Source organism: Marmota flaviventris, chromosome 17, assembly GCF_047511675.1.
Source record: "Marmota flaviventris isolate mMarFla1 chromosome 17, mMarFla1.hap1, whole genome shotgun sequence".
Classification (NCBI taxonomy): Eukaryota; Metazoa; Chordata; class Mammalia; order Rodentia; family Sciuridae; genus Marmota; species Marmota flaviventris.
In genome coordinates, this window is record NC_092514.1 from 27108418 (window position 1) to 27217793 (window position 109376).

Consider the following 109376-nt stretch of genomic DNA (forward strand, 5'->3'; position numbering starts at 1 on the left):
ATTCCTGAGCAAGCAGCTGGGAAGCAACATACAAGGCCTGGAGTTTGGGTTTCTGCCCTATGCTACTATACCATAACTGACCTACACAGCATTTGCATAAAACCAGCAGATGCCTTGTCTTTAATAATTTTTCTTAAAAACTCCAGTTCCTGTTCTCCAGGGTATCAACTTCTTTGTCCAGACTCCTCCCCTGTTCATCCCCACAACTCTCCAGATTTGGGGGTGGTGTCATCAATCCAATTTATTAATTAAGTCCTCAGTGAGGGGAGGAAGGGCCACAGCCTCCCACTGCAGACCTTTCCACCATCTTGATAGCTTCTGGTTTCTTCTGTCTCCTCTGCTCTGCCTTGGTTTCCCCACAGAAAGGGGATTTTCTGCTGTCCTCTGTGTCCTAAAACTAATACCTAAGGGAAATCTAGAAATCCCAGCTCCCCCAAGGAACAGCCACTGATAGAGTGGTCATAAGAATTAGGCCAAGCAGGGCAAACTGGAGCAGAGGGTAGAACAGATCAAAGTCCTTTAACACAAGGAGGAAACCAAACTGTGGAGGGGAAATAAATAGAGGGGCCCAGAGCAGCAGAGTCCAGGCTCCCTGGGGTGCAGTGACTGTAAGAACAATGGATGACTGGGAGCCCCGGCACATTGGCTCCAGGTATCCTGCCCCCTCAGCCACTGAGGAAGAGACGTTTGTAGGCCTTGTTCATCTGCTCCAAGAAGATGAAGGTGAGGACAGTGTGGGGACCCAGGCGGGCATAGTATGGTGTGAAGCCCTTCCATAGGCTGAAGAATCCCTCATAGCGAACAACCTTTATCAGCACATCCTAGACAGACAGACAGACACGCAGGGTAACAGAGCTAGGATGTGGACTTTGGGACCCTGTCCCCTACCCAGCTACTGTCATAACCCTCCCAGGGCATCTGATACTATGACTCAAGCCCCCAGCCCTGCTTTCTCACCAGCCCATTCTTGTATTCTGGCTTCCCATCAATCATTCTCATGTTCTGGATCCTGAAAGAAAGGAAGCAGAGATGGGGGATGTAACTCAGTGGTAGAGCACTTGTCTAGCATGCACGAGGCCCTGGGTTAAAACCCCAGTACTGTGGGGGTGGGGAGAGAGAGAGAGACAGAGGAGAGAAGCAAGGGCATAAGAGACAGAAAGGGGGGGCCTCCAACACCTATCCAAGCCAGGCCTGCACACTTACCGGGTCTTGACAATGTCCACGGGCATAGAGGCGGCAGTGGTAACAAGGCCACTGATCATACTGGCACAAAAGTGGCATAAGATATTGTCAGAGAAGTAGCCTGGAGAGTAAAGCAGGAGGTGATAGTCAGTTTGGAGCAATCTGGCCAGGCTGGGAGTTAAGGGCCTAGATTTGGTTCTTACCTGAGTCCAGTAAGAACTGCTTAGATTGGGAATAGGAGGCAAGCTGGGCAGCATTGACAACAACAGCCCGAGCCATGGTAGGAATACAACCCTGAAAGTGGGAGAGTGAACGAAGAGTCAGAAATACTAGGGACCAGAACCTACAAGCCCCAAGTCTCCAGAGACTTTCCTCACCCGCCACAGTGTGGGGACTCCCTCTTCCCGGGCAATTCGAATCAGGGCATTAAACACGTTTTTATAGCCACGACGTTGATCAGCCGGAAGCCTGGAGAAAGAGTAGGGAGAGCCCAAGATCAGGACAGTCCACACTGCCCACAGGAGCAAAAAATGGGAGCAAGAGTAAGTAAACATTCTGCTCTAGGTCTGGGTTTAAAAAACTGGTACTTTCATTCCAGATTCCAAGAATGGGACTTGAATTGGGTTCAGTCCTATAACTCACCGACCATCAGCAGTCATACGGATAAGAGCCACCTCAGCTGGTGTTCCCACAAAGGCACCAGTTGCACCTGCAGTCATGCCAATCAGGGCCTTCAGCAGAAAACCAGGGGGTGTACCATCAGCCCCAGTCAGGCGCTCAAAAAGCACGGTATAAATGCCGAGGCGAGTAGTGGTGTAGGTGGCCTGTCGCAGGAGACCAGCTGACAGACTGAGGAGCAAAGGGGTCAGCGCATCAGGAAAAGATTTAGACCTGCCAACCCATACCCTTCTCCCCAATCTGAGGCCAGTACCCAGTGTAAATGCCCTTCAACCCTTCTGCCTTCAGGATGCTGGTGAGAGCATGGAAGCTGGTTTTGTACTCTCTTGTTTTGGCCCCTTCTCCGCTCAGTTGCATCCGGTTCTTCACTAGGTCCAGGGGTTGAACAAAAACTGTAGCTCCCATCCTGGGGGAAGGCAGGAGTGTAATTAAGGGTCAGGAGTTCCAGATCTACTAATGCCTACTGGAGCCTGGTAGCAAGAAGTTACAAAGGTCAGGGCCTGTCATGTGAGTAAGGACTCAGGAGGCTGTTGGACATGTTGGGCATGTAAGAGCAATGTGTCTGGAAATTATAGGTGTCCAGCAGGAGCCATGCAATGAAAGTGGTCCAGGCAGCTCCATGGGAGTCAAGCAATGAGGGGACGAAATGCAGTTCGACCCAGGGAAGGGAGGAGGGGGACATCCATGATCTGGGACTCCAAGCAGTCCTTCAGGGAATCACTTAATGACCTGGAACCCCATTCAGCTAGACAGTGCCAAGCAGTAAGCTAGGAAACTCAGGTGGCTTGGCAAAGGTCGTGCAATGACCCCGCATGCAGTCCATTAGGGGTCCTGCAATGGGTGAAAAGATCTTGGCAGCCCATAAAAGACCTCACAAACCACTGGTGAGCACGCTGACCCCGTGGTGGCTCAGTTCACTGTAAAAGACCCAGAGAGAAACCGGGCCCAGTCCTTGCGCCCGTCCCTTCCTCCTCCTTTCCCATCCGTGGGGCCTGAGCTTACCCGGCCAGGCCCCCAAACAGGAACTTGACGGACTTAGGGGAGGTACGGGGCTTCCCGTCCATCCCGCCGGCCCCGGGGCTCGCCGTCGCCGCCATCACCACTGAATGGCCCTCAGCTCCGGTCCCGTGAGCGCGCGCGGCCCCGCTCGCGCCCAAGGTGACACCGAGCGCGCAACAGGGCGAGGGCGCGCGCACGCCCCTCTGGCTCTCAGGTCCAGCACCAGCACCAGCACCAGCTAAGCCGGCGCTGGCGCAGACGTTCAGCGCAAAGGCGGCCGGGAGTAAGGCGGAGATGAAGGGGGAGCTTGAGGGATGCGTGCGGGAAGGGGTGTGGCTGTTTTAGGAAACCAGATTATAGGCTCAGTTTTTACCGAATTAGAATCGCGGGAAACTGGAGAGGAATTTGTTTGGAAGTCTCGCGAGAGCGAGTCAGGCTAGCCAGAGTACGGAGGTCTCTCGCGATAGAGAAAGATTTCAGTGTCGGGGCGGAGGTGGGTGGTCACTCTCGCGAGACTTGCAGGTACGTCGGCGGCTGCCCGAGGGATGAGAGGTTTGTAAACAGGGCAACACAAGGGGGGATTACGGGCACTAAAAGGAACCGATTAGATCGTCTTCTAGGATTTGGTGTTCCCTGTATCTACTCAGGCATTCTTTCCATCCCTAACTTTTCCTTTAACTGGCCTTTTAGGACCGGAAGTCCTTCATCTTGAGCATCCAGTGTTGGAAGCGGCCTGACTTTCTTTACCGGAAGCCCTTTTCCGAGGGACAGGAAGAAGGCCCACCTGGCCGGAAGTCTCACCTCCTTGAGCTCCCCCGCCCTTCTAGAAGTGTTTCTGTCACCTGTGCTTACCTTTGGTCCCTTTATCCGTTTTATCTCTATACCAAAAAAGGATACATTTTGTGTCTTCCTTAACTCCACTAAACGAGTTGGATAGCTCACTCCCCGAGTCGGGGTTCTTTCCCTGGCGCCCCCATGTAGCTGAGAAGTGGGACCTGGGGGTGGTTGGACCCCTGGGATCCTAAAGGGGTCAGGAGGGCGCAGAAATACGCTCTGCCCCTTCTACAAGGACGCGACTTCCTCAACCTTTCTTCGCCCGCTGCCATGCACTCTGTGGCCTTCCCGCTTCCTGTGGTTGTGGCTACTGTGTTGTGGGGAGCGACCCCCATTCGGGGGCTCATTCGAGCGGTGAGTCCGAGGGTCGGGTGGGGGAAGGGCGCTGAGGGGACAGATTGCAGGCTGAGGAACATGGGCTTTTTTTGTCCACAGACTTCGGAGCACAATGCCAGCATGGACTTTGCAGACCTCCCAGCTCTGTTTGGGGCCACTCTGAGTCAGGAGGGACTCCAGGTGACTTTCTTTCCATTTTTCTATATTCCCATATCTTGTCCTGGGTGGGGGTTGAGGAACCATGCCCTGGGTGAAGCTGGAGGTAGGAAGAGTCAGGAACTAATTTCATGTATACATCTGGTGTGGAATCCAGAATCTGGAGGTTGAAGGCTGAGTGCCCATCCATGGAACTCCGAGCTTATGAGGGAGACTGAAAGTGGACTAAGATGAAAAACAGGAGGAAGTGGCACTTATCAATAGGACCTCTGGAGCCAGCTATTGGTTATATAGACATGGACAAGCTAATCATCTGAGGCTTAATTTATTTTAAGGTAAAATAGGATAATAGAAGTTACCCTAAGGGTACGGTGAGAAAGCAGTTCTGTGGTACTTCATGGCAACACTGCAAGAACTTACGCAATAGATATCAGTAGAGTTGTGTGAAATGCATAATTGGAAATTTGTAGGCAGGCAAATGTGTTATGTGTACATAAAGTTTAATTAGTGGGAAACTGGAAGGCCGAATTGAATTAGTTTGCAGAATGGGGTACAGGCTAGCCCATCTAAGAAAGGAAGAGGGGAAAATGAGATCTAGAAAAGAGATGTGATTTGTTTTAATTGCGTCTTTTGGAGGATAAAAAGATGTAGGCTTCTGGCTTGGGTGGGATGCTCAGACCCCAGGGATGAGAAGGAAGTGAGAGAGAACATGTAGCATGCCAGGGCCAATCTACTTGGGGGCTCTGTGGGAAGCAGAACCTAGGGAGAAGTCCAACTGTTTTTTGCTTCTGTGTCCCAGGGGTTCCTTGTGGAGGCTCACCCAGAAAATGCCTGCAGCCCCATTGCCCCACCACCCTCAGCCCCGGTCAACGGGTCAGTCTTTATTGCACTGCTTCGAAGATTCGACTGCAACTTTGACCTCAAGGTTGCTGAATGTGGAGTGGGAGCTGGGAAGCTGAGGGTAAAAAACAAGAGAGCCAGGAAAAATGGCAAGGTCCATGATGCTTTCTTATCTTCTGCCTTGTCTTCGTAGGTCCTAAATGCTCAGAAGGCTGGGTATGGTGCAGCTGTGGTACACAATGTGAATTCCAATGAACTTTTGAACATGGTGTGGAATAGTGGTAAGTTTGGAGAATGTGGAGAACTAAATTTTCAGTAGAACTCAGACTGAAGAGATAGTGGGAGGGCTGAAGGCTTAGGGAAAAGAAGCCAATCCTTTGGGTGGGATGGGGCAAAAGTACCAAATGCCAAGGCTCCCAAAGTATTTATTAGAGTGGAAGGTCGAGTTCCCAGTGTAACACCCTGATCCCTGCAGAGGAAATCCAGCAGCAGATATGGATCCCATCTGTGTTTATTGGGGAGAGGAGTGCCAAGTACCTGCGTGCCCTCTTTGTCTACGAGAAAGGGTAGGACATGTGCCTCCTTCCTTCAGCAGTTCCATGCCAACCTGGAGCCCAGTCCAGGTCTCACTGCCCCAACCACTCACCCTTAGGTCCTTTCTCCCCTGCCCATTCCTTTCCCCAATTTGGGTATAGTCAGAGCCAGTTTCCCAGTCTATCCTTTGTTCATTTGCTTTTCTTGCTTCTGAGACTGATCTTCCTTTCCTCAGGGCTCAGGTGCTTCTTGTTCCAGATAATAGCTTCCCCTTGGGCTATTACCTTATTCCTTTCACTGGGATTGTAGGACTGCTGGTTTTGGCCATGGGAGCACTAATGGTGAGTACCTCAGAACCTGATAGGAATAGCTGTTTTTTTGTTTTGTTTTTTAGTTGTAGGTGAACATAATACCTACCTATTTTTATATGGTGCTGAGGATCAAACCCAGTGCCTCCCATATGCTAGCAAGCTCTCTACCACTGAGCTACAACCCCAGCCCCGACTGTTCAGTTTGTTCCATTAGCCTGATCCATCCACTCCCCTTTCCCCCAGATAGTTCGTTGCATCCAGCACCGGAAAAGGCTCCAGCGGAATCGACTTACCAAAGAGCAACTGAAACAGATTCCTACCCATGACTATCAGAAGGGTGAGGATATAGGGGAGGGAAGGGCCTTGCCCATAGCTTACTTGGTTTCTGAAGGAGTTAGATACCAGTAGATAAGGGGTACAAAGATGGCAGTAAGAAGGAGTCAACCTGAGATGTTATCCTCTTTACTCCCAAATATGATGAAGACAGGAGAGGGAAGTAAGAGCATGAAATGGAAACCATAGAGGACTAAGGTGGAATAGGTGGAAACATGGAATGACACACCTTAACAAGTAAGAGGAAGTGAGGGCAGAAAATGTAAAGTGGTGAGGATTCAGTCAGAAGAAACTGGTAGGGTTGAGTATTAAGGCCTTAGAGCCCTCAGTGCCCATATAAGGCTATAGCAGAAGTCCTGCCCGTTTCTACTCCTCCCACTCCATCTCTCCACCCTCACATCACCTCCCCCTAAACCCACTTCCCTTCTCTGTGCTTGTCCCCTCCACCCAAAATCTTTCATGTTCTACCCTGGCCTTTATTCTGCTCAACTCTTCCACTGTCTGTAGAATCAGGGAACACTTTTTTGAAGGGCTTAGATCTACCACAGGCCTTCTAGAGTTCTTGTGAGCCCAGTTCAGAATGGCTTAGTTAAGGACTAGATTCCTTTTTCTACTTCAGGAGACCAGTATGATGTCTGTGCCATTTGCCTGGATGAATATGAAGATGGGGACAAGCTTCGGGTACTCCCCTGTGCCCATGGTAAGGCCCTCACTGCCTGTGTGCAAAGCCCCCACCACTACCACCAAGGCACTAGGTAGGGTACCTCAACTCATTCCTCTCCATAGCCTATCACAGCCGCTGTGTGGACCCCTGGCTCACTCAGACCCGCAAGACCTGCCCCATCTGCAAGCAGCCTGTTCATCGGGGTCCTGGGGACGAGGATGAGGAAGAGACTCAGCGGCATGAAGAAGGCGATGAGGAGGGGGAGCCAAGGGACCACCCTGCCTCAGAACGGACCCCACTCCTGGGTTCTAGCCCCACTCTTCCTACTTCTTTTGGCTCCCTAGCTCCAGCCCCCCTTGTTTTTCCTGGACCCTCAACAGATCCCCCACCTTCTCCTTCCTCCTCCTCTTCTTCCTCTGCCATACTTGTCTAATACTCCCCCAACACTTGGCATTTCTGGTGACCTATTTGCACAGGCCCTCTTCTTCCGGTCTTCTAAATTCTGATAAGGGAGACACCTAGGCTGGAAATGGCCCCATCCTTCTGAGGGGTTGTATATTTGGGAAGGTCAAAGGGGATTTGGGTCTTCACACGGGTTAATAAAATTGTTTTTGTGGACTAAGAAACGGGAAGGTCATTTTCACTCAGGTTAATCTTTTTTTTCCACCCTGAGGTGCTAGGGATTGAATCCAGGGCTTTGTGCTTGCTAGGTAAGCACTCTTATCACTGATCTACATCCACAGCCCCCACACAGGTTAATTTCTTATGCTTTTTTCTACTATAAAGGGACAGGGGAACATTGGAACAGACTAACCTGTAGTCATGGGGACAGCCCCAACAAGCATTTGCTGTGACTCAGAGAGAGGGAGCCCCACCTACAAAAGAGGATGACTCAACTAACTGGCCTTGCCTTGCCCTGCAGGCTTGGACCCATTCTCTGGTCTGAATGGCTTTATTCCATTATCTACCAATTCAACTAGCATTCACTTGAGGACCTAGGCCTGAAAATACCACTGTGGAGAAGGCAGGCCACCTGGACAGATACCTGAGGCAGGTAGAAAGGCCTGGACATGGGGGTATAAAGAGCAGAAAGCTGAAATACCTGGACTTAATAGTGCCTCAATCCTGTTCCCAACCCTGAGCAAGGTTCCAAGTAGACAGGTCACATTGCTTGTCCCCTCTTCTGATACCTAACCTCAAATCATACAGCATCTTGTTAGTAGAATCTTTTTTATTCAGAAAAAAAAACAAAACCAAAAAAAAAAAAAAAAGAACAAAAAATCCAAAACACAAAAAAAATGAGAAAAAAATTTTTCCAACCACACACAGGAGGAGTATGGGTAAGGGGGAGGTATCTTTCCATCCAGCCCCGGCCCCGGCCCCAGCCCCAGCCCGTGGTTTTGGCAGCAATAAGGGATATGGGGTAATGGCCCAAAAAATAAAAATGGTGTCTGTGTATGGGAAGGAGGGGGTGCAAAAGCTGTGGGGAGTGGTGAGGGAAGGGACAGAAGAGGTCAGTACTGGGCACGCCGCAGGTGGGAAGCCATTTCATAACATTTCTTGTTGATCAAACCACCGTGGACACCTTCTTTGCCCATCAGCAGGACTAGCGCTGGAGGAAAGAGAAAGGAGGCTAGGACCCAGGTGTCACAATTCCACCCCCTCTGCCAGCTGTTCAGCAGCTGTCCAGCCCTGGGGGCTGTAACCCAACCTCATCCCTCCCAACCCCCCCCCACACAGGCAGGCTGTCAGTCAACCTGAAACAATAGGGCTTTTCAAAGGAGAAAAATCAAGCTTAAAGGCTAGAGAGGAACAAACTAAAATTTAGGGGTCAAAGCTCAGACTCTAGACTCCTGTGTTCAGGCCAGAAGTGATTAAGGAAGAGCTGAAAAGATCAGAACTAAATGCTGGCTTAGGATCCAAACAATCTACCTACTCTAATAAAACGAGTTTCTACTTTAAAAAAAGCTCAAGGCAAGAAAGAACTAAAAAGGTAATATAGGGGCCAGTGGCAGTGGCATATGCCTGTGATCCCAGCAATTTGGGAGGCTGAGGCAGGAGGATTGCAAGTTTGAGGCCAGCCTGGGCAACTTAGCAACACTGTCTCAAAGTCAAGAGAACTTGGGATGCAACCGAGTGGTAAAGCACCCCAGGGTCCAATCCTCAGTACTGAAAGAAAGAAAAAAAAAAAAAAAAAGGCAATGCAGTTCAACTTCTTCATAAGATGAGGAACTGAGACAGAACTGGAACTAAAGGGACTATCCAGGCTTCTAGCAGATAGGGAGTAGAACACTGGTTGGACCCTCTTAAAAACAAAGTCACACAGAAAAAGTCCCCAAGATGAATGGAAAGAGGTACATTAGGTATATCTCAGATGTAGAAGAAGGATAAAATAGAGAAACTCACTCTTGGCAGTCATGGTGACAGTGACATTGAAGGTGGGGGCTCCACCGGTGCTCTTGGTACGAAGATCCATGGTAAATTCCCCATCCTGCAGCAGTGAGTCCCGGATCACAGAACATTTCTGGCCCCCAAGTGTCAGCCCATTCACGAAAAAACTTGACCGGTCTTTGCCAACCAGGACACCAACCTCAGCTGGCTAGAAGAGGAATCGAGCACCCATGAAGATAATGCACCAAGTTCTTCACTTTGTTCTCTAGAAACCTACCTCCTCCTACTGCTTTGGGAGCTATATCTTGGTCAATGAAATCAGAAATTCAGTACTGTGGAAAGTTGTTTCAGAAAAAGAGCATGATCCTCAAACCCTCTAAATGGGACCAGGGATGAAGGGATAACATATTCCTCTTAAGAAGCAGATCTCAGTGTTTTCATATGGAAAGTAAATTCAGGAAATATAAGGGGGCCAAAAGCCAGTAAGGAAAGTGGGGAACCTTTGGATGCTCAGAACTCTCCTTCAGGAAAAGCAGAAGCGGAGAGGGGAAGGGAAGGGGCGGGCAAAGCAAGAGAAAGCAACTTTGCCCTTATTTGGTCAAAGGTTCTGCAGATGTTAGGAACCCGGACGCCTGGGTCTCCAAATAACCTAAGAGTTTAGATCCAGGTATCTATGTCTCAAGATGAGGAAACAGACCCTGGGGGCTTTCCAGGAAGTAGGAAAAGTTTTGAAGGGGGTGGTTAAACAGAATTGGCAAGCTCAATTCTCGGGTCTAGATACCCCAGGGAACCTTTCTCCTCCTCCCCCTTAAACCCCAAACCCCTATATCCGGTCCCCTCCCGCCCGGAAATCCCCTTCCCCCCCTTTCGAACTTCCGCTACCCCTCCCCACTTCCGGGCAGTGTGGCCAAGATGTAGTGATGGTGGAAACAGCAGTAGTCATCCCTTATTGCTTGACTTATACCACCTCAGAACTTCTCATAAAGTTCCCCTGCCATAGGCCCCGCCGGATGGCGGGAAGGGAGGGCGAGGGGACTTCCGGGATTGGCCTCATAGGAAGGTTGAGGCCAACATGCCGAATTGGGGGTGTGTGTGGCGGCCTCGCCCTCTCTAACGGGATTGGGAGGGGCAAGGAACCCACGGAGGACAAGCATGGGCCCAAGGCCATGCGCCGAGTCTCCCACCCGCATAATGGGAAACAATGGTGAAGGAGACATGAGTTCACAGCCTCAAAAAGTCAGGGGGGCTCCAAGTCCCGTCTCAATCACAATCCCCAGTTAAAATTGCAGCGCGTGCCCGCCCCGCCCTATAAGAGGCGGAAGTGGGCCGCCGCACCGGGCGGCGCGCCCCTCCCCGCCCTGTGTGCCCCGGATGTAACGCCCCGTCGCATAAAACGGGGCGCCGAACGGGAGGGATGGGCACCGCCGCCAGGGGCGTAGGACTGGGGGGCACTGAGGGACCTGCTCACGTGCAGCCGCCATTCGCGCCGCTTCCAGGGAAGGCACCCGGTCACGGCTTTTCGCTGCTCTTCCTAGACCGCGCCCGCCCCCACCCAAGTCCCTTCCTCAGGATCCAAGGCCAGTCAGTGCCCCGAACCGCGCAAGCCTCGCAGTACCGTAATGTTGACGAAGGTTTTCCCGGGGACAGCGGCCCAGACGGAGGGCGAGTCCTTGTAGCCCACGATGGCCGCGTCCTGACAGGTCCCGTCCGCCATGAGGTTGTCGATGTAGGCGTTCCACCCGGCCATGGCGCTGCTGCTGGGACTGCTCTCGGCGATGCTGCTGGGGCCGCGGGCTGGGCTCGGGCTGCCTCGGACTGGCGGGCGGGGGAAGGCGGAGAGCTCGGGGCACGCGCTACCGTCCGGACCGCGGCTCTGCTAGCTGTGCAGCAGCCCTCGCACCGCCACTTCCTGCTCCTCCCCCCCCTCTGGATTTTTATTTGCAAAGGGCGGTAGGGGCGGGGCCTGCTCCCCATTCTCTCCCTCCCCCCGTCTGCCCAGATACCGAACTTTGCAAATGCAATTTTAAAAATCCCTCCCCCTATTGCAAAATTTGCAGAGTTCGATGGAAAGCTATGAAAATGGCCGGGGGTGGGGGGTGGCGGGGGAAAGGATAAGATTAGGTCTTGCCCCAGTCGGCATTGAATACAAACCAGACTTTGGTATAGGGGAAAGGGGTGAGCCAGAGAACGTAAAAGAGAAAGGAAGAAGATTTAGCAAAATGCAAATTGAGCAAATTAAAGAGAGTTCGGGGAACCCCCGGGGTTAAACAGAACGACTCCTCCTTCCCCCACCTCCGCCGGAGGGAAGGAACGGCGGGCGGCGGCGGCGCGTGCGCCCGCGCCTGCGCCGGGGCAGGGAGGAATGGCGCGTGGGGCGGTTGGGGCTGACGGCCGGCTGCGCGGGCGCTCTCCGGGCCAGACGGATAGGGACCTTCTTGGGAAGGAAGGCGGGCGGGCCGGGTACGTGTCTCCCGCCAGGCGGAAGGGGCGGGAGCGTAGGCGTGCGCGCTGCCACCTCTCCACTCTTAATATTACTTATTTAAGCAATGCGAGCTAGAAGGAATTTGACAAAATACCAGGCCGTTTTCAGAAGGGCTAAAGGTGGCCACCTGGGGCACTTGTCCCCAGCACAGATTGGTCTCATTCGAGAGCATCCCACTCCAGGGGATTATCCCTTCCCTGGATCGGCTCAGCCCAGGGCCTCGCCCCAAGTCCCAGCCCTGCCCGTCCCTGAGCCAGCGGTTCAGGTCACTGGCCATGCCCCTTGGTCTGTCTCTGCCTAGGTCACTGAGTGCGGGTGCCCGCGGGACCAGACGGTAGGGACTAATTTTTCGAAGCGGAAGAATACTAAAGTTCCAAGGTTGGCAACTTTTTTCAATAAGACGAGAATCCCTTCTACTTGAGGCTTATTGGGTTATTCTTTTACAATAAAACTTATGCCAAAAAGTACTTGTGTGCGATCAGTTGCTCGCCGCCAAACGTGAAGGAGATGCTGATGGCTTCGGCGACTTAGCCCATCCAAACCCTCGCTGCTGAGGGGCTTGGCCGCTTCCGGTCCCTTGGGGAGGGGCGCCGAGGATACTCGGCGCGCCTCCGGAGGGGGACAAGGGTCCGTTTCTCTCTGGTCTTTCAGGGCGGACTGCGGTCCCCTAGCATCCATCTCGAATCTCTGGATTCTGACGACCCCCGAACTTGTGTTCCTCGACAGCCGCGTGGCTGAGTCACTGACGGGATCGCGCGGGGCCGCGCTCCGGCACGTGGCGGCCCTCCCCGCCCGCCATCTCCTGAACTCTGACCCGCGCACCTTCCACCCCAGGGTGGAAAAATCCTGGAGGGAGTGGCCCGAGATAAGCGGGGAGGGACAAGATGGGAGATGGGGGGTAGGTAAGGTTCCTGGGGTGGGGGCGGGGAGGCTGACCCCGCGGGGCAGGCAGGGCAGGGAGGAGAGCTCGGGAGAGGGCTGCCGAAGTGAGTCACCCGGCCCCAGCCGATCGGGCGCCGGCGGGTGTGGCCTCTCACTTGGAGCGAGGCGCCCAGTGATTCGCGCCCGCCGACCAGCCCGGGCTGCTGGAAAACTTGGGGCAGACCCCACATTCCCCCGATACCCGGCAAGGCGGAGTTACCAAGTGCAGAAACTAACTTCCTGCAGTGCTGCAAGCAGTCAGTAGGACCGGCCCCAGGCGTCCAGATGCTTACAAAGAGCCATCCCCTTCTCCCGTTCATTCATTTCTTTCACTCCTGATTTAACACCATTCATTGATGGGCAGGGGCCGCGCGTTGAAGCACTCATAGTCTATATGAAAAGGGGTTCCTGACCGAAAAGATCCGCAGTGGACAACAAATGCTGTCCCAGCACTATCAGTCGGGCGCTGGGCCAGCTCTCAGGGCCAGTCTAAATTCGTCTACCGGCCTCCTTCCTTAACCCCCCCGCCCCCCCCCCGCCTTCGCTGGCCAGGAGAGAGTTAGGATGGGGTGGCGCCTTAAGAGGACCCTAAAAGGTGAGGCGTTCTCGCCTTGTGGGTGAGTGGGGGGTTTCCACTTAAGACCTTGCCCACCATCTCCAGTCCCTTCCCCCTGCTGTGGGCGGAGTCCTGCTGATGAGCTGAGCTCCTGTGAATGTCAATCCTGCAGCCCCTCGTCCAGGCCCCCTCCCCAGCCCTGCAGGGTTCAGGTTACCCCTGGCCTTTCCTAAAGGGCACTAGTTCCTCTTTAACCTTTGCAAAAGGGGAATATAATCCTGGGGATGAGAGAGACCCCCCAGTCTGAATCCCCTCCTTTGCACCTCTCAAGGGGTGGAATTAAAAATAGGAACTTTATTGGGGGACACAGAGAACGGGAAGGGTAGTCATTAATCTTTGGGAAGGGGGCAGGTCCCGAGGGCCAAAGGCTGCTTTAGGCAGTAGTGGGCACTTGGCTGCCAGCCCAGTGTGGAGGAGGGAGGATGGAGTGAGAGAGGCGGGGCTGGCTGGGGGACAGGGTGGCAGGGGATAAATGCCCAGCCTGAGAGGGGGTGAGCTGACACTGTCCCAGCTGCCATCTAACTTGGAGCTCCATCCAAAGCCCCAGGGAAGACATCCCAGGTCTGGTGAAACTTACAGCTCCAGGGTGTGGAGATGCGGGTGGTTCCCCTTTAGAGAAGTGGGGGAAATTTCATCTCTTTTTCTCTTGGGACTGGGGAGAGCTTGAAAGAGAGTGGTGGGGCTAGAGTAAGCAGTATGCACAAACACTGGAGTACCCAAGGATATGGAGAAAGGAAGCTGTAAAGAGAGTAGGGATGAATAGAGAAGCGTGGTTAAGAGTTGGAGCCTGGTAGAGAATTTGGGGCCTGCCAGGATTTAGGAGCAGAAAAATAAGAATAATAGAGGAAAACTCCAGTTTCACTAGGAACAGATTACTTGAGAAGAAGAAGGAAGGAGAGGCGCAAGTGCAGCTTTGGGGGGAGGTGGGGGCTCAGGGAGTGGTGCAATCTGAGGAGTTACAAGGCAGAGAGGCCCCTGAATTCTTAGGATAGGAAGGTGCAATAGGAGCTGTTCTGAGTGGGGGAGGGGGCTGTGCCTGTCTCTCTGGTCTGTGACCTTTTTATGGGGTATTTTTAGCTCCAGCACCTGCCTTCTTGGGGTGGGGAAGACTCTTAAAGGGCAAGGGATTTCTGGTTCCCCAAGGGATCAACTGTCCACACTCACCTCTTGTTGTGCAGCCATGGCCATGCAGAAAATCTTTGCCCGGGAAATCCTGGACTCCAGGGGTAACCCCACGGTGGAGGTGGACCTGTACACTGCCAAGGGTAACACAGGCCCATCGAATTGATTTGCTTCTGAAGATTCCAACCGCATGTGCCCTTTGTCCCCCAGCTCCATACTACAACCTGTTCTTTCTCTGAGGTCCCCCTCCCCAGACTTTTCCCCAGGCCCTCTTTTTCCAACTTGGCCCTGGAGCTGGGAGAAGAGGGAGTCTCTCACAATGTCTCCTCTCCCTGGACTCAGGGAGGAGAACTCAGCCCTTTGTGGTGGGTGAGAGGGTGGGTGGAACTCTGTGATCTTCCAATCCCTCTTGCCTCAGGTCGATTCCGAGCAGCTGTGCCCAGCGGAGCTTCCACAGGTATCTATGAAGCTCTGGAACTGAGAGATGGAGACAAATCACGATATCTAGGGAAAGGTAAGCTAAGGCCTACGCAAGAACCTGTGTGGGTGTTTTCAGGACATGGGCACACAGGGATAGAGGACTGGAACCCAAAATCCTTAAGAAGATGGGGTACATGGGAAGCGCTCTGGTTGACTTAGAAATCTGAACCTCCTTCTTCGGCCCTTTAGGAGTACTAAAGGCTGTGGAGCACATCAATAAGACTCTGGGCCCTGCTCTGCTGGAAAAGGCAAGTTTTGAAGCCAGCTCCCCCTTCCCTCCCGTCTGTGCTCCTGAGCCTCACCCAGGCAGTTCCTCTCCCCCAAATATTTTCATTTGTCCTTCCTTCTGCACATACACTGACTCCTGAAAAATCTGACCTCTGTCCTCTCCTCCTCAAACCTGTCTTTCCAGAAATTAAGTGTTGTGGATCAAGAAAAAGTTGACAAATTTATGATTGAGCTGGATGGGACTGAGAATAAGTGTGAGTGAAAGGCCAGAGGTGGGGAAGGAATGGGGTGTGAGATGGGTAGACAGACCCCAGAGGCTGAGGTCTGGCTTGGGCTCTTTCTGCATCCCATATTCTGGGGTACACCAGAGCTGGATGGCTTTTTTATTCATTCCACAGGCATTTCCTGAGGTCTGTCCTCTGCCAAGCCTGGGCTGGTTGTGGACAGATGCGAAGCTGACACATCCCCCTGGGGTGGGGACTCTCAGAGCTCCTTCAGGCTACTGGGGAGAGATCTGTTAACAAACTTTAAATGCTCAGTGGTTTGGAGCTTTAGATTCTCTCTGGGGTGACCAAAGGGGATGTTCAAGGAAATAATGCCAAACCCTGCAGGGAAAGCTCTCATCCTTCTTTCCCACTTTCTTCCTTTCAGCCAAATTTGGGGCCAATGCCATCCTGGGCGTGTCCTTGGCCGTGTGTAAGGCTGGAGCAGCCGAGAAGGGCGTCCCGCTTTACCGACACATCGCAGATCTTGCAGGGAACCCTGACCTCGTACTCCCAGTGCCTGTGAGTGTGGTAGCTACTGCCAAATCCCAGGTTGTCAGTACTGCCCCCACCCAAGGAGGGGTACTTAAGCAGCCTTTGGAAAATCTACCTTTCGGATCCTGCTCCAAAGAAGTGGTTTCCTGAAATCCAAACTCCTCAGCTGCGCTAACGCTCTAGCCCCTCCTTTCCCACAATCCAAACATTCCCTAAGCCCCTCTGCTTCCTTTCCTGGCTGTGTAACCTGGTTCCTTCACATTCCAATCCCAGGCTCCATAACTCTGACCTCATTTTACCCTTGCTCCTCCAGCCCCCATTAGATAGAGAGCTTCTTCATGGCAAGGAACTTGGCATTTTCTTTGTATCTCTCAAGTCCTTATTAAACCAATGCCCTCTTAATGGAAACCCTTTGAATTTAATCTCAATAATAATGTTACCATTTACTGTTACTTATTAGGAAGATTGTGTAAGTATATGGACTCCAGAGAGGAACTGCTGGGTTCTAAACCTGGCCTTGCATATTTATTAGTTGTGTGATTTTAGGCAAATTATTTAACCTCTCTATGCCTCAGTTTCCTCCTCTATAAAGTGGAAAGTAATAGTAGTACTCAGCTAATAGAGGTGTTTTGAGAATTCATGTAAATTAGGTTTTGAGTTAATTTATGTAAAGCTCTTAGAACAGTGCCATGAAAGTTTCAGCTATTTAGCCAACTACTCAGGAGACTGAGGTAGGAGGATCAAAAGTTTGGGGCCAGTTTGGTCAACATAGTGAGACTCTGTCTCAAAAATAAAAATAGCTGGGGATGTAGCTCAGTGATAGAGCATTTGTCTAGCATGTGCAAGGCCCAGTTTCAGTCCCAAGAGGGGTGAAATAAAGAGTGTTCACTCTTATATACCAGAAACACACTAAGAATTTTATATTCAGTTTCTCTAATTTTTAGCAAAAGATCCTACAGGGCCAGGCATGGTGACATACACCTATAATCCCTGCTACACGGGTGGCTGAGGCAGGAGGATCATCAGGGCCTGGTCAGTTTAGTAAGACATCGTCTCTGAAATAAAAAGGGCTGGGGATGTGGCTCATTGGTGGAGCACTTGCCTAATATGCACTAGGCCTTGGGTTCAATCCCCAATAATACCAAAAAAGAAAAAAAAATATCCTATAGGGAAATTAGTGTTATCCCCATTTTTTAGAAAGGAGGGGGAACAGCTCTGATGCCGGGCATGGTGGCACAGGCCTATAATCCCAAGGGCTTGGGAGACTGAGGCAGGAGGATCAGGATTTCAAAGCCAGCTTTAGCTAAAGCGAGGTGCTAAGCAACTCTGTCTCTAAATAAAATACAACATGCGGCTGGGGTTGTGGCTCAGTGGTCGAGTGCCCCTGAGTTCAATCCCCAGTACCAAAAAAAAAAAAGGCTCTGAGGAGGAAAATTACTCATTTTAGACCATTCAGCTAGTAAGTTGGGAAGCCAGTGTTCAGTCTTGTGTACCCAGCCCAGCTTGATCCCTCATGCCCCAGGTCTGAGTACCCTCTCCACATCTCAGGCCTTCAATGTGATCAATGGGGGCTCCCATGCTGGAAACAAGCTGGCCATGCAGGAGTTCATGATTCTGCCTGTGGGAGCCAGTTCCTTCAAGGAAGCCATGCGCATTGGTGCCGAAGTCTACCACCACCTCAAGGGGGTCATCAAGTCCAAGTATGGGAAAGATGCCACCAATGTGGGGGACGAGGGCGGCTTCGCACCCAACATCCTGGAGAACAATGAGGGTAGGAGCTGAGCACCCTGGGGTACAAAACCCCTGGATTCCTGGGGAAGGGGAGGAAAGGGTTCAGAGACAAAGGGCACTGGAATCTCAGTTCTTCTCTTGCTCCCCTCCCAGCCCTGGAGCTGCTGAAGACAGCCATTCAGGCAGCTGGTTATCCAGACAAGGTGGTGATTGGCATGGATGTGGCGGCATCTGAATTCTATCGCAATGGGAAGTATGACCTTGACTTCAAGTCACCTGATGATCCTGCCCGGCACATCACAGGGGAGAAGCTTGGAGAACTTTACAAGAGCTTCATCAAAAACTATCCTGGTGAGCCAGGCGCCGTGTGCATCCCTGTAATCCTGGCTACTTGGGAGGTTGAGGCAAGAGGATTGAATGCTTAAGGCTAGGGCAACCCCTGTTGGGTCCTGTGGGAACTCAGTCTCTTTTCTTCTCACTTGAATAGATCCTATTCTTATGCTCAAAAAGGAAAAAAAAAAAACAAAACAAGTTCAAGGGCAATTTAGCAAGACCCTGTCCCAAAATTTTAAAAACTATAAAAGACTGAGGATGTATCTCAGTGGAATTCAAGGTGTTCCCATGGTCTGCCCAAGTCCCCTGCAATTGTCTAATGCACTGATATTAGTGCCCTGCTTTGCCATGACTCAGGTCCTTCCAATCCTCAGCCCCAGGTCAGTCCCAATCTAGATTCTGTTATCTGTCATCTTCCCATGAGGTGCATTCTGACTAACTCTGACTGCCCTCTACCCTCACTAGTGGTCTCCATTGAGGACCCCTTTGACCAGGATGACTGGGCCACATGGACCTCATTCCTCTCGGGGGTGAACATCCAGATCGTGGGGGATGACCTGACGGTCACCAACCCCAAGAGGATTGCCCAGGCCGTTGAGAAGAAGGCCTGCAACTGCCTACTGCTGAAGGTCAACCAGATCGGCTCAGTGACTGAATCCATCCAGGCGTAAGTGCCTCCTGACTCTGGGGCTCACCATGGCCACCCTCTGCCCTAGCTCGGCCCACTCTATCAAGTCTTGACCATTAATCCAAGTCTACCTTTCCCTAGCACCTGACCCACCCACACCATTTTCTTTTTCTTTTATTTTTGTGGTACTGGTGATGGAACCCAGGGCCTTGCACATGCTAGGCAAGTGCTCTACCACTGAGCTACATCCTCGCCTCACCTATACCTTCTTTTTAATTTTATTCTGGGGATTGAACTCAGGAATGCTTAACCATTGAGCGACAAATCCAGCCCTTTTAATTTTTTATTTTGAGGCCGGCTTGAACTTGTGATCCTCCTGCCTCAACTTCCTGGGCCACTAGAATTACAGGCGTGTGCCATTACCCACCCAGCTTCACCCATATCTTCTTGTCTTCAAGGCTTTAACTAACAGTTGGCTTGACCCACTTTACTGCTCTGGCCCTGCCTTGTTCTTCCTCCCCAGCCTATCCATTCTTGTCTCCAAAGTTCTGTTCTCTCTAGGAGCATCTCAGGAGCCCTAGTCAAGACCAGAAATCTCTTCTCTCCTACTTCCCAAAGAACTTAGTCGCTGTCTTCTCTGCAACATGCCCACTACCAAAAGCAGAAGGGAAAAGCCCTACATAGCCCCTAGCTTTCCCACTGAGGAGGTCACACAAGACCTCACTAAATATCCTCCTCTATTCAGCTGCAAACTGGCTCAGTCTAACGGCTGGGGGGTAATGGTGAGCCACCGCTCTGGGGAGACTGAAGACACATTCATTGCTGATCTCGTGGTGGGCCTCTGCACAGGACAGGTACTCAGGATTTGACCAAGTGTTCTTGGGGTTCTCTGCCTGCCCCTGAATTGCATGCTACCATAGGCTGTTCCCTTGGGGCCAAGCTTAACCTCTCCAACCTCACCCAACCTTCCAAATCCTACTTGCTATCCCAGATCAAGACTGGTGCCCCTTGCCGCTCAGAACGTCTGGCCAAATACAACCAACTCATGAGGTACAGCTGGGACAGTGGCCTGGACATTGGGGAGCTGGGGTCTACTAGGTGGGAAGGTGGCAGCTCTGACTTTTGTGTTATAGGATTGAGGAGGCTCTTGGGGACAAAGCTGTCTTTGCTGGACGAAAGTTCCGTAATCCAAAGGCCAAGTGAGAAGCTGGAGGCCCAAGGAACCCACTGGACAGACCCAGGCCTCCAAGCCCTTTCCCATGAAATAAACACTGGTGCCAAAGTAGATCATAGTGTGTGTGTTTGTGGGAGGGAAAAAGGAGACGCTTTGAGCTGGGAAAGACAGAAGGTGGACAGGTTGGGGGAGGGAAGGGAAGCAGAGAACAGATGTGTAACCTGCTAAGACAGGAGGAAGTGAGGCCCTCCAGAGGAAGCTGGGTGGATCTAGAACAGAGAAGTTCACACTTTGGAAGGAAGCTGGGGAAAGCCAGTCCCGTATGTGAAATGCAGCTCAAGAGGTGCTGATGTAGCAAGGAATCAGCTCTAGTGAATCTGCTCTAGAGCAGCACTGAAGGTCCTGCCACCACTGTGAGGGGGCAGCTGGGGTAGGCCTGTCACTGAGCTGCATTAAATGGCCTGAGATTATACTGTGGAGAAAAGGCCACAGCCATACTGCTTTGTGAGGATGAGTGGTAATGAGAGCAGCTGCTACTTCAGGGCTTACAAGGCTATGGAAGCACATGCTTGTAATCTCAAGCTTCTTGGGAGGCTGAGGCAGGAGGATTGCAAGTTCAAGGCTAGCCTTGGCAGCTTAGCAAGACCCTGTCTTAAAATAAAATAAAAAAGGCTGGAGGAATCACTTAGTGATAGAGCACCCCTGAGTTCAATCCCAAGTATGAAAAAATAAAATTTTGGAAGTATTCTCGGTAATTATATCAATTTACGTAATCCTGCCAGACAGTTATCATATTACCCCATTTTTATGGGTGAGGAAAATGAGGCACATAAAGTTAAAAAAAAAAATCCCTTACCCAAAATTGCAGAGTTAACAGTTGGCAGGCCATTTGGCTCCAGCAATCGTGCTCTCAACAATAGTGCCAATAGTTGGCCACCTTTGACTTTCACCAATAGAAACTGTATCCTGTGTACTGAAATTGTTTCTCCTCTTCTTTGCAGTAGCTCTAGGACCTACTTTTTTATGTATAAACAAACCAGGACATTGGGTCAAAAAGTGTTTATTGAATGTAAAGTAACCCCAGCCCCATGGGGAAGGAAGTTCCAAGAAGAACAAAGAATAATACAGATTAAATACCCACCTACACATTCACACTCTTCTTTCACACAAACACACACACCACATACATATCCAAGCTCCAACAGTGACACATCGAACACCTGCTTCCCCCCAGCCTGAGTGACAGCTGGCAGGAGGCGGTTAGGAGGTGGGGCTCCAGGATGGGTCCTAATAGCAGCAGCCTTGTCCCTCCCTGCCTCCTGTCCTGCCCAGAGGTCAAAGGGTGCTGGGTGGGGAGCCTAGGAGGTAGTTGGCAACTCTTCCCCACTCTGCCGCAGACGCTTCTTGGCTCGGATCTCATTCATGGCCTCTTCAATGGAGCGTGTGTCCCTCTTGTTGGCCACAGGCACTGGGGGAGGACGGGAAGGTGGACAGAACATCAGCCTCCACTCCCCTCCCATCCTGTGCTCTGCTCCCCAGGTTTCCCCTAGCCCCACTATGGCTCACCACAGCCATAGGCCTTGTTGGCTTGTAGCATGTGGGCCGCATCCTTGGCTGCTCCTTTGCCAATGAGGTGGCTGTACTTGTCCTTGTAGTCACTGGCAGGGCTCACCACTGCAGGTCCCTGTTGGGCTGCCTCTTCCTCCTGCTGCTGAGCCAGCTCCTAGGGGCACAAAGGTGGGGCACTGGTGCTCGGTGCTCAGGAGGCTGACCCTGACCCTGACCCCTTCCAGGTGAGGCTAATGGGCTGCAGGGCTGCAGGGCTTCAGGCTAATGGACTGCAGCTGCCAGGCACAGCTCACCTTCAGCTTCCGTTTCTCTTCTGCCTTCTGGGGGTCCCACTCCTCTCCATGACGGTAGGAGTCCAGCTCTTCATCTGAGGGTGCAAACTCCTGGGAAGAAGAGAATAATGGAGTCAGGAGTCCATACAGTGTTTAATCTCATGCCTCTCCCCCAGGTATCAGGGGAACAGGCTGAAAAGGGAAGAGATGAGAGTGAGAAGCTCAGGCCTTTTACCTTTTTGAAGATCATGACATAGCGACAGTCATTGTCTTCCCCAAAGGAGAAGGATGTCAGGCCAGCCACTTCCACTACATCATGTCTGGGAAGGGATGGCACAAGACAAAGACTGTTGAGTCATAAGGGAGCTTAGTGTTCTCCTCTGGAGGGATCCCCCTTGACCCTCATGCTCCCCGTTTCCTGCCTCCCACAAACCAGTCACACTCACAGGATGCTCCTCTCTATCTTGTTCATAGGCTCAAACTTTTTCTTGATCTGCCCACTGTCTTGGATGAAATCTGACACCTCTTTCTCCATCTTGGGAGAAGGAAAGGGAAGAAGATATGAGAGATGGATCCACCCAAATATCCCTTTCCCCAGTTGGGCCAGTGGCCTTTCATTGCCTCCCCACACCTTCCCCAGCCTTCATGCCACTGGCTTTTAGGCTTGAGACTTTTTTTTTTTTTTTAATGGTGCTGGGGATTGAACCCCTGATCTTGTGCATGCGAGGAAAGCACTCTACCAACTAAGCTATATCCCCAACCCATCTTGAGACATTTTCAATGTAACTGAGCCCTCAACTTTTTAACTCTAACTTATTTGAAATCCTTCTAGAGGCTGCCTTTGATCTCTCCAGTTGTTCTCACCCTTTTACGAAACTCCACTTTCTGTTGTTTCTCTTGCTCTTGTAGTTTCTTCAGGCGGGCAGCCTGCTCTGGGGGTGAGAAATGGCAGCATGAGGCCAGGGCTAGAAGCATGGGTGGGGAGTGTGTCAGGCTTCAAAGAAAGTCTAGCGTCCAGTGGGAGGTGGATTATTGTTTATTCACCAAGCATTTACTGATGTTTATTATATACCTGGCACTGTGCAAAGGCCCTGGGGTACCAAGACGATTCAAACACAATTTTGTCCTTTAAGAGCTCACAGTTTAGTAGATCTGACAGAGACCAGAATCATGTTTAATCTCATTTACCAACCTTACTGGAAAACTAATGAACATTTGTTTAATGCCCACAATGTAAGGCACCTGGGGAGGCAAGGTGACTAAGCCCCTGGCCTCTGATTTTATTATCTCATTGTCTCATGGGAAAGGAGAAATGATTTAACTTTCTATATTTTGTAAGTACTCTCCACTTCCCACTTTTACAGACAGGACAAGGCTGAAATGCTCATCTAACACTCTTCTCCTTTGAGGATATAGGTGTTCAAGGTATAACTGGAACAGAACTTCCACCCTGGAGTCTTATTAAACTCTCCTCCCTTTCCTCAGATCCTGCCTTTACATCAGATCCCCTGTGCCCCGGAGGAGTGGGGACTTGCGTGTGCGCACAGTGCTGGGATCAAACCTAGGGTCTATAGCACACTAAACATGAACTCTACCACTAAGTGACATCCCCAGCCCCAAGGGGGTTACCTTCCTAACCTGGGCCCTTATTCTTCTCTTCCCCCATGATGTGATTTTATTGCCTCTTGAGATTTGAACACATATCCCTTCTTCCTTCTGCTCTTCAGCCTGAAATATCATACCCTCACCTCTCGCCGTTTCAAATCCTTAAGGTCCATTTCTTCCACAGGATATGAATTCCCTCCTCCAGCTGCAACAAACCTTTTTCCATTCTTCTAATCATTCCGTGCCTTTGCACCTGTTGTTCCGTATGCTTGGAATACTTTTCCTCCTCTTGCAAACATTGATATCCACCATGAGTCAGAGGTACTTCTTCTACCAAGCATATTTGGTTCAGATACTCACTACAGCATAAACTGAAAACTAACATACTATAACTTATTATTTGCTTGCCTTTCCTCCCAGACTATGAGCTCCTGGAGGGCAGGGACCCTGTTAATCTTCTGTCTAGTTATCTTCCAGGCCCCACACCTAACAGCCTCGAAGCTCTCATCCCTCTGACCTTATTGGTCATCAGTAACCATCCTATCTTGGTTACTGCTTTTTTTTTCTATCTGGTTTTCCAGGCTTCTCTACATCTGGGGAAGTGGTATAAGATTATAGTTAATAACATAGGTTTAATCTCTGCAAAAATGTAAGGATGCACACTAAAGAGAAGCCTCATGAATATAAAGAGTATGGAAAGCCTTAGGTGGCCCTCATCTTTTCAAAGCCACGTAAGAATGCACATTGGATAAATGCCCTCTGAATGTATATAATATTCAAAAGCTTTTAGTTATCAGTTTTTGTAGAATATGTAAGAGCACACACAAGAAATTCAATAACTATATAAAAAATATGGGGGAAACCCCTCGCTAATTCTTTTTTTGGTACTGAGGATTGAACCCAGGGATGCTTAACCATTGAGCCACATCCCCAGCCCTTTTTAAAAAAGATTTTTAAATATATATATTTTTAAATATATACATATACACACACATACAGTATGTTATATATAAATATACATAATATATATATTTTAGTTGTAGATGGACAAAGTATCTTTATTTATTATTTTATGTGGTACTGAGGATCAAACCGGTGCCTCACATGTGTGAGCAAGTGCTCCACCACTGAGCCATAACCCCAGCACCCCCAGCCTTTTTAAAAAATATTTTCTTTAGAGACAGGGTCTCCCTGAGTTGCTAAGTGCCTCACTAATCTGCTGAGGCGGCCTTTGAACTAGAATTCCTCCTGCTTCAGCCTCCTGAATTGTTGTGATTCAGGCGAGCAACCCTGCGCAGGGCCCTGCTGATTGTTATTATTTTTTTTTTTGTTCTGGGGATTGAACTCAGGGGGCACTCGACCATTGAGCCACATCCCCAGCCCTATTTCTATTTTATTTAGAGACAGAGTCTCTCTGAGTTGCTTAGCTCCTTGCTTTTGCTGAGGCTGGCTTTGAACTCCTGATCCTTCTGTATCAGCTTCCTGAGCCGCTTGTGCTGCAGCTTGTTAGACTGCTAATTCATTTTTAATGCTCCAGAAAATTCACTACACAGAATACTACACATTATATAAAATACAACACGTCATATAGAATAGTCTTTTGTCAATATCTCAGACTTAAAAGGGATCCATAGATAATGCATATAAAAAATTTAAATAATAAAAGACCAGAGGTTAAAAGTCATACCTGGGCTTGAAACTCTGTAACTTACTAATCACGTGATCTCAGGCAAGTGACTGAACTGAATTTTCCTAGTGTATCAACTGCTGTTAGTGATCATCCAGTCATCCTGAGCATTAAATAATTCCAATTCCTCCTTCCCTATGTGCTCCTTGCCTTTGAGAGCTTTCAAATACACTTATTCTCTGTTAACACTCTACTCTTACCTCATTTACTGAATCTATTCTTCAAACCTTGGCTGCAGACAAGGTTAGGACCGCCAAATATAAATATATATTTTTTTCTCAAATACATATAAAAATATATTTTTTTTTCAAAGCACTTATTCAATGCATTATTAAAGTTCTTTGTGACCATTTCAATTAAATGAGCGTCTCAGACGGAACTGCGCGCTCCTTGAGGAACACCCCTAGTAGGCGTTCAGTAAATAAGGGGCAATATTTAGATATAGGGGACCTTGGAGCACTTTGGAGGCGTTCTGCTTGCCCTGCGTCCTTGGGGCAGACGGGGATCTGGTGGCTAGGACCAAGCTCGTTCAGTCAGGACCCCCAGGGTTGGAGGTGGTGTCCTCTCCAAGGCGGGCTTTCCGCTAGGCTACTTAACAAGCTGCAGCACAAGCAACCCTGGGGAGGCCTCTACTAACCCGCAGGGCCGCGCCCTAGGCTGGCTGCCGAACTCGAGGCCGCGTGCTGGGAAGCTACTCGGAAAGCACAGGCGGGGAGACTACGGCCAATCGGACCCACCGGGGCATTCTTATCCCTCCAATCAACATCACGATCCCCCTGGGCAGCTCGGGAACTTAACGCTGCAGTTGGGAAAAGGATTATTGGACAGACAGAAGGTACTGGGTTAAAATAAGGAGGAGGAGCATAGGGACGCAAAGGACCTAGCAGCCAATGGGAGGTGCTGAGGATGGGGTGGGTCAAGAAGATCCAACAACATTCAGGAGGTAGAGCTTTAAGTTGAGATAGCTAATAGCAGTGAAAGGATTGTAGATGAACATGTCCTGAACCCAATCAGAATAGATTTGGAGGTGGGTGGGGTCGGGAAACGCAGCACGCCATCCCCCAATCGAAAAAGGAACGAATGAGGAAGGATTGGAGGCGTTCTGCCAATCAGAACTCGCCAGCAGCGGACAGGCGGGCGTATTGGCCAATTGGAAACAAGGACTGAGGAAGGCCAGGGCAAAGAAAAGGAGGCAGGAGGCTGGAGCCAGGTTTTAGGTAGCCAATCATCATCCGCTAAGGACAGCGGGCGGGCCGGCAGCCCTTTTAGGGACTCTGAGGGTCTCAGAAGGGGCCTGTGAGGGGTCTTGCGGGGTTCAGGAGGCGGCATCGTCCAAATAAGGAAGACTGCAGTCCCGAGAACCGAGCGAAGAAAGGCGGTTGTGAATTTGGGATCCTCACCTCGGGCCTTGCGCCGAGTCTCCTGGTCACCGAGGCTGGGTGGCTTCTCCATAGAGCTCAGGATGGAGCCCAGTAGGTCCGCCATCTTGGGAGTGACTGAGAGGGGGCGGTGCGTCTTAAAGGGAAGGGCGAAATGCCTTTAAGGCCGGAAACACGTCGGAGGCGAAAAAAGTACGCGCCCGCTCCGCTGGTGCGCTGATCAGAGGCTTGCCGCACGCGTGGCACCTCCCCCTCCGTTGGTGAGGCCCCTTCCCGGATCCCCGCAGATAGAGGCCAGAGACTGGCTGGTGCAGCGATGTTTAATGGCAATTTGTATAAACCAAGCCCATGCACAAGTAGAAAGTGCTCGTGGAGTTGGCGGGAGGCCCCTGCCGCACATACCTCCCCGCGCCTTAAATAGATTCTTCACTATACTCTGTATGTTACAGTATGTACAAGCCCCCTCCCCTCGGGGACGGGGGCGGGACTCCGCAATGTGTTCCTATGTACATCCCCTCCCCTTTGGCCCGGAGGTGGGTGGCCAGAGTCGGGGTGACTGGGTAAGACAGGGCCAGGAAGGTAGAAAACAGACGCAAACATGCGGAGTCGGGATGGGGCTTGACTAGCCCCGAAACACTAGGGCGCGCGCAGCGAAGGCAAAGGTGGGGACCCAGGCGGATACATTCAGAGACGCGTCGAACAAATAAATAAGGCAAGTCAGGAAGAGGGGAGTCGGGTGCAGGCAGGGAGAGAGCTGTGGAAAAGGGGCAGGCAGGGCTCCGCAAGTCACAGCTGAAGATGCAGGTATGTGGGGCGAGGGTTTTCTGGAGTCAGGGACCAAAAGAGGAGGGAGGAAGAGCGAGGTGTAGGAATTTGGGCTGGGAAGAGGAGGGGAGAGGCCCACGAAAGGTTCGAACAAAGATGAAAGGGAAAGCTGCCGACAGGGGATTCCCCCTGCCCCAGAAAGCCCTCTCCAAGTTAAGACTGCCAGAAGCGTCCCCAGGGTGGTGAGAAGGCTGTGGAGAGGTCAGGTGGCCAGTCCTGGCTGGGGAAGCCCTTCCAGCTCCTGGTTCTGCTTCAGTTCCCTCATCCTGCGGAGAGTTGAGGAAGGAGTCAGAGGAGCCTGGTGAGGCAGAGGAGGTGGAAGGGTACAATCCAGTGAGGGAAAGAATCAATACCTGTGTCGGCAACGCCGGAGGAATCTCATAATTTTACGGGCTGCCTGGTCCTGCTTCTTTGTGAGAAAGGAGCTTCTGGTAGAATTAAGATGAGGAGAGTTCATGGAATACCCAAGCATCCCATATCCTCTGCCTCTTAGGAACCCCAGTAGGGAAGGGCAGATGAGGAACAGGAAGTGAGCATAGACAAAGCTGGTAGCAGAGGGTTTCAGGGCCAGGGCCATACTTGTTACGCGCTGGCATGGGGCCTGAGGGCCGGCGACGGTAGGAGCGGTAATGCTGCTGGATAAGTACAGCAGCTCTGCGGCTCTGCTGAAATCGCTTCTGTTCATAGTAGCTTCGGAACTTGCTCTGGATCAGGATGGCTGCCTGGGTCATCTTCTTATAGAGTGCAAACTACAAGGGTGGGGAGGAGGGATGGGCTGAAATGAAAGGTCAAAGACCTAAATCCCTAAAGGTCACCCCAAAGTTAGGTTGATGCAGGTCTCTCTCTAACCCCACATCACAAAAAAGACTGAATCACAAACAACTCTCACCCAGATCTCATGCCTAATACCTTAAGAGCAATCCAAGTCAGCTTGTGGAGAGAGAAGGGGAGTTAGGGCCCTGGCAGCATTCTGGGTGCTCTGGGCTGGAATGGGTGTGGGCTGGTAGTGTGCTTTCAAGAAAAAGGTCTCACCTGCTTGTACTTCCTATAACAGCGCTGGATCACAGCTGCTGCTACCTCCTGCTGCTCCTTCAGCCGCCGGCCCTGAGGGGAGAGGGTCTTAGTATCTCACTACCCGCTTAACAGACACTGGGCCTATTCTCCACTCTTCCAGGGTCCTCTGACTCTTCATCCTATCTGAGGGCTGCTCTTTCTCCAAAAGCCTTCGGAGCCCAGTCTCAATATTGTGTAATTTATCCCGAGACCCCTGACCTTGTACTTTCGGAATGCCGTCTGGATGACTCGGGCTGCCTCATACAGTTCCCGCTGCTCATGATCTGATAGTGTCAGCAGGGCAAAATCACTTTCCATCTTGCCACTGGTAGATGCAGAGAGAAACTCTGCCCAGGAAGGTGCTGGAGGGATAGCCAGGCGGCCTCGCTCAAAGGACAGTTCACTGTGGGAGATAAGGAGGAGGAATGTCAAGGAGCATCTGAAATCCCTGTTGTCCCACTGAGGGGTGGCTGTGAAGGAAGATCCCCAGCAACGGGAGAGAGTGGCTTCCAAGCACATCATTCAGTTCAGTTTCCTTTCCAAATGGCCTAGGGCCTCAACCAGAATGGAGCTTTGGCTGTAGGGAAGCTGTGCTTTTTTCCCTTCCTCCCATCTTTCTTTGAAGAAGAATCTGGAGATTTTGTCCTATCTGATCACCTGGGAGGGGCTGAACTGGGGAAGTGGTCCACATTCTCCAGGTAGCTGGCCAGCCAGGACATGGTCTCACTGAGCCCCACGGCCCCAGTCCGCTCCCTGCCAGCCTCGGGTAGCCCCACAAAGTCCTCTCGTTTAATCCGTTCTGGTGTGGCTTCAATGATCTGCTTGGCTAGTGAGATCATGTCCACCTAGATAAAGGGAGAAGCAGCATGAGCCATGAGAGGCCCCAACTTCCAGATGTCCTTGCCCTGTCAAAGCTGTCACCTCAGTCTGCTCCTTGTCTGGTTCCTTCTCAACATCAGATACTGAGTCCTCAGGGACTGCTCTCCTGCTCTTTTCTTCATTAGCCATTGTTCTAGATTCATTAATTCTTGCTGGCTCCCCCTTGAGGGTCCAGCCTTTTGTGCGAGATGTGGAGAACATAGAATAAGAGGACATACTCCAAATGGGGATTCAGGAGTTGAGCAAATGCTATCCTTCTAACTGTCCCACCTGGACCTGCCTAGTGCCAGCCAATAGCACATCCTCCCCATAGGTTTGGCTATGCTTGCACCCCAATCCCTTCAGCTCTCTTGAGAACCACTCAGTTCTTGCTGACCACATGACACTTTAGTGAATGGCTCCAGCCCTAAAGCCTGTAGCACTTCCTGTTGACCAGATTCCATGTATCCCACACTGTGGAGTTCTCAAGTTTTTTTGTACTTAGAGACTGCTACCTAATTATTCAGCCTCTTTAAAGCAAGTATGTCCCCAGATTCTAGTAGAGGAATATGTGGTTACATTTGAAGATTCTTTTATTCATTCCACCAGACTGTCTTAGCTTTTACCATGTGCAAGTCTTCTTTGCATTTTAGACCACACTGTCAAATACCTACATCTTGTCTGTTTATACATTTCCCCAGCTGCCTACCATCTCCGTGGTACTTCAAGAATCCTGTCCTTTTATGATCAACAGGTAACCCTACAACACAGCTCTAAGATATTCCCCAGATTTCTAATCTCTGCTGCCTATTGACTGCTGAGTTACAGGATCTGAAAGGAGTGGAGCAAAGGGGTTACTTTGCCTGTCCCAAAATGAGAATAAATGGCCTTTCTTCCCAAACTGAAGTCAGACACTGATTCTGCTTCATGAAATTGTCTTGCTTTACTCCACCTCTGCACCCCACTCCACTTTTAACCCTCCTAATTCCATCAGCATAAACAGTACCGGGATCACATCCACAGCAGGTGAGCTGTCGGTGTCCTCTGGAGCAGCCCCATCATCTGGGGCTGGTGGGAGGACAGGAGGGGAGGGTGGGGACCCTTTGGAGTTGGTAGCTTCATAGTCCATGAGGAGTAGGGGTGCCTCTGGGGCATCAGAGGAGAGTTGGCCTGGGACCATCTCCTCCATAGTAATCTCAGAGGCTGACATAGGAGCAGGGGGAGGACTGCCATCCAGGGCACTAGAGTAGGCGGATGTGATGGAGAAAGTGCCATCTGATAGCTCCGAGGGTGAGGAGACGCTGCTCAGACCTGTGAGGTGAGGGAAGAGGGTGAGGGCAGCAGGAGCTACAGGCTATCCCTCAAGTCTCCTACCCTCCCTCCCCTGGCTGTTCTTGCTCCTGTTATCTCCCCATCCCTGCCTCTTTCTCTCCCAGTTTATCTCCTGCCCTTTGGCTTTTCCCTGGCCTATCCTAACCATACCCCTCACTCAAAAAGATCAGGGGCAGCCCTCACCAGTGTCTGAGCTGGAGGAAGGCGGTGACAGGGCAAGTGAGCGTTCAATTGAAGCTTCCTGCCTCTGCAGTTCCTCAAGGCAGCGGGCAAGGCGTACGTGACCCCGGGAGTGAGCCACAGTCAGGGGTAGACGGCCCAGAGAATCAGGAATGCTCAGTGCCTGACGGTTCCAACGGAAAAGAAGCACAGCAGCCTCCAGGTGTCCCAGGGCACAAGCCCACATCTGAGGAGAGGGAGGTGGAGGTGAGGCCTGGATTCTTCCCCAGGAGGTTAGGTCCTCACACTCTGGCCTGCCCCTTTCTCTGCATTGCCCAAATAATTTTCCCTTTGAAGCACCATTCCATTGCATATTGCTCTGAAGGCTTGCAGGAGCCGGCATCCTTACCAGAGGGGTGCAAGAGAAATGATCCACGTTGAGTGGGTCAACCTCTTGTTCTAAGTCCAAGCTTCCAGTCTCCACACTCCTGGAGGGTTTGAGAGAAGGACAGCAGAGCCCAGTCAGAGAAAAGGGGGAAAAGTCCAGAACATCAGAAATAAAGGGACAGGAAAGTGAGCTCTAGAAGCACTAAGGCCAGTGAGATGAGGCAGAAAGAGACTAGTAAATTTAAGGAAGCCAAAGGTTCATAAGTCAAAGGTTATCAAAAGTATCCCAAATGCCAGTCCTCTTCCAGCCCTGTCCTTTCCCATAGAGACCCCTGCTTCCCCTTTGCAGTGGTGTTCCAGATCCTCATCCCCTGGCACCTTCAGACCCAATGACTGTCCAGCCCCTTCCCTGCTGTCCTGCTCACCGCCACTGGCTCAGGGTCTCGATGAGGCGTGCATAGCCCTGAGCAGCAGCCAGGTGCAGAAGACTCATGCCCCGGAAGGGGCTTCCATGGGTCAGACGTTCAGGACCTCTCCAGGTAGAGCGTGGGATCATGCTTTCTACCAAGATGACCACCCGTGCCTCAAATCCAGGCCCTTGGCCTTCATCCTGTGGTACACATACCCATATGCAAATATTTTTGCATCTGGTCTCCTGGCTTGTTCCCCTAGCTTCTAACCCTGCTCCTTCCCCACACTTCCTATTCTAGGTAGCCATCACCCAGATCTGTGATATGTGATAGCCCATGGTTCTTTCCAGTTTGAATTCCTATGTGGCCTCAGTATCCTCCATTTCCACAGCCCATTTGCTCTAACAACTCTGAAAGCCAGGCTTTACACACCCTTGCCCATATTGTACCTTTACAGCAGCTCAGATTTGTGCCATCCCCGCGTGGCTTCTCCCCTTAGGAGCCAGAGTCTTCTCAGCCTTTCCCTAGCCCTCTTCCTTTAGAGATTTGGGACCCTCAGAGCTCTGAGCCCCAATTCTTCTGACCCCTTCCCCCACCTGCTCCTTTACCTCCACCCTTCTTCAGACCAGAAATAGTCTGAAGCCTGTCATGCCAAGAGGGTGCCCAGAATAGCCACTCTTGCCATGGGATGGGGGTGGGAGCAGGGTGATGTCAGAGAGAGGGAGGAAGACTGGCTGAGGAAGCTGGGGACAGGCAAGTGAGGACAGGCATCTGCTACAGCCATTTTCTTTAGTGGACTCTCCTCCCTGTTCCCCACTGTAGACCCACCATCTGGGGATGGTGGGAGGACAGGAGGGGAGGGCGGGGACCCTCCTGTCCTCATGGAAGTACCTGAATTGGAGGAGCCTCAGGACCCTGACAAGGTGCTTGCCCGGCTGCTGCAATCTCTGCCATACGCTTCTCCATCTGCTCCAGCCGCTCCAGGATGGACATCCGGAACTGGTTGTCTGTGGGAATGGGGATGGGAGGCTAACTGGGTAGGGTCTGGGTGTTGCCCAGAATACCATATTTGGACCTGCTCCTAAGTTTAGGGGTGAAGATACAGAACCCTGTTCTTTCCCTCCAAACAATAACCCCTTTACTCAGTCTTCTAAATAAAGCCCACCAGGACTCAGTCCTTAAACTAGGGCTCTTAATCCCACCCATGGACCAGAACCAGATTCCAAGATTAGAATTAAGGTTGGTTCCTTTTAGACAATGGTGATAGGAATTCCCCAACAGCCATCCAACCCCCAACTGTCCCAAATCACACATGGCATGCCCTCTACTAGCTTTTTCCTAAGCAGAATATTCCCCCAGTTCTTGCCCCAGACACTACCTTTGTCTCCCATGCTGGAGCTGAAAGACTCTAGGATCCCAACTCTCTGTTAACCACTCCCCAAAAGAACTCAGGGACTGTGATTTGAAAAGCACCACCCTCTCCCAGCCCCCCACAGCTGTCCACAAAGAGGTGGGGAGTGGAGTGACAGAGAGGGATAGCCATGTCCATTTCTCCTCCCCCTCCAACCTCTACACATATGCACACACATAAACACATACACAATCTAAGCTTTATCTGAACCCCTCCCGAGATCAAATAAAGACTGAGAAAGGATCTGAATCAAGGGAAAGCAGGCACAGAAACAAGGTGAAGGCTGGGCATGTTCTAAGATGCTGGCATAGAAGAGAATGAATATACAGCGGTGACAGTAAGAGGAAATTAGAGAATGATGAGCAAAATCCCAAGAAGGATAGAGAAAAGAGCAGGAAAGCTAAACAAGTGAAAGTAAAGAGAGAAAGGACAAAGGAGCAGGGGAAGCATTAGCCAAGCAATAAGGAAGGAAGACAGAGACAAGGTCAGATGCTGGTTTCAGAAGAAATGGTTAGATCCCAAGGTAGGCAAACTTGAGTCACATACAGGCAACTCAGCACATACAAACTTGGGTTTTGTGACAAGACTGGCTCCAAGGGAGACAAGGCTCAGGATATGACTTAGTGGTACAGCACTTGCCTAGCATACTCAAGGCCCTGAGTATAATCCCCAGCACTATACCCTCCCTCTGGAAAAAAAAAAAAGGCTGAGGACCAAAGCCTCAGAAGTAGTGATGGCAGCAAGAACTGAAAGAAACCAACAGGTAACAACAGAAACAACAGGAAGAGACAAAAAAAGCAAACCTCGCGGGAGCAGCCAGGGCAGTCAGAAAGTTCTCAAAACATCCAAAGAAAGAACCAATAAAAGCAAAAACGGTTCCAGACTTCATTACATCTACATACACTATATAGGAGTACATTTGTGCTTCTGTGTGTTTATATAAGAAACCACATCACAATGTTAGTAGTGGATATCACTAAGCAGTAATATTATAGATTTTTTTCCCACTTTGTGCTTTTCTGTAATTTCCTATAATGAATGTGTATCTTTACAATCAGAGGGGAAAATAGAAATTTAAGTCTATATATACTTATGTACAATGCCTATATATTGCTCTAGACCCTGTCCACAGCCCCTTGTCCTTCCTTGTCAGTATCCCATCTTTAGGGATGGCAAGTACTGGGTAAGAACTGGGATAGAGAAGATTCTGTGACTTATAGGGAAAAGGAGGTGAGGGCACTTTGCTGCCACATTCAGAAATGACTGAAGAAACATGGCCCCCTCTGGGGTCTAGAACATATCATGCTCAAAGGTTGTGGGAACTGACACTTGGGGTCAGGGGATTTAGTACTCACCATCCAGTGACAACCAGTCAAGCTGTGTACTAGGCAGAGACAGGAATCTGCGGGCTCGATATTCAAAGAGCACAGAAGCAGAAAGGGGGCCCTCCCGCCCTGCCACCTGCAAAGATACCAGCCCCACCTCGTGGGCTGGGGAGTACAGGGTCAGCGAAAAGGCCTCCTTCCCTGGCTCCTCAGACCATGTTGGAGCCACTGCCATCATCCCATATCTATCTCCCCCACTCCCCCACTATGAGCCAAGAGGCCTCTGGCTTCAATGAGTAGCCTTGTCACTGAGAGGGGAGAACTTAATACCTACTATGGACCAGAGAACTGTGGGATTCTAGGCCCTGGAGTTAAGGACATTTGTTATTCAGCAACAAAGTCTGGAAGCTGAGGGCCAAAGAGACCTATAGGGCTGGAGGTATAGCTCAATGGTAGAGCACTTGCCTAGCATTTACAAGGCCCTGGGTTCCATCCCCAGAAAACACACACACACAAAGACATCTATACTTGTGTGAACAACCCGATGGGGGTTAAACCCCTTAGTCCCCAACACCAGAGCCCAGAAGTTATGAGTCTGTTACTGAGATAGGTGAAGCTGGCTATTTAGCAACAGTGTTCAATGAGAGCTGTGTCCCAGGATCTCAACCTATGGCCCTAAGGATGAAGCCACCAGGTCTTATTCCAAAGACCAGGGGCAGAGACTTTTTCTTCGAGTTCCTACCTTCTTTGGTCTCATCTCCTTTCCTTCTATGCATAGTTGAGTGGGGCTGTTAATTGGGAGGAGAGGTGGTAGAGAGAGCGGGGGAGTGCTGGGGAGTGATATTGGCCAAATTATGTTGTTATAGTATGTGCATGTATGAATATGTAACAACATATCCCAACATTATGTATAGCTATAATGTATCAGTAAAAAAATATGGGGGAAAAAAGATTGGGTAAGAGTACCTTCACAGATAATAAAGCTTGATCAACCTGTCACCCTGGTGGTCCCTGGGGTCCCACAAGAAGACCAACTGTTAAATGTAGGGTCAGGGCAAGAGTGGTGGCAAAAGGGCAGAGAAGTCAGTCTAGACCCATGCTATCTAGTAGAACTTTATGCAGTGAAAAAAAAATATTCTGTATCCGCTCTATCCCATAGGATAGCACCAACTATGTATGGCTGTTGAACACCTGAAATATGGTCAGTGCAACTGGGGAATGAAGTTAAATCTGATTTTAATTAAATGGACACATGAGGCTAATGACTACCATACTAGACAATGAAGGTCTAGAAACCAATGTTCTTTACTTCTAGGACTGATCGGAGGAGACTACTATCTCTCCTTTCTTATTCTCCCTGGATTAAGATTGGAGACTCTGATTCCAACAAATTCAGAGAGGCTGGACAGACATTAGTGATCCCTTTGGTCAAATGCCTGACCTTACAAGAGGGGAGGCCAAGAATCCAATGAAGGAGTAGAATTATCTAAGGTCACTGGTTAGCTGAAGAGTAAATTTCTTGGACCGGACCTAGATTTTCCAATACCCAAGCCATGCTCTTTACTTGCTGGGGGAGCTTGGGGCCCAGCCTCAGGACTGGATAGGTCTTTGTCTTCTCAAAACAATCTAGTTGTTTCCAGTACTTCTTAGAAGCCTGGAAGTCCTAATCTGTCCTAACTATCCATATGTCTGTTCCCTACTATTCCCAGTCCCCATACCAGGACAGTAGCAGCGTAAGACACCAGGCTGGACAAGTGAGGCTGGCACTGCGATGTGATCAAAGACACAGGAGTAATGCTCCGCGGCCTCCGTCCAAGGACCTGTGATGAGCACCTTGACCCCACCCTGCAGACAGAAGGCAGACAGCCATGTGACTGAAGTTGGGTGTTCACTTATTCATTAATTTATTTAAATCCTTAGGGAATATATACTACCTGGAAGGGCCTATGCTTGCTAGAGACTGACAGGACATAGTGAAGCAAGATCAACCAGTCTGTCCCTCATCTCACCCTTACTGCTAAGTGGTTACATGGTCTCTACCAGAATTTTCTGAATCTGCCAGAATCAGGGGAACTCAGGGCCTCCACAAGGCTACCAGATAACTATTATCATGAAGAAGTTCTGTTCTTGGGCTAATTCATCCCATCGTAGTTCCTCCTTTCCCTCACAGAAACAGCATAAAGCAGAACTGCTGAAGATGATCTTTCAGCTGCCCAGTCTGCAGTCAAATCTCCACTTATATTTTCTCCTCCATGATGAACAGCTCCAGTTTCCTCCCCCTGACTGTAGTCACCAAGGGAATGAAGATCCCTGGGGGATTCTCAAAACCATGTTAACATATGGAAGGGGAGGAAGGGGGACACAGTGGATGAGAACTATAGAAATAGAAGAGAAGCTACACTCTATAAATATGGAGGTCAGAAAGAAAACCATAAAGGCATCTGGGGTGTAGCTCAGTGGTAAAGCTTGCTTAGCATTCATGAGGCCCTGATTTTAATCCCCAGCAACATTCGGGGGGAAAAAGAAGCCATGAAAGCCAAGGGAAGCTAGATTATAGATCGTAGGGTAAGAGTTAATACAATTTGTTCAGGGAAATTGGAAAACAAATGGAGAAGGGAAAATAAGCTTGAGACTCACCTCTGGGTATGACCACTCTGGGGAGAAGTCTGTGATGGTATTAAGAACAGGAGAGAGCTGTGGAGTTGGGGCAGGGATGCTTGGAGCTTCATCGCTGATAAGTTCTCCCATAAGGTCTGGGAATGATGAAAGACCGAAGGGCTCCAATTCACTGGCCCCACCAGGTCCTCCAAATAAGGCCTCCCCTCTTGCTACCCTGCCCGATGGCTCTGAGGGGGCAGGTGAGGATGGGGATGAAGGAGGGGGTGAAGGTACAGGTGGGGCAGCCCCCTGGCTCTTGAGCTCCTCTCCACTATCATCATCTTGGATGAAGAAGCAGTTTCCTCTTCTCCCACTTGTTCCAGACTGTGGAGGGGGTGCCCGAGCAGCTGCCTGGGGCTCCAGGGCAGCAGCAGGCTCTAGGGCAGGACAAGGGGTATGGGCAGCCTCTGCTTCAGGGAAGTCTGGGTTCACCCCCTGTCCCCCTCCATATGTCTGGCCCCTTTGAGGGCTGTTGAGAAAACGATCAGGGTCAAAGGCAGGGCTGGGAGGAGCTGGTAGGGCAGCGGGCTCAGAGCCTACAACCACAGCCAAGCTCACAGACGGCCTACGCTCAGTCTGGTGAGCCAAGTGCCTGGTGGGTGTCAAGCCCCCTGCACGCTGTTCCAGTCCCGTCAGGAGGAGGATGGCAGTACCTCCTCTTGATGAACTCCCTCTAGAGGTGGGAGGGCTAGGTCTGATTTCTAGGGGTTCTGCAAAGCCTGATGAGGAAGAGGAGGAGGAGGAAGAAGACGGGGAGGCATGTGCCTTGGGGAGCTCTGAGGGAAGTGGGGCTATCAGTGGAGGAGGCTCAGGGGGTTGGGACTGGGGGATAGAGGTCAGGGTTAAAGGTCGGGGCTCCACTTTGGGAGAGATGATGCGGTGTTTCGTACTGCTGCATTTGTGGGTAAGGCTCCCAGAACCTGGAAGGGAGAGGGGTGGGGAAGAGAGAAGGAATAAGACACATCCTTCTGCAGTCTTCCCTTTCTGGAAGCCCTTAGAACATATTTCTTGGGGGCTGGGGCTGTAGCCCAGTGGCAGAGCACTTGCCTAGCATGTGTGAGGCACTGGTTTTGTTCCTCAGCACCACATAAAAATAAACAAGTAAAACAAAGGCATTCTTTCCATATATAACTTTTTAAAAAAAAGTATTTCTTGGGACTTCCTTGTACATTAGATGTGCAATACTGATTTCAGCCACTGGGAGGCATCAGAAATGAACACCACTCCCCCCTCCTTTCCCTTCAAAATAAAACCAACCAGAGGAACACTGCAGGGGAAGACACAGGGCTTGGAGAAATAGCCCAGAAGAGATGACAAAGGCATAGAAAAGGACAAAAGAACATAACTAAGAAGGGTCAATTAGGAACAAAGGTAAGGTCAGGTGTAACTGATAGTATTGGGTGAGGTTGAGGTAATAAGCTGACAGGACTATAAACTACAAGGACTGGGCTAGTGTTGCCCAGATGGGAAGGCATCTGCTCATCTGCCCCATCTTTCTGAAGATGCACAAGACTTGCAAATCAGCATGCAAATCTGATCAAGACAAATATACAGTAGTGGAGCTAGGTGGAGAACTACAGGGTCAGGGTAGCTTACCAAGGCCCCCACTGCAGAGACAGGCATGGGTTCGGGGTGCAGGCTTGGTTGGGTGTGTGTCCAAGATTTGCTGCACCAGCTGTTCCACAGAGAACTCTTCTGTCCCATTCCCGCAGCTCCACTTGATGCCATGAACTACAGGAGAGTTGGTGGAAGTATGTAGAACCCCCAAAGTACCTTTTATTTTGGTACCAGGGATTGAACCCAGGGGCACTTAATCATAGAGTCACATCTCTAGCCTTCTTTATTTTTTCATTTGAGCAGGGTCTTGCTAAGTTGCTTAGGGCCTGGCTAAGTTGCTGAGACTGGCTTTGAACTTGTGATCCTCCTGCCTCAGCCTCCCCCAGCTCTTGGGATCACAGACATGTGCCACCACACCTGGCTTTCAAACTACCTTGATTGTTCCTTCAAGCACCTGACATGCTAAACGGAGGCCAGAAGCCTCAAGACTGCTCAGACATATAGTCACAGCTGACCTTCATTTCTTTCTCCGTATTCCACGCTTCACACTGCATAGGAATTCTAGCATTCACCTTCCTAGCCTGGAGGGAAATGGTCACCCACAGGCTTCTGGGTACAGAATCACAGCACCTTTGGGAGGACTCATTTCCACTTCCCCTTGGAGTTCTATCCTTGCCCTACTCCTTACACATGGGCTTCAGCTGTCCCAAAAGCTCCTCCCGGGACCACTTCAGCCACTCTCGCCGGTCGCTGCTGATGGAACAAAAGATGGGGCTGCAGCCCTTTCCACAATCCTCGAGGGCTGGGACGTTCAAGTAGTGCACAAGGACGATGTCAGGGTTCTGAGAGCAAAAGGGCACACACAGAGAGTCATGGAGTCTTGAGGTTCAGGGGCTCAGCTTCCTAATTCTTGCTTTCTTCCTGGGTACCCTCCTAACTCACCCCCAACTTCTGGCTCTCTCCATCCCCAATCCCCATCTCTTCTTCCTACACTGAACCTACTCATCCTCCCACTTCATCCTTTTAGATCTCTCCTTCCCTCAAAGAGCTAAGCAGAGTCTAGCTCCCCAAGCTCTTTCATTCTTACCTGGAGCAGCCAATAGCAGCGCCGATGGAATGTGGGGACGATGGAAGAGTGAACGTAGCAGCCATAGAGACACTGCCAGGAGACAGGCTGGGGTGGGGGGAGGGCTAGTCTGCTCCCCAACTCTTCCTCTGTTCAGTCCCTTTGCAGGAATCCCAATCTTTCCACCAGTTCCTCTTTAACCCTCTCCCCACCCCCATCTATCCCCCACCCCTTTCAAATCCCAGGAGCCCCAAGTCACAAATGAGGGATGAAGAGAAGGTAACAGTGGGGCTGGGGCCTTACAATGAGGGCCAGATTTGAGATATGGGACTATCCAGAAATCCAAGGGCAAAGCAAGAATGCATCTGAGAGGAGGAGCAATGATTTGGGAAGAGAAACCTGTGCTTAGAGCATCACTGCTTGGATCCCTGTGGGAAATGCAAGAGAAGCCAGGAGACTGGTATCAGTGTACTAAGGCCTGGAGAGTTGGGTCATGGAGGGACATGGGAAGCAGAGAGCAGTAGGCTAAGCGATCAGCCAGCTGATCCAAAGTGAGCAAGAAGGGAAGAGTGACTAGGAGGGGCAGAGGTGGACAATGTCCCCAAGCCCTGGTAGGGCTGGAGCCCAGCTAAGAGTGGAGGAGGGTGGGAAAGGGCAAATGATTAGATGCCTAATGCTCTTACCTCCATGCCCTGGACCTTCAGCTTCATGTGGTCCTCTCGGGTGGTTTTCCCATCCTTTCGCTTCTTCCAGAGGTAACCATCCTTCCGGTATTTCACCTTCTTGCGGTTGTAGAGGATGATGGAGCCATTTTGAGGTCTGGGAAGAGAAGGGTTCATCTCAAGTTCTGTGAGCAGAAATCAGGATTCCTGCCATATCTCACCTCTGAGAACTTTCTCACCTTGTCTTTGGGGCACAGGATAGCCACTCATCATGCTTCTCAAAGGTGATCAGGTAGGATGCAATCTCCTGTGATAGAGGAGGTACTCAGGTGGATGTTTGCTACATGGAAAGATCTCTTGGTCATTACCTCAGGGTCTCAGTCTCTGCTGAGCTGTGGCAGCTGGACTTCTAAGTATCTGGACCCAGGAAGGTTCCTCTGCCCTCCTAAGAATCCTGGGTTCCATCTCAGAGAAAATCTAACATTGTCTCCTCTACCTCCCAAGTAGAGCCTATATCTTGGAGCCAGGTTCAAGTTCATCATCATTCTTCACACTGTATATTATTTTACTTTCTCCAAATCCCATTTTTGCACTCTTCCCTAAGAAAAATTTCAATTAGTTTGACACTACCAAGAATTCCAGATTCTTTAACTTGACTTCAAGGTTTTCCCAACAAGGATCCAAACCATCATTGTCACTATTTACCCATTTTCCACCTACCATTCCTGCCAGATGAGTCCCTTGATTTCTCCCTGATAATGCCTTTAACCTCCTGGAAGTTAGTACCCTACGACATTGAAATACTATGTGTTCAGTCTCCATGTCTCGAAATTCCAGTCATCCTATAGGCTTCCCAGATGCTCCATGAAGCCCTGCTGACCCCTAAAGGTTCTATGTATTACACATAGAGCCTTCATATCCTTTTACTGACAGTTCTAACATCAAGCTGTTGTTACTACTGACCATCAACTACATATGAGGCACTAAGTAAGTAGGATACAGAAAATGTGTAACACAAGGATTATGTCTTCCAAAAAAGAAACTCCAAGTAGTATTATCAGTTTCCTCATCAGTAACATGGGAGTAAAAATATGAAAAACCACAGGCCAAGTGTTTAGCATGGTGCCCAGTGTGTAAGAAATAACAGGTGGTGGCTGTTGTTTTTAACCCAGATGGATATGCCAAGGAGCAGTGGGCTCCTTCAAGATCTATGTCTATACCTCTCCTATGATTCTAAAACAGTGCTCTGTACTGAGAAGTGTGCACAGACCCCGAAAGACCCCACTCACCCTCCTCTAGCCTGCTAGGCCTTGCTAGGCCCTAATCCCCCAGGTTCCCCAGAAAACCTCATTTGTATTCCACCGCAGCCGCTCTGGAGGCAGCAGCGGGCAGCGAGGAAGACACTCCAGCAGCTTCTTGGGGAGGAAGATCTTCAAGTGGTGGCTGTTCTCTAGAGGGAACCAGAAGGAAGGGTTTGGTGTGCTGCTCTAGCATTCCTGTGAGAGGCACCCCAGGGGTAAAGGGTCAAAGGCAACCCAGAGTATCAGGAAAAACTGCAACCAGGACAAGAAAGAAGGTAATCTAGGAAGCACAGGGCCTCCATGAGTAGGGAGAACATAAGGGTGGGCCAAACTGGGAACCTGGTTTGTGAACTCACCAGCAATCTCGGTGGTATCCTTGGTATTCATGGTGAGGGCTCCAGGGGGCAAGGTCACCCCCGGCCTGAGGGGCCGGGGGGAGGGGGAGTCTGTGCTGGGAAAGGAGAAACAAGATTATGATGAAGCCCCCACATTAATCCAGGATGAGAAGCATGAGGTGGGGGAGGTAATAGAGAACTGGGTCATGATGTCTGGGAAAGATGAAAAAGAGAGGAAGGCGCTGGACTATATGGTATGTCAGTACAGCTAGAAAATGGAAGTAAAGGGGAACCCATACATGGGGCCAGGAACCAACATGAGTGGGGAAACAACGCTGTTCCAGAAGAAACAGGGTTGGGGTGGGTAGGGTAGAAGGCTAGCCAGGTTAGGGCCTCAGAGGCCCTACAGCTTGGGCTCTTGCAGCCACTAGGACTACTGGGGAGGTTAGGTTCTGGGGGCAGGGACTCAGGGCATCTGGTCCTTGGAGGATGGGTAGGCAAGATAGTTCAGAAGAGGGCAGGAGATCTAAGTCAGGGTGGAGAACTAGGCCTTAGAGGACACACCCTTAGTTTCTTCTCTATTTGATTTTCCCAAGAAGGGCAGATAACTGACCTACTCTCTCTCCTCCAGGTTGAGCAGGGCTTGATAGAATCTGAACCTGGTAGATGCTGGATCCCGCTTCCCACCCTGGGGACAACCGCCCTGAGGCTGACAGCCCTCTCCATTCTCCTGCACCCCTCTTCCCAAATGCCTCTGCCTCCCCTTGGCTTCCAGGCCTACCCTAGCCCTTCTACAGCTCTGGCTCCAGTCTGAGCCCCCGCCCGCCTAGGGGAACAGATGGAAGCTGGAGGAGGCTCTCAGCGCGGGCTCTGCCAGGTGTCCAGGGATGGAGAGGGGGAGGAGGCCTATCGAAGCCCGGCTAAGTGCAGTGAAGCGGGAGTAGGGACTCCACCCCAGGGCACAGGTGCGCAGTCTGGGTTAGGCAATCTGCCAGGTGCAGAGTGGGATTTGGGCTGCGGGCCCCGGGGCGGTCCTGGAATCTGACGCCCGGCGCTCAGGGCTGCCCCTATGGAGGTACAAGGGGTCCCAGGAGAATGTCTGAGGTGGGAGGGTCCCGCCTGCACACTGGGATGTTCTGGAGAAGCCGGGGAGCACAGTCTGCGAGCGCGCGGGGGGGGGGGGGGGGGCGAAGGGCAATGCAGGTGCCCGGCGCGGGGTTCTCCGGGACTGTCCCCAGCACACGCAGGTCCGCGGAGGGGCCCTGCGCGGAGCTGCGCCCCCTGGCGCGGGGGAGGAGGACGGAAGCAGGGAAGTGGGGGCGAACAGGGAGGGGTAGGACGGTGGTCCCGGCGCGGCGCTCCACGTCGGGACCCGGTAGAGCTGCGCCCCCTGTCGCGGGGGTGGAGAGGCGGGCGAGAGGCCCTGGCTCTTACCTCCCGGGGTCCCGCGGGTGACGGCGGCAGCGGCCATTCTACCCCACACCAACCCCCCCCAAGCGCCGGCTGACAGCAGCGTCCGACGTCACTGCGCACGGGGCGGGGCTTCCCAATTAAGGGAATGGGGTCGGGAAGGGAACCTAGGGTCAACGCACGTGGGTTTCTGGGTGGGGCGCTGGGCGGAGGGACTCGGCTTCCACGGCCTTAGAGCGGGCCGAGAGACAGTCTGCTAGTCTGTAACTAGCAAGTGCCTAAAGGGGCAGTGGCGCCAAAGGACTGGAAAATTGGGTCCCGAGGCGGAAGCGACTCTTAGTTTGGGAGGATCCGGTGGAAGCTGGAACCCTAGGGGCTGTTGAGAAATTCTGGACGGGACAGGACTATTCTAGCCCCCGAAGACTTATTTATTTTGGGGACACGGACCGACTTCATTTTTGAGAAGCTGAAATGAACCCCCCTTCCTCATTAATCTCTCCATCACTGCCTTGCAGAGAGAAAACTCCAAGCTCCACTCACTTGCTCTTTAATAACCGAACAGAGAAGAATACAAAGCCAGGGGAAGGTCTAGGGGAAAACCTGGCTTGGGAGTTCCGGAAAGAGGGGGTAGTTGAGATGGAAGCCCAAGGGGGCTGTGAATGCCTATTCTGGAGGATGGGACCAACAGCTGGAGAGGTTAAGGAAAGAGAAATGGCTCCATGCCAGCAATGGCGTGATTATAGTGATGGAACTGTTCTTGAGTTCTTGAAGTAGCACCAGCATCTTGGGCACAGATGATTTCTCTTTACTCCTCAGACTCCAACTCCATGCCCCAGGAATTGTACACGGGGTTCCTTCTGGCTGTGACAGTGCTGTAAGACATAGAGCTCAGCCGTCTGGAGGCACAACCGCCTTCCTGGCTCCAGGGACTCCAGGGAGACCAAAGCAGCTGGAGATGAGAAGTTGAAAAAAAGAATGAAAGAACCGCACATCGGATCTCTTTCCAGATTTCCTAGGCCCCAAACCCAGACACCCCCAAGTCACCTACTTTATTTTTTATTTTTAATATATTTATTTATTTTTGTATGTGGTGCCGAGGATTGAACCCAGTGCCTCACATGCGAGGCAAGTGCTCAACCACTGAGCTACAACCCCAGCCCCCTACTTTATTTTTGTACCTCTCAAATATAGCTATCCAACCTGGCTTTTGCTATTTCTTCATGCAAGACCAAGGAACCACATCACTCTTCACGTCATCAAGCTCCTCTCCACCCATACCTGGTCCCTTCCAGGAGTGACAAAATGGTTCTCTTCCTGTGGATAGGTTGCCTTCTCCTCTTCCAGATCAGGATATTCAGTAGTGCTGGGGAATCCACAGCCTTCTTTGTCAAGCACAAGAGGCTCAGATGCTGCCCCAGAGTTGCCCCACTGGGCCTTCTTCAGTCTGTGGAAATTTTAGGCTTAGGAGAGAGGTGCCTAGAGGCCAGGCTTCCAGCTCTCCACCCTTCACCTTTCTGTTCTGAAGCACTTCCTACTGGGACTCCAGGATGTTGCCATTTGACCTCCAACTTACTATTGTCAGTTTTCTACACCCCCCAAATTGCAGTATTTTCAGTCTAGGAACCCAGAGCTACTCTTAGCTCCCCCTAGTTCTATGGCATACTCTCTTGTCTTCAGTGATCCAGTTTCTACTCCTTCCAATTCAGGTGGCTAGTCCTCCATCCCTCATTTCCCTCCTACTTTCTACACTATAGAAATTCTGTTTCAATTGTTCCAATCCCACAGCTCTTTTCCAAACAAGGTCCAATTTCCTGAAAGCACTCAACTTCTTTCTTAGCTCAAACTATCTTGTCCCCAAACCCTACTCCCAGAGCCCACATTTCAGGCCTCCTTACTCATCCATGGTTCTCTGGCGCTTCCTCATGTCCTCCAGGTGATAAGAGACAGCCCTTACCCGGGCTGGGATGCTCCCAGGTCCCTGCTTCATTCTCTCCAAATGTGATCTTTTTCTCTTTCTTCTGCAAAGCATCTCAGGGGGTGGGAGTCCCTCAAGAGGGTACAGGCCAGGCTGAGAGTAGCCAGTATTTCTCTGTGCCAGAGAATGAAAAAAGGAGCTAGAAGGCAGAACTGGGTCTCAGTGGGAACTTGGACTGAATTAGGGAATCAGGGGTCTTGGGAAGCTCAGTTCTTAGAAAACATGGTGCTTGATTCACAGAAAGGAAGGTCTGGACAGGGAACTGTTCAGTTGGGAAACACTGAGGGGACGGGTAAAAGAATAGCTGGGGACAGGAAGGCAATGAGTATAATTTTAACAGAGAATTGTGGAAGGTCAGAGTTTGTCATACCAGCATGGGTGGAATATACTGTTCCTCTGTCCAGGTGGGGCTGCAAAACACAAAAAAGGGGCTAAGGTCAGAAGGGACACCTCCATCCATACTGCTTCTCTGATGACCTCTCCCAACTAACTCTCTGGCATTAGGAGCTACAATGTCCATCAGCCAATGAAGAATTAATCTTTAGACCCGGGCTGTAAGGATTTATGGTAGTTAAAATTGTACAGCCTCACCTTCCCACTTCTAGTTGGTCTCCGTTTTCTCTTACTCACCTGGGCCTTTGGCAAAGATTCTCCCAGAAGACATTTCCATAACGCTGGGATGTTGATGTGAGGCTCTGGGAAGGGAGGCTCAGGGGTGGAGATCGGCTGACCACTCTGGAACACCTGAGGTAAGGACATGGTAAACTCACATCTGGCTCTTACCTTATAGCATCTACTCACTATAGGATTCAGGGGCACATTCTTCCATGGGACCATACAGTTGCCCAGATTCCCTCAGGTCATGTCCTCTCTTTCTACTTAGCTGAGGAAGATGGGTGAGGACTTTAATTTGAGTGGAGATCTGAGCTGGGGTGAAGGAGGAGATGAGCTATTTTTGGAAACTCATATATCACTAAATCTCCAGCTTCTATAATTCATAGCCAAAGAATGTAATATTTAGCAAGCAGGGTTGTTAAAGGTTGTTAAAGAGGAAGACCAGGTGACTTAACAGGCAGGGTTCCTTTAAGTCAATGCAAGCCTCCAGGAGAGAGAACCTCTGTTTATCCCTACTTTCACCTATCTCCAAAGGAATAATATCCTTGCAGATAGGGAGGGGTGTACAGAGCTGTTTAAGAATAGTGCTTTCAATTCATAGAGAGAAAAATGAAGCAGGAGGCTCATAAGACCTTAAATTATACTTCAGAGCTATAGAAACAAAAACAGCATGTATTGGTGACCAAAACAGACGTGTTGACCAACGGTACAGAATAAAAGACACAAAGACAAACCCACATAATTATCTCATACTAGACAAAGGTGCCATAAACATACATTGGAGAAAAGATAACCTTTTCAATAAATGGTGCTGGGAAAACTGGAAATCCATATTTAACAAAATGAAATTAGAGACTAGGGTAAAGTGGTAAAGTGCTTACCTAGCACGTGTGAGGCATTGGGTTTGATCCTCAGCACCACATAAAATAAAGGTGTCACAGGCCAGCCATAGACTGTGTATGTGAGTGTGAGCATTTGAGCACACGAGCGGACTGGACTTCTCTGTCTGGGCTGTGCATGTTTGTGTCCTTTTCACTCACTCTGCCTTTTGATCCCACACAGCACCTGAGATGATCACGAAGGTAGACTCAACCCCCTGAAACCTAACCCCTTGTCTCATTAGGGTGGAACTTTCTTGGAGTGTCTTCTCCTCAATAAAAGGGCTTCAGACATGCTTCTCCCTCTTTCTTTCCTGCCTTGCCCCCCTTGTAGGAGCTGTGGTTGAGGAGCTGTCACTGAACCCAAAGAAAAAGGTACTTTCTGTGTCTGTGTCTTTTATTTAGTTAGCCCAAATTCACCTGGAGTGACCCTGACTGATTTAGTAGCGTGATGTGGCATAAAGGTAGTTAAAAAACAAAAAACAAGAAACTAATAAGGGCTGGGGTTGTAGCTCAGTGGTAGAGCACTTGCCCAGCACATGGAGGCACTGGGTTTGATCCTCAGCACCACATAAAAAGAAATAAATAAAGGTTAAATTCTTTAAATAAAATGATATTAGACCCTATCTCTCATCCTTTACAAAACTCACTCAAGGACTAGGCATTAGACCAGAGACCCGGTGCCTACCAGAAGACAAAGTAGGCCCAAATCTCCATCATGTTGGCTTAGGAACCACATTCCTCAACAAGACTCCTAAAGCACACGAAGTAAAATCAAGAATCAATAAATGGGATGGTATCAAACTAAAAAGCTACTTCACACCAAAGGAAACAACCAAGAACATGAGGAGAGAGCCTACAGAATGGGGGAAAATCTTTGCCTCCTGCACCTCAGATACAGCATTAATCTCCAGGATATATAAAGAACTCAAAAACTTAATAACAAAACAAAACAAAAACACACAAATGGGCAAAGGAACTGAACAGACACTTCATATGAGAACAAATACATGTAGCCAACAAATATATGAAAAAATGTTCAATATCATTACTAATTAGAGAAATGCAAATTAAAACTCCACTGGGATTTCATTTCATTCCAGTCAGAATGGTAATTATCAGAATGGTAATTATCAAGAATATAAGTAACAACAACAACTAAAAAAGAATACAAGTAACAATAAATGTTGGCGAGGATGTGGGGGAAAAGGAACACTCATACACTGCTGGTGGGACTGCAAATTGGTATAAACACTCTAGAAAGCAGTATGGAGATTCCTCAGAAAACTTGGAATGGAACCGCCATTTGACTCAGTTATCGCTCTCCTTAGCATATACACAAAGGACTTAAAGTCAGCTCATTTCACAACAGCTAAGCTATGAAACCAACCTAGATGCTCTTCAACAGACAAATGGATAAAGAAAATTTGATATGTAAACAATACAATATTACTCAGCTATAAAGAAAAATGAAATTATGGGCATTTGCTGGTAATGGATGGAACTGGAGACTATCATGTTGTTGCTTTTTTTTTTTTTAAGGGAGAGAGAGAGAATTTTTTTTTAATATTTATTTTTTAGTTCTCGGCGGACACAACATCTTTGTTTGTATGTGGTGCTGAGGATCGAACCCGGGCCGCATGCCAGCCAGAGACTATCATGTTAAATGAAATAAACCAATCCCCAAAAAACAAAGGCCAAATGTTCTCTCTGATATGTGAATGATGACTCACAATAGGTGTTGGGGGGGGGGGAGTAGAGGTTCGCCAGATTGACAGGGAGGAGTGGGAGGAAGGGAGGGGAGATGGGATTGGGAAAAACTATGGAGTGAATCGGACATAACTTTCCCATGTTTATATATGACTACACAATCAGTATAACTCTACATCATGTACAACCACAAAAATGGGAAGTTATACTCCATGTATGGATGATACGTCAAAATACATTCTACTGTCATGTATAACTAAAAAGAATAAATAAAAAATGTAAAAAAAAAAAAAGGAATAATGCTTTCCACTTCGAAAACCTCCAGATTGAATGATGATAGCCCTCCTGATCTTTATTAAATGTCCTGCCAGGCATGGTGGTACATGCCTGTAATCTCAACAGCTCAGGAGGCAGGAGGATAGAAAGTTCAAAGCCAGTCTCAGCAATTTAGCAGAGGCCCTGAGCAACTTAGCAAGATTCTATCTCAAAATAAAAAACAATAAAAAGGACCGGGGATTTGACTCAGTGGTTAAGCACCCTTGAGTCCAATCACTGGTACATGTTAGAGTCTGTAAACAAGTCAGGATGGCGCCTGGCAAAATGCCAGAGGGAGTGGTTTGTGAAGTAACACCAGCGAGCCATTAAGTGTGGGGATTTTTTATTGGTTGACTGATGTATCTAGTTTATGCTAATTAAGATAAGCTCTGTGGAATGTATAAATACCACTCCTGTCCTACAATAAACGGCTTCCACTCCTGCTATATCAACGTACACAAGTTGTTCGTCACCCCCCCGGTTATTTTGCTGCAGCCGGACTGCGGCAGGTACACACAAAAAAAGGTAATATAATGTATAATGTCTTGGAGGTTAGGCCCTTTAGGTGTCTTTTATATTTGCATCTCCATCTCTCCTTAGGTGATCTCACCCAGTCTCATGACTAAATACCATCAATGTGCTGATGATTCCCAAATCTATTTTTCCAACCCTGGTTCATCCCTGGGTTCTACTCAACATCACCCAATAGCCCCCAGCCTTTTCCACCTTGCTAAAAGGCACCCCAAATGTCCTGTTACTAGGGCCAAAGACCTAGCATATGTTTTCTCTTACCTTACAATCCTTTGGCAAGTTCTATATCTGAAATATACCTGAATTTGACCACTCTCCACCATATCCATTCCCACTGCTATATTCCAGATCATCTTCTCCTGAACTATTGAAATGGTTTTCTCCTTTTCTTCTCCCTGCTTCCATTTTCATCCCCCCACAATCTATTCTGCACAGAGCAATGAGAGTAATCTTTTAAAATATGACCATGTGAAGTAATACAAGGTTTAAGATATATTTAAAATAAACTGGGAAGGAGGGGGTAAATGGGTATGAAAAGATTACCTTTATAATGATAATTATTGAAAATAACTGAAAAGGGCACATCAGTTCATGATACTATTTTCTATGGTTCTATATTTGAAATTTTCCATAATAAAAAGCTGAAGAAAAAAAACTCTGCTTAGACATACTTTTTGCTTACCTCAATTTTTTTTTTTTTTTTTTTTTTTTTTTTTTGTGTGTGTGTGTGTGTCTGATGCTGGGGATTAAACTCTACAACTGAGCCACATCTTCAGCCTTTGATTACTATTGGCTTTAGAATAAAATTCAAACTCTTTTCTATAGTGTACAACATTCCAAATTATCTGGCCTCTGACTGGTGATTCTGACCTTACTCTACTCTTCCCTTGATTATTAAGTTCAGTTACATTGGCCTGCTTCCTGTTCCTAGAACACACAAAGCTTTTTTCCTTCTTGGGGGCTTTTCTTAACCTACTACCCGCCGGCCCCAATTCTTCTCTAGACTAGCTCCCTGTTACTTTTCAGATCTCAATTCAAGTTCAACTCCCTACAATCACACTTTCTAGCCTTGTATCCCCCAAGACCTGCTATTTTCCTTTATATTCCACTTATGTTTTATTTTTTTTTATGTTACTCAACATTAGCTGAAATTATATTTGTTTATATATTATGTCTTCCCTACCCTAGAATGTAAGCTCTCTGAGTGAAGTACCTATAGGTAATTGTTGAATCCCCAGTGCCTAATACAGAATATTGTAAAGTTTAAAAGCCTTCTGTTGAGCTGGGTTTGGTGGTGCATGCCTGAAATCCCTGTGACTCAGGTGGCTGAGATAGGAAGATCACAAGTTCAAAACCAGATTTGACACCCCTGTGTCAAAAAGTAAAAAGGACTGGAAGTAAAGTTCAGTGATAGAGCACCCCTGGGTTCAATCCCCAGTAACACCAAATAAATAAATAAATAAAATTAAAACTATCCGTTGAATAAATCAATGAACCATCAATTCCCAAGCCCAGACACAAAGCTGAGCTTTCTGTTCCTTATTTCCCTATGGTTGCAGAGAAGAATCCAAGCATGCAATCTTCCCTCCATCCCACTTTCATCCCCCACACCCAGCAGGGAGGACTCACTTGGCAAAGGGGATGAGATTGTCTCCATCTGCCTGTACCTGCATGACAGGACTGGTGGGTACCTGGACTGTTTCCTTCTTGGTGCTAGGAGGATAATGGAAAATGAAACATTTTCTCAGGGCTGTAGGGATGAGACCAGCAGCTGATTTAGAGATTTATAAGAGAATGTGTGGACCCTAAAAACAGACAGCTTAAAAGGTATTTTTAGGGTTAGGGATGGAGCTCAGTGATAAGTGCTTGCTTAGCATGCACTAAGTCCTGAGTTCAATCCCCAGGACTGGGGGTGCAGTGGAGAAAAGATATTCCTAAGTCTGGACTATTAATTAAACATACAGGTTGAAAATGGTAAGTACAGGAAGGGTAGATGTGGTAAAAGGGAAAAAAATTTCTTAAGCTAAATATATTAAGTAAGTAAAATTTACAGATGGCAGTTAAGGGCCTTGCCAGGTAATATGGGATAATTCAATGAAAAAGGATGATAAATGGAGATTGGATGGGCAGAAGCATTGGGGGTAGTAAGCACAGAACTGGTGGTTAAGGACAGTTAGAGAAATAATAGAATTTGAAGGCTGGTAAATGAATCAGGTATGAGTGTGGTAAGTGGAAGTGTGGACAGAGTGATACATTGGGGACAGAAATGGAGGGGCAGTTAGGAATGTCTTTGTGCAAATAGGTGAACAGGGAGGTCAGTTGCACAGAGTCATATTTAGGGGCAGTCAAAGATGACCTGAGAGCCAGTTGGGGTGGGTAGAAAAGGCAGTCAAGAATACTAATGAGGGAGTTGGAGATGTGGCTCAGAGGTGGAGCACTTGCCTAGTATGCATGAGGCATTGGGTTCAATCCTCAGCACCACATAAATGTAAAATATTGTGTCTACCTATAGCTAAAAAATAAAAAAATTTTTAAAAAGAATACTAAATGAGGGTTGGAATTGTGGGTCAGTGGTAGAGTGCTTGCTTAGCACCTGTGAGGCACTGGATTGAACCTCAGAACCACATAAAAATAAATAAACAAAACATCTACAACTAAAACAAACAAAAAAACTGAAAAAATTAAATGAGCACTAGGAATATAGCTTAATGGTAAAACTCTTGCCTAGCATGCCAGAGGCCCTGGGATCCATCCCCAGAACTGGGAGGATGGGGGTGGGGTGGAGATGGGAAAGAAACCTAGATGAGAGAGGAAAATGCATATGGGTTGCACACAAAAACAGAAAAAGCCAATTGGAAACTGTTGGAGCTGAACAAGTAGTTATCCAAGAATAACTAGGTATGGGTCAAGAAAAAGTTACTTGAGGTTAAAAAAAAAAATGAGGTGGCTGATGGGATAGAGTGGGGCTGAAAGAGCAGGTGGGATTTAAATGGAATATCCTGGGACAGAGCTAGTGGCAGCTGGGAGCTGAGAGCATTCTGAGGGGGATTTAAACCTTATGTGGGTGGCCTATCAGGGTTAGGACGGGGCTTAAGAAAGTCAGACAGAGCAGGTCAGTGGTACACACTTGTAATCCCAGCTAGTTGGAAGGCTGAAACAGGAAGATGGCAAGTTCAAGGCCAGCCTGGGCAACTTAGCCAGACCCTGTCTCTAAATAAAAAATACAAAGGGCTGGGGATGTAGCTTTGTGGAAGAGCACCCCTGGGTTCAATCATCAGTACTGGGTCAGGGGTGGGAGTGAGGGTGGGACTGGGCAAACAGGATCCCTCAACAGTTGACCCAGGGGTAGGCAAGGCCTTGGAGGGCAAGCCAAGACTGAGAGGGTGGATGAGGACCTGAGGAGTCAGGAGCCAGTCTGGTAGTAGAGTAGCCACTACCTCCCTGAAGGGAAAGACTGAGGCCTGAGGGGCCACCGAGACCCCAGGTAGGTGCATTGGGTCTTGGCTGGACCTTTGGGCGCAGCTAGGCCGGAAGGCATAATTGGGGGGGCCTAAAGAATCCCTCTGGCCCTGAGGTGGTGGGCCCATGCCTGAGGGGCAGTCTGGGCCTGAAGTAGCCAGGCTGAGTCAGCAGAGGTGGTTTGTCTGGGCGGGCAGCTGCAGCTCCAGAGGGCACCACGACCTGAAGGGGCTGCTTGGGCCTGAGGCGGGGGACCCGGGACGGCGAACTTGGGGACCAGGAGAGAACACTGGTGGCTGCGCCGCCGAGGGCGTCCGCGCTTGGCCACAGCACCTGAGGAAGATAAGCTGAGAATTCTAGAGCTACAGGCCGAACGCGGAGGACCGCGGACTCCGTGATCCCGGCCTAGGGAGGTGTCCGCGCGCAAGGCGCGTTTGGGGGCGGGGCATAGACTGAACCGCCCCCCTGGGGAGGAGCCTGCCATGCGGCTCCGCCCCCCAGGCGCGCTCCCGCCCCTCCGGGAGCGCCTCCGACGCGGCGACGTGCGCGGGTCCGGGGCCTGGGTCCCCTGTAGGGTCCGCCCCCACCTTTTCCGGCTCCTCAGGCGCCGGTAATTTCCAAAGTTTGAAGTCCGACTAGCCCTTCTGTGTCCGTAATTCGGTTCTCAGGTCCCCGCCCGGGGGGGGAGCTCACAGTCCGGGAGCGTTGCCCCTTTAACAAGAGTAGCCGGGTGGCTCCTGGCCTCTTCTCGGGACAGCGTGCGCGCGCCCGCCCGTCCCCCGCCCCTGGCTCCCGCCCCAGCTCGCGCTGCCCGGGCGGGCGCCGGCCGCTGGCGCCGCTACTGCTGCCGCCCCCGGGGCGCAAGTCCGCCGCCCGCCGCCCGGGGACCCGGCGAGGGGCGGGGGCAGCCCCGAGTCGGCCCCGAATCCTCCCTGCTCCCATCTCACGCTTCCCGGAAAGTTTGTCCCTTTGCACTCCGCTTGACTGCTCCTGGAGCCCCGCCGCGACGAGGTGAGAGGTGGGGGTGGGGGGAAGGGAAGGGACGCCCGCGGAGGAATGTGCCGGGTTGGGGGGCGGGGAGCCGGGGTCCCGTTTGCACCGCCCGGCGGGCGCCGGCTCAGCGCGAGAGCTGGGATCATGTGCTATTTGTCCCGCTGAGGCGCAGAGAGGTGCCAGGCCCCGGGCAGCCGTAGGTTAGCTGGACGGCAGGACAGGGTCTGCATGATTGCTCCGAGAGGCCCGGCGGGGGCCTGTTGGAGAACTGCGGAGTAGGCAAGGTGCAGGTGGCCCGAAGCCCCCTTTCGGGTCAGTCGGCCCCACCCCAGCCGCCGGCTCCTCCCTGTATCCCCTGTGCCCTTAAAGCGACACCCGCAGACCCTGTACCTACTCCATATTCCTTTACCCCGCTGTCACCTAGCCGTGACATCCCATTCTCTGCTCTTTTAGCGGCAACAGCGTCACCCTTGCATGTGTTCAGCAGTGTCCTTCCCTCCCTTGGTCAGGGTCTAGGGGGTCAGGGCTGTTCTTCCTGAGCCAGCCTCTGTGATTTCGGCTACTCCCTTCCTGTCCTGGGACAGACCAACCCCTCACCCTTCCCATGCTCTACCCAGAAAGGCTAGTGGAGGTAAGGCCCGGCATGACAGAGGTTTGAGGTTCTTTGGGGCCACAAATTGGGGCCCAGCAAAGATCCCTTTCCATAATCCTCACCCTTCTGTTCATGGGCGTGGGCTACTCAGCCTCTCCTCCCAGGGCGTGGGCACCCGATCACCCACATTCCTGGGCTCCAGCCTGGCACCTTCCCCAGTGGATGCCATAGCACTAGCTCCAGGCTGGGGTTAGGATCAGCCTGCTTCTTCACATTCTCTCCTCCTTCAGGGAGGTTCCCAGTGTCCTCTCCTTCAAAGACACAGGTATTCTAGGTCCTCCAGCGATGGAGCCTTGGGGGTTGGTATGATGGATACAGGATAACTCCACCCTCCCCTGCCCATTGTCCTGGATCCTGAGGAGGAAGTGCTGGGGGCTGGGCAAGGGGTTTGGGGCTCACAAGGCAGGTCCTGTGGAGCCTAAGTCCCAGGCTGTACCTCCAGCCCTTGGACTTTGCCCCTCAACAATAGTCTTTACCTCGTATTTAGAAGTGGTGGGCTCTAGGTGGCAACTGATTTCTACTTCTCCCTTGCTGATCCTGAAGAGGAATTATTGGTTAGATTTTCTGTTCTCTCATCTTTCCTATAGTTTGTTCCTTGAGCCCACTCCCTGCTATTCACCTTCTCTGGGTTTGATATTCCTGTATGTCTTCCTTTCCTCCTCCCATTCTTTTCTCCATAGCATGACCTCAGTCTTGCCTTTTGTTTTATTTTTCTGGTTTTCTTGGTGTCTGTGACTTTATGTTCCTCTTCTCCCCCTTCCTGCTGTCCTCAGTGTCTGTGCCCATGTGTCCCTCTCTGAATTGCCCTCTGTCCAGCTCCTCCCTCTCTCTCTTTCCCTCCCTCCCTCTCTCCCTCTCTCTCTTTCCTTCCTCTATCTGAGCATTCAGTATACTTGTGAGTGACTGAGGAATAAAAATATCACGGTCCCTGCCCTTGGATTCACATTGCATTCAGCTACTCCAGAGGGGCAGTCTCCTTACCTTTCCTAACACCCCTTGCCCTCTAAATGAAGAACCCCATACAGACCTCTGGAGCCACAGGTGCCTCCTAACCACTCTTCTCCCACAACCAGGGTTTTCCCACAGTTCCTGCTGGTTTGGCCAGGCCCAGAGTATAGGATGGGGCTCTCCTTACGAGGGCCCGTGGCAACCAGAACTGATACAGCACCCCTGGTCTGGGGCCACGACGCCAGGTAACTGGGGTTATGGCCCAAGTCTCTGCAAGCTGGGATAAGGCTGGGCAGAGAAGCAGGAATACCTTTGGGAGCTCCTCAAGACCTTGACATTTGGGAGAAAGATCAGGGAACCGGAACTGGATCCTTAAGGGGCTGAGGAGCTGGGGAAGGGAGTGCAGAAATGGTTTTGAAGCTGGGAGGCAATATCTCAGTCCTCCTGGTGGTTCTGATCACCCCTTTCTCTGTCCTCCAGCTGAGGAGGGCAAGAGTGTCTGGAGCTATGGCTGGTGCCTCGGTGAAAGTGGCAGTGAGGGTTCGACCCTTCAATGCCCGTGAGACCAGCCAGGATGCCAAGTGTGTGGTCAGCATGCAGGGTAACACCACCTGTGAGTGAGTCTCAGGGGCCTGGCTGGGCACAAGTGGGGAAGGCCAGGCCCACCATGTAGGCCAGTCCTGCTGGGCCCAACCAGAAGGAGGGCTGTGCTGGGCACAGAGCAGGTGCGAGTTAGTTGTAAGGGCGGGGGTTGGGGCAGGCTAGCCTTTCCATGTTCCTGTCCCTGGGAGGGGGAATGTTGGCTGGGAGCCCTCCATTGCCCAATCCATAGAGGCAGCTCAGTGGGGGCGGGTCCTAGGAAGCCAAAATTAGCTTTGGTGACTGAAGGGGGTGGGGAGTGTTAAAGGGGAGAGATGAGCTAGGGCAGAGGTGGGGTGGGATGCTTGGATCCCAGGGATTTGCATGGGAGTATGCAGAGTTTGGGAGGACCTGATTTTGACTTTCCTTCCTTTGTCCTCCCTTGCCCTCTCAGCCATCATCAATCCCAAACAGAGCAAGGATGCCCCCAAAAGCTTCACCTTTGACTACTCTTACTGGTCACACACTTCGGTGAGATTGCTAAGCCAAGGGAAGAGCTCAACCATCTGGTTGACAGGGGCTTAGGTTCTGGGAGGGGCCATTGTTGGGAAACAGGGACACCAGGAGATTGGTTGGGACTGGATTGGGAAGGGGAGGACCCCTGGTGGGGGCGGGTAGGACCCTTAGGTTTTGATTAGGACCAGGAGGGGGAAGTAGAATCTCTTGGGATAATTAGGACGCATAGGGGCTTGATAGGATCTTTAGGATTGATTAGGGTGATGATGGAGCAGGGGTGCCCAGGACCTTTGGGCAGTTATTAGTGATAAAGGGCAAGACTCTCAGGCCATAGGCACAAAGGACAAAGTTATTCAGTGCTTCTACTGTCTTTCTCTGGCCCCCTTTCACCTAGGCTGAGGACCCCCAGTTTGCATCTCAGCAGCAGGTGTATCGGGACATTGGAGAAGAGATGCTACTCCATGCCTTTGAAGGCTACAATGTGTGCATCTTTGCCTATGGACAGACTGGGGCTGGGAAGTCCTATACCATGATGGGGCGTCAGGAGCCAGGACAGCAGGGCATTGTGCCTCAGGTACATGCTTGGGACCTGGCTGGGCATTCAGGGCAGGAGCATCTTTAGCTGCCCCATAGGGGAGGAAGGATTATGCAGCAGAGATCTGGTTCTCCAAGGTCGTTAGTGGTAGGGCATGTAATAGAGCAACTTGGGCACTTTGGGGAAGGGGTCTTTTTCTCCTTCCAGAAACATTGAGGCTGTATGATAAAAGCCAAGGCCCTAGTGTCAGAGCCTTGGGTTTCAACTTTACCACTTGGCTGTTGTTTTACTTTGTTTCATAATTATCTGTGAACACAATTCCCCTCTGGGCTTCTGTACTATATATAGACAAGGTATTAACTATAGAAAGATCTAGATTTGGGTATTTGAGAGTTGGCCATAATTCTCCCTGGCCATGTAGCACAGTGGCCTTGTACCCAGAGTCAGCAGCAGGACTGCTGGGTTTGGGTACTGGATCACTGAATATTAGCCTGTGACCCTGGGCAAGTGTGAACCTCTCACAGTTGTTTTCCCATCTGTAAAATGGGAATGACCCTGCCTTCAGGGCTTTGGGAAGAGTTGAAAGGGGTTACCTGGAACAGGGCCTGGCCTGGGGCTGGGCACTGCAGGTGTGCCATGAACAGGAACTTCTCTATGCTTCTTTGTGTCCCATTCCAGCTCTGTGAGGACCTCTTCTCTCGTGTTAATGAGAACCAGAGCTCTCAGCTCTCCTATTCTGTGGAGGTAAGCCCAAGTCTTGGTGGGAGGTAGGGAAGGGGCTTGCTGCTTCTGGCAAGAAGACAGGAAAACAGAGCATTTAATATGGAGGCCATCTCTGGGGTCAGCCTGGGATATAATTCTGGCTCTGCTGGTTATTAACTGTGCCTTTGAGGAATGATTTCAGCCTTTAGCTCCTGAGTGTGTATTTGTGTGAAATGTTAATGATTGGGACTCACTTAGGGTTGGTGGGTGGCTCAGTGAGCTAGCATATGCAGAATCTTATCCCTGTCTGGTATACACGAGGTATGGTTACTTATGTCCTGTGCTGTGTTAGGTGTCTGCTGGCAGTGTTTCTGCTGGCTTCCTCCTTATTTGTGTCTCCTACTCAGGTGAGCTATATGGAGATTTATTGCGAGCGGGTACGTGACCTTTTGAATCCCAAGAGTCGGGGCTCTCTGAGAGTCCGGGAGCACCCCATCCTGGGCCCCTACGTGCAGGACCTGTCTAAACTGGCTGTGACCTCCTATGCAGATATTGCTGACCTCATGGACTGCGGAAATAAGGCGCGGTATGGCAGACTGACAGAGCGGAGGGGAAGGGAGCCAGGTTTGGAAAGAAGAGGGGCAGGACCTGTGACTACTCTTCTTATTCCCTAGGACTGTGGCTGCCACCAACATGAATGAGACCAGCAGCCGTTCCCATGCTGTCTTCACCATTGTCTTCACACAGCGCAGCCATGACCAACTTACTGGGCTGGACTCAGAGAAGGTGGGGACTTCCCCACAATGGTGACAGGGATATAATGGAAAGGGTCTGGGCTTTCCCTCCTCACACGTGCTGGATTATGCCTCTTAGGACTTCCATAGCCCTCTGTACCATCCCACCAAAATCAGATCAGTGCATCTTGTTTGCTTGTTTTTCCTTGTTAGACTTCTCAGGGCAGGGCTGTGATCCCACTGTGTCCCTTGTCCTGGTATATAGTGGGCAAGTGAATAAGTAAACAAATGAATGAGTAACCAGCTCCTCATTGTTGTCTTCCTGTATTCTGTTTTCTCCAATCCTTTTCCTTTGCCCCCCTCCTGGCTTTCTGCAGCCCTTGCTAATTACCCAGACTCCCTTGATTTGCTTTTCTCACCCCCATCCGCCTTACCTCCTGCCTCTTTCCTCTGACTCCAGGTCAGTAAGATCAGTTTGGTGGACCTTGCTGGGAGCGAGCGAGCTGACTCCTCAGGGGCCCGGGGCATGCGCCTGAAGGTAAGGCTCTTCAGAAGGATGGATGGGGGCAGTTTGGAGGGCCATGTTGGGAGATTGTTGATCATAACCTAGGACCCTCACTAGGGAGTGGGAGAAAGGGAAATAGATCCCATTGGGAGAGGAAGATTTCATCTCTACATTCCTCATCCTTTTCCAGGAAGGTGCCAACATCAATAAGTCTTTGACTACTCTAGGGAAGGTGATCTCAGCCCTTGCAGATATGGTGAGACCTGGGGTTGGAAGAGAAGGGGATGGGAAGGGGCATAGGGAGTGGCCCACTCTGACTGCCTTCTCCTTCCCATCCCCCAGCAATCAAAGAAGCGGAAGTCAGATTTTATACCTTACCGGGATTCTGTGCTTACCTGGCTACTCAAGGAGAATTTGGGTGAGGGGCTCCTCTCTCGCAACTCTGCTACTATTCCCACGAACTCCTTTGATATAGCTAACAGATTCTCTTGCCACCCCTAGAATCCACATCTAGTCAGCATAGTTTTACTAACCCTACCCCCAACCTAGGGAATATCCTTTGAAGGCTTAACCCTTCCTACCAAGTCAAGGACCTACTGACCCCATACCCACTGCTGCCTTCAGTTCCCTCCCATGGACCTATGACTGTCTCATAGACATCTGATGTTTTCCCTGACCTCACCCCTTCTCACAGCCACCAGGTTTCATGATTGGCTGCACAGCTCTTAGTTTCACTTTATCTCAGACAGTGACTCCATCAGACCCTGCCTGAGCACTGAGGATCCCTGACCCAACCTGATTTTCCTTAGGACCCGACTCGGTTAAAGCTTTTCTGTCCTCTCCATTCATAGGTGGGAATTCACGCACAGCAATGATTGCAGCCCTGAGTCCCGCTGACATCAATTACGAGGAGACTCTCAGCACCCTCAGGTGGGGCTTCTGGCTCTGGCAGGGATGGGGCAGTGTATAGAAAGCACCAGAACCTCAGAGGCTTGTCACTCAGGACCCTTCCCATTAGGCAGGATGAACCCTCAGTCTTCCCACAGTATCTTGAGGCCTGGGAGAGCGGGATACAGGCTGCCAGCTGGGGTTTCCTGTACCTGCCTTCACCAGTCTCCATCTTCCCTCCTTGTCCCAGGTATGCTGACCGTACCAAGCAAATCCGCTGCAATGCTGTCATTAACGAGGACCCTAATGCCCGGCTGATCCGAGAGCTGCAAGAGGAGGTGGCCCGGCTTCGGGAACTGCTGATGGCACAGGGGCTGTCAGCCTCTGCTCTGGGAGGTAGGGGCTCCAGGCAAGCAGCAGCTCAGAGACACTTTCTGGCCCACCCATTCTCTCCACCCACCACGAAGCCCTTTGCATATTCAGAGAGGCACATGTTTCTTCCAGTGTTACAGAGCTGAAGGGGACTGATTCTCCAGAGGAGTCAGGATTTGGAAAGTCTTTGGCAGGTTTCTGGATAATGACAGTTTGGGAATAAACGGCCAGTTCTGAATTTATGGCTCATACAGTGAATTGTTAGGAAGTGTTCTGAGTCCTTGCCTTGATAGAAGTCCTTGTTAAATATCATGGTTTTAGTTGACCATAAGCTTAACGGTCAATAATAGAATGGATTCTGAAATGCACTGATCTTTCTCACTAATAAGAAATAGTATCCATGTTGGGTGTGGTGGCATAGGCCTGTAATGCCAGCTACTAGGGAGGCAAAGGCAGGAGGATCACAAGTTCAAGGCCAGCCTAGGCAACTTAGTGAGACCTTGTCTCAAAAATAAAAAGTGCTGGGGATATAGATCTGTGAAAAGAGTACCCCTAGGTTCAATCCCAGTATCAGAAAAAGAAAAGAAAGGAAAAGCATCTGTGTTATAGGATGCTAATCCATGTTAGCTGGATCAAGTATGGATACTCTGCATTCAGTCTTAGGGTCCATCCCACTGAGGATATCAGGGTGCTGAGAGCCATAGTTGGGGGATTAAGGATGTTCTTGGGAAAAGAAGAATAAGGTAGATCAATGTTCACCTTCAGCATTTGATGGGTTGTCTCCCAGAAGAAAAGGCAGCATACTCTCTTATTCTAGAGGGCAGAGCTAGAAACAGTGAGTACACATGACATGCTGAGAACTTTCTGATCATGAAAGTCATCAATAATATAAAGGGGGCTGGAGTTGTGGCTCAGTGGTAGAGCGCTTGCCTAGCATGCGTGAGTCACTGGGTTCAATCCTCAGCAGCACATAAAAATAAATAAATAAAGGGATTGTGTCCATCTACAACTAAAAAATACATTTAAAAAAAAAAGGAAAGAAGTGGCTGTTTTGTTCGGTAATGGGCTCTCCATCCATGGGTTAGAAATAGAGGTTGGATGCTCATTTGTCAAGGCTTCTTAGGAAAACTGCCTGCCTGGTGGGAAGTTTCCCAGATAACTTCTTAAGTCCTTTCTGAAGCTTATGGCCTTTTATAGTCTCTAATCAATTCCATCTTTATTTAATCACCTTCTTTTTTTTTTTTTTGACACAGTGTTTCACTATGTTGCCCAGGCTGGTCTTCAAACTCCTGGCTTCTGCCTCCCAAGTAGCTGGGGCTATAGAGCTTAGCCTTGTTCTTTCACCTTTCTCCCTTCCAGGCCTAAAAGTGGAAGAGGGGAGTCCCAGAGGTGCTCTGCCAGCCGTATCATCTTCCCCTGCCCCAGCTTCACCCTCCTCTCCTCCTGCACATAATGGGGAGCTGGAGCCCTCATTTTCTCCCAGTGCTGAGCCCCAGATTGGGCCCGAGGAGGCCATGGAGAGGCTGCAGGTAAGAAGCTTGAGCTGGCAAGGGATGGGAGTCTGGGAGCTGCTGGAAATTAACTTCCTGAAGAAGAAGAAGGAATCCCAGGAATACCATGTTCCCTAGGGTGGATATTTGTCCCCACTGTCCTTATCCCTGCTCACCTTTGTTCTCTTAGGAGACAGAGAAGATTATTGCTGAGCTGAATGAGACATGGGAGGAAAAGCTTCGTAAGACAGAAGCCTTGAGGATGGAGAGGTGTGAGGGGCTGAGGCTGGTGGTGGCAGCAGCAGCAGTCGTGGGAGGGGGAGGAGGTCAGGCCCTATAGGGAAGGTCCAAGCTAGTGAGGATAAGAGTGGCATTTGCCTCTCCTTTGCCCACAGAGAAGCATTGCTGGCTGAGATGGGCGTGGCCGTCCGGGAGGATGGGGGAACTGTGGGTGTCTTCTCTCCAAAGAAGGTATGTAAGAGATCGGGTGAGGAGGCCTATGCAGCTCCCTAGATGCTAGAAAAAAGGGTTGGGGTAGAAGGATGGGAATTCTATGATCTGTTCCTCTGAAATTTCTGACTTGTCCCTTCCTCATCTGTGTCTCCTCTCCTTCTACCACCTGTCTGTGTTATCCCACCATCTGTGCCTTCTCCTTCATCCATTGGACAGTCAGCTAGAGTTTAGTGTTTAGTAAGTGCCTGCTGCCAAGGAGTCAGGCCCACAGAAGGATGACTGGGTTCCTGTTGTCAAGGGATTGCAAGAGCAGCTTAGAATCTAGGTCTTCATGTGTGTTTTTGTGAGTTCATGCACAGAAGTTATCTTAGAGTCATGAGAAACTGCTCATAGCAGTTACCTTGGGAGAAAGGGAGAACCTGGAGGTTGCTTTGGATAGGGACTTCAAAGCTTTAAATGTTTTTTTATCATTTGAATTTTGTACCCTATGCATGTGCTTCCAACTCAGAAAAATTTACTAAAATTATGGTTTTGAAAGGATAACTTGGGAAAGCAAGACTAAGGCAGGGAGAGGAAGAGTGAGCACTATTCTGTGGGACAGTGATTGTCCATGTATCAGGCTTGGTCATAGGTGGAGGCATCAGAGTGGCCTGGAAATACAGCAGCTAGATCCCTGGAGAAGCTGGTTTGGGAAGTGGAGCCTGAAAGGTGGACAGGACTTGGGGGGATAGGGAGGAATAGAGACAATATGAGGCTAAGCAAACTTGGGGTACATGTGGGGTTGGGTGGGTGGGACCTGCAGGTACCTGACATGTGTCTGCCAAGTTGTAGGTACTTTGCTGAGAGGAAGGAAGAAGCAGGATGGGAATAGTTGAACTTCATTGGGAGCAGATATGATATTCAAAATACTTAACCAGTTAACACTGGGACTCACCAGTCAGAATGGATGCTGGCGTGACACAGCCCTACTGGCACATACCAATAAAGGGGTGATGCAAAGGCCAATTTGAGCAGAGCAGGAACTTCCAGTCCCACCAGGGAACTAGCCAAGCCTGTCTGGTCCATGGTGCAAAGCAGACTGATTAGGTTGTGAGTCCAAACATTGCTAGGACCAGACAGGGTCACTGGGTTCTTTTGTCAGGAAGAGGTGGTGGGTTACTGGAAAGATTGCTCACTTTATTTTGTAAGGTCAGATCCATCTGGGAAACTGAGCAAGCAGGAATCATTGAACCATTGTTCTGAAAAAAGAAGAGGACTTTGCTTTGTCTGGCCCAATTTGCAGTGAAGGAATGAGAGAACTGTGTGTGTATAATTAAGAGTGGCAGGCCAGGCTGAGAGGCCTGGTCCAAGGCTGGGTACCCAAGGCTTTGGAGTCCTTCTGAGGGAGCAGACCCTGGGGGCCCAGTGACATCTTGGGCATGGTGGCTGCAGATGGTTCTCAGTGTGGCTTCCAGTCATCTTTGGATGCTCATATATGGGGCATTTCCATCCAGTTGCAGTGATGGAGAATTAGCAAAGGAGTGGGGAAACTGAAGAGGAGGACATTTCTTCCCCTGGGTGGAAGTAAGTGGGGTGGGGTGTGCTCAAAATTGCTTAGGGATGCCATCTACTATAGCTCTGAGATCAAAACTGGAGTTCTTGTTTGTTGGTATAGGGATTTAACCACTTTACCACTGAGCTACGTTCCCAGCCCTTTCTTATTTTTTATTTTTAAGTTGCTTAGGGCTTCACTAAGTTTCTGAGGCTGGTCTGGAACTCCTAATCCTCCTACCTCAGCCTCTGACTCACTGAAATGACAGGCATGTGCTGTTGTGCCTGGCTGCTTGTTTGTTTTTAATTGTTTTGGTAAAGAGAGAACATTCAAAGTACTAAAAGGTGTATGTGGTGAAAAGTAAGTCCTTTCCCCTCAAGTTCCCCTCCCAGAAGCAACCTCCATTATCGGTTTCTAACATACTTTTCTAGAGGTAGTTGTGCATGTACAGTCATGTGTTATATATAATTATATGCATGTGCACACACATACAGCCTCTCTTTTTAATGGTAGTGGTTGCATACCTTATTATTTTTATTTTAAGGGTTACTTTGCTTTTTTCATGGTGTCAGATTATTCCATCCTGTAGATGAGATATGATTTAGCCACCTTCCTCCTTATGGACATTTCGTTGTTTCTCCTGTTCTTTGTTTCTACGAACAATGCTACAATGAGTGATTTTTGGGGGGTAGGTACTGGGGATTGAACTCAGGGGCACTTGACCACTGAGCCACATCCCCAGCCCTATTTTGTATTTTATTTAGAGATAGGGTCTCACTGAGTCCTTAGTGCCTCACTTTTGTTGAGGCTTTGAACTCACAATCCTCCTGTTTTAGCCTCCTGAGCAACTGGGATTACAGGCATGCCCCACTACACCCAGCTTACAATGAATGATTTTATAAAGAGGTGTTGTCTGCCTAAACAGATTCTTATAAGTGAAGATTTGGTGTTTTCCCGGCATGTCTGAGGTCCTGGGTTCAAACCCTACTATCAAAAAAAAAAAAAGAAGGAGAAGAAGAAAAGAGATTTATATTGCTAAAGCGCCCTCTAAAAATTAGAACCATGATAATTTATACTCCTAAGAACAACAGAGGCCTGTTTTCCCCTCCCTACTACTTTTTTTTTTTTCTTGGTACTAGGGACTGAGCCCAGGGGCAATATCCCCAGCCCTTTTTACTTTTGAGATAGGGTCTCTGTAAGTTGCCCAGACGGGCCTTGGACTTGGAGTACTTCTACTTCAGCCTCCTGAATAGCTCAGCTTATACATGTACACCCCCTGCGTGGCTCCCTTAGCCTTTTTAACATCTAAGATTTATCAAACTTTTTTTTTTTTAACTGGAATTTAATCCAGGAGTGCATTATCACAGAGCCACATCCCCAGCCCTTTTTATTTTTGATTTTGAGACAGGGTCGATTGAATTGCTTAGGGTCCTGCTAAGTTGCTGAGTCTGGCTTTGAACTTGCGATCCTCCTGCCTCTGCCTTCTGAATTACTGAGATTACAGGCAGGTGCCACCATCATCAGACTTTTTGATCTTTGTCAGTGTGATTGGTGAAAATGAATGTATTCTTACTTGGGGTAGTTTACATTTGCATTTTTTCTCAGAATGGTGAAGATGAATGTATTCTTATTTGTTACTGTGGTGCCAGAGGTCAAATGCAGGGCCTCATACATGCTAGGCAAGTGCTTCACTACTGACTTATATCCCCAGCCCGACTCATGTTTAAAAGGCACATGTGTTTCAGAGGGAGAGCTGTTAGACTCACCGGGGAAATAGGTTTGGTGGGAGTATCTCCAATCTTGTGATGAAAGGGTGGAGAATTGGGTCCTAGGGGAAAAGCTACAGTTTGTCTTGGAGAGGACCAGGTTGCTTAGGGAAAGCCTGCTCTTGCTGGGTTAGGCCTAACTTCTTTTTTAATCAGTGATTGTTTAAACCTGGCTTAGAGCTTTCTTCACAGGGGCCATAGCTAGAGGGGAGGGGAGAGGACCAAACTCAGTTCTCCATCCCAGCCTGGGCCTGATTGGCTCTCTGCTTATCTGTGCTTGACATTCTAGGCTCCCAGATAAGGTTTCATTTAAACAAAGAGTTCCAGGGCTGAACAGAAATTGAAAGCATTGCCCCAAATCATGTCACCTCTCCCCAGGGATAGATCCTTTCTGCTTCCAGATCCAATCAGTGTTTGCCAGTCCCAGAGCAGGCCTGACATTGCAATATAGGGATGGTAATGTCCCTTAGGCAAGGTATGGTAGCAGCAATCCTGGGGTCCCTTGGGAGGACAGACATGGATACCCATCATATCAACCATGGACACATCCCTGAGTACCCCCCCAGGGGGCAGGATGAGTTCCAAAGAAATCTGGGCCTCCACTCCTGGTTGTTTTGCCTCAATACACTATGCTTTTCTGCTTCTACAGAATGCCTTTTTTTTTTTTAAATTTGTTTATTTTTATGTGGTGCTGAGGATCTAATCCAGTGCCTCACACGTGCTAGGCAAGTGCTCTGCCACTGAGCTACAACCCCCAGCCCTGCTTCCATGTTTTTGTTAGAATGTTTTTCCATGGAACATTCTTCCCTCTGCATGTCTGGGCCCATCTGAGGGTCAGACTAGATCCCATGTTGCCTTTGCCATGAAGTACTCTGATCCCCCTGAACCCCTATAGTTCTGTACTTCATTCCTCTCTTCATGGAAGTCCCTTCCAGAATATGGGGGCACTTCCTTCCCTGGGAAGGAAAGTAAGAATAAATGAACAAACTAAGCGAGGTCATGATGTCAGAAACTCTTCTATAAGGCATCCATTTTCCCCGCTTGTAATGAGTGGTGTTTCCACGCTACACCTTACCTCCCAAAGTGATTTCCTTACTGACAGAACAGCAGAGTGTGTGTTTGATTCGTTTGTGTCCCCATTCTGTACCTCACCATGGTGAGGTAGAAATCCTACAGTGAATCCTTGTAGGTTGGAGGCCAGGGATCTTGTATTGGGTCAGAAGACCTAGGAAAGCTTCATGGAGAAGTGGCATTTGCAACAGACTAAGTGGCATTTGCAACACAATAGAAGTAAATTATTTTGACAGATGAGGTAAGGGTAGGTGGGGAGGAGGGAGATTGTTCCAGGTGGGAACTCAATCAGGGCTTTAGTCAGGAGGGCATGGGGCACCAGCTGGAGAGGTTTTGGTAGGAAATTAATGATGTGGCCTCATTGTGGTGCAGGCAGGAAGCTGGGAGACCCACTAAGAGGGCACAAAATCAGACATACCTGAAGCAGGATTGTGCCAGAGAGTGGACAGTTGTGGGCCAAGGCTGCAGCCATAGAGAGCAGGACTTCTGGCTTGCAACCAGTGACAGAGTGGGTGTGGAGGGAACAAGACCTGTGTGCTCCCCAGAATTTCATGCCTGGTGAGGGTGGGGTGTCATAAACAAATCAGGAAAAGGTGCTTTGCAGGAGAGGAATGGGTTGGGTTTTCAGCATAATGATCAGCTAGGTAATTGGGATGAGTTTAGTCACAGAGGCGTTAGGCAGGAACAGTATCAACCAGTTACTGTGGTGAGTGACCCTGGCCTGAGGTGAGCAGGTCCAGAGAGGGCTGGTGGCTGAGGAAGCTGGGGACTCTGCCATGAGAAATGGAAAGTGTTTTATTGATTGATTGGTACTGGGGATGCAGTCCAGGATCTTAACACATACTAGGCAAGTGTTCTACCACTGAGCTATACCCCAGCCTAACATTTTATTTTTAAATTACAAAAGTAATCTATGCTCACAAGACATTTGATATGTAATGAAAGGTGGAATGTACCAATTTCCTCACCCAATTTCTTCTCTTACTCTTCAGAAGTTGCAAGATAGATTTTAAGGAAAGAAATTAAGGGGGTGGCAGAATATAGGGCAGAGAGGACAGTGCAGGTTGGCTCCAAGCCTTCCTGTTGGGGAGCCTGGCAGGCTGGGGCACCTCCTAAGAGATAGGACCTTGGGAGAGGTTACTGACATGAGAAGGGTGGGTGGTGGGGTTGGTTTTTGTAGGTTTTTGTATGTAAGGAGAGAGTGGTTATTATAAGAAGTGGAAACCATAGAATCAAAAATGCTCCTCAGGGCAGAAAGGAGGGTGGGAGCACTCTTCAAGAGTGAGAGCAGCGTGAGCAGCAGGCAATGTGAGAACCTGGAGTTATGTCTACTCATGGGAGCTCCTTTGTTCCCTCTCTTTATAACCATCCTGGCTGGTCCTCATGAGCCTTCTCCTGATCATTCACTTCTACATCCTTAGACTCCCCACCTGGTGAACCTGAATGAAGACCCTCTGATGTCTGAATGTCTGCTCTACCACATCAAAGATGGCATCACCAGGTAGCATGTACCCAGCAGCCTGTGGGGTAGCTTCTCTTTTTTGGGTGTGGTTATAAAGTATGACTGATTGGCTGGCTAGCTTGCTTTCTTCAATACTGGGGTTTAAATTTAGGGATGTGCTACCACTGAGCTATGCCCCCAGCCTTATTATTATTATTATTATTATTATTTTGGGACTGGGGATTGAACCCATGGGTACTTAACCACTGAGCTACATCCTGAGCACTTTTGTTTTTTATTTTGAGACAAGGTCTTGCTAAGTTGGTTAGGGCCTCGCTAAGGTTTGAGGCTGCTTTTGAACTCTTGATCCTTTTGCCTCAGACTTCCAAGTTACTTGGATTCCAGACTTGAGCCACCATGCTCAGCCTTTTTTATTTTTTATTTTGGGACACGGTCTCACTCAGTTAACCATGCTGACCTCAAACTTGCAATTCTCCTGTCTCAGCCTCCCAAGTAACTGGGATTACAGTTGTACATCATATCTGGCACGATTCCCTTTCTTGGTGGTCACTGGAGACAGTCAGTGTCTGTAGTCAAATGCTCTACTCCTGAGCTATACCCACAACCCCAGATCTATGGACATGTGCTTCCACAGTCCTGGTTGCTCTCCCAATGTCACCTCCCTTCTCTCTTCCTCTTTTTTTTTGGTTTGTTTGTTTTCTTTTCTTTTTTGTGGTACTAGGGATTAAATCCACGGCTTCACACACTTACAAGCATTCTACCACTGAGCTACACTCCCAGCCCTCTCTCAGCTTCTTGACAAGTTGCTGAGAGCACCTGTTCGGTGGCCATCCTCTATCCCCCAATTTGGTGAGGGCAAGATGTTTCTTGAAACCAAACTGATCCAGCACTTCTGGGGATGGCTTCTGATGGCTCATGGTCAGGGGGTGGTACCCACATGGCAAACTCGGAGGTTGAGGACTGGTAGCTTCACTGGCTAATGCTAATGAAACCCTGGGGCTCAGTGCCTCCCGTGGTTAAAGAGAGTGAGCGTTCCCCTGCCTCTCCCAGTGAAGGTATTTGTGGCTATCCTGGGTGAGCCTTGTGGGTAGAGAGTTTGGGATAATTAGCCCTAAATGTGGGTAGGAGGTTTATGGCTGAGGGTGTTTATCCAGTCCAGCCTTGCTTCCTTGTCTGTAAAATGGGAATAATTATGCTGGCTCATCGAGTTGGAGGAATTGGTGTTTGGGAGGCAGATGTCTGGAACATGCTCAGAAAATGTTGGCCCTTGCTTCCCCAGGGTCGGCCAAGTAGATGTGGATATCAAACTGACAGGACAGTTCATTCGGGAGCAACACTGTCTGTTCCGGAGCATCCCTCAGCAGGATGGAGAAGGTAATGATTGGTGTGAGCGGTTGAAAACAGAGTGACCAGAAAAGAATAGAGACAGATTCTATCTTCCATCCCACACAGAGGCCTGGGTCTGGCACTGGAGAGTGTAGCCATGTAGAGGGGGGAATATATTCTTATACTCTGGGCTCTGAGCTCATAGGTAAGTAGTGAGGGTACCAAGCCTTTGGCTCTGTATATGGTCAGGGAGCACCAAGGATCCCAGTAGAAATAGAACACTGCAATGTGCCAGAGAGTGGGATATGCTCCTGTCCTTAATTTTTTAGCCTCAAATAGCACCCTGGTCATTATATATAAATACCCATCTTCATCTTAATGGAATATCTGAATTTATCTCTGTGAGAAACCCAAATTTTTCAAGCTATGATGATGAAGTTTTCTGAGGTTAAGGGGTTCATGTGCCTCTGTGGTTCCAAAACTTTTGGAGACTTTAGCTCTTAATGTGGCCATAAAGCTTTCAGGAATCACAGGTTCCAAGGGTGAAGGTGGAAGACAGTCTGACGTCAATAAAAGAATTCTCATGCAATTTAAAGTGTATTTTTTTAATGGTAGTGGGAATCAAATGCAAGGTCTCATGCATGCTGAGCAAGCATCTACAACTAAGCCGCATCCCCAGCCCCATCACACATTTTAGAAATAAGAAGTGGCTGGGTGTGGTGGCACACACCTGAGGTCCTGGCTGCTCAGGAGGTTGAAGCAGAAGGATTGCTTCAGCTCAGGAGTTTGGGGCCAGCCTGGACAACAATGAGACTTCATCTCAAAAGAATAGAAAAGACACTTATAACATAGGTGTGTCTCTGTTCAGGGTTACAGTTTAGTTCAGGGTTTGGTTAGCTTAGTCATTGTGGTCTGATTCAAGCCCCCCAGTGGCAGCAGATGCTTCTAGCATTTTGGTTGAAAATCTTGAATGAGTTAAGTTCAGTGAGTTATTGCTGAGTTCCTGTTCTACGGTTCCCTCCAGCCTTGTGCCAGGAAAGATTTTAAAGCCTTACGAAGGCTTCAGGGCCAGCCCACCATCCAGGAGCTCTCAGGGTGTTTGGGAGAAGACAGACATGGGCAACAGTGTTAAATAAATCACAGTAAAAGCAGTCAATGTGTATGTGCCCCAAAGGGGGGAACTGTAAAGGCTGAGTCTGTCTTGCAATTCTCCTGTCTCTGCCTCCCAAGTAACTGGGATTATAGTTGTACATCATATCTGGTTCTTAAAATTTGAAACTTGACGTGAAACTGTTCGTAGTGTCACATGCCTATAATCCCAACAACTGGAGAGGCTGAGGTAGGACTATTGGAAGTTCAAGGTAAGCCTGGGCAATTTAGCAAGATACCGTCTCAAAATAAAACATAAAAAGGGCTGGAGTATGTAGCTCACTGGGAGAATTCTCCTGGATTCAAACTCCAATACTGCAAAAGGGAAAACAAAACAAAACAAAACAAAAAACAGACTTGACTGGAGACAGGCAGAGAATATGGGCAGCATAGACATAGAAGTATAATTATTGCTCACTGACCATCTACTTGTGCCTGTGCATTTTCTCACATAGTTCATTGGTGACTGAACAGGGGTTCTCGGGTTAGATAATTTGCCCAAGACCACACAACTAGAAAATGGCAGAACTCCAACTATAGGATGGCAGGCTCCAGGAACTATGCTGTGGGCTGTGCTCTGGGCTGCCAGATTGTTGTGGGTCCAAGGATAGGGAGGAAGCTGCCCTGACCCACTGGCCCTGTGTTCTATCCACAATACCTACCCTGTCCTTTAGAGGGGACTTCAGATTATCTGGGTTTTTTTTTTAATATTTATTTTTTTAGGTGTAGATGGACACAACACAATGCTTTATTTTTATGTGGTGCTGAGGATCGAACCCGGGTCCAGCGCGTGCTAGGCGAGCGCTCTGCCACTGAGCCACAATCCCAGCCCCAGATTATCTGTTTTTAAAAATTATTAGAATTAAATGATTTTAAGTTTTCTTGTTTATTGTTTATATCTTACGAGTCAGAGGTAAGTTTTGACGGCAGGGCTTTTTGCTTTTTACCGCTTTATTAGGTTTCAGGATCTAATAAAATAGTGCTTGAGTAAGGGTGCAGTATATTTGTAAATCAGTGAATGTATTTTGGGGCATGGTAGGAAATATGGAATAAAGGTGGGATAAACTGTCACCCCTTAGATCTGCTGGCATCCTGTTCTCTCATGGCTGTTCCCAGATGCATAGTGCTGTCCTCAGCTGACTCTCTCCCAGTCCTCCTCCTCTCTGTTGTTTCTGCCCATTGAGATTTGAGTCTCCCTCTGAGCATTGATTGACTCAGAAGTCGCCACTTTCACATAATCCTTTCCAGTCCTCTTTCCCTAACCCAAGTTTCTTCTCTGCTATGTTTGTCCTCTCTGTATCAAAGTCCCCAAATCTGCCTGATGTTACAATTCATTACATGTTTGTGTAAATAATAATAAAAAGTCATGTTTATGTATTATTTTATGGTTTATTTGAGTCACTCTATAAATAAAGACTTAATTATCCCACTTTATAGATGATCCCAGAAATTACATGACTTTCTCAGAGTCCCTGGCTAAGGAGTCACAGAGCTTTAGTCTTTGGGATATGGGGATCCCTTGGTAATGGTCATAGTAGCTTCTTGAGGACAGAGCTGCCACATGCATTTTTGTGTCTCCAGCAAGCATCAGGCTCAGTGATTTGTACCATGGATCACCTTGATATGACTTTTATCTTGTCATATGTCAGCTGTGGCTTGAGAAGATTAGTCAGGTGGCAGTTTGCAGGATGCATCAGACAGATGGGTTTGAGCCTACTGGAAGAATCCAGGCCTGGCCAGGGATAAGTGTTAATGGGAAAGGTAGGAATAGACATCTGAAAGGCAGAAGTGAAAGGGCCTTTGCCCAGTTTCACATGAGAAATGAAGCCTTTTGAGAATTATGGGTTTTCTATGCTGCTGCTGGGAGGACGGTGGTGGGTGAGTAGGGAGCCACTGCAGAGATTTCTGGGAATCGTAGTTGGGGCTCTAACCCTCCTTCTGCTCTTCCTTTCCCGTGCTGCCTGCCACCAGAGGGGCCATGGCACCCCCCACAGGTACTGGGGGTGGGACTGGTGGTGCATGTGTTTTGGGGGGTAAAGAAAAGTGGGAATCTGTGACCATAATCCACTCTTGCCTGGGTCTAATCTTTACCCTTCCTCTCTGCCCACTCAGTGGTGGTCACACTGGAGCCTTGTGAAGGAGCTGAGACATACGTCAATGGGAAGCTTGTGACAGAACCACTGGTGCTGAAATCAGGTAGAAAGTGTGTCCCAGAGTGAGGGTCTGGGACGTGGCCATATGTAGGAAGTCCCAAGGCAGGGCTTTCTGAGTACATCATAGGGTGTAAGACCCTGAAATAAATCAATAACAATGTAGGTGTATGAAGAAGGAGCTAGAAAGCAAAGATCAAGGAGTCAAGTCTTGATTTCTTGCTGTCCCAGCTCCCCCTGTCCCTGTTCCTTTTGGCTGATTCCTATCCCTATGGGGGAGTTCCTGGAGAATGTCAACCCAGGAGAATGTCAGCTTAGATTTCCCTCTCAGCCTGGGGGTGATGAAACAGAGGGTATCATGGCCCTTGGGATATGACAGCAAGGAGCTCTACGCTGTGGGCATGGGGATGGGTTTGCTGCTATAGAGGAGTCACTTTCCCCTCTTCTCATCTCTAGGAAATAGGATTGTGATGGGCAAGAACCATGTCTTCCGCTTCAATCACCCGGAGCAGGCCCGGCTAGAACGCGAACGAGGGGTCCCCCCACCCCCAGGACCACCCTCTGAGCCTGTTGACTGGAACTTTGCCCAGAAGGAACTGCTAGAGCAACAAGGCATTGATATCAAACTGGAGATGGAGAAGAGGTACGTGGGGGTCTTCCAAGCCCCAGGCTCCCAGCATCCTCCTGTTGTCGGGCATCCTACTGAAGTAGCTCCAGAGCCCCCCACAACTCTGCCTTCCCACTCTGCTCAATTTCAGGCTTCAGGATCTGGAGAACCAGTATAGAAAAGAAAAGGAAGAGGCTGACCTTCTGCTGGAACAGCAGCGACTGGTAAGAACAGAGTAGAGGCACACAGAGCCTGGGGTGGGCTGGCAAGCAGATGAGCAGGGAGGCCACTGTCACCTCAGTTGACTTCACTTTGAATATCCTCTGAGGCAGAGTGGGAAGTGGGGTGGGGTGAGAGGTAGAAGTGGTTTGTTTAGGAGGAAAGTTAGCAGAGATGTGATCAGGGAGGAAAATGTTATATGCAGGGAATTAAAGTTCCTCCCAGTTGACTCAGGGTTTTATCACATCTAAGTTACTGTCATTTACATAAGATTTATCTTCTCTCTCTCTCTCTCTCTTTTTTTTTTTTTTTTTTTTTTGTGGTGCTGGAGATCAAACCCAGGGCCTCACACATACTAGGCAAACACTTGACCATAATATTTTTCTTTTTTTTTAGGTACTAGGATTGAACCCAGGGGTGCTTTACCACTGAGCCACATCCCCAGCCCTTTTTATATTTTATTTAGCGACAGGGTCTCACTGAGTTGCTTAGAGCCTTGCTAAGTTGCTGAGGCTAGCTTTGAACCCACAATCATCCTGCCTCAGCCTCCTGAGCTGCTGGGATCACAGGCACGTGTCACCACACCCAGCCATATTGTTCTTTTAAATGACTTTTAAGCCTTATCCCTAGCAGTCATTTGCTGCATAATGTTTTTCAATGACAGACCACATATAAGAGGGTAGTTTCATAAAACTGTTTCACCAATTTGTAGTGCCTTCATTTGTGTCATTATGCTTATAATGACAAAATTACCTACTGGTGCATTTCTCAGAATGTGTTCCTGTGGTTAAGAAGTGCCTTACTATAAATACACAAAATTCCAGACTCAATTAACTACTGCTAATACTTAGCCAGTTGCTATTCTAAATGTTTAATCCTTAAAACATACTTGTGAAGTAGATATTGTCATCATCTCTGCTGTCTAGACCAGCAACGGTTAAGCAGTTCATAAGAGAGGTGGAGAAGAGGTATATGGGGGTCTTCCATGTGTCCTTCCAGGCCTCAGGCTCCCAGCATCCTCTTGTCCTTCATAAGAGGCAGAGTAGGACTTGAGTAGATGCATGCTGAGGAGGTGTGTCCTGTGTCTTTGGGACCAGGGTGGCCTCTGGGATGTCCTTAGCTCTCTCCCTGTCTTTTCTCTCTCTGGCCCCAGTATGCAGACTCTGACAGTGGGGACGACTCTGACAAGCGCTCCTGTGAAGAGAGTTGGCGGCTGATCTCCTCCTTGCGGGAGCAGCTGCCCCCCACCACAGTCCAGACCATTGTCAAGCGCTGTGGCCTGCCCAGCAGTGGCAAACGCAGGGCCCCTCGTAGGGTTTATCAGATCCCCCAGCGGCGGAGGCTGCAAGGCAAAGACCCCCGTTGGGCCACCATGGCTGACCTGAAGATGCAAGCAGTCAAAGAGATCTGCTATGAGGTGGCCTTGGCTGACTTCCGCCATGGGCGGGCTGAGATTGAGGCCCTGGCCGCCCTCAAGATGAGGGAACTGTGTCGCACCTATGGAAAGCCTGAGGGGCCTGGAGATGCCTGGAGGGCTGTGGCCCGGGATGTCTGGGACACTGTGGGCGAGGAGGAATCTGGAGGAAATGGCAGTGGCGGTGGGGACGAGGGAGCCCGTGGGGCGGAGGTGGAGGACCTCCGGGCTCATATAGACAAGCTGACCGGGATTCTGCAGGAGGTGAAGCTGCAGAACAGCAGCAAGGACCGCGAGCTACAGGCCCTGCGGGACCGCATGCTCCGCATGGAGAGGGTCATCCCCCTGACCCAGGTAGGGAGGCTCTGCTGAGCTTTCTTCCTTCTCCCTTCATTTAGCTCTTCCCTGTATCTCCCACCTCAGATCCCAACCTCCTTCCTCTCTGTTTGAAAAAAAGCTTATTGAAATTTAACAGTCTTTCTCAGTGGAATTTAGGAATCCTATGCCTCAAAATCACCAGGCTGCTCACAAAAAATGCAGATTTCTGGGTTCCACCAAGCCTACTGAATCTACATATTTGGGGATGAACCTGTATTTGTAATAAGCTCCCCAAGTGTTTCTGAAGTGCAATTAAAGTTTTGAGAATCACCAATGCAAAGTACACAGTTGTTAAGTTGCAGCTTGAAGACTTGGTGTGCTTACATTCTCATAACCTCCTTCTCCCTCCTGGTTGGCCGTTTACTCTGGTATGTCTGTGCTCCATGCTTTTTGTGTGTCATCAGGCTTACTACTCACAATTGCCCTGAGTGGTAGTGTTATCCCCTGTCCTTGCTTTGCATGTGTATACTCAACCCTGCTGTCTGCCAGGTCTTGTGCCAGTCTCTAGGGTTACTTAAACCACACTCCCCCCCACCCCCAGTACTGGGGAGTGAACCCAGGAACTCTCTACCACTGAGATATACATCCCCAGTCTTTTTTATTATTATTATTTTGTATTTATTTTAGTCATTTTAGTTGTTGATGGACCTTTATTTTTTATTTATATGTGGTGCTGAGAATCGAACCCAGCACCTCACACATTCGAGGCAAGTGTTCTACCACTGAGCCACAATCCCAGCTCACATCCCCAGTCTTTTTTATTTATTTGCTTTTTGAGACAGTCTCACTAAGTTACTTAGGCTGCCCTCTAACTGTGATCATTCTGCATTAGCCTCCCAAGTAGCTGGGGTTACAGGTATGTGCCACTGTGCCCAGCTGACACATAAACTTCTGCTCTGTTCTAGCTTCCTGTCCAAGGAGAGACCACAGTCAGTTGTAGTCAGGGCTCAAGGTTTACGAAGGCTTCCTTCTCTAGCAGTTTCTGCTCCTCTCCTCTTGTTGCACTAGAGCCCTACCACCTTCCACAGTTTGTTTTTTAACTGTTTGATACACTCCAGCCTCAAGGCCTTCACACCTGCTCTTCCTTATACCAAGGTGTTTCCCCAAAGACAACCATAGGTTGCTTCTCACTTTTTCAGGGTTTCACTGAAATGATGACATTCATTTATTACTGTAGCCACACCTGCCCTGACTTCCTATCCTCCTCCTCTGCTCTATTTTGTGTGGTGTGTGTGTGTGTGTGTGTACCAGGGATTGAACTCAGGGGCACTTGAGCCACATCCCTAGTCCTATTTTGTATTTTATTTAGAGACAGGGTCTCAAATTTTTAGTGCTTTGCTTTTGGTGAGGCTGACTTTGAACTCATGATCCTTCTGCCTCAGTCTCCTGAGCTGCTAGGATTACAGGTGTGCGCCACTGTGCCTAGCTGCTCTATTCTTCATCTGTAATATAACTGACAATTATTTTAACATCCCTAAGTATGTTATTACTGGTGTCATTGTACAGATGACTGAGTCTCAAAAAACTGAGGCAGAGATTACAAGGCAAAGATCTGACCACACAGCAAGGAAGTGGCAGACCCAGAATTGAGCTCAGACAATCTGGCTGTTGGGCCTGTACTCATAAACCACAACCTTCTAGCTTTTCTTATCTTCAGGCTCTTCTCTGGATCCTCAATATCTGGTCACTCCAGTTCTTTCTAATTTACCATCTTAAACCCACACATCCTCGGGATTCAGCTCTTCTCACATCCTTTCTCCTTTCTCACCCCGACCCACTCCAGGATCATGAGGATGAGAATGAAGAAGCCAGTGAGGTCTCCTGGGCCCCACCTGAAGGATCAGATGCAGTAGAGGAAGCAGCGCCCAGTGACCGCTCACCCTCCGGCCGTCCCCCTTCGCCACCCTTGTCCAGCTGGGAGCGGGTGTCACGGCTGATGGAGGAGGATCCTGCCTTCCGTCGTGGCCGCCTTCGCTGGCTCAAGCAGGAGCAGCTGCGCCTGCAGGGACTTCAGGGCTCTGGGGGCCGGGGTGGGGGGCTGCGCAGACCCCCAGCTCGCTTTGTGCCCCCTCACGACTGCAAGCTGCGTTTCCCCTTCAAGAGCAACCCCCAGCACCGGGAATCCTGGCCAGGGATGGGAAGTGGGGAGGCCCCAGCTCCACCCCAACCCCCTGAGGAGGTCACTCCCCCACCCCCAGCCACCCCTGCCCGCAGACCTCCAAGTCCCCGCAGGTCCCACCGTCCCCGCAGGAACTCCCTGGATGGAGGGGGCCGATCCCGGGGAGGGGGTTCCACACAGCAAGAACCCCAGCACTTCCAGCCCAAAAAGCACAATTATTATCCCCAGCAGCCCCAACCTTACCCAGCCCAGCGGCCCCCAGGGCCCCGATACCCACCGTACACTACTCCCCCGCGAATGAGAAGGCAGCGTTCAGCCCCTGACCTCAAGGAGAGTGGGGCAGCCGTGTGAGTCCCACACACTGGGCAGAGAGGGTCTGGCCAGGCCTTTGCTGGGAGAAGGGAAGATGCAGGGATCGCTGCTTCCCCAGAAGCCCTCGGGCAGGGAGGCCCAGAGAGGACAGAGAAGGTCCGAGTAGGTGTTATAGGACGTGGGGTGACTGAGCTGGAGGCTGAGAGAAGGAAGAGGGCACGGAGTTGCCAGGAGCAAACCAAAGTGAAGGAAGAGCAATAGGAAGCTGCCTTGGGGCCACCCCTTGGACGGGGAGTCCCACAAACGCTGCTATGGGGGGTGGGGTGGGGGTGGGGCTGCATAGCCAGTGTTTGACTTTCTTTTTGAGTGGGTGCAAAGTGGGGAGAGGCGCGTTCTCTTCCCCAGTCCTTGTCTGTCTGTCTGTCTGTGGTGGGTTTCTGTTTCCAGGAAGGTGTGGTGGGATCATAAGTCATTCCCCTCCCCTTCCAGGCCTCCTGCTATATTTGGGGGACCTGTTTGGTTTGGCTGGAGTCCCATGAGGATGTGGGACCCCTTAATAAAGGATAGCAAACAGAGGGTACTGTGGCTCATTGTTTGGCTTTGGGGTTATGGTAGAGGTACAGGTTGTTTTAGTAAAACTCATAGCTTTTAAGTGTCTGATGTCTTGGTAAATTTTTTTGTATTTATGTTTCCATGCTCTCACTGCCCTAATCAAATATGTAAGAATGTTTCCAGGGCTTGGGGTGTAGCTCGGTGGTAGAGTGCTTGCCAAATGTGTGAGGCCTTGAGTTTGATTCCCCAGCACCAAAAAAAGAAAAAAGTTTTCATGTACTGACAACCTCATGTCTCCTGTCTTCAGGTGTTCTCTCCTACCAGCTGAGCTACATCCCCCAGTCTCCTCTCTCCAGAAAGTGCATTACCATTCTTTTCCTTATTTCATTTTTGCTTACCCAGTGTCTTCATCTCTACTCCCAGCACCACTCTGAATGTCCTGTATAAAGCAAAGAGGGAGAATTGTGAGGGGAGGTAGAGGGACTATAGCCTGTTGGTCCCCAACTGGCTATGGCTGATAGATTCAGAAGGATTTGGGTGGGGTGGGGAGGTCTGTGAAGTCACTTCACTTATTTGAAAGTTCTTCCCAGGAGCCCATTTCTGTGGGTAGTGTGTTGCTCAAACTTTTTGCACATACCTGTTTATTTTCATTCCAGTCTTGTTACCTGCCTCTGACAGGGTGTATTCAGCATAGTATTTATTTGTCTTAAGGACTGTTTTCAAGAAGAATGCCTTCTTGTTTTAAAGCTTTGGTTTGGAGAGCAAGCCATGGCAATGCTATCCTGTAAAGGTTTTGCAGTTTAGATTGTATCACTGCTCTGCCCTCTGCTTCCCACACTCTGGAGTCCATGTTTTCTCAGGAAAACTTTTCTATTCACTTGAAAATTTGAGCTGCTTCTCCACAGCTTCCTGAGGTCGGTTTTGTTGTGCGCACAACCAAACCATAGATAATTCCAACTGTGGCCAAACCTGGCCTCTGGGGAAGGGTGGTATTAGCCTTGTGGTTGGTCTCTGCACCCTGCTGATGACTACCCTTAATTTTGATAACTTTGACTGCCACGTCTTTGGGGATCTGTGACCACCACCCAAGATCTGGAATATAATGGATAGTTTGGCAGCAGTGTGTTTACTTGAGCATTTTATGATACAGTTAGAATAAATATTAGGAAGTGATAGTGTACAAAGTTCTCTGCAGTTCTCTGTGAACTGAGTAATACAGACAGACCTTGGGAATCAAGATGGGAAAGACGGCTGGCTGGTCAAAAACACAATTGGATTCTTGTTCCCTAAAAACTCTTGTCTTATGTAAATACATTATCTTCCTTTAAAAAAAAATCCACTTCTCCAACCTTCCAAGTCAATCTTTAAGAATGTGGATGAACTTTATTTAGATTTTATTCAGGGAAGTGCCCACTAAGAGCATGTGTGCTACATGTGCCAGCATTCCGTATGCATTTCATGTAGTCAACCCTATCAAGTAGATCATCTATCTCCCTTTTCACATAGGAAGACTGACGTTTGATTACATTAATAAATTGTCCAAGTATGGATGTGATTTTTTTTTTTTTTAAACAGGATTAAACTCAGGGATGCTTAACCACTGAGCCATATCCCCATCCTTTTTTACTTTAAGACAGGGTCTCATGGAGTTGCTTAGGGCCTTGCTAAATTGCTGAGTCTGGCCTTGAACCTGAAATAATCCTGCCTCAGCCTCCAGAGTTGTTGAGATTACAGGTGTGTGCTACTGTGCCTGGCCTGAACCCAGCTGTGTGTATGGTTCTTAAGTGGCAAAATTAGGATTCCAATCCAAGTCAATCTGACAATCCTAGACTCCATCTCACCCCCCGCCCCATAGGCATCAATTAATACCCTTCCTTCTAGAAATCATGTAGTCTTCTCACATTAGGTCCTCTCAGGTATGTCACAAGCCTGCCTCTAGTTTCTGGTCTCTCCCCAGTTACCCTGCAAAGAAGTGAAAACCACTATTTTGTGAGCCTCCTCAGGAATCATGAGAAAGTCATCAAAACAATCTGCCTGTTTTCTGGCTCACTCGATTTTGGCATTTGTACAATTTCGCCCTTGGTTTCCTTTGAAATTCAGTTTGCTTTTCTTCATTTCTCTTTGGGGAGTTCTTTCCTTTGGCTAGTCATTCATTTAGCCTTTTTGTTCTGTCACCTGAGGTTTTTGTATTTTGAATACATTTGGGGCCCTCAATATGTTTTTTCCCCAACAACTTTTTAAAATATACTTTTCTATATTCACAGCTTCTAATTTTGGTTTGACTTGAAATTGTTCTTTTCCCTTTTCAAGATTTAGTGTATGCAGCTACCTGAAGCTATTTTGCTTCAGTTGAATCATGGATGGATTTTCAGCATTCCCAAGGGTCCACCAATTCTGACAAATCCCAGTTTCTGCTTGTATCATCATCCTATCCCTTCAAATGGAGTCTTTGGAACTTTGGGTATCACAGGGGACCTGCTTCCTTTGACAGTATAATTGTAGGCTCTCCCTATATCCCTGGCACCCTGTGCTGCCTAATTAACATCTCTGGCTACTTGATTAAGGGTATCTTAGTGTTCACATTCCAGGCCAAAGACCGGCAGCCTCTGCCTTAATATACACATTCTCGCCAGGCACAGGGGGTACATGCCTGTAATCCCAATGGCTCAGGAGGCTGAGCAGGAGGATCATGAGTTCAAAGCCAGCCTCAGCAAAAGCAAGGCTCTAAGCAACTTAATGAGACCTATCTCTAAATAAAATACAACATAGGGCTGGTGATATGGCACAGTGGTTGAGTGCCCTGAGTTCAATCATCAATACCAAGAGAAAAAGAAAATACACATCATCACTCTTACGACCCACTACTGTCTCAAACAAATGTCAAGAGGAGACTATGGCATCATCTGGATGGGATGGCTCAACTAAAGATCTGGTCACCAGTTGTAGAAACTGCTTCTCTCATCCTTCTTCTCTCATCCCTTAACAATTGCATAGTTGTCTGAACTCACATTAACCTGCAGTATCCCTCACCAGTGAGGATTTCCACCCCAACTTGAGTTCCTTCCCTCTCTTGCCCTCCCTCATCCTTTAATCCCCGGAGAAGGAATATGTTTTCAGATACCTGGAAAAGTCTTGCCTTGAACACCTATAGCTTCTAGACTAGTTGGTTTCTTGCCTGATAAATCAACATTGGGACTGATCTGAAGAATTCTAATGCCAACAAGCTGTAATGTTAGGGAGTGACGCTTGCTGGGTCACAGTGAGCCTCCTCTACAATCTATTAAGCTTTTCTACAAATGACTGTATAAGTTTCAGAGTTCTTGAAGAGCTTTCTCATCTGGACAGAAGTAGCTCTCTTTTCTCTAGGTCCAGGGTCCCAATCCCAACAGGCGGTAATCAGAACTTCTGAAGTACACAGACCTGGGCTCCTGCCTCCTCACTAATTACCTGTGCTACTCTGGGTAAATCATCTTTTCTGAACCTGTTTTTCTATCAAATAGGTCTAATAACTCAACGGAGCTCTTGGGAAGATGTGATAATATGTGTGGAGGGTCTAGCACATATTAGGAGCTCAAAGTTGGTGTCCTCCTCCTTTCCTTGCTCTGTCCTTGGAAAATTAGGGAGGTGCTGTAAAACGAGGTCAGGTCCTAAAGGATGTCAAAACTCCTCTTCAAAGACCAGTATCCCATCATCCCACTCAGAACGTCTCCCAAAGTCCTGTTGTTCCACTCTAGTCCGCTAGGGGGAGAAAAGACACAGGTTCCCTCGAAGGCCGCCTTCGCTTGTGCGTGCACAGAGCCTTGAGAGGTTCTGACCCGGCGGCCTGGCGTGCCCAGGAGTTTTCCAGGGGCGGGGCGGTGAGGGCGCGTGCGCACAAGGCCTGGCGTGATGTTACGCCTGCCTGGCTGGGGTTGTGTTTTGCGCTGGGCTGGAGCTGGGAATGAGGCTGGGGAGTTTGATGAGGAGAGGGACAGAGGCTTCTAGCCGGGATTTTTTCCTTCCGGACTATCTTTCATCTTTACTTAGAAGAGACGAGCTGACTCCCTTCAGAATTAGTATTTCTTCTCTTTCGTGGATGCTTTTGGGCACCAAAGAAGAGAATGAACGTTCATTGTGCAGCTTATGCCACGCTTAGGAAGGGGAGTGGATCAATCTTAGGGAAACGATGTCCCCTTACTAGAGGAGGTTTTGGTTTGGGGTTTGCTTTGTTTGAAATCTTAACAAGTACAGCGGGGCATGGTGGCGCACTCCTGTAATCCCAGGGACTCAGGAGACTGAGGCAGGAGGAGGATCACAAGTTCGATGTCCCCTTACTGAGGCAGGAGGAGGATCACAAGTTCGAGGCCAGCCTTAGCAATTTAGCAAGGCCCAAAGCAACTTAACGAAACCCTATGTCAAAAAAATAAATAAATAAAAATAAAAAGGGCTGGGATGTAGCGCAGTGGTAAGTGCCCTTGGGTGTTCAAACCCCAGCACCCTCCCCCCCGCAAAAAAAAAAAAAAAAAATTCAGAAGAGTAGAAGAAAATTGAAGTAATCTGTATGTCCACCCCTCCCCCCAAGTATCCATTGCTATGTTCTGAAAATGGATTCTAAAATGTTAGTTCAACAAGTATTATTGAACCCAATTTATACCAAACACTGTTCAGTTGGGAGGACTCTACGGAGGGGGAAAAATGATGATCAGGAAACAGAATTTTTAGAACACCCACGGAAAAGAGAAGATGTGTATGTAAAAAGGCATGACAATCTGTTTTCAAATAGAATTGCACATTAGAGACTATATGTAATGAAAAAAAAATTAGTCTGATTTTTCTTAATTCATAATTTTTTTCTTATAAGGTTTTCTTTTTTTTTAATGCTGGGGATAGAACTGGGGGGCCTTGAGTGTGCTAGACAAGGGCTGTCACTCAGCTGTATACACAACCCCCTTCATTAGATTCTAAAATCACAAAATAACGCCTGTTAGTTACATACAAGGTTGTAAACACTACCAGAATTTTAATACTCATGAGAAAAATGAGGCCCAGAAAAGTGACTTGCCTAGTACCCAGTAGGGTAGGACGGGAATCTGGTCCCTGATCTCAGGTTTCCAAGCTGGTTACTCTTTCTGTTGTATCACAACAGCTAATGTGGCTCAGGTTTAAGTGATGTTTTATTCTTGTTCATCTACTTATTGTCCACATCAGGGATTGCTCTGGCCCACTACCTGTTTTTGTATGGCCTATGAGCTAAGAATGGTTTTTACATTTTTGAATGGTTGGGGCAAAGCAAAATCATAACAATATTTTGCAACAACTGAAAATTTTTATGAAATTCAAATTTCAGAGTCCATAAATAGAGTTGCATTGGAACACAGTGATGCCTGTTGATATACATGTTGCATGTGTATTATGACTGCATTCTTGCTGCAAGAACAAAACTGAATGGTTATGCCCTTAACCCTATGGCTCTTGAATTAAAAAATATTTACTATCTGCCATTTACTGAAAAATTGCTGATCCCTGGTCTATCTCCCTCACTTGGATGTGGGCTTGCTGAGAGGAGATACCGTTGTCTATTTTGCTACCTATCCTATTCTCTTTGATCATTCAACCACATAGTAGGTGCTCAAATAGTTGTTCAAAAAAAGAACCAATACAACCCTAAAATATGTACTTATTTTAAAAAATGCCAAGGGCTGGGGTTGTAGCTCAGTAGTAGAATACTTTCCTAATGTGTGAAACCCTGGGTTCAATTCTCAGCACCATATATAAAATAAAGGTACATTGACAACTAAAAAAAATGTTTTAAAAAACGCGAAGGGCTGGGATTGTAGGTGATATAACGTACAGCCCTACTGCTGAGGGGAAAAGTTAAACCAGAAAGGGCTGTGGTCACATTTAGTTCCTTACAATAATACTATGCAATGGTGTTCTAATCTTTGAGAGGATTAGAATGAAAAAGACTATATTCAACACGTTTTTGTGTTTATGTGCCAGGCACTATCCTAAGTATTTTTAAAAATGGTAACAAACTTAATCCTCTTAACAACCAATGGAATGGCTACTATTATTATTGTTCCTTTTATGCAAGAGGAAACAGAGGCATATAAGGATTAAGTGACTTGCTTAAACTTCTGCAGGAAATAAGTAGAGCCTGGGGTTGAGTCTTGGCAATGACCTGACTCTAGGGTCCATGACCTTAATGTAGGATATTCCTCATCCGTATGCCAGAAGCTCCTGCCCTACTTCCAATTCCTGATCAGTTATGGACAACTTAGGGACACAGTTTCCTGTGTCTTAGGGGCTTTGCAAAAACTAGTCAAGTGCAGGTGCTTCCCTTGGAGAGAGTTTGAGACAAGAGACCACTGTATCTTTGGCAATGGAGCTCTGTCACTGAAGAAGGCTAGGAAAGCTACAGCAAGCGAGGAGAGACCCAGGGGAAGGGAGTCACAGAGCAGGCTGTGAATAGTTATTGTTAGAAGTGCATTCAGAGTGGTTGTGATTCGTAAGGATTATAAAAGCTCCTTATGTGTGGAGCCCACTGAGGGATGGATACTTGAAGGAGAAAAGTGGAAGAATGTTACTTAATGAAGAAGAAAGAACATTATGGGGCATTGCTATGTTGTAAGATTAAATTCGTTCATATGTGTGGGGTAAGAGGGTTGGAAATGGGATAACAGGTCACAGTAGGTTTCAATGGGAAATGCCTCAAACCTTGGGTTTCACCTTGAATTTTCACAAAAGAGCAGGGGGTGGGGATGGGGATGGGAGATGGAGGATAGAGATAGAGTGGAGGGGAGGGGAGGGGATAACCAAGTACCTAATTTGCCAAGGTGCAGGATCCCTATGTTTCTTGGTGGATGGGTTCTCTGGGGACTTATGCAGGGGCTAAACAGCCCTAAGACTGTCATTTGCAGTTCAACCCACCCTAACCCTGGAGCACCGAGTACTCTAGGAAATAGGTGTCCTGGGGGAAATAGCACTTCTTAAATAGGAAGTGAGGAAATTTGGGGCCCTAAGCTTGTCCTCATTCAGCAGGCAAAAGAGGACGGCTTCTCATGGTCCTGCATAATATCCAGGACAGGTGGGTGGGAAGGATTTTCCAAGTACCAACTCACAATTTTCCACTTACTTTGATTCCCTTACCTATTAGTTAGAAAGTATCACAATCCTAGACAATTGCTGGGGGTTTCTATTTTGAAGTTCTGGCAGCAGCTTTTAATATCCTGGTATTGAGGAGAGGGAAGGAGGGTGGGCACAACTTCTCACAACCTTGTGAAGAATTGGAGTAGCCACTTGAAGGTTCTTCACTCATGAAGTGTTGAGCAGGAGGACCTCTTGAACCTAGGAGTCCAGTACCAGCCTGTGCCACATTTCTTTTTTTTTTTTTAATATTTATTTTTTAGTTGTAGTTGGACACAATACCTTTATTTTGTTTATTTTTATGTAGTGCTGAGGATAGAACTCAGGGCCTCACACGTGCTAGGCGAGGGCTCTACCACTGAGCCACAACCCCAGCCCACATAACCCCATTTCTTAGAGAAAGAACAGAAAAGAAAAAGAAACCTGGCTGTCATTGGAAGATAGACACAAAACCTCTGTTTTTGGGCTGGGGATGTGGCTCAAGCGGTAGCGCTCTCGCCTGGCATGCGTGCAGCGCTGGGTTCGAACCTCAGCACCACATACAAATAAAGATGCTGTGTCTGCCGAAAACTAAACAATAAATATTAAAAAATTCTCTCTCTCTCTTTAAAAAACAAAACAAAAAAAAAAACCCCTTTGTTTTATTTGTTTATTTTTATGTGGTACCAGGGATCGAACCCAGTGCCTTGTGCATGCTAGGCAAGGGCTCTACCACTGACCCACAACCCCAGTCCCTGATCCATTATTTCATCACATTTGTTTTTTAAAACTATGGAAAGCCTGCTGCATAGAAAGTATTTTGCTATGTGTTTCCAAAGACACAAAATCATATTTATAAATAACACTTCAGAGCCCGGACCTCTCCTGCTCTCCTGCCTCTTTTCTGATACTCTTTCCCTCTCACCAAATTGTTTATGGTTCTTTGAGGACGCCACGTTCTTCTCTGCCTTTGTGGCTTCCTTTTCCTGGAAGGTTCTCTGCACCTCAGCTCCTTGGCTGGCTAGTTCCTACTCCCTCATGAGTCTCAGCTTAGCTGCTGTACTCACGGGAGACCTTGATTCCCTCAGTCTGGGTTAAGCACCTTTTTTCTTTTCATGCTTACTTAGGCACATCTCTATCACTGCACTTACCATGTGATAATGCAGTGATAAAGTTTGTGCTTGACATCTCCTCTTGATTTTGGACTCCTTAAGATTAGAGAATGAACTTTCTTCACCCTTTGAATCAGACCCAGATCTTCCTCTAATGGACATTTCAGTCAGTCGAAGACAGAAGTCATCCTGAGGATTGTGAAATGACCATATCACAGTGGTGTGATACATGCCAGAAGAGTGATATAAATGGGAAGACCAACATGGTGATTGGCCTAAAGTTACTCAGCTTCTTGGCAGCTGGCTAGGGCCAGAAGCCCACCACCAGCTGAAGGAAGTAGCCTGGGAAGGAATCTGAAAGCAAGCCAGGCTGTAGGCTCAGACCTCAAAGCTCAAGAACCTTAGGGGAGGTTGTGACTAAGGTGAAGAGCCATGAAGTCATAAGCAGGCAACTGTTGTTTGGTTGGAGGCAGTTGAAGGATAGTGGAAGGAGCCTGAGACTGGCATCAGAAGAACTGGGTTCCTACTTAATTCCACCTGAGCTCTTAGCAATTGCTTCATGATGAGAACCCACTGGCCAACTAAGCTTCTCCCTCCTGTTATCTTTCTGTGAGCCTAGAATGACTTCTGTCCTTCCCTACCTACCTTCTGGCCAATATACGGCCCTTCTTTAAGATCTGGTTCAGGTCTCACTCAGTGGTGAATACCTGTAATCCCAAATGACTGGGGAGGCTGAGACAGGAGGATCTCACAAGTTCAGCTCCAGCCTGGGCAATATGAAAACCTGTCTTAAAAAGAAAGAGAAAGAAAGAAAGAGGGGAAGGGAGGAAGGAAGAGGAGAGAGAGAAAGAGAAAGAGAGAGACAAAGGAAGAAAGGGGAGAGAAAAGCTGGAGATGTAGCATATAGTTGGGTGATAGAGCACCCCAGGATCAACCCTCAGTACAGAAAAAAAAAAAAAAAAAAGATTCAGTTCTGATCCCACCCCTTTCTTTATTTCCCTCACCAGATGAGGGATGAGGGTTTCTCTTCCTCTTCTTGAATTCCCATAGAAATAATTTATTTACCTCTCTTAGGAAATTTTTTTTTTCAGCTTCTTATTTCTGTTGGTACCTATTAATTACACAGAATAGTGGGTTTTATTGTGATCTCTTAGGAAATTGAACCATATTCTGCTTTACTATTTACTTATGCGCTTATCTCATTGTCCCTACCAAATTGCCTTCAATGAAGTTTCCCCCACCTAGAGAGCAAAGATCGTATTTATTTGTGTAGCTCCCTTATTAACCTAACTTGTGCTCAAATATTTGTTGACTGAATGACTACTGACTCCCATTTATCAGTGAAGTGCGGTGGCCAAGGGCATGGACTCTGGGCCTCCTGTTGGCGATGTGGCGGTGATCAAGTTACTTGAGCTTTCTGTGCCAAAGTTTCCACAACAGTAAAAGGAGATCATCAGACCTGCCTCAAGGAGGTGAGTAATTACTTAACCCTGTGCCTGGGTCTCATGGGCTCTTCCTGAAGGATGTGTCAGAGAAGGAACTGCTCTCTTCAGTATTGAGACACTGCCACATCATGAGACCTTTTCCCTCCTTGACTTAAAGAATTCATTCCTCAAGTTTGCTCTGATTGAACCATGGTGAGTTGTGAAATCCTCCCAGAGAGCTTTGATTGAGCTGGCTTCTCCCCCACCCCCACCCAGTACTGGGCGTTGAACCCAGGGCCTCAAGCTTGCAATCACTTTACCACTGAGCTACATCCACAGTTCTTTTTAAAATTTACCTTGAGACAGACTCTTATTTGGTTGTCGAAGCTGGCCTGGAGCTTGTGATCCTCCTGTCTCAGCCTCCCTAGTAACTGGAATTATAGAGTGTGTTACCAAGCCCAGTATTGATTTATTTTTTCTAATACAATCTTCTGTATCATATAGATGTTCAAATTCATAATGACCAGGTTGAACATGTATACTTTATCGCTTTATCTTGATATTTTTGTGATTGACTCAGCCTGTGTCTGCAGTCTAAAGATGAGTTTAGATGTACTTAATGTACATATGGGTGTGGGGACGCTGTTTTTCAAGAAGGAATGCCTTTAAATAGGTTCCTGATTTTCTGGGGACCACAGAGATTTTCATATTGGTCGAGTTGATCAGAGCTGAAGAGTGAAGTCATTGAGAGTTCATAATGGTCATGTGAATAAGGCAAATCAACATCTTTTAGTGAACAAAGATCATTTGCTACAACAAACTCTCAGACCAGCGTAGATTCCTGTAACAAACACTCACAGGCTCAGGTTACAAGGTACCAATTCTTAGATTTATAAAAACTCCTCCTCTAAAAAAAAAAACATGAAAAGATCTCTGCTTATATAAAACCAAAAGAAACAGAAACGCAGTTTTAGCAGGACACAATACAGAATAAGCAATGATGTAACTTAAATTTTATGGCCTCTTGGTATGTAAATATTTTCCAACCATATTTCTCACCCTGTTGGAAAACAAAGGCTGATGAGTAATCCAGGGCTTAGCATTCTGTAAGCATTTCAAACTTGGAAAGGTGTTTGATTCATAGTTTTTGTTTGTTTGTTCATAGGTTTTTAAAAAATACCACTGGGTGAGATTGATTTGCTTCAGATAAAGGAGATTGAGGGGCTGATGTGAGAAGAGTTGAAATAAGATTAACAGTGGGGTGAAAGGGGGACCACAGCCAACGGAGGGTAAAGAAACAGGTAATTCTGATTCTGATTGCTGCATTCATGCTGAACTGTGAAGCTGATGCAGAGAGTCCCTCTGCCTGTTTTTCTATCTCACCACCAATAAATTCTGTTTTAGAAACTTTTTCTATTTTAAGGTTCTGGGCTATGGCTACATTGATTTTCATAATACTTACATGTGGCACCAGACGGAGGCATGCAGGGAAGGTGAGTCTCCCCAAGCCCTGTTTTCCTCTCCAAGAGGGAAGAAACTACAGACACCCATCTTGGGTCATTTCCCAGGCACTGGCCGCAAAGTTTATCTTCTGTTTCTGAATGGGTCAGGGTGGAACAAGGAGGAGGCTGCCAGGCAGGCATCATCTTCTCAGGCTGTTGCTTATCTCCTTTTAAGGACATTTATTTTGTTTCTGTTCTGACAAATAAATAATAGGATTTTCCATGGAGGACTGGATCATCATAGAACCTTAAGATGGGGCGCATATTCCAGCTTTTTGTATAGCTTTGCAAGAAGTAAGGAGAAGGGAGAAGATGGGCTTGGAAAGCTTACCTGTGCATCCTTGAGCTGGTTTTGTATTTCACTTAAGTAAATATTATACTTTATCCTGGTCACAGATGGCAGCAACCTAGGCTGAAAGTGGGTTCAGAATAATGATCACAGGGACTGGATTAAGATTATGTTTTACTACTCAAAGCAGCATTTCTGTGTGGGACTGTGGAATCCAGAAAATATAAGGAGGTTCAGAGGTTAGATATTTTTGAACTTGTGGCATTGGTCTACATCACTGAAAAAGACATTCCAAGAAGCGATTCTGGCTGGGCATGGTGGCACATGGCTGTAGTCCCAGCTATTCAGAAAGCACAGGCAGGAGGATCACTTGAGCCCAGGATTTCAAACCCCTGCCCCCAGTCCCTGCAGAAAAAAAAAAAAAAAAAAAAAAAAAAGAGCAATTCCTATACATTGTATATCCCATTAATATAAATTATCTAGAAGAGGCAAAGCTCTACAGATAGGAAGTAGAGATGGGGCCTCTCGGGAGGGATAGAAAGTGACTGACTACTAATGTGAACAAAGTTTCTTTTTGGAATGATAAAAGTGTTCTAAAATTAAATATAGTAAGAATTACACCTTCAAAAAGCTATTAAATAAAAGGTCCTCCTCCCCCGGAAAAAAGCAATTCCAACTCTAAATAAAGTCAAGGGGGAAAATATCCAAACCCAAGGTGAGTTTATAGACAAAGGCTGGGTGGTGGTGTTGTTATTTTTTGTACTAAGGATTGAACCCAAGGGCGCTTAACCACTGAGCTACGTCCCCAGCCTTTTTTTTTTTTTTTATGAGACATGGTCTCACTAAGTTGCATAGGGCCTCACTAAATTGCTGAGACTGGCCTTGAACTTGAGGTCCTCCTGCCTCAGCCGCCACCCCCCCCCCCCAGTTGCTGGGATTATAGGCATGCACTTCCACACATGGCCCAACAGTGAATTTTGGGTTGTTGAATGTAGATGATGATTACTTAGATATTCATTGTATTGGTCTCTGTATTTTGGTATGTTTGAAATTTTTCATAATAACAAGTGAATTTGAAAGAAACAAAACCACCTAAAAATACTGTAAAAAGTGAAAAGACAGAAAGGCAACGAAGAAGGTACAGGCCAACAACATCAGGCCACAAGTGCCCCTGCTTAGGTGGTGAAGGTCCTTGTGAACCCCAAGGAGGTTAAGCCCAAGATCCCAGAGGGTGTCAGCTGTCCATTGCCCAGGGTCTCAGGCCAGAGCCAAAGCTCCAACAAGGCCCAGCCGCCTCAGTTCCAGCTCTGTCTCTGGCTTTATAGTAAAGGCCTCTTCCTCCTTCCTCTCCCTCTTTTTTCTTCCTTCCTTCCCTTCTCTCTCCTCTTTCTCTCTCTCTCTCTCTCTCTCTCTCTCTCTCTCTCTCTCCCTTTCCTTCACTCCCTTCCCATCCCTCCCTCCCTTTTTCTGTTTTCTTCCTTTCTTTCATATTAATAGGAGTTTTCTCTTCTCAATGTTTATATTGAAAAAAAAATTAGAAGACAACACATACTTGTATTAGAAAAATTCAGAAATTCAATCTTGGACTCCAATATTTGGATTTTATGTGTCATAAAACTAAGAACAAAAAAGTTGGGAACCTGCCCATTGTCACTCAGTGGGCCCCTTCCCCAACAATGTCTGTGCACAGTTACCCTTCACCGGATGAGCTACATTTCCGTTTCTGTGTTGAAATTCTCACGGGTCCAGGCTCAGAATGCCCCTCCAGCAAGCACAGACAAGAGGAGAAGAGACATGGCCTGGAGGTGTGAGCACAATAAAGGCCACATTACAACATGGTGAGGGGGGGATGTGGGGAAGGATTATTTAACAAATAAATGTTCAAGGAAATATGAGGGCCCAAAAAACATATGGAAAAAGTGCTCTCCCTGACTACATCATCAAAGAAAAGCAAATGGAAACACCAGTGGGATACCATTTGTTAACTGTGAAAAGGGAAAAAAGATTACAAATATTTGGTATGTTACAATGAAGTGAAAGAGTCTCCAACCCTGCTGAGATAAATGTGTAGATGAGAGGGGGGAAAAGAAGAGGAAGTGGGCTACTGGGGAGGTAAAAAATAACAAGGGCCCATTACAAAGGAGTTCTGATTTTGGCCTTGTTTCTGTTCTGGATTAATTCCCCCAAATAGAATTATTGGGTGAAAGGGTAATGACATGGTTAACCCTCTTGAGACAGAATGCCAAAATGTTTTCCCAAATACTAATCCCGCTCAGTGGCAGTGTAGGAGGGAGCCTGTGCCAGCATTCAAAATGAACTGTGGAAATTAAAAATAGAAAAAACAACCTGTGATCCAACTGCACAAAGTAAAACAGGACTGTGGGGTATTTTAAGCAGACACTTTAAGCAGGGCAGAGCAGGATCAGAGAAAGTCAGGGGACTAGTCCTGGTTGTGGGTTCAGATCCTGGTTTGGACACTTAACTGAACCATAAAGAAAGCTCCAACTTTCTTTCTTTCATTGAGTACAAAGTAGAGGCTTGGATTAGCTGCTTTTTTTCTTCATATGTATTTTCTTTAGTTGTAGGTGGACACAATACCTTTATTTATTTTTTTAAATGTGGTGCTGAGGATCAAACCCAGTGCCTCATGCGTGCCAGGCAAGTGCTGTACCACTGAGCTACAACCCCAGCCCTGGATTAGCAACTATTTTTAAAAAAATCTTTTTTTATTTAATATTTTTTTAGTTGTAGTTGGACACAATACCTTTATTTCACTTATTTATTTTTATGTGGTGCTGAGGATTGAACCCAGGGTCTTGCTCGTGCGAGGTGAGCGCTCTACCGCTGAGCCACAATCCCAGTCCCTAGCAACTTTTTAATGTCTCTTTGGGTATTCATTTTTATTTCTTTGTACAGGAACTTTATACATGCTAAGTACTACCATTGAGCTACACCCCCAGCCTGTGAATCACTATTTTATAACTCCATAATAATAGCTTCTTCATAGCTTTAAAAGGCCTGGATTATTTAACAAGGGAATCATTGTTGACATTTATTCATTACTAGGAGCCAGGACAAGTTGGTCCCTCATGGCAGGAGTCCTAAGCAGGAGAAGTGCAGCAAACTCCATGATAACTAGACTGGTTCAATGGTACATGTAAGACATCCTTTGGGAACTCTCACAAATACTTAGGGTGTGTTAGTCAGCTTTTCTTCACTGTAATAAGATGCTGGAGAAAATCAACTTGAAGAGGAAAGATATATTTGGCCTCATGGTTTCAGAACTTTGAGTCCAAAGTTGGCTGGCTCCATCACTTTGGACCCAAGGCAAAGCAGAATATCATGGTGGCAGGGTATAGTGAAGAAAACCTGCTCACTTCATGTTACATAGGAAGAAGACAGAGAGGGAGGGAGAGAGAGAGAAAGAGGCTGGGGACAAGATTTAGTCCCCAAGCCTGGCATGGTGGAGCACGCCTATAATCCCAGCAGTTTGAGTTAAACACCCCTGGATTCAATCCCTGGTACCAAAAAAAAAAAAAAAAAAGATTTAGTCCCCAAGGGCATGCCCCCAAGGATTCACTCGCTTCAATTAGGTCCCACCTGCAAAATTTCCACCACCTCCGAATAAGGTCATCAAATATGAATTCATCAATGGATTAATCCACTGATAAAGTTAGAGGCTTCATCATTCATTATTTTCCCCAAATCCCCATTTCTATATTGGAGACCAAGCAAGTCTTCAACACATGAACTTTTGGGGACATTCCAGATCCAAACCATAATACTTGGCAACTACTTCCCTGGATTTTGGGGCAGGGCCAGTGGGACAAGAGCCAAGGACACATGAGCTATGTCAACATGCCCCAAATCTAACTCACCTTGCCCAGCCCACCTTTTGCACCTGCTAATGGCACCACTGTCCTTGCAGTCACCCTGGCTCCAACCTCAGTGTCATTTCGACTCCTTGCCTCCTTTGTCTGGCTATAACAACAGCCAGCAAGCACTAACAGCTGTTCATCCAACGGGTGCTCGGGAGCTCCTGCTTGCTCAGTCCACATTGATTTCTTTTCCCTTTTGTCAATCACTGTGGGTAGGCTCAGCCCAGCACTTGATTGCACTGTTCATTCAAGGTGGGAGCTCCCAAGTGTCTTGACTTACTTAGCATGTAACACCTCCCAGGCAAGGGCGCGATCTCACACCTCTCTGTGTCTTTCTCAGTACCTACTTCACAGCCCTGTGGGTTGCCATAGGGCCTCATTCTCTATACTGTATCTATGTATCTAGGTTAGTATGGGTCTGGATTTGTCTTCATCTTACATTTCAGGGGAGGGAAACAAAACAGTAATTGAGATAAACAAATAAAATATATTGTATGTTAGATGATGATAGTTGTTAAGAAAAAAAATTGGAAAGGGATTTAAAGTTTGTGACTAGAGAGAGAGAGGATGTTGAAATATTAAATGGGATGTTTACACTTTTGAGTAGAACATAAAGGAGGTTAAAGGGTTAGCCATCAGGCTTTGGAGGAAGAGAAAACAGGCCACAGATGTCCTCAGGCAGGAGCATGTCTCCTGCCGTTTAGGAACAAGAAGAGAAGATGACCAATATGGCTGAAAGTTCTGTACTTTCTTCCTGCATTAAAAAGTAAAAGAATAAGAAGGAGAAGAATTATTGAGTTTAAGACCTCAAGGATGGCCAGGTATGGTGGCACACGCCTGTAATCCCAGCAACTTGGGAGGTAAGGCAGGAAGATAGAAAATTGAAAGTCAGCCTCAGCAATTTAGTGAGACCCTATCTCAAAATAAAAAATAAGAAGGTCTATGAAAGTTGCTCAGTTGGTAAAGCACCCCTGGGTTCAATCACCAGTACCAAAAAAAAAAAAAGTCCCTCAAGGATACCTTACTGTGACGTAGGTTTATCTTGGGCAGCCACTGATCCTTCACATATAGGCTTAATCTCTCACAGTTCCTCCAATTTACTATCGAGTGGAAACTTAAAAAGGATCTGTCTCTCCACAAGGGAATGCTGTGGGGGTGGTGAACACCTATAGCCCCAGTTTCTGGAGAGGGTGAAGCTAACAGCTGTTCATTCAGGAAGATTGATTCAGCTCATGAGCTCCAGACCAATCTGGGCAACACAGAGAGACCTCATCATAAAAAAGAAAGAAAGAGAAAGAAGGAAGGAAGGAAGGAAAGAAAGAAAGAAAGGAAGGAAGGAAGGAAGGAAGGAAGAGAAAAGAAAAAAGAAAGGGGCTGGGATGTAGCTCAGTGGCAAAGCATCTGCCTTGCATTCGCAAAGCCCTGGGTTCAACCCCCAGTTCCAAAAAAGACAAAAAAAAAAAAAAAACCCACCAAAAAAAAAAAAATAAGATTATAAAAAAAAAAACAAAACTTAAAAAAGGGCTGGGGATGTGGCTCAAGTGGTAGCGCGCTCGCCTGGCATGCCTGCGGCCCGGGTTCGATCCTCAACACCATATACAAAGATGTTGTGTCTGCCGAAAACTAAAATAAACATTAAGAAATTCTCTCTCTCTCTCTCTCTAAAAAAAAAAAAAAAGAAAAGAAAAAAGAAAGGAAAGCACAATTCTACTTCATAGATGCTCCAAGTTATACCTCAAAAAACCCTTGTGGGTCAAAAAAATGTGGCATTTATACACAATGGAATATTACTCAGCACTAAAAAATAACAAGATCATGGCATTTGCAGGGAAATGGATGGCATTAGAGCAGATTATGCTAAGTGAAGTTAGCCAATCCCCCCAAAAAACAAATGCTGAATGTCTTCTCTGATATAAGAGGGGTGACTCAAAATGGGGTAGGGAGGAAGAGCATGGGAAGAAGATTACTTCTAAATAGGGAAGATAGGTAGGAGGGAAAGGGAGGGAGAAGGGGAACTGCATGGAAGATGGAAGGAGACCCTCATCCTTATACAAAATACATGTATGAAGATGTGAGAAAAAAAAATAGCGTCACCTTAGATTGGGTAGAGAGAAGTGATGGGAGGGGAGGGGAGGGGATGGGGGAAAAAGAAGGATAGTGGAATGAAATAGACATTATTATTGCTGTGTGTATATGTGTGACTGCATGACCACTGTGATTATGCAAACTACACTCAGAAAAATGAGAAATTATATCCCATCTTATTCAAATGTATGATATGTCAAGATCATGGTACTGTCATGTGTAACTAATTAAAACAAATAAAAAATTAAAAAAATATACTCAACAACATTATTCATAATAGCCAAAATGTGGAAACAGTTCAAGTGTCTGTCAATGAATTAATGAATAAACAGTGCGGTATATCCATAGTGTGGGATAATATTTAGCTATAAAAATGAAGTTTTGATATACATTACAACACGGAGAAACCTCAGAAACATAGTACATGTGGAAGAAGCCACATATTATACAATTTACATGATGTTTCTAGAATAGGCAAATCCATAAATACAGAAAGTAGATGTGTTGCCAAGAGATTGGGAGAAAGGAAACTTGGGAGAGGCTTGTATCAGGTATAAGGTTTCTGTTTGGGGTGATGGAAATATCCTTTAATTAGTGGTGATGGTTGATTAACATGGTGAATGAACTAAAAACCACTGAAGTATATACTTTCAAATGGTGAATTTTATGTTATGTGAATTATGTCCCAATAAAAAATGCAATTTAAAAAAGAAAAAAAAAACCTTGAAAATAAACTGTAAAAAAAAAGTAACAAATGCAAATATTTACTAGTAACAAACTAGAATCAGATAATAAATAGAAAAAGCATTTGCATTCATGATAGCAACAAAAAAGGACTACAAAATAGCAAAGAATATTTTTTTTTTCTTTTCTGTAGTGCTGGGATTGAACCCAGGGCTTACACAAACACTCTATCTCTGGTCTGCATCCCCAGCCTTTCCTGCTTTTTTTTTTTTTGAGACAGGATCTTGCTCAGTTACTCAAGCTAGACTGGAATTTGTGATCCTCTTGCTTCATCCTCCAGAGCAGCTGGAATTACAAGTATGTGCCAATGTGCCTGGCCCATCAAATAATTTAAATAAGAGGACATATACAGTTGGCTGTCCATCCTTGTGGGTTTTGAATCCTCAGGTTCAACCAATTATGGGTCAAAAATATTTTGGGAAAAATTGCCTCTGTACTGAAATTTGTACAGATTTTTTTCCCTTTCTCATTATTCCCTAAATTATACAACAACTTTTCCATAGCATTTACATTGCATTAAGTATTATAAGTGGGCTAAAGATGTGGCTCAGTGGTAGAGTGCTTGCCTAGCATACATGAGGCCCTGGGTTTGATCCCCAGTACCACAAATATAAAACAAAAAGTTATTATAAGCACTTAGAATGGTGGCACACGCCTATAATCCCAGCGGCTTGGGAGGCTGAGACAGGAAGATCGTGAGCTCAAAGCCAGCCTCAGCAAAAATGAAGCACTAAGCAATTCAGTGAGATCCTGTCTCTAAATAAAATACAAAATAGGGCTGGAGATGTGGCTCTGTGGTCGAGTGCCCCTGAGTTCAATCCCCGGTATCCCCCGCCAAAAAAGGTATTATAAGCAATGTAGAGATAAGAGTATACAGAGGATACTCTGCCATTTACACAAGTGATTTGAACATCCTTAGATTTTGGGGTCCTGGAATTAACACCTCAGTTACTGTATCCTTTCCCGGATTACTGTATCCTTTCCCGGATTACTGTATCCTTTCCCCAGCATAATATTTATTTTCTCTCTCTCATACTGGGGATTAAACCCAGTGACACTCTACCACTGAGCTACATCCACAGCTCTTTTTACTTTTTATTTTATTTTATTTTTTTTTAGAAGTGGTAGCCAAGCCTCCATTTCACCAGGTCTTTATTTATTTAATTTTTTAATATTTATTTTTTAACTGTAGTTGGACACAATATCTTTATTTATTTATTTTTATGTGGTGTTGGGGATCGAACCTAGGGCCTCGCCCATGCTAGGCGAGCGCTCTACCGTTGAGCCACAACCCCAGCCCTTACTTTTAATTTTGAGATAGGGTATCACTAAGTTGCCCAGGCTGGACTTGAACTTTTGATCTTACTTCAGTCTCCCAAAGTGGAATTACTCAAGTAGGTGTGCACTGAGATCACAAGTGTGCACCCCTGAGCCCAACTACCCAGCAGAAGTTTCTGAGCTTATTGAGGGCACAGACTGTCTTACCCTGTAGAGTCCTACTTTGGAAGCCAACTGCTTCCAAATGTTCTTGGCAACTACATTTATAAGTGTGTGCATGTGTGTGTGTGTGGTACTGTGGGATCAAACCCAGGGCCTCATCTATGCTAGTTACTCTACCACTGAGCTACATCCCCAGCCACAAGGAACACCTTTTTAAATTTTATTTATTGATTGATTGATTGTATAGGGGATTGAACCCAGGGGTGCTTAACCATTGGCCACATTCCCAGCCCTTTTAATTTTTTTTTTTTTTTTTTTAATTTTGAGACAGGGTCTCACGAAATTACTTAGGGCCTCACTAATTTGCTAAGGCTGTCTTTGAATTTGCAATCCTCCTACTTCAGCCTCCTAAGCTGCTGGAATTACAGGTGTGCACCCCGGTATCCATCAAGAAACTCCATTTTTAATTTTTAAAAAAGTTTTTAAAATATTTTTTTAGTTGTCAATAGACCTTTATTTTATATATATATAAATATATATATATATATATATATTGCTGAGAATTGATCCTAGGGTCTCACACATGGTAGGCAAGTGCTCTACCACTGAGCCACAACTCCAGCCCCAGGAACTCCATTTTTAATAGAGATCACCATAAGACAAGTGCAGCTGACATTGTAGCCAAAGAGCCGATGGTTAAAGATGGGGTGATTGAAAACAGGTGAAAAGCTAAGATCTGCTGCTGAAGAGAGGGAACAAGCGTATCTATTAAGTACATGCTTCAGTCAACAAATATTTATGGAGCGCTTGTTCCATGCCAGACACTGTTCTAAGCTCTAAAAAGATAGCAGTGAGAGAGGAAAACACCAACGCAGATAAAAGCTCTTGCCCTTGGTGAACATTCTAATGCAGGGTGGGGGGGCGGTCAATGTTTTACATGTAAGTAAAACATAATATGACAGATGCTAATATATTATATGGAGAAAAATAAAGCAAGAAAAGAGTATAGGGGAAACAGTGGGGAGATTATGATTTCAAAAAAATGAGTCCTCTGAGTTTCCTTGCTCTGTTGTAGCCATCTGTCTATCTAAATTCATGTCTTCATCTATCTCCTTCCCAGATTTCAGGAATTAAAAAAAAATAACTGGTACATTTTTATAGCACAGAATTCAGAACAAAGGGTATCAGCACCCGATCTTCCCCGCTAAAGGAAGGATCCTGAATTCTTCCAGAGACAATCTGTGCATCTTCAAGCAAATATGTGGGGTTTCTCTTTCTCCCCCTCTTTATTTTAGCACAGTACTGTTCTGAACCTTGCACTTTAAAAAAAAAAAAAAAGACAGTTCCATATTGGTATTTAAAAACAATTTTTTTTTGTACCAGGTATTGAATCCAGGGGTGCTGGACCACTAAACCACATTTCTTTTTCTTTCTTTTTTTTTTTTTTTTTAAGAGAGAGAGGATTTTTAATATTTATTTCTTAGTTTTCAGCGGACGCAACATCTTTGTTTGTATGTGGTGCTGAGGATCGAACCTGGGCCGCACGCATGCCAGGGAAGTGCGATACGGCTTGAGCCACATCCCCAGCCCCACTAAACCACATTTCTGCACCACCACCACCACCCCGCCTTTTGAAATAGAGTCTTGTTAAATTGCTTAGGGCCTTGCTAAGTTGCTAAGGCTAGCTTTGAACTTGAAATCCTCCTGCCTCAGCCTCCCCAGCCACTGGGATTACAAGTATGTGCCACTGTGCCTGGCTCCATATTTGGTATATAAAGAGCTTCCTCACTCTGTTTTTTGCGGGAACTGGGGAGGATGCTGGGGCTTGATTAAACCCAGGGCCTATTGATGCTAAACATCTACTGTACCACTAAACTACTTCCCCAGCCCCAGCCTCCTCATTCTAAGTCATTCTTTATCCATTTTATGGATATATGATAATTTATTAAACTACTTCCTCATGGATACATTTAGACTGTTTTGAAGTATTTGGAATTATGATCAAGTTTTTACTAAATGACTTTGTACATATGTAATTTTACACACAATAAAATCTATCTGTAGAACATATTGTTAGAAGTGAAATTGCTCAATCAAAGGGTGCATGCATTTATCATTTGGAAAGATTTTCTCTCCTGGGATTTGTACCAATTTGAATTCCTCCAGCAATGAAAAAGTGCTCATTTCCCTACTTCTTCAACAACAAAGTTTTACCAATTCTTTACCAGTAAGCTAGATGAAAATGTGACACATGTACCCCTGACATCACAATTTACATTAAATGCATTCATCTGCTTAGGTAGTCACAACAAAATACCATAGACATTCTCTCACAGTTTTTGGAGGCTGGAAAGCCCAACATCAAGATTCCAGTCAATTTGGTTTCTGCTAAGGGCTCTTTTCCTGGCTTACAGTGGCTGCCTTCTCTCTGTGTCCTCAAATGGACTTTCCTCAGTGTTTGAGAAGAGAGAAATAGATATCTGCTGACTCTTCCAGTTCTCTGGTATGTCTTCTTATAATCCTAATCATATTGGATCAGGACCCCACTCTTATGACCTTGTTTAACCTTAGTTCTAGTTAATAATTCCGAATTCAGCCACAACGGACGTTAGGCCTTCAACATATAAATTTTGGGGAGACACATTCATTTGGTAACACCATACTCTATATTAGAAATTTCATTCTGGAGAAGACTCATTTAAATGTAATAAATGTGAGAGCATTTTCAAAGGGAATTTAGAGCCATTAGCCATTGCTGAAATTATAATGGAGAGAAATCTTGCAAATGTAAGGAATGTGAGAACACTTTTTTTTTTTTTAACCAAGGATTGAACCAGGATTGCTTAACCACTGAGCCACACCCATAGCCCTTTTTATTTTTTATCCTGAGGCAGAATCTCACTTAAGTTGCTAAGGGCCTCATTAAATTGCTGAGGCTGGCCTTGAATTTACAATCCTCCTGCCTTAGCCTCCCCAGCCACTGGGATTACAGGTGTCCTCAGCCAGGAACACCTCACAGGTGTTGATCTCAACACCAACATCAGAGAATTCACAGCAGAGAAAATTCATGGGAAGAATGATTGTATAAAAACTTTCTGGGGGAGCTCATGCGTTATTCAGTATCAGAGGATCTATTTGGGAGAAGACTCTATGAGTACATCAGGAGCAGAAGAGTCCTTAGCTACAGCTTGGGTCTTATTGGGCAACAGAGAATCCTGGGGAAAAACATTATGGATGTAAGGAGTATGGGGAACCATTTAGACATATTTCAGCCTTTCCAGCCTGAAGACTTCATGCTGGGAGAGACACCTTTGACTATGATTACAGGAAATCCTTTCATCAGAGTTTGCATCTTATTCCACATCACTGAACCCACTCAGGAGAGAAACCCTGTAATTTATTGAATGTGGCAAAACCTTTAATCAGAGCTTGACTCTTATTCCACATCAAATAATTAGCTCTGGTGATAAACCCTGTGAATGTCATAGATGTTGGAAGTCCTTCAATTATAGCTCATACCTTTTTTGATCCCAGAGAATTCACGTTGGTGAGAAAGTGTGTGAATGTTATAAATAAGGAAATGCGGTCTGGCCTAGGTCAATCTCTATGACAACATCAAAGAATTCATTTCATAGAAGAATCCTACGGCTGTCAGTAATGACAGTGAAGATACTTCCAGCTCCTACTTGAGAATCTACCTTGCAAAAAAAGAGATGATGTAAATTTGAGCAACTCAAATGTATTTGTGGATTTATTTTGTGATGTAAAGCCATTGGTTCAGCTGTGTATGCACCTCCTGCATTCATACATGTGCATTTTTTTATTGTGGTAAAATACACACAATATAAAATTTATTATCTCAAATTTTTTTCTCTTTTGAAGCACTGGGAATTGAACATAGAGCTCTACCACTGAGCTACACCCCCAGCCCTTTTTGCTTTTTATTTTGAAACAGGAGTCTCACTAAATTGCCCAGGCTGGCCTTGAACTTGCCATCCTCCTGCCTCAGCCTCCCAAGTAGCTAGGATTATAGATGTGCCTGTCATCCATCTACCCTGCCTGTCTTCCATTCTTTCTTCTTTTTCTTTTTTTTTTAATGTTTATTTTTTAGTTGTAGTTGGACACAATACCTTTATTTTATTTATTTATTTATTTTTATGTGGTACTGAGGATCGAACTCATGTGCTAGGTGAGCGCTGTACCACTGAGCTACAATCCCAGCCCCCATTCTTTCTTCTTAAAACTTGAACACACATACAATTCTTCTAGGAATAATTGATCAAATGAAAAAACTTGGAGGGAAGGTTATCTTCTTTCCTTTCTTGTATATCATCAGAAGTGCACACAAGTGCCACGCCTTATGGAAAAGAAGTTGTACAGTTCCTGGAAATTAATGGAATTTTTCATGCATCTTTGTTCTGAAACAATCCAGTTCTAGTAGGTGAGCACTTGCTCCAAAGTGGCTATGAGACTGAAGAAATAGAAGCAGATGGTTTGCACATAGTCCAATTTATTTTGGAGATTTACTGATAGAAGCATAGCCCTGGGTGGCAGCAAGACCAGTTGGACTCCCACAATTTAGGCTAGAAAGAGGGGCATATTTATTTATGGATTAGGACAAAAGTGACTTCGTCCTGGCTGGAATGTATTTGATTCATTTTAAAATGATACCAATGAGTCACTGACAGGCATGTTGATACAGATCTATAATCCCAGCGACTCACAAGACTGAGGCAGGAGGATTGCAAGTTCCAGGCTAGCCTGGGCAATTTAGCAAGACTCTGTTTCAAAATCAAAAACAAAAGGCTGGGAATGTTGCTCAGTAGAAGAGCACCCTGTCTTTAATCCCCAGTACAAGAAAGAAGGAAAGAAAGGAAGGAAGAAAAGGAAAGAAGAAAGGGAGAAAGAGGAAAAAAATCAAAGTCAGGCATATCCCCAGAGAGCTCGGGTCTGGTTGTAAAGCTCCATATACCACTCTAATGGTTTTGTCTGTTGTAGTTTGCTGAGAAACTATGTAGGAAAAACAGACTAGAGTAATCATGGTGGTTATGACTCAAGATGGTTGCAATCATGTTAATCTGAATCCATACATTCTCACACAACATAAGCAGTTCTATGGTCTATAAGGACCTGAGCTCCTAGTATCTCTTAAAGTAATTTCCTGTCCAGAATCAGGGAAGTGGAAGGTAGCTTTGAAATCACTCAAACTCCATAGAACTTACTGGTAAGTTTTCTGCTACCAAGATGCAGAAAGATGTTAATGGAAAGAATAATTCAGAAATATTAGGCCTGGGGGTATAGCTCAGTTGGTAGAGTGCTTGCCTCCCATGCACAAGGCCCTGGGTTTAATTCCCAGAACCAAAAAAAAAAAAAAAAAAAAGAAGAAGAAGAATTCAGAGATGCTGCAGGAAAAAAATCCTCATGCCTCTGAAGTGTGGAAAGGGTACTGGTAAAAATGTGGGAGATGAATGCTTACTATTGGAGCTTGTTTTAGTTATTTTCTGGTATTTAAAGTGAATTGAACTACCTTTAGGATGGTGCACTGTAAAGAGAAGTATGTGAAGACATATTATTTTGCTTGAGTTAAGGCTCAACCATGTCCTAGGACAAGACTCCCATGCTACTTCTCATACCTTCCCATTCCTTCTCAATACACACAAAATCAAAGGATATAGGTTCCCATCCAGAAACTCTTTCAAGACAGGAGAATCACAAGTTCAAGGCCAGCCTCAGCAATTTAGCGAGGCCCTGAGCAACTTAGTGAGACCCTGTCTCAAAACAAAAAATAAGGGCTGAGGATATAGGTCAGTTCTTAGAGTGCTTGCCTCACAGGCACAGGGCCCTGGGTTCAATCCCCCGCACCAAAAAAAAAAAAAAAAAAAAAAAAAAAGAGAGAGAGAGACTGGGGATGTGGCTTAGTGTTTAAGTGCCCTGTCCAATCCCTGGTACCAAAACCGAACAAACAAAAACCAAAAACAAAAGACAGACTATAGGACCAGCACTGGAGTGAGGTAAGGCCTACCTAGGGCACAAAATTGTTTTCCACATTTTTTAATTGGTGCATTGTAGTTGTGCTTAGTGTTGGGATTTGTTATTATATATTCATATATGCACACAATATAGCGATATAATTTGGCCAGTGTCACTCCCCAGCATTTACCCCCTTCCTTCCCACCTCCCACCCCTTAGTCCATTTCCTCTATTGATCTCTTAGAATTTCATGAGATTGCCCACACCATTCTTTTTCTTTTTTCTCACCAGTTGCTGAATACAACCCTTGAGAGAAAACATACAACCCTTGACTTTCTGAGTTTAACTTATTTTGCTTAACATGATGGTCTCTAGCTCTAGTTCCATCCATTTTCCTGAAAATGACATAATTTAATTTTTATTTTTGGCTCAAGAAAACTTTATTGTATGTATATACCATATTTTCTTAATCCACTGAACCATTGATGGACATTTAGATTGGTTCCATAGTTTGACTATTGTGAATTGTGTTGCTAATTGTGCTAACATGGGCATGCCTGTATCTCAGGTGCAAAATTTAAGGAGGCACTCCTTTTTGCATATCCCTGAGAGTGAGGACCACCTTAAAGATTGTGAGTCTGTGCCCCAATTGCCCTATCCTAATCTTGGCTTTGGACAGAAGCTCTGAAGCCTGGATTACTTGCTGGAGAAAATGGAAATGGTCTCTGGCTCTTGCAGATCTTGGAATTGCTGGATCAGGGAGAAAGGGATGGAAGGAGGACATGAGGGAAATGCTTAGGAGGAAGTTGGTCAAGGGAAGACTCAATCACAGAGGTACAGCTGGAAACTGTTCAGCTCTAAGACACTGATCTCCCATCTTCAGGGTACCAGTAATGGGCTTTCCTGTATTAATCCATTCATTCATTGAATATCCATGATATTAGACACATTTCTAGCTGCTAGAAATGTTTTGGTCAGACTCTTTTCATGGGAGGAGTGAGGTCTTTAGAAGCTACTCAGGTAATGGAGTTTTATTATAAAAGTACTTTGCAGTAAAGAGTTAACTCAGTAGCCCTGGGCTGCCCAAACACTGACTCTTCCAAAGATCTTCAGGACTAGCCCTTGGTTGGTTCCTGGAAGATATCTCTTAAGCCCTTGAACTATCCCTCCTGATAAGGGTGCCTCTCTATGCCTAGTTTATGATAACAATAGAATGTGTCATAAGTACCTGTTTTAGTATAACTAGGAGTTCTGGCCGGCTGTATTATTTAACTTTTGGAAGGGTCTGAAGACTGGATAGCTAATATCTGTCTTGTGGGTACTCCATACTTATGTGACTAACCTCTGATAAAAATCCTGAACTCTAAGGCTTGGGTGAGCTTTTCCTGGTTGGCCATAATTTGTATGTGCTGCCACACATTGTTACAGGAGAATAAAATGTGGTCTGTGTGGTTTCTCTGAGAGACGACAACCAGTGTTTAGTTCCTCCTGGACTCCATCCTATTGGGCTTTTTCCTATGTGAATTAATCTGTATTCCTTTCATTGTAATAAACTGCAATCCTGAGTATGACAATAAGTATTCTGAATTCATTGAGTTCTTCTGATGAACCAATTAACTTGAGGGTGGTCTTGGGGACCCCAGCATAGGCAATCATGCAAAAGAACCTGGGAAAAGTTGATCAGGCAGACTTTGGGACATTTTGTAGTTACAGCAGCTCAAAGGACTTCAATTGCAGGAATTTGCAAGTCTTCACCTTAGTCCTCCACTTGACTTCCCCATCTTTCAGACAGCACTGAAAGAAGACTCAAATTCATAGTATGTTTATCTTTATCACCATTGTCCCCTTCTTATTCTACTTGAGATGCTACTGGGTCTTTAAAGACTCAAGAGTTGTCTTTGTATCTGTCACCATCTTATCTATGTGATTTTTAAAATTCTTTTCTATATTTCTTTTTCTACAAAGGTATTTTAAAAAACAGATTCTTAATATGCTGTATTAGACTTGTTTGGCAATGAGTAGCAGAGAACCAAAATAACAGTGGCTTACACACGATTTCATTTTATTTTTCCTCTCCCAAAGAAGACCAGAGGTAGAGAATTCAGAGTTTCTAGGGAGCCCTAATAGTCACCTGGGATCTAGTCTGTATCTAACTTTCACTCTGACATCCTTAGACTGCAGCCTTTATCTTCAGGTTCAAGCTGAAGCTCCCGTCTTTACAACCATGATCCAGGCAGGAAATGGAAGAAGGTCCCTGCCATCTGGCTCTCCAGAATTCCCTATAAGCTGCCATTTCCATTCATATTCCACAGGTCAAGGCTTAGCCATATGGTCACTCTCAGCTCAAGAAAGGGTAAGAATTGTACTTTTTTAAAAAAAATCTTTTTTAGAAATGGACAAAATACCTTTATTTTTTGTTTATTTTTATGTGGTGCTAAGGATTGAACCCAAATTTCCACATTCCCAATGAAACCTCCAGGATTCAAAGAGGGGTAGGCCATTTCCAGTCTCTGCCACAGTTGTGTTCATATTTTCTTTCCTGTTTCCATCACAACTTATGCTTCACTGTCTCCTTTGCAAACAGAAATGGTCTATCTGATTTGGGATGTCAATTGTGATGTTACTTATTATAGGACATATACTTAAATACTGTTATACTGCATACATGTTTTAACATGTCCCTCGATATAGAAATAATTAGGAAAAATCTAGAGGGCTAGGGGTATGGCTCAGTGGCAGAGTGCTTGCCTAGTATGAGTGAGGCACTGAATTTGATCTCCAGCACTGCAAACAAACAAACAAACAAAACACTAGAGGAGGCAAACTAATCTGCATATTTAATTTAGTATTCTTATTTATTTTTTGAGATAGGGTCTGGCTATGTTACTGAGGTTGCTAACTCCATCTCCTAGGCTTATGTGATCCTTCTGCTTCAGCTGCCCGAGGAGCTGGAACAAGTATACCACCCTGCTTGGCTTGTATATTGGCTTTTATGGATTCTTTAAATTGTAAGCACCTGGTTTAAGACACCTCAACTAGTAACAGATGCATCAGGTGGACAGGTGCCCTGAGACTCAACTTTTTCAGCTTCCTTCTCATCCACTTCTCCAGCCACAGATTCTTATTTGTAAACTCCTGGCGCCCCCTAATGCCCAGAAAGGAAACTCTTTATCATGCCGCACGGACAGGATATCTAAACCTACAAAGATATCTTTAGCTTTCGAGATTGTTTACTTAATTCCTCTTCAGATACTCATTTGCACACAAACAGCCTTTCTCTCTGCCATTTTCTTCCAACTCCTACCTGCCTGCCACGTCTGGGAAATCTCTTTGTCCCCTCAGTTATAGCAGCGGTAGCTGCAATGGCAACTGCCAGTGAACACAGGCTAGCGCCTGGCTCGTGCTAGGTGCTTGTTATGGAGCATCTCATTTAATTCTCACAAAAGCTCTATGTACTCATAGTACTCCCATTTTTCAGGAGAAGAAACTGAGGCTCAAAACTCAGGTTACCTTCCCAGGTACACAGAGCAAATAGGTGATAGAAACCCAAGCACAGTTCAGGGCTGTCCTCAAAACCGTTTACAGGAACTTCTTAACCTTGTAAAGCTCCTCCCCCTCTCTTTTTAGAGATAGGGCCTTGATATGTTGCCCACGCTGGCTTCTATCTCTTGGACTCAAGTTATCCTCTTGCCTCAACTTCCCAAGTATGTGGGACTACAGACACATAGCACCATGTACCACCATGCCCAGATTGGAAAGCTTTTTTTTTTTTGACGTGTTGGAGTTGAACCCTGGGCCTCCCCCATGCTGGGTAAATGCTCTATCACTGAACTATACCCTTAGCCTGGAAAACTCTTTTTAAAAGTACCAATACTTGTCCCCAATTTTTAATGTAATGGATCTGAGGTGAAGCACCTAGCATGAGAATCAGGGCTAATCTAAGCTGTACTGCTAACTTTAGTGGTGAGCCAGAGAGAACCCTGGCTCAAAAAATATATGTTGAAGCCCTAATCCTCAGTATGACTGTAACTGGAGATATAGAACTTTTAAAAAGGTGACTAGCGTAAAATGAGGTTATAAGGCTGAGGCACCAATCGAATATGACAGGTATCCCTATAAGAAGTGCAAGAGATACCAGGAGGGTGCACACATGGAGAAAAGGCTGTGTGAGACCACAGTGAGAATGTAGCCAGTTGCAAGCGAAGGAGAGGGGCCTCAGGAGTAACCAAATCTTCTGACAACTTGGTCTTGGACCTCCATCCTCCAGAACTGTGAGGAAATTAATTTTCTGTTGTTTAAATCACTCAACCATGGGGTTGGGGTTGGGGTTCAGTGGTAGAGTGCTCACCTGGCACATGTGAGGCACTGGGTTTGATCCTCAGCACCACAAAAAAATAAATAAAATAAAATAGGGGCTGAGGTTGTGGCTCAGTGGTAGAATGCATGGCTAGCATGTGTGAGACCCTGGGTTTGATCCTGAGCACCACATAAAAATAAATAAAATAAAGAGATTTTGCCCAACTACAACTAAAAAATAAATATTAAAAAATAAATAAAATAAAGGTATTGTGTCCATCTACAATTAAAAAAAATTTAAAGAAATTACTCAACCTGTGGTACTTTTCTATGGTACTTTTCTCAGACTATCATGCATGGACATCTTTTTTTTTAAAGCTTTCCAGATAATTCTTAGGTACACCTAGCCTGAGAATCAGGGCAAATCTAAGATGCTCTGATAATTTTGATGGTGAGCCAAAGAGAACCCTAAGAGAAAAGGCAGCCTTGGAATCTAGGGTGAAAAAGGACAAATAACCTTTAGAAATTTTGAAAGAATGCACAAGGTCTTCTCAATAACTCCATCTGCCCCCTCATTTCCTTTTATCCTCATTCTATTTATTCAACCTCAGCACTTGAGATAAATCAAATATTTTTTATGCATCCCCCACTTTTTTGTTTTATGGTTAATATTGCCAGACCATTGTTTTATATTGCTCATTGCAAGGACATGCTATTTTATTTGCTACTGGTTGAATACATTTTTGTAAGTTTTTGGGAGAACTTACTCAACATTCACAACAATATTCCAAGGGTAAATAACTAAGGTTTCAAACAACCAAAATTTCTTTTAGGTTCAAACAACCAAATTTCACTTCATTTCATTTATCTCTCTCCTACCTCCTTTCCTTCCTTCCTAGAGATTGAACCCAGGGGTGTTCAACTACTGAGGTACATCCCTAGCCCTTTTTATTTTTGATCTTGAGACAGGGTTTCATTAAGTTGCCCAGTCTGGTCTTGAACTTGGGATCCTCCTGCCTCAGCCTCCCAAATTGCTGATAGGGATGTGCCACCATGTCCAGCTCCAAATGACCAATTTGAAAGTGGGATTTGTGAGTACATCCTGTATGTATGTATGTAGGGTTAAGGATACCTGTATACTATGTGTCTCGGCACATGTTCACTGAAATAGTCATCATTAATTCTCTTTAGTGTGGATTTCATCATTTTGGGCTTGTTACTTGGATACTAAATTGAATTCAAATGTATAGGCTTGTGTCTATAAATTTAGATTTAGTGATTTCCAAAATGCATCAGAATCATGGGGGATCAAAATATACATAGCTCTGCCCGCATCCTGGACCTTCTAAATCAGTCTCCTGAGGTGGGTCCCTGGGTTCTAGAATCTGTAGCCTGCTCACTGATGGCCTGGCTTAATCTGTGTGGTATTACTGAAAGCATTTTATGTGATGTTCAGTAATTTTAAAGCATATGATATATAACATTTCATACAGAAATGTGAAATAAAGCCAATCCCCTAAATTAAAACAAGTTTCCTCCCTCACCACCTTATGTTAGAGAGAGTACCTACTGGGCAAGTACTCTATTACCCAGCTACACCCTCAGCCCCAGACAAAATTTAAGAGTCACATCTG

The 109376-nt window shown here is 47.2% G+C and overlaps 8 protein-coding genes across 23 annotated transcripts; 3 read left to right on the plus strand and 5 right to left on the minus strand.

Moving 5' to 3' along the window:
* Positions 1–223: 223 nt before the first annotated feature.
* Positions 224–3062, minus strand: Slc25a11 (solute carrier family 25 member 11). Its single transcript, XM_027922639.2, has 8 exons — positions 2863–3062; positions 2114–2266; positions 1825–2031; positions 1560–1650; positions 1386–1476; positions 1204–1303; positions 958–1009; positions 224–821 (listed from the first exon to the last, which is right to left on the minus strand). The coding sequence occupies exons 1-8, from the start codon at positions 2955–2957 to the stop codon at positions 666–668; spliced, it is 945 nt and encodes a 314-aa protein (XP_027778440.1). The 5' UTR covers positions 2958–3062; the 3' UTR covers positions 224–665.
* An 8-nt stretch (positions 3063–3070) lies between these two features.
* On the plus strand, positions 3071–7493 carry Rnf167 (ring finger protein 167). Of its 4 annotated transcripts, none has more exons than XM_027922636.2 (10): positions 3071–3142; positions 3550–4047; positions 4129–4209; positions 4985–5110; positions 5219–5306; positions 5501–5591; positions 5795–5900; positions 6114–6207; positions 6823–6903; positions 6990–7493. In XM_027922636.2, the coding sequence occupies exons 2-10, from the start codon at positions 3964–3966 to the stop codon at positions 7298–7300; spliced, it is 1062 nt and encodes a 353-aa protein (XP_027778437.1). In that variant the 5' UTR covers positions 3071–3142; positions 3550–3963; the 3' UTR covers positions 7301–7493. The 4 variants fall into 4 exon arrangements, with proteins under 4 accessions (XP_027778437.1, XP_027778435.1, XP_027778436.1 ...); XM_027922634.2 differs by lacking the exon at positions 3071–3142 and adding an exon at positions 3229–3411; XM_027922635.2 differs by lacking the exon at positions 3071–3142 and adding an exon at positions 3229–3381.
* A 587-nt stretch (positions 7494–8080) lies between these two features.
* On the minus strand, positions 8081–11168 carry Pfn1 (profilin 1). Its single transcript, XM_027922640.2, has 3 exons — positions 10874–11168; positions 9274–9466; positions 8081–8479 (listed from the first exon to the last, which is right to left on the minus strand). Exons 1-3 carry the CDS (start codon positions 11003–11005, stop codon positions 8382–8384), a joined length of 423 nt encoding a protein of 140 aa, XP_027778441.1. The 5' UTR covers positions 11006–11168; the 3' UTR covers positions 8081–8381.
* Positions 11169–12553: 1385 nt separating this feature from the next.
* On the plus strand, positions 12554–19842 carry Eno3 (enolase 3). Of its 4 annotated transcripts, none has more exons than XM_027922632.3 (12): positions 12554–12638; positions 14456–14542; positions 14818–14913; positions 15069–15127; positions 15292–15361; positions 15759–15892; positions 17414–17636; positions 17750–17947; positions 18395–18596; positions 19303–19411; positions 19549–19607; positions 19691–19842. In XM_027922632.3, the coding sequence occupies exons 1-12, from the start codon at positions 12632–12634 to the stop codon at positions 19758–19760; spliced, it is 1314 nt and encodes a 437-aa protein (XP_027778433.1). In that variant the 5' UTR covers positions 12554–12631; the 3' UTR covers positions 19761–19842. The 4 variants fall into 4 exon arrangements, with proteins under 4 accessions (XP_027778433.1, XP_027778434.1, XP_071459238.1 ...); XM_071603137.1 differs by having other exon boundaries at positions 12624–12642; XM_071603136.1 differs by lacking the exon at positions 12554–12638 and adding an exon at positions 13767–13838.
* A 933-nt stretch (positions 19843–20775) lies between these two features.
* Positions 20776–26467, minus strand: Spag7 (sperm associated antigen 7). Of its 2 annotated transcripts, none has more exons than XM_027922670.3 (7): positions 26265–26467; positions 22437–22504; positions 22019–22107; positions 21808–21892; positions 21594–21683; positions 21298–21454; positions 20776–21199 (listed from the first exon to the last, which is right to left on the minus strand). In XM_027922670.3, the coding sequence occupies exons 1-7, from the start codon at positions 26347–26349 to the stop codon at positions 21090–21092; spliced, it is 684 nt and encodes a 227-aa protein (XP_027778471.1). In that variant the 5' UTR covers positions 26350–26467; the 3' UTR covers positions 20776–21089. The 2 variants fall into 2 exon arrangements, with proteins under 2 accessions (XP_027778471.1, XP_071459437.1); XM_071603336.1 differs by lacking the exon at positions 26265–26467 and adding an exon at positions 23394–23532.
* An 82-nt stretch (positions 26468–26549) lies between these two features.
* Positions 26550–43097, minus strand: Camta2 (calmodulin binding transcription activator 2). Of its 4 annotated transcripts, none has more exons than XM_027922664.2 (22): positions 43017–43097; positions 41604–41698; positions 41293–41396; positions 40186–40253; positions 39968–40103; positions 39306–39392; positions 38907–39060; positions 38258–38392; positions 36641–37581; positions 35722–35848; positions 34034–34168; positions 32159–32274; positions 31283–31467; positions 30880–30958; positions 30495–30717; positions 29986–30290; positions 28779–28966; positions 28341–28524; positions 28101–28172; positions 27648–27817; positions 27422–27496; positions 26550–27334 (listed from the first exon to the last, which is right to left on the minus strand). In XM_027922664.2, exons 2-22 carry the CDS (start codon positions 41632–41634, stop codon positions 27271–27273), a joined length of 3579 nt encoding a protein of 1192 aa, XP_027778465.2. In that variant the 5' UTR covers positions 41635–41698; positions 43017–43097; the 3' UTR covers positions 26550–27270. The 4 variants fall into 4 exon arrangements, with proteins under 4 accessions (XP_027778465.2, XP_027778462.2, XP_027778463.2 ...); XM_027922661.2 differs by having other exon boundaries at positions 41604–41693; positions 43017–43059; XM_027922662.2 differs by having other exon boundaries at positions 39306–39377; positions 41604–41693; positions 43017–43058.
* Positions 43098–43523: 426 nt separating this feature from the next.
* On the minus strand, positions 43524–54626 carry Inca1 (inhibitor of CDK, cyclin A1 interacting protein 1). Of its 6 annotated transcripts, none has more exons than XM_071603639.1 (7): positions 54597–54626; positions 50646–50729; positions 45598–45711; positions 45338–45377; positions 44888–45081; positions 44271–44436; positions 43524–43941 (listed from the first exon to the last, which is right to left on the minus strand). In XM_071603639.1, exons 2-7 carry the CDS (start codon positions 50687–50689, stop codon positions 43798–43800), a joined length of 702 nt encoding a protein of 233 aa, XP_071459740.1. In that variant the 5' UTR covers positions 50690–50729; positions 54597–54626; the 3' UTR covers positions 43524–43797. The 6 variants fall into 6 exon arrangements, with proteins under 6 accessions (XP_071459740.1, XP_071459736.1, XP_071459737.1 ...); XM_071603635.1 differs by lacking the exon at positions 54597–54626 and adding an exon at positions 53863–53984; XM_071603636.1 differs by lacking the exon at positions 54597–54626 and adding an exon at positions 53063–53241.
* Positions 53277–77922, plus strand: Kif1c (kinesin family member 1C). Its single transcript, XM_027922609.2, has 23 exons — positions 53277–53486; positions 55194–55313; positions 55549–55681; positions 56102–56178; positions 56558–56737; positions 57377–57442; positions 57808–57986; positions 58075–58186; positions 58595–58672; positions 58830–58895; positions 58982–59057; positions 59491–59569; positions 59778–59923; positions 61259–61428; positions 61580–61659; positions 61785–61860; positions 67632–67711; positions 68952–69046; positions 72260–72343; positions 72754–72940; positions 73056–73128; positions 74277–74891; positions 76699–77922. Exons 3-23 carry the CDS (start codon positions 55576–55578, stop codon positions 77383–77385), a joined length of 3312 nt encoding a protein of 1103 aa, XP_027778410.1. The 5' UTR covers positions 53277–53486; positions 55194–55313; positions 55549–55575; the 3' UTR covers positions 77386–77922.
* Positions 77923–109376: the final 31454 nt, after the last annotated feature.

Bases quoted from the DNA above. Each gene is read 5' to 3' on its own strand.
- Kif1c (XM_027922609.2), top strand. From the start codon at position 55,576: ATGGCTGGTGCCTCGGTGAAAGTGGCAGTGAGGGTTCGACCCTTCAAT. The intron at 56,179-56,557 runs GTGAGATTGCTA...CCTTTCACCTAG, and splicing joins CTTACTGGTCACACACTTCG to GCTGAGGACCCCCAGTTTGC. The intron at 61,660-61,784 runs GTGTGAGGGGCT...CTTTGCCCACAG, and splicing joins GAAGCCTTGAGGATGGAGAG to AGAAGCATTGCTGGCTGAGA.
- Eno3 (XM_027922632.3), top strand. The intron at 15,128-15,291 runs GCAAGTTTTGAA...CTGTCTTTCCAG, and splicing joins GCCCTGCTCTGCTGGAAAAG to AAATTAAGTGTTGTGGATCA. The intron at 17,948-18,394 runs GTGAGCCAGGCG...TACCCTCACTAG, and splicing joins CTTCATCAAAAACTATCCTG to TGGTCTCCATTGAGGACCCC.
- Spag7 (XM_027922670.3), bottom strand. From the start codon at position 26,349: ATGGCGGACCTACTGGGCTCCATCCTGAGCTCTATGGAGAAGCCACCC. The intron at 22,108-22,436 runs GTGAGAACAACT...CCTTCTCCCAAG, and splicing joins AAGTGGAGTTTCGTAAAAGG to ATGGAGAAAGAGGTGTCAGA. The intron at 21,893-22,018 runs GTGAGTGTGACT...ATCCCTTCCCAG, and splicing joins AAGATAGAGAGGAGCATCCT to ACATGATGTAGTGGAAGTGG.
- Slc25a11 (XM_027922639.2), bottom strand. From the start codon at position 2,957: ATGGCGGCGACGGCGAGCCCCGGGGCCGGCGGGATGGACGGGAAGCCC. The intron at 1,010-1,203 runs GTAAGTGTGCAG...CCTTTCTTTCAG, and splicing joins GTGGACATTGTCAAGACCCG to GATCCAGAACATGAGAATGA. The intron at 822-957 runs GTGAGAAAGCAG...CTGTCTGTCTAG, and splicing joins CAGAATACAAGAATGGGCTG to GATGTGCTGATAAAGGTTGT.
- Pfn1 (XM_027922640.2), bottom strand. From the start codon at position 11,005: ATGGCCGGGTGGAACGCCTACATCGACAACCTCATGGCGGACGGGACC. The intron at 9,467-10,873 runs GTACTGCGAGGC...TTCCTCTTCTAG, and splicing joins AAACCTTCGTCAACATTACG to CCAGCTGAGGTTGGTGTCCT. The intron at 8,480-9,273 runs GTGAGTTTCTCT...TCTTTCCTCCAG, and splicing joins TGTCACCATGACTGCCAAGA to CGCTAGTCCTGCTGATGGGC.
- Camta2 (XM_027922661.2), bottom strand. From the start codon at position 43,053: ATGGCCGCTGCCGCCGTCACCCGCGGGACCCCGGGAG. The intron at 40,104-40,185 runs GTGAGAAAGTTC...TTCTCTTCCCAG, and splicing joins TCCTGTGCCCCAAAGACAAG to ACCTCAAAATGGCTCCATCA. The intron at 27,335-27,421 runs GTATTGATTCTT...AACTCTCCGCAG, and splicing joins CTCCGGCGTTGCCGACACAG to GATGAGGGAACTGAAGCAGA.
- Rnf167 (XM_027922636.2), top strand. From the start codon at position 3,964: ATGCACTCTGTGGCCTTCCCGCTTCCTGTGGTTGTGGCTACTGTGTTG. The intron at 4,210-4,984 runs GTGACTTTCTTT...TCTGTGTCCCAG, and splicing joins TGAGTCAGGAGGGACTCCAG to GGGTTCCTTGTGGAGGCTCA. The intron at 6,208-6,822 runs GTGAGGATATAG...TTTCTACTTCAG, and splicing joins TACCCATGACTATCAGAAGG to GAGACCAGTATGATGTCTGT.
- Inca1 (XM_071603635.1), bottom strand. The intron at 45,378-45,597 runs GTGAGTAAGAGA...TGTGTTTTGCAG, and splicing joins AATCTTTGCCAAAGGCCCAG to CCCCACCTGGACAGAGGAAC. The intron at 45,082-45,337 runs GTATGACAAACT...TCTCTGGCACAG, and splicing joins AGTATATTCCACCCATGCTG to AGAAATACTGGCTACTCTCA.